The sequence below is a fragment of the Camellia sinensis genome, chromosome 10, assembly GCF_055761805.1.
Source record: "Camellia sinensis isolate YWXY chromosome 10, ASM5576180v1, whole genome shotgun sequence".
NCBI classification, from domain to species: Eukaryota; Viridiplantae; Streptophyta; class Magnoliopsida; order Ericales; family Theaceae; genus Camellia; species Camellia sinensis.
The window spans coordinates 522,637-666,815 of NC_138970.1; positions in this window are offsets into that span (position 1 = coordinate 522,637).

The following is a 144,179-nucleotide window of genomic DNA, read 5'->3' on the forward strand; positions in this document are numbered from 1 at the left end:
CCCTAATGCGTGAGAAATGGTAAATTACGCCGTATTTACATATCTGCCACTGTGCAGGAGAATCCGTATAGGTGTTTGAGCGTACGAACCCTAATGCGTGAGAAATGGTAAATAACGCCGTATTTACATATCTGCCACTGTGCAGGAGAATCCGTATTGGTGTTCGAGTGTTCGAACCGTAATGCGCAAGAAACGGTATGTAATCCCTGTATTTACATATCTGCCACTGTACAGGAGAATCCGTATAGGTGTTCGAGTGTTCGAACCCTAATGCGTGAGAAATGGTAAGTAAACGCCGTATTTACATATCTGCCACCGTGCAGGAGAATCCGTATAGGTGTTCGAGTGTTCGAACCCTAATGCGCAAGAAATGGTATGGAAACCCCGTATTAACATATCTGCCACTGTGCAGGAGAATCCGTATAGGTTTTCGAGTGTTCGAACCGTAATGCGCAAGAAATGGTATGTAAACCACGTATTTACATATCTGCCACTGTGCCGGAGAATCTGTTTAGGTGTTCGAGTGTTTGAACCGTAATGCGCAAGAAATGGTATGTAAACCCCGTATTTACTTATCTGCCACTGTGCAGGAGAATCCGTATAGGTGTTCGAGTGTTCGAACCCTAATGCGCAAGCAATGGTATGGAAACCCCGTATTTCATATCTGCCACTGTGTAGGAGAATCCGTATAGGTGTTCGAGTGTTCGAACCGTAATGCGCAAGAAATGGTATCTAAACCCCGTATGTACATATCTGCCACTGTGCAAGAGAATCCGTATAGGTGTTCGAGTGTTCGAGCCGTAATCTGCAAGAAATGGTATGTAAACCCCGTATTTACATATCTGCCACTGTGCAGGAGAATCCGTATAGTGTTCGAGTGTTCGAACCCTAATGCGTGAGCAATGGTATGTAAACGCCGTTCTTACATATCTGCCACTGTGGTGGAGAATCCGTATAGGTGTTCGAGTGTTCGAACCCTAATGCGCAAGAAATGGTATGGAAACCCCGTATTTCATATCTGCCACTGTGTAGGAGAATCCGTATTGGTGTTCGAGTGTTCGAACCGTAATGCGCAAGAAATGGTATGTAAACCCCGTATTTACATATCTGCCACCGTGCCGGAGAATCCGTATAGGTGTTTGAGTGTTCGAACCGTAATGCGCAAGAAATGGTATGTAAACCCCGTATTTACATATCTGCCACTGTGTAGGAGAATCCGTATAGGTGTTCGAGTGTTCGAACCGTAATGCGCAGGAAATGATATGTAAACCCCGTATGTACATATCTGGCACTGTGCAAGAGAATCCGTATAGGTGTTCGAGTGTTCGAACCGTAATCCGCAAGAAATGGTATGTAAACCCCGTATTTACATATCTGCCACTGTGCAGGAGAATCCGTATAGGTGTTCGAGTGTTCGAACCCTATTGTGTGAGAAATGGTAAATAACGTCGTATTTACATATCTGCCACTGTGCAGGAGAATCCGTATAGGTGTTCGAGTGTTCGAACCGTAAGGCGCAAGAAACGGTGTGTAAACCCCGTATTTACATATCTGCCACTGTGCAGGAGAATCCGTATAGGTGATCGAGTGTTCGAACCCTAATGCGTGAGAAATGGTAAGTAAATGCCGTATTTACATATCTGCCACTGTGCAGGAGAATCCGTATAGGTGTTCGAGTGTTAGAACCCTAATGCATGAGACATGGTATGTAAATCCCGTATTTACATATCTGCCACTGTGCAGGAGAATCCGTATAGGTGTTCGAGTGTTCGAACCCTAATGCGGAAGAAATGGTATGGAAACTCATATTTACATATCTGCCACTGTGCAGGAGAATCCGTATAGGTGTTCGAGTGTTCGAACCGTAATGCGCAAGAAATGGTATGAAAACCCCGTGTTTACATATTTGCCACTGTGCCGTGGAATCCGTATAGGTGTTCGAGTGTTCGAACCGTAATGCGCAAGAAATGGTATGGAAACCCCGTATTTACATATCTGTGACTGTGTAGGAGAATCCGTATAGGTGTTCGAGTGTTCGAACCCTAATGCGTGAGCAATGGTATGTAAACGCCGTATTTACATATCTGCCACTGTGTAGGAGAATCCGTATAGGTGTTCGAGTGTTCGAACCCTAATGCGCAAGAAATGGTATGGAAACCCTGTATTTCATATCTGCCACTGTGTAGGAGAATCCGTATAGGTGTTCGAGTGTTCGAACCGTAATGCGCAAGAAATGGTATGTAAACCCCGTATGTACATATCTGCCACTGTGCAAAAGAATCCGTATAGGTGTTCGAGTGTTCGAACCCTAATGCGTGAGAAATGGTAAATTACGCCGTATTTACATATCTGCCACTGTGCAGGAGAATCCGTATAGGTGTTTGAGCGTACGAACCCTAATGCGTGAGAAATGGTAAATAACGCCGTATTTACATATCTGCCACTGTGCAGGAGAATCCGTATTGGTGTTCGAGTGTTCGAACCGTAATGCGCAAGAAACGGTATGTAATCCCTGTATTTACATATCTGCCACTGTACAGGAGAATCCGTATAGGTGTTCGAGTGTTCGAACCCTAATGCGTGAGAAATGGTAAGTAAACGCCGTATTTACATATCTGCCACCGTGCAGGAGAATCCGTATAGGTGTTCGAGTGTTCGAACCCTAATGCGCAAGAAATGGTATGGAAACCCCGTATTAACATATCTGCCACTGTGCAGGAGAATCCGTATAGGTTTTCGAGTGTTCGAACCGTAATGCGCAAGAAATGGTATGTAAACCACGTATTTACATATCTGCCACTGTGCCGGAGAATCTGTTTAGGTGTTCGAGTGTTTGAACCGTAATGCGCAAGAAATGGTATGTAAACCCCGTATTTACTTATCTGCCACTGTGCAGGAGAATCCGTATAGGTGTTCGAGTGTTCGAACCCTAATGCGCAAGCAATGGTATGGAAACCCCGTATTTCATATCTGCCACTGTGTAGGAGAATCCGTATAGGTGTTCGAGTGTTCGAACCGTAATGCGCAAGAAATGGTATCTAAACCCCGTATGTACATATCTGCCACTGTGCAAGAGAATCCGTATAGGTGTTCGAGTGTTCGAGCCGTAATCTGCAAGAAATGGTATGTAAACCCCGTATTTACATATCTGCCACTGTGCAGGAGAATCCGTATAGTGTTCGAGTGTTCGAACCCTAATGCGTGAGCAATGGTATGTAAACGCCGTTCTTACATATCTGCCACTGTGGTGGAGAATCCGTATAGGTGTTCGAGTGTTCGAACCCTAATGCGCAAGAAATGGTATGGAAACCCCGTATTTCATATCTGCCACTGTGTAGGAGAATCCGTATTGGTGTTCGAGTGTTCGAACCGTAATGCGCAAGAAATGGTATGTAAACCCCGTATTTACATATCTGCCACCGTGCCGGAGAATCCGTATAGGTGTTTGAGTGTTCGAACCGTAATGCGCAAGAAATGGTATGTAAACCCCGTATTTACATATCTGCCACTGTGTAGGAGAATCCGTATAGGTGTTCGAGTGTTCGAACCGTAATGCGCAGGAAATGATATGTAAACCCCGTATGTACATATCTGGCACTGTGCAAGAGAATCCGTATAGGTGTTCGAGTGTTCGAACCGTAATCCGCAAGAAATGGTATGTAAACCCCGTATTTACATATCTGCCACTGTGCAGGAGAATCCGTATAGGTGTTCGAGTGTTCGAACCCTATTGTGTGAGAAATGGTAAATAACGTCGTATTTACATATCTGCCACTGTGCAGGAGAATCCGTATAGGTGTTCGAGTGTTCGAACCGTAAGGCGCAAGAAACGGTGTGTAAACCCCGTATTTACATATCTGCCACTGTGCAGGAGAATCCGTATAGGTGATCGAGTGTTCGAACCCTAATGCGTGAGAAATGGTAAGTAAATGCCGTATTTACATATCTGCCACTGTGCAGGAGAATCCGTATAGGTGTTCGAGTGTTAGAACCCTAATGCATGAGACATGGTATGTAAATCCCGTATTTACATATCTGCCACTGTGCAGGAGAATCCGTATAGGTGTTCGAGTGTTCGAACCCTAATGCGGAAGAAATGGTATGGAAACTCATATTTACATATCTGCCACTGTGCAGGAGAATCCGTATAGGTGTTCGAGTGTTCGAACCGTAATGCGCAAGAAATGGTATGAAAACCCCGTGTTTACATATTTGCCACTGTGCCGTGGAATCCGTATAGGTGTTCGAGTGTTCGAACCGTAATGCGCAAGAAATGGTATGGAAACCCCGTATTTACATATCTGTGACTGTGTAGGAGAATCCGTATAGGTGTTCGAGTGTTCGAACCCTAATGCGTGAGCAATGGTATGTAAACGCCGTATTTACATATCTGCCACTGTGTAGGAGAATCCGTATAGGTGTTCAAGTGTTCGAACCCTAATGCGCAAGAAATGGTGTGGAAACCCTGTATTTCATATCTGCCACTGTGTAGGAGAATCCGTATAGGTGTTCGAGTGTTCGAACCGTAATGCGCAAGAAATGGTATGTAAACCCCGTATGTACATATCTGCCACTGTGCAAAAGAATCCGTATAGGTGTTCGAGTGTTCGAACCCTAATGCGTGAGAAATGGTAAATTACGCCGTATTTACATATCTGCCACTGTGCAGGAGAATCCGTATAGGTGTTTGAGCGTACGAACCCTAATGCGTGAGAAATGGTAAATAACGCCGTATTTACATATCTGCCACTGTGCAGGAGAATCCGTATTGGTGTTCGAGTGTTCGAACCGTAATGCGCAAGAAACGGTATGTAATCCCTGTATTTACATATCTGCCACTGTACAGGAGAATCCGTATAGGTGTTCGAGTGTTCGAACCCTAATGCGTGAGAAATGGTAAGTAAACGCCGTATTTACATATCTGCCACCGTGCAGGAGAATCCGTATAGGTGTTCGAGTGTTCGAACCCTAATGCGCAAGAAATGGTATGGAAACCCCGTATTAACATATCTGCCACTGTGCAGGAGAATCCATATAGGTTTTCGAGTGTTCGAACCGTAATGCGCAAGAAATGGTATGTAAACCACGTATTTACATATCTGCCACTGTGCCGGAGAATCTGTTTAGGTGTTCGAGTGTTTGAACCGTAATGCGCAAGAAATGGTATGTAAACCCCGTATTTACTTATCTGCCACTGTGCAGGAGAATCCGTATAGGTGTTCGAGTGTTCGAACCCTAATGCGCAAGCAATGGTATGGAAACCCCGTATTTCATATCTGCCACTGTGTAGGAGAATCCGTATAGGTGTTCGAGTGTTCGAACCGTAATGCGCAAGAAATGGTATCTAAACCCCGTATGTACATATCTGCCACTGTGCAAGAGAATCCGTATAGGTGTTCGAGTGTTCGAGCCGTAATCTGCAAGAAATGGTATGTAAACCCCGTATTTACATATCTGCCACTGTGCAGGAGAATCCGTATAGTGTTCGAGTGTTCGAACCCTAATGCGTGAGCAATGGTATGTAAACGCCGTTCTTACATATCTGCCACTGTGGTGGAGAATCCGTATAGGTGTTCGAGTGTTCGAACCCTAATGCGCAAGAAATGGTATGGAAACCCCGTATTTCATATCTGCCACTGTGTAGGAGAATCCGTATTGGTGTTCGAGTGTTCGAACCGTAATGCGCAAGAAATGGTATGTAAACCCCGTATTTACATATCTGCCACCGTGCCGGAGAATCCGTATAGGTGTTTGAGTGTTCGAACCGTAATGCGCAAGAAATGGTATGTAAACCCCGTATTTACATATCTGCCACTGTGTAGGAGAATCCGTATAGGTGTTCGAGTGTTCGAACCGTAATGCGCAGGAAATGATATGTAAACCCCGTATGTACATATCTGGCACTGTGCAAGAGAATCCGTATAGGTGTTCGAGTGTTCGAACCGTAATCCGCAAGAAATGGTATGTAAACCCCGTATTTACATATCTGCCACTGTGCAGGAGAATCCGTATAGGTGTTCGAGTGTTCGAACCCTATTGTGTGAGAAATGGTAAATAACGTCGTATTTACATATCTGCCACTGTGCAGGAGAATCCGTATAGGTGTTCGAGTGTTCGAACCGTAAGGCGCAAGAAACGGTGTGTAAACCCCGTATTTACATATCTGCCACTGTGCAGGAGAATCCGTATAGGTGATCGAGTGTTCGAACCCTAATGCGTGAGAAATGGTAAGTAAATGCCGTATTTACATATCTGCCACTGTGCAGGAGAATCCGTATAGGTGTTCGAGTGTTAGAACCCTAATGCATGAGACATGGTATGTAAATCCCGTATTTACATATCTGCCACTGTGCAGGAGAATCCGTATAGGTGTTCGAGTGTTCGAACCCTAATGCGCAAGAAATGGTATGGAAACTCATATTTACATATCTGCCACTGTGCAGGAGAATCCGTATAGGTGTTCGAGTGTTCGAACCGTAATGCGCAAGAAATGGTATGAAAACCCCGTGTTTACATATTTGCCACTGTGCCGTGGAATCCGTATAGGTGTTCGAGTGTTCGAACCGTAATGCGCAAGAAATGGTATGGAAACCCCGTATTTACATATCTGTGACTGTGTAGGAGAATCCGTATAGGTGTTCGAGTGTTCGAACCCTAATGCGTGAGCAATGGTATGTAAACGCCGTATTTACATATCTGCCACTGTGTAGGAGAATCCGTATAGGTGTTCGAGTGTTCGAACCCTAATGCGCAAGAAATGGTATGGAAACCCTGTATTTCATATCTGCCACTGTGTAGGAGAATCCGTATAGGTGTTCGAGTGTTCGAACCGTAATGCGCAAGAAATGGTATGTAAACCCCGTATGTACATATCTGCCACTGTGCAAAAGAATCCGTATAGGTGTTCGAGTGTTCGAACCCTAATGCGTGAGAAATGGTAAATTACGCCGTATTTACATATCTGCCACTGTGCAGGAGAATCCGTATAGGTGTTTGAGCGTACGAACCCTAATGCGTGAGAAATGGTAAATAACGCCGTATTTACATATCTGCCACTGTGCAGGAGAATCCGTATTGGTGTTCGAGTGTTCGAACCGTAATGCGCAAGAAACGGTATGTAATCCCTGTATTTACATATCTGCCACTGTACAGGAGAATCCGTATAGGTGTTCGAGTGTTCGAACCCTAATGCGTGAGAAATGGTAAGTAAACGCCGTATTTACATATCTGCCACCGTGCAGGAGAATCCGTATAGGTGTTCGAGTGTTCGAACCCTAATGCGCAAGAAATGGAATGGAAACCCCGTATTAACATATCTGCCACTGTGCAGGAGAATCCGTATAGGTTTTCGAGTGTTCGAACCGTAATGCGCAAGAAATGGTATGTAAACCACGTATTTACATATCTGCCACTGTGCCGGAGAATCTGTTTAGGTGTTCGAGTGTTTGAACCGTAATGCGCAAGAAATGGTATGTAAACCCCGTATTTACTTATCTGCCACTGTGCAGGAGAATCCGTATAGGTGTTCGAGTGTTCGAACCCTAATGCGCAAGCAATGGTATGGAAACCCCGTATTTCATATCTGCCACTGTGTAGGAGAATCCGTATAGGTGTTCGAGTGTTCGAACCGTAATGCGCAAGAAATGGTATCTAAACCCCGTATGTACATATCTGCCACTGTGCAAGAGAATCCGTATAGGTGTTCGAGTGTTCGAGCCGTAATCTGCAAGAAATGGTATGTAAACCCCGTATTTACATATCTGCCACTGTGCAGGAGAATCCGTATAGTGTTCGAGTGTTCGAACCCTAATGCGTGAGCAATGGTATGTAAACGCCGTTCTTACATATCTGCCACTGTGGTGGAGAATCCGTATAGGTGTTCGAGTGTTCGAACCCTAATGCGCAAGAAATGGTATGGAAACCCCGTATTTCATATCTGCCACTGTGTAGGAGAATCCGTATTGGTGTTCGAGTGTTCGAACCGTAATGCGCAAGAAATGGTATGTAAACCCCGTATGTACATATCTGCCACTGTGCAAGAGAATCCGTATAGGTGTTCGAGTGTTCGAGCCGTAATCCGCAAGAAATGGTATGTAAACCCCGTATTTACATATCTGCCACTGTGCAGGAGAATCCGTACAGGTGTTTGAGTGTTCGAACCCTAATGCGTGAGAAATGGTAAATAACGCCGTATTTACATATCTGCCACTGTGCAGGAGAATCCGTATAGGTGTTCGAGTGTTCGAACCCGAATGCGCAAGAAACGGTATGTAAACCCCGTATTTACATATCTGCCACTGTATAGGAGAATCCGTATAGGTGTTCGAGGGTTCGAACCCTAATGCGTGAGAAATGGTAAGTAAACGCCGTATTTAAATATCTGCCACCGTGCAGGAGAATCCGTATAGGTGTTCGAGTGTTCGAACCCTAATGCGCAAGAAATGGTATGGAAACCCCGTATTAACATATCTGCCACTGTGCAGGAGAATCCGTATAGGTTTTCGAGTGTTCGAACCGTAATGCGCAAGAAATGGTATGTAAACCACGTATTTACATATCTGCCACTGTGCCGGAGAATCTGTTTAGGTGTTCGAGTGTTTGAACCGTAATGCGCAAGAAATGGTATGTAAACCCCGTATTTACGTATCTGCCACTGTGCCGGAGAGTCCGTATAGGTGTATGAGTGTTCGAACCGTAATGCGCAAGAAATGGTATGTAAACCCCGTATTTACATATCTACCACTGTGTAGGAGAATCCGTATAGGTGTTCGAGTGTTCGAACCGTAATGCGCAAGAAATGGTATGTAAACCCCGTATGTACATATCTGCCACTGTGCAAGAGAATCCGTATAGGTGTTCGAGTGTTCGAACCGTAATCCGCAAGAAATGGTATGTAAACCCCGTATTTACATATCTGCCACTGTGCAGGAGAATCCGTATAGGTGTTCGAGTGTTCGAACCCTAATGTGTGAGAAATGGTAAATAACGCCGTATTTACATATCTGCCACTGTGCAGGAGAATCCGTATAGGAGTTCGAGTATTCGAACCGTAATGCGCAAGAAAAGGTGTGTAAACCCCGTATTTACATATCTGCCACTGTGCAGGAGAATCCGTATAGGTGTTCGAGTGTTCGAACCCTAATGCGTGAGAAATGGTAAGTAAACGCCGTATTTACATATCTGCCACTGTGCAGGAGAATCCGTATAGGTGTTCGAGTGTTAGAACCCTAATGCGCAAGAAATGGTATGTAAATCCCGTATTTACATATCTGCCACTGTGCAGGAGAATCCGTATAGGTGTTCGAGTGTTCGAACCCTAATGTGCAAGAAATGGTATGGAAACCCATATTTACATATCTGCCACTGTGCAGGAGAATCCGTATAGGTGTTCGAGTGTTCGAACCGTAATGCGCAAGAAATGGTATGAAAACCCCGTGTTTACATATTTGCCACTGTGCCGTGGAATCCGTATAGGTGTTCGAGTGTTCGAACCGTAATGCGCAAGAAATGGTATGGAAACCCCGTATTTACATATCTGTCACTGTGCAGTAGAATCCGCATAGGTGTTCGAGTGTTCGAACCCTAATGCGTGAGCAATGGTATGTAAACGCCGTTCTTACATATCTGCCACTGTGCGGGAGAATCCGTATAGGTGTTCGAGTGTTCGAACCCTAATGCGCAAGAAATGGTATGGAAACCCCGTATTTCATATCTGCCACTGTGTAGGAGAATCCGTATAGGTGTTCGAGTGTTCGAACCGTAATGCGCAAGAAATGGTATGTAAACCCCGTATGTACATATCTGCCACTGTGCAAGAGAATCCGTATAGGTGTTCGAGTGTTCGAACCGTAATGCGCAAGAAACGGTATGTAAACCCCGTATTTACATATCTGCCACTGTACAGGAGAATCCTTATAGGTGTTCGAGTGTTCGAACCCTAATGCGTGAGAAATGGTAAGTAAACGCCGTATTTACATATCTGCCACCGTGCAGGAGAATCCGTGTAGGTGCTCGAGTGTTCGAACCCTAATGCGCAAGAAATGGTATGGAAACCCCGTATTTACATATCTGCCACTGTGCAGGAGAATCCGTATAGGTTTTCGAGTGTTCGAACCGTAATGCGCAAGAAATGGTATGTAAACCCCGTATTTACATATCTGCCACCGTGCCGGAGAATCCGTATAGGTGTTTGAGTGTTCGAACCGTAATGCGCAAGAAATGGTATGTAAACCCCGTATTTACATATCTGCCACTGTGTAGTAGAATCCGTATAGGTGTTCGAGTGTTCGAACCATAATGCGCAGGAAATGATTTGTAAACCCCGTATGTACATATCTGCCACTGTGCAAGAGAATCCGTATAGGTGTTCGAGTGTTCGAACCGTAATCCGCAAGAAATGGTATGTAAACCCCGTATTTACATATCTGCCACTGTGCAGGAGAATCCGTATAGGTGTTCGAGTGTTCGAACCCTAATGTGTGAGAATTGGTAAATAACGCCGTATTTACATATCTGCCACTGTGCAGGAGAATCCGTATAGGTGTTCGAGTGTTCGAACCGTAATGCGCAAGAAACGGTGTGTAAACCCCGTATTTACATATCTGCCACTGTGTAGGAGAATCCGTATAGGTGATCGAGTGTTCGAACCCTAATGCGTGAGAAATGGTAAGTAAACGCCGTATTTACATATCTGCCACGGTGCAGGAGAATCCGTATAGGTGTTCGAGTGTTAGAACCCTAATGCGCAAGTAATGGTATGTAAATCCCGTATTTACATATCTGCCACTGTGCAGGAGAATCCGTATAGGTGTTCGAGTGTTCGAACCCTAATGCGCAAGAAATGGTATGGAAACCCATATTTACATATCTGCCACTGTGCAGGAGAATCCGTATAGGTGTTCGAGTGTTCGAACCGTAATGCGCAAGAAATGGTATGACAACCCCGTGTTTACATATTTGCCACTGTGCCGTGGAATCCGTATAGGTGTTCGAGTGTTCGAACCGTAATGCGCAAAAAATGGTATGGAAACCCCGTATTTACATATCTGTCACTGTGCAGGAGAATCCGTATAGGTGTTCGAGTGTTCGAACCCTAATGCGTGAGCAATGGTTTGTAAACGCCGTATTTACATATCTGCCACTCTGCAGGAGAATCCGTTTAGGTGTTCGAGTGTTCGAACCCTAATGCGCAAGAAATGGTATGGAAACCCATATTTACATATCTGCCACTGCGCAGGAGAATCCGTATAGGTGTTCGAGTGTTCGAACCGTAATGCGCAAGAAATGGTATGAAAACCCCGTGTTTACATATTTGCCACTGTGCCGTGGAATCCGTATAGGTGTTCGAGTGTTCGAACCGTAATGCGCAAGAAATGGTATGGAAACCCCGTATTTACATATCTGTAACTGTGTAGGAGAATCCGTATAGGTGTTCGAGTGTTCGAACCCTAATGCGTGAGCAATGGTATGTAAACGCCGTATTTACATATCTGCCACTGTGTAGGAGAATCCGTATAGGTGTTCGAGTGTTCGAACCCTAATGCGCAAGAAATGGTATGGAAACCCTGTATTTCATATCTGCCACTGTGTAGGAGAATCCGTATAGGTGTTCGAGTGTTCGAACCGTAATGCGCAAGAAATGGTATGTAAACCCCGTATGTACATATCTGCCACTGTGCAAGAGAATCCGTATAGGTGTTCGAGTGTTCGAGCCGTAATCCGCAAGAAATGGTATGTAAACCCCGTATTTACATATCTGCCACTGTGCAGGAGAATCCGTATAGCTGTTTGAGCGTTCGAACCCTAATGCGTGAGAAATGGTAAATAACGCCGTATTTACATATCTGCCACTGTGCAGGAGAATCCGTATTGGTGTTCGAGTGTTCGAACCGTAATGCGTAAGAAATGGTATGTAAACCCTGTATTTACATATCTGCCACTGTACAGGAGAATCCGTATAGGTGTTCGAGTGTTCGAACCCTAATGCGTGAGAAATGGTAAGTAAATGCCGTATTTACATATCTGCCACCGTGCAGGAGAATCCGTATAGGTGTTCGAGTGTTCGAACCCTAATGCGCAAGAAATGGTATGGAAACCCCGTATTAACATATCTGCCACTGTGCAGGAGAATCCGTATAGGTTTTCGAGTGTTCGAACCGTAATGCGCAAGAAATGGTATGTAAACCACGTATTTACATATCTGCCACTGTGCCGGAGAATCTGTTTAGGTGTTCGAGTGTTTGAACCGTAATGCGCAAGAAATGGTATGTAAACCCCGTATTTACATATCTGCCACTGTGCAGGAGAATCCGTATAGGTGTTCGAGTGTTCGAACCCTAATGCGCAAGCAATGGTATGGAAACCCCGTATTTCATATCTGCCACTGTGTAGGAGAATCCGTATAGGTGTTCGAGTGTTCGAACCGTAATGCGCAAGAAATGGTATGTAAACCCCGTATGTACATATCTGCCACTGTGCAAGAGAATCCGTATAGGTGTTCGAGTGTTCGAGCCGTAATCCGCAAGAAATGGTATGTAAACCCCGTATTTACATATCTGCCACTGTGCAGGAGAATCCGTATAGTGTTCGAGTGTTCGAACCCTAATGCGTGAGCAATGGTATGTAAACGCCGTTCTTACATATCTGCCACTGTGGTGGAGAATCCGTATAGGTGTTCGAGTGTTCAAACCCTAATGCGCAAGAAATGGTATGGAAACCCCGTATTTCATATCTGCCACTATGTAGGAGAATCCGTATTGGTGTTCGAGTGTTCGAACCGTAACGCGCAAGAAATGGTATGTTAACCCCGTATGTACATATCTGCCACTGTGCAGGAGAATCCGTATAGGTGTTCGAGTGTTCGAACCCGAATGCGCAAGAAACGGTATGTAAACCCCGTATTTACATATCTGCCACTGTATAGGAGAATCCGTATAGGTGTTCGAGGGTTCGAACCCTAATGCGTGAGAAATGGTAAGTAAACGCCGTATTTAAATATCTGCCACCGTGCAGGAGAATCCGTATAGGTGTTCGAGTGTTCGAACCCTAATGCGCAAGAAATGGTATGGAAACCCCGTATTAACATATCTGCCACTGTGCAGGAGAATCCGTATAGGTTTTCGAGTGTTCGAACCGTAATGCGCAAGAAATGGTATGTAAACCACGTATTTACATATCTGCCACTGTGCCGGAGAATCTGTTTAGGTGTTCGAGTGTTTGAACCGTAATGCGCAAGAAATGGTATGTAAACCCCGTATTTACGTATCTGCCACTGTGCCGGAGAGTCCGTATAGGTGTATGAGTGTTCGAACCGTAATGCGCAAGAAATGGTATGTAAACCCCGTATTTACATATCTACCACTGTGTAGGAGAATCCGTATAGGTGTTCGAGTGTTCGAACCGTAATGCGCAAGAAATGGTATGTAAACCCCGTATGTACATATCTGCCACTATGCAAGAGAATCCGTATAGGTGTTCGAGTGTTCGAACCGTAATCCGCACGAAATGGTATGTAAACCCCGTATTTACATATCTGCCACTGTGCAGGAGAATCCGTATAGGTGTTCGAGTGTTCGAACCCTAATGTGTGAGAAATGGTAAATAACGCCGTATTTACATATCTGCCACTGTGCAGGAGAATCCGTATAGGAGTTCGAGTATTCGAACCGTAATGCGCAAGAAAAGGTGTGTAAACCCCGTATTTACATATCTGCCACTGTGCAGGAGAATCCGTATAGGTGTTTGAGTGTTCGAACCCTAATGCGTGAGAAATGGTAAGTAAACGCCGTATTTACATATCTGCCACTGTGCAGGAGAATCCGTATAGGTGTTTGAGTGTTCGAACCCTAATGCGTGAGAAATGGTAAGTAAACGCCGTATTTACATATCTGCCACTGTGCAGGAGAATCCGTATAGGTGTTCGAGTGTTAGAACCCTAATGCGCAAGAAATGGTATGTAAATCCCGTATTTACATATCTGCCACTGTGCAGGAGAATCCGTATGGTGTTCGAGTGTTCGAACCCTAATGTGCAAGAAATGGTATGGAAACCCATATTTACATATCTGCCACTGTGCAGGAGAATCCGTATAGGTGTTCGAGTGTTTGAACCGTAATGCGCAAGAAATGGTATGAAAACCCCGTGTTTACATATTTGCCACTGTGCCGTGGAATCCGTATAGGTGTTCGAGTGTTCGAACCGTAATGCGCAAGAAATGGTATGGAAACCCCGTATTTACATATCTGTCACTGTGCAGTAGAATCCGCATAGGTGTTCGAGTGTTCGAACCCTAATGCGTGAGCAATGGTATGTAAACGCCGTTCTTACATATCTGCCACTGTGCGGGAGAATCCGTATAGGTGTTCGAGTGTTCGAACCCTAATGCGCAAGAAATGGTATGGAAACCCCGTATTTCATATCTGCCACTGTGTAGGAGAATCCGTATAGGTGTTCGAGTGTTCGAACCGTAATGCGCAAGAAATGGTATGTAAACCCCGTATGTACATATCTGCCACTGTGGAAGAGAATCCGTATAGGTGTTCGAGTGTTCGAACCGTAATGCGCAAGAAACGGTATGTAAACCCCGTATTTACATATCTGCCACTGTACAGGAGAATCCTTATAGGTGTTCGAGTGTTCGAACCCTAATGCGTGAGAAATGGTAAGTGAACGCCGTATTTACATATCTGCCACCGTGCAGGAGAATCCGTGTAGGTGTTCGAGTGTTCGAACCCTAATGCGCAAGAAATGGTATGGAAACCCCGTATTTACATATCTGCCACTGTGCAGGAGAATCCGTATAGGTTTTCGAGTGTTCGAACCGTAATGCGCAAGAAATGGTATGTAAACCCCGTATTTACATATCTGCCACCGTGCCGGAGAATCCGTATAGGTGTTTGAGTGTTCGAACCGTAATGCGCAAGAAATGGTATGTAAACCCCGTATTTACATATCTGCCACTGTGTAGTAGAATCCGTATAGGTGTTCGAGTGTTCGAACCATAATGCGCAGGAAATGATTTGTAAACCCCGTATGTACATATCTGCCACTGTGCAAGAGAATCCGTATAGGTGTTCGAGTGTTCGAACCGTAATCCGCAAGAAATGATATGTAAACCCCGTATTTACATATCTGCCACTGTGCAGGAGAATCCGTATAGGTGTTCGAGTGTTCGAACCCTAATGTGTGAGAATTGGTAAATAACGCCGTATTTACATATCTGCCACTGTGCAGGAGAATCCGTATAGGTGTTCGAGTGTTCGAACCGTAATGCGCAAGAAACGGTGTGTAAACCCCGTATTTACATATCTGCCACTGTGCAGGAGAATCCGTATAGGTGATCGAGTGTTCGAACCCTAATGCGTGAGAAATGGTAAGTAAACGCCGTATTTACATATCTGCCACGGTGCAGCAGAATCCGTATAGGTGTTCGAGTGTTAGAACCCTAATGCGCAAGTAATGGTATGTAAATCCCGTATTTACATATCTGCCACTGTGCAGGAGAATCCGTATAGGTGTTCGAGTGTTCGAACCGTAATGCGCAAGAAATGGTATGAAAACCCCGTGTTTACATATTTGCCACTGTGCCGTGGAATCCGTATAGGTGTTCGAGTGTTCGAACCGTAATGCGCAAGAAATGGTATGGAAACCCCGTATTTACATATCTGTCACTGTGCAGGAGAATCCGTATAGGTGTTCGAGTGTTCGAACCCTAATGCATGAGCAATGGTATGTAAACGCCGTATTTACATATCTGCCACTGTGCAGGAGAATCCGTTTAGGTGTTCGAGTGTTCGAACCCTAATGCGCAAGAAATGGTATGGAAACCCATATTTACATATCTGCCACTGCGCAGGAGAATCCGTATAGGTGTTCGAGTGTTCGAACCGTAATGCGCAAGAAATGGTATGAAAACCCCGTGTTTACATATTTGCCACTGTGCCGTGGAATCCGTATAGGTGTTCGAGTGTTCGAACCGTAATGCGCAAGAAATGGTATGGAAACCCCGTATTTACATATCTGTAACTGTGTAGGAGAATCCGTATAGGTGTTCGAGTGTTCGAACCCTAATGCGTGAGCAATGGTATGTAAACGCCGTATTTACATATCTGCCACTGTGTAGGAGAATCCGTATAGGTGTTCGAGTGTTCGAACCCTAATGCGCAAGAAATGGTATGGAAACCCTGTATTTCATATCTGCCACTGTGTAGGAGAATCCGTATAGGTGTTCGAGTGTTCGAACCGTAATGCGCAAGAAATGGTATGTAAACCCCGTATGTACATATCTGCCACTGTGCAAGAGAATCCGTATAGGTGTTCGAGTGTTCGAGCCGTAATCCGCAAGAAATGGTATGTAAACCCCGTATTTACATATCTGCCACTGTGCAGGAGAATCCGTATAGTGTTCGAGTGTTCGAACCCTAATGCGTGAGCAATGGTATGTAAACGCCGTATTTACATATCTGCCACTGTGTAGGAGAATCCGTATAGGTGTTCGAGTGTTCGAACCCTAATGCGCAAGAAATGGTATGGAAACCCTGTATTTCATATCTGCCACTGTGTAGGAGAATCCGTATAGGTGTTCGAGTGTTCGAACCGTAATGCGCAAGAAATGGTATGTAAACCCCGTATGTACATATCTGCCACTGTGCAAGAGAATCCGTATAGGTGTTCGAGTGTTCGAGCCGTAATCCGCAAGAAATGGTATGTAAACCCCGTATTTACATATCTGCCACTGTGCAGGAGAATCCGTATAGTGTTCGAGTGTTCGAACCCTAATGCGTGAGCAATGGTATGTAAACGCCGTTCTTACATATCTGCCACTGTGGTGGAGAATCCGTATAGGTGTTCGAGTGTTCGAACCCTAATGCGCAAGAAATGGTATGGAAACCCCGTATTTCATATCTGCCACTGTGTAGGAGAATCCGTATTGGTGTTCGAGTGTTCGAACCGTAACGCGCAAGAAATGGTATGTTAACCCCGTATGTACATATCTGCCACTGTGCAAGAGAATCCGTATAGGTGTTCGAGTGTTCGAGCCGTAATCCGCAAGAAATGGTATGTAAACCCCGTATTTACATATCTGCCACTGTGCAGGAGAATCCGTACAGGTGTTTGAGTGTTCGAACCCTAATGCGTTAGAAATGGTAAATAACGCCGTATTTACATTTCTGCCACTGTGCAGGAGAATCCGTATAGGTGTTCGAGTGTTCGAACCCGAATGCGCAAGAAACGGTATGTAAACCCCGTATTTACATATCTGCCACTGTATAGGAGAATCTGTATAGGTGTTCGAGGGTTCGAACCCTAATGCGTGAGAAATGGTAAGTAAACGCCGTATTTACATATCTGCCACCGTGCAGGAGAATCCGTATAGGTGTTCGAGTGTTCGAACCCTAATGCGCAAGAAATGGTATGGAAACCCCGTATTAACATATCTGCCACTGTGCAGGAGAATCCGTATAGGTTTTCGAGTGTTCGAACCGTAATGCGCAAGAAATGGTATGTAAACCACGTATTTACATATCTGCCACTGTGCCGGAGAATCTGTTTAGGTGTTCGAGTGTTTGAACCGTAATGCGCAAGAAATGGTATGTAAACCCCGTATTTACGTATCTGCCACTGTGCCGGAGAGTCCGTATAGGTGTATGAGTGTTCGAACCGTAATGCGCAAGAAATGGTATGTAAACCCCGTATTTACATATCTACCACTGTGTAGGAGAATCCGTATAGGTGTTCGAGTGTTCGAACCGTAATGCGCAAGAAATGGTATGTAAACCCCGTATGTACATATCTGCCACTGTGCAAGAGAATCCGTATAGGTGTTCGAGTGTTCGAACCGTAATCCGCAAGAAATGGTATGTAAACCCCGTATTTACATATCTGCCACTGTGTAGGAGAATCCGTATAGGTGTTCGAGTGTTCGAACCCTAATGTGTGAGAAATGGTAAATAACGCCGTATTTACATATCTGCCACTGTGCAGGAGAATCCGTATAGGAGTTCGAGTGTTCGAACCGTAATGCGCAAGAAAAGGTGTGTAAACCCCGTATTTACATATCTGCCACTGTGCAGGAGAATCCGTATAGGTGTTCGAGTGTTCGAACCCCAATGCGTGAGAAATGGTAAGTAAACGCCGTATTTACATATCTGCCACTGTGCTGGAGAATCCGTATAGGTGTTCGAGTGTTAGAACCCTAATGCGCAAGAAATGGTATGTAAATCCCGTATTTACATATCTGCCACTGTGCAGGAGAATCCGTATAGGTGTTCGAGTGTTCGAACCCTAATGTGCAAGAAATGGTATGGAAACCCATATTTACATATCTGCCACTGTGCAGGAGAATCCGTATAGGTGTTCGAGTGTTCGAACCGTAATGCGCAAGAAATGGTATGAAAACCCCGTGTTTACATATTTGCCACTATGCCGTGGAATCCGTATAGGTGTTCGAGTGTTCGAACCGTAATGCGCAAGAAATGGAATGGAAACCCCGTATTTACATATCTGTCACTGTGCAGTAGAATCCGCATAGGTGTTCGAGTGTTCGAACCCTAATGCGTGAGCAATGGTATGTAAACGCCGTTCTTACATATCTGCCACTGTGCGGGAGAATCCGTATAGGTGTTCGAGTGTTCGAACCCTAATGCGCAAGAAATGGTATGGAAACCCCGTATTTCATATCTGCCACTGTGTAGGAGAATCCGTATAGGTGTTCGAGTGTTCGAACCGTAATGCGAAAGAAATGGTATGTAAACCCCGTATGTACATATCTGCCACTGTGCAAGAGAATCCGTATAGGTGTTCGAGTGTTCGAACCGTAATGCGTAAGAAACGGTATGTAAACCCCGTATTTACATATCTGCCACTGTACAGGAGAATCCTTATAGGTGTTCGAGTGTTCGAACCCTAATGCGTGAGAAATGGTAAGTAAACGCCGTATTTACATATCTGCCACCGTGCAGGAGGATCCGTGTAGGTGTTCGAGTGTTCGAACCCTAATGCGCAAGAAATGGTATGGAAACCCCGTATTTACATATCTGCCACTGTGCAGGAGAATCCGTATAGGTTTTCGAGTGTTCGAACCGTAATGCGCAAGAAATGGTATGTAAACCCCGTATTTACATATCTGCCACCGTGCCGGAGAATCCGTATAGGTGTTTGAGTGTTCGAACCGTAACGCGCAAGAAATGCTATGTAAACCCCGTATTTACATATCTGCCACTGTGTAGTAGAATCCGTATTGGTGTTCGAGTGTTCGAACCGTAATGCGCAGGAAATGATATGTAAACCCCGTATGTACATATCTGCCACTGTGCAAGAGAATCCGTATAGGTGTTCGAGTGTTCGAACCGTAATCCGCAAGAAATGGTATGTAAACCCCGTATTAACATATCTGCCACTGTGCTGGAGAATCCGTATAGGTGTTCGAGTGTTCGAACCCTAATGTGTGAGAAATGGTAAATAACGCCGTATTTACATATCTGCCACTGTGCAGGAGAATCCGTATAGGTGTTCGAGTGTTCGAACCGTAATGCGCAAGAAACGGTGTGTAAACCCCGTATTTACATATCTGCCACTGTGTAGGAGAATCCGTATAGGTGATCGAGTGTTCGAACCCTAATGCGTGAGAAATGGTAAGTAAACGCCGTATTTACATATCTGCCACGGTGCAGGAGAATCCGTATAGGTGTTCGAGTGTTCGAACCCTAATGCGCAAGAAATGGTATGGAAACCCATATTTACATATCTGCCACTGTGCAGGAGAATCCGTATAGGTGTTCGAGTGTTCGAACCGTAATGCGCAAGAAATGGTATGAAAACCCCGTGTTTACATATTTGCCACTGTGCCGTGGAATCCGTATAGGTGTTCGAGTGTTCGAACCGTAATGCGCAAGAAATGGTATGGAAACCCCGTATTTACATATCTGTCACTGTGCAGGAGAATCCGTATAGGTGTTCGAGTGTTCGAACCCTAATGCGTGAGCAATGGTATGTAAACGCCGTATTTACATATCTGCCACTGTGCAGGAGAATCCGTTTAGGTGTTCGAGTGTTCGAACCCTAATGCGCAAGAAATGGTATGGAAACCCCGTAATTCATATCTGCCACTGTGTAGGAGAATCCGTATAGGTGTTCGAGTGTTCGAACCGTAATGCGCAAGAAATGGTATGTAAACCCCGTATGTACATATCTGCCACTGTGCAAGAGAATCCGTATAGGTGTTCGAGTGTTCGAACCGTAATGCGCAAGAAACGGTATGTAAACCCCGTATTTACATATCTGCCACTGTACAGGAGAATCCTTATAGGTGTTCGAGTGTTCGAACCCTAATGCGTGAGAAATGGTAAGTAAACGCCGTATTTACATATCTGCCACCGTGCAGGAGAATCCGTGTAGGCGTTCGAGTGTTCGAACCCTAATGCGCAAGAAATGGTATGGAAACCCCGTATTTACATATCTGCCACTGTGCAGGAGAATCCGTATAGGTTTTCGAGTGTTCGAACCGTAATGCGCAAGAAATGGTATGTAAACCCCATATTTACATATCTGCCACCGTGCCGGAGAATCCGTATAGGTGTTTGAGTGTTCGAACCGTAATGCGCAAGAAATGGTATGTAAACCCCGTATTTACATATCTGCCACTGTGTAGTAGAATCCGTATAGGTGTTCGAGTGTTCGAACCGTAATGCGCAGGAAATGATATGTAAACCCCGTATGTACATATCTGCCACTGTGCAAGAGAATCCGTATAGGTGTTCGAGTGTTCGAACCGTAATCCGCAAGAAATGGTATGTAAACCCCGTATTTACATATCTGCCACTGTGCAGGAGAATCCCTATAGATGTTCGAGTGTTCGAACCCTAAGGTGTGAGAAATGGTAAATAACGTCGTATTTACATATCTGCCACTGTGTAGGAGAATACGTATAGGTGTTCGAGTGTTCGAACCGTAAGGCGCAAGAAACGGTGTGTAAACCCCGTATTTACATATCTGCCACCGTGCAGGAGAATCCGTATAGGTGATCGAGTGTTCGAACCCTATTGTGTGAGAAATGGTAAATAACGTCGTATTTACATATCTGCCACTGTGCAGGAGAATCCGTATAGGTGTTCGAGTGTTCGAACCGTAATGCGCAAGAAACGGTGTGTAAACCCCGTATTTACATATCTGCCACTGTGCAGGAGAATCCGTATCGGTGATCGAGTGTTCGAACCCTAATGCGTGAGAAATGGTAAGTAAACGCCGTATTTACATATCTGCCACTCTGCAGGAGAATCCGTATAGGTGTTCGAGTGTTAGAACCCTAATGCGCAAGGAATGGTATGTAAATCCCGTATTTACATATCTGCCACTGTGCAGGAGAATCCGTATAGGTGTTCGAGTGTTCGAACCCTAATGCGCAAGAAATGGTATGGAAACCCATATTTACATATCTGCCACTGTGGAGGAGAATCCGTATAGGTGTTCGAGTGTTCGAACCGTAATGCGCAAGAAATGGTATGAAAACCCCGTGTTTACATATTTGCCACTGTGCCGTGGAATCCGTATAGGTGTTCGAGTGTTCGAACCGTAATGCGCAAGAAATGGTATGGAAACCCCGTATTTACATATCTGTCACTGTGCCGGAGAATCCGTATAGGTGTTCGAGTGTTCGAACCCTAATGCGTGAGCAATGGTATGTAAACGCCGTATTTACATATCTGCCACTGTGCAGGAGAATCCGTTTAGGTGTTCGAGTGTTCGAACCCTAATGCGCAAGAAATGGTATGGAAACCCCGTATTTCATATCTGCCACTGTGTAGGAGAATCCGTATAGGTGTTCGAGTGTTCGAACCGTAATGCGCAAGAAATGGTATGTAAACCCCGTATGTACATATCTGCCACTGTGCAAGAGAATCCGTATAGGTGTTCGAGTGTTCGAACCGTAATGCGCAAGAAACGGTATGTAAACCCCGTATTTACATATCTGCCACTGTACAGGAGAATCCTTATAGGTGTTCGAGTGTTCGAACCCTAATGCGTGAGAAATGGTAAGTAAACGCCGTATTTAGATATATGCCACCGTGCAGGAGAATCCGTGTATGTGTTCGAGTGTTCGAACCCTAATGCGCAAGAAATGGTATGGAAACCCCGTAGTTACATATCTGCCACTGTGTAGGAGAATCCGTATAGGTTTTCGAGTGTTCGAACCGTAATGCGCAAGAAATGGTATGTAAACCCCGTATTTACATATCTGCCACCGTGCCGGAGAATCCGTATAGGTGTTTGAGTGTTCGAACCGTAACGCGCAAGAAATGGTATGTAAACCCCGTATTTACATATCTGCCACTGTGTAGGAGAATCCGTATAGGAGTTCGAGTGTTCGAACCGTAATGCGCAGGAAATGATATGTAAACCCCGTATGTACATATCTGGCACTGTGCAAGAGAATCCGTATAGGTGTTCGAGTGTTCGAACCGTAATCCGCAAGAAATGGTATGTAAACCCCGTATTTACATATCTGCCACTGTGCAGGAGAATCCGTATAGGTGTTCGAGTGTTCGAACCCTATTGTGTGAGAAATGGTAAATAACGTCGTATTTACATATCTGCCACTGTGTAGGAGAATACGTATAGGTGTTCGAGTGTTCGAACCGTAAGGCGCAAGAAACGGTGTGTAAACCCCGTATTTACATATCTGCCACCGTGCAGGAGAATCCGTATAGGTGATCGAGTGTTCGAACCCTAATGCGTGAGAAATGGTAAGTAAACGCCGTATTTACATATCTGCCACTGTGTAGGAGAATCCGTATAGGTGTTCGAGTGTTAGAACCCTAATGCGCAAGGAATGGTATGTAAATCCCGTATTTACATATCTGCCACTGTGCAGAAGAATCCGTATAGGTGTTCGAGTGTTCGAACCCTAATGCGCAAGAAATGGTATGGAAACCCATATTTACATATCTGCCACTGTGGAGGAGAATCCGTATAGGTGTTCGAGTGTTCGAACCGTAATGCGCAAGAAATGGTATGGAAACCCCGTATTTACATATCTGTAACTGTGTAGGAGAATCCGTATAGGTGTTCGACTGTTCGAACCCTAATGCGTGAGCAATGGTATGTAAACGCCGTATTTACATATTTGCCACTGTGTAGGAGAATCCGTATAGGTGTTCGAGTGTTCGAACCCTAATTCGCAAGAAATGGTATGGAAACCCTGTATTTCATATCTGCCACTATGTAGGAGAATCCGTATAGGTGTTCGAGTGTTCGAACCGTAATGCGCAAGAAATGGTATGTAAACCCCGTATGTACATATCTGCCACTGTGCAAGAGAATCCGTATAGGTGTTCGAGTGTTCGAGCCGTAATCCGCAAGAAATGGTACGTAAACCCCGTATTTACATATCTGCCACTGTGCAGGAGAATCCGTATAGGTGTTTGAGCGTTCGAACCCTAATGCGTGAGAAATGGTAAATAACGCCGTATTTACATATCTGCCACTGTGCAGGAGAATCCGTATTGGTGTTCGAGTGTTCGAACCCTAATGCGCAAGAAATGGTATGGAAACCCCGTATTAACATATCTGCCACTGTGTAGGAGAATCCGTATAGGTGTTCGAGTGTTCGAACCGTAATGCGCAAGAAATGGTATGTAAACCCCGTATGTACATATCTGCCACTGTGCAAGAGAATCCGTGTAGGTGTTCGAGTGTTCGAACCGTAATGCGCAAGAAACGGTATGTAAACCCTGTATTTACATATCTGCCACTGTACAGGAGAATCCGTATAGGTGTTCGACTGTTCGAACCCTAATGCGTGAGAAATGGTAAGTAAACGCCGTATTTACATATCTGCCACCGTGCAGGAGAATCCGTATAGGTGTTCGAGTGTTCGAACCCTAATGCGCAAGAAATGGTATGGAAACCCCGTATTAACATATCTGCCACTGTGCAGTAGAATCCGTATAGGTTTTCGAGTGTTCGAACCGTAATGCGCAAGAAATGGTATGTGAACCACGTATTTACATATCTGCCACTGTGCCGGAGAATCTGTTTATGTGTTCGAGTGTTTGAACCGTAATGCGCAAGAAATGGTATGTAAACCCCGTATTTACATATCTGCCACTGTGCAGGAGAATCCGTATAGGTGTTCGAGTGTTCGAACCCTAATGCGCAAGCAATGGTATGGAAACCCCGTATTTCATATCTGCCACTGTGTAGGAGAATCCGTATAGGTGTTCGAGTGTTCGAACCGTAATGCGCAAGAAATGGTATGTAAACCCCGTATGTACATATCTGCCACTGTGCAAGAGAATCCGTATAGGTGTTCGAGTGTTCGAGCCGTAATCCGCAATAAATGGTATGTAAACCCCGTATTTACATATCTGCCACTGTGCAGGAGAATCCGTATAGGTATTCTAGTGTTCGAACCCTAATGCGCAAGAAATGGTATGGAAACCCCGTATTTCATATCTGCCACTGTGTAGGAGAATCCGTATTGGTGTTCGAGTGTTCGAACCGTAATGCGGAAGAAATGGTATGTAAACCCCGTATGTACATATCTGCCATTGTGCAAGAGAATCCGTATAGGTGTTCGAGTGTTCGAGCCGTAATCCGCAAGAAATGGTATGTAAACCCCGTATTTACATATCTGCCACTGTGCAGGAGAATCCGTACAGGTGTTTGAGTGTTCGAACCCTAATGCGTGAGAAATGGTAAATTACGCCGTATTTACATATCTGCCACTGTGCAGGAGAATCCGTATAGGTGTTCGAGTGTTCGAACCCGAATGCGCAAGAAACGATATGTAAACCCCGTATTTACATATCTGCCACTGTATAGGAGAATCTGTATAGGTGTTCGAGGGTTCGAACCCTAATGCGTGAGAAATGGTAAGTAAACGCCGTATTTACATATCTGCCACCGTGTAGGAGAATCCGTATAGGTGTTCGAGTGTTCGAACCCTATTGCGCAAGAAATGGTATGGAAACCCCGTATTAACATATCTGCCACTATGCAAGAGAATCCGTATAGGTTTTCGAGTGTTCGAACCGTAATGCGCAAGAAATGGTATGTAAACCACGTATTTACATATCTGCTACTGTGCCGGAGAATCTGTTTAGGTGTTCGAGTGTTTGAACCGTAATGCGCAAGAAATGGTATGTAAACCCCGTATTTACGTATCTGCCACTGTGGCGGAGAGTCCGTATAGGTGTTTGAGTGTTCGAACCGTAATGCGCAAGAAATGGTATGTAAACCCCGTATTTACATATCTGCCACTGTGTGGGAGAATCCGTATAGGTGTTCGAGTGTTCGAACCGTAATGCGCAAGAAATGGTTTGTAAACCCCGTATGTACATATCTGCCACTGTGCAAGAGAATCCGTATAGGTGTTCGAGTGTTCGAACCCTATTGTGTGAGAAATGGTAAATAACGTCGTATTTACATATCTGCCACTGTGCAGGAGAATCCGTATAGGTGTTCGAGTGTTCGAACCGTAAGGCGCAAGAAACGGTGTGTAAACCCCGTATTTACATATCTGCCACTGTGCAGGAGAATCCGTATAGGTGATCGAGTGTTCGAACCCTAATGCGTGAGAAACGGTGTGTAAACCCCGTATTTACATATCTGCCACTGTGCAGGAGAATCCGTATAGGTGTTCGAGTGTTAGAACCCTAATGCGCAAGAAATGGTATGTAAATCCCGTATTTACATATCTGCCACTGTGCAGGAGAATCCGTATAGGTGTTCGAGTGTTCGAACCCTAATGTGCAAGAAATGGTATGGAAACCCATATTTACATATCTGCCACTGTGCAGGAGAATCCGTATAGGTGTTCGAGTGTTCGAACCGTAATGCGCAAGAAATGGTATGAAAACCCCGTGTTTACATATTTGCCACTGTGCCGTGGAATCCGTATAGCTGTTCGAGTGTTCGAACCGTAATGCGCAAGAAATGGTATGGAAACCCCGTATTTAAATATCTGTCACTGTGCAGGAGAATCCGTATAGGTGTTTGAGTGTTCGAACCCTAATGCGTGAGCAATGGTATGTAAACGCCGTTCTTACATATCTGCCACTGTGCAGGAGAATCCGTATAGGTGTTCGAGTGTTCGAACCCTAATGCGCAAGAAATGGTATGGAAACCCCGTATTTCATATCTGCCACTGTGTAGGAGAATCCGTATAGGTGTTCGAGTGTTCGAACCGTAATGCGAAAGAAATGGTATGTAAACCCCGTATGTACATATCTGCCACTGTGCAAGAGAATCCGTATAGGTGTTCGAGCGTTCGAGCCGTAATCCGCAGGAAATGGTATGTAAACCCCGTATTTACATATCTGCCACTGTGCAGGAGAATCCGTACAGGTGTTTGAGTGTTCGAACCCTAATGCGTGAGAAATGGTAAATAACGCCGTATTTACATATCTGCCACTGTGCAGGAGAATCCGTATAGGTGTTCGAGTGTTCGAACCCGAATGCGCAAGAAACGGTATGTAAACCCCGTATTTACATATCTGCCACTGTATAGGAGAATCCGTATAGGTGTTCGAGGGTTCGAACCCTAATGCGTGAGAAATGGTAAGTAAACGCCGTATTTACATATCTGCCACCGTGCAGGAGAATCCGTATAGGTGTTCGAGTGTTCGAACCCTATTGCGCAAGAAATGGTATGGAAACCCCGTATTAACATATCTGCCACTGTGCAGGAGAATCCGTATAGGTTTTCGAGTGTTCGAACCGTAATGCGCAAGAAATGGTATGTAAACCACGTATTTACATATCTGCCACTGTGCCGGAGAATCTGTTTAGGTGTTCGAGTGTTTGAACCGTAATGCGCAAGAAATGGTATGTAAACCCCGTATTTACGTATCTGCCACTGTGCCGGAGAGTCCGTATAGGTGTTTGAGTGTTCGAACCGTAATGCGCAAGAAATGGTATGTAAACCCCGTATTTACATATCTGCCACTGTGTAGGAGAATCCGTATAGGTGTTCGAGTGTTCGAACCGTAATGCGCAAGAAATGGTATGTAAACCCCGTATGTACATATCTGCCACTGTGCAAGAGAATCCGTATAGGTGTTCGAGTGTTCGAACCCTATTGTGTGAGAAATGGTAAATAACGTCGTATTTACATATCTGCCACTGTGCAGGAGAATCCGTATAGGTGTTCGAGTGTTCGAACCGTAAGGCACAAGAAACGGTGTGTAAACCCCGTATTTACATATCTGCCACTGTGCAGGAGAATCCGTATAGGTGATCGAGTGTTCGAACCCTAATGCGTGAGAAACGGTGTGTAAACCCCGTATTTACATATCTGCCACTGTGCAGGAGAATCCGTATAGGTGTTCGAGTGTTCGAACCCTAATGCGTGAGAAATGGTAAGTAAACGCCGTATTTACATATCTGCCACTGTGCAGGAGAATCCGTATAGGTGTTCGAGTGTTAGAACCCTAATGCGCAAGAAATGGTATGTAAATCCCGTATTTACATATCTGCCACTGTGCAGGAGAATCCGTATAGGTGTTCGAGTGTTCGAACCCTAATGTGCAAGAAATGGTATGGAAACCCATATTTACATATCTGCCACTGTGCAGGAGAATCCGTATAGGTGTTCGAGTGTTTGAACCGTAATGCACAAGAAATGGTATGAAAACCCCGTGTTTACATATTTGCCACTGTGCCGTGGAATCCGTATAGCTGTTCGAGTGTTCGAACCGTAATGCGCAAGAAATGGTATGGAAACCCCGTATTTAAATATCTGTCACTGTGCAGGAGAATCCGTATAGGTGTTCGAGTGTTCGAACCCTAATGCGTGAGCAATGGTATGTAAACGCCGTTCTTACATATCTGCCACAGTGCAGGAGAATCCGTATAGGTGTTCGAGTGTTCCAACCCTAATGCGCAAGAAATGGTATGGAAACCCCGTATTTCATATCTGCCACTGTGTAGGAGAATCCGTATAGGTGTTCGAGTGTTCGAACCGTAATGCGCAAGAAATGGTATGTAAACCCCGTATGTACATATCTGCCACTGTGCAAGAGAATCCGTATAGGTGTTTGAGTGTTCGAGCCGTAATCCGCAAGAAATGGTATGTAAACCCCGTATTTACATATCTGCCACTGTGCAGGAGAATCCGTACAGGTGTTTGAGTGTTCGAACCCTAATGCGTGAGAAATGGTAAATAACGCCGTATTTACATATCTGCCACTGTGCAGGAGAATCCGTATAGGTGCTCGAGTGTTCGAACCCGAATGCGCAAGAAACGGTATGTAAACCCCGTATTTACATATCTGCCACTGTATAGGAGAATCCGTATAGGTGTTCGAGGGTTCGAACCCTAATGCGTGAGAAATGGTAAGTAAACGCCGTATTTACATATCTGCCACCGTGCAGGAGAATCCGTATAGGTGTTCGAGTGTTCGAACCCTAATGCGCAAGAAATGGTATGGAAACCCCGTATTAACATATCTGCCACTGTGCAGGAGAATCCGTATAGGTTTTCGAGTGTTCGAACCGTAATGCGCAAGAAATGGTATGTAAACCACGTATTTACATATCTGCCACTGTGCCGGAGAATCTGTTTAGGTGTTCGACTGTTTGAACCGTAATGCGCAAGAAATGGTATGTAAACCCCGTATTTACCTATCTGCCACTGTGCCGGAGAGTCCGTATAGGTGTTTGAGTGTTCGAACCGTAATGCGCAAGAAATGGTATGTAAACCCCGTATTTACATATCTGCCACTGTGTAGGAGAATCCGTATAGGTGTTCGAGTGTTCGAACCGTAATGCGCAAGAAATGGTATGTAAACCCCGTATGTACATATCTGCCACTGTGCAAGAGAATCCGTATAGGTGTTCGAGTGTTCGAACCCTATTGTGTGAGAAATGGTAAATAACGTCGTATTTACATATCTGCCACTGTGCAGGAGAATCTGTATAGGTGTTCGAGTGTTCGAACCGTAAGGCGCAAGAAACGGTGTGTAAACCCCGTATTTACATATCTGCCACTGTGCAGGAGAATCCGTATAGGTGATCGAGTGTTCGAACCCTAATGCGTGAGAAACGGTGTGTAAACCCCGTATTTACATATCTGCCACTGTGCAGGAGAATCCGTATAGGTGTTCGAGTGTTCGAACCCTAATGCGTGAGAAATGGTAAGTAAACGCCGTATTTACATATCTGCCACTGTGCAGGAGAATCCGTATAGGTGTTCGAGTGTTAGAACCCTAATGCGCAAGAAATGGTATGTAAATCCCGTATTTACATATCTGCCACTGTGCAGGAGAATCCGTATAGGTGTTCGAGTGTTCGAACCCTAATGTGCAAGAAATGGTATGAAAACCCCGTGTTTACATATTTGCCACTGTGCCGTGGAATCCGTATAGCTGTTCGAGTGTTCGAACCGTAATGCGCAAGAAATGGTATGGAAACCCCGTAGTTAAATATCTGTCACTGTGCAGGAGAATCCGTATAGGTGTTCGAGTGTTCGAACCCTAATGCGTAAGCAATGGTATGTAAACGCCGTTCTTACATATCTGCCACTGTGCAGGAGAATCCGTATAGGTGTTCGAGTGTTCGAACCCTAATGCGCAAGAAATGGTATGGAAACCCCGTATTTCATATCTGCCACTGTGTAGGAGAATCCGTATAGGTGTTCGAGTGTTCGAACCGTAATGCGCAAGAAATGGTATGTAAACCCCGTATGTACATATCTGCCACTGTGCAAGAGAATCCGTATAGGTGTTCGAGGGTTCGAGCCGTAATCCGCAAGAAATGGTATGTAAACCCCGTATTTACATATCTGCCACTGTGCAGGAGAATCCGTACAGGTGTTTGAGTGTTCGAACCCTAATGCGTGAGAAATGGTAAATAACGCCGTATTTACATATCTGCCACTGTGCAGGAGAATCCGTATAGGTGCTCGAGTGTTCGAACCCGAATGCGCAAGAAACGGTATGTAAACCCCGTATTTACATATCTGCCACTGTATAGGAGAATCCGTACAGGTGTTCGAGGGTTCGAACCCTAATGCGTGAGAAATGGTAAGTAAACGCCGTATTTACATATCTGCCACCGTGCAGGAGAATCCGTATAGGTGTTCGAGTGTTCGAACCCTAATGCGCAAGAAATGGTATGGAAACCCCGTATTAACATATCTGCCACTGTGCAGGAGAATCCGTATAGGTTTTCGAGTGTTCGAACCGTAATGCGCAAGAAATGGTATGTAAACCACGTATTTACATATCTGCCACTGTGCCGGAGAATCTGTTTAGGTGTTCGACTGTTTGAACCGTAATGCGCAAGAAATGGTATGTAAACCCCGTATTTACCTATCTGCCACTGTGCCGGAGAGTCCGTATAGGTGTTTGAGTGTTCGAACCGTAATGCGCAAGAAATGGTATGTAAACCCCGTATTTACATATCTGCCACTGTGTAGGAGAATCCGTATAGGTGTTCGAGTGTTCGAACCGTAATGCGCAAGAAATGGTATGTAAACCCCGTATGTACATATCTGCCACTGTGCAAGAGAATCCGTATAGGTGTTCGAGTGTTCGAACCCTATTGTGTGAGAAATGGTAAATAACGTCGTATTTACATATCTGCCACTGTGCAGGAGAATCCGTATAGGTGTTCGAGTGTTCGAACCGTAAGGCACAAGAAACGGTGTGTAAACCCCGTATTTACATATCTGCCACTGTGCAGGAGAATCCGTATAGGTGATCGAGTGTTCGAACCCTAATGCGTGAGAAACGGTGTGTAAACCCCGTATTTACATATCTGCCACTGTGCAGGAGAATCCGTATAGGTGTTCGAGTGTTCGAACCCTAATGCGTGAGAAATGGTAAGTAAACGCCGTATTTACATATCTGCCACTGTGCAGGAGAATCCGTATAGGTGTTCGAGTGTTAGAACCCTAATGCGCAAGAAATGGTATGTAAATCCCGTATTTACATATCTGCCACTGTGCAGGAGAATCCGTATAGGTGTTCGAGTGTTCGAACCCTAATGTGCAAGAAATGGTATGGAAACCCATATTTACATATCTGCCACTGTGCAGGAGAATCCGTATAGGTGTTCGAGTGTTTGAACCGTAATGCACAAGAAATGGTATGAAAACCCCGTGTTTACATATTTGCCACTGTGCCGTGGAATCCGTATAGCTGTTCGAGTGTTCGAACCGTAATGCGCAAGAAATGGTATGGAAACCCCGTATTTAAATATCTGTCACTGTGCAGGAGAATCCGTATAGGTGTTCGAGTGTTCGAACCCTAATGCGTGAGCAATGGTATGTAAACGCCGTTCTTACATATCTGCCACAGTGCAGGAGAATCCGTATAGGTGTTCGAGTGTTCCAACCCTAATGCGCAAGAAATGGTATGGAAACCCCGTATTTCATATCTGCCACTGTGTAGGAGAATCCGTATAGGTGTTCGAGTGTTCGAACCGTAATGCGCAAGAAATGGTATGTAAACCCCGTATGTACATATCTGCCACTGTGCAAGAGAATCCGTATAGGTGTTTGAGTGTTCGAGCCGTAATCCGCAAGAAATGGTATGTAAACCCCGTATTTACATATCTGCCACTGTGCAGGAGAATCCGTACAGGTGTTTGAGTGTTCGAACCCTAATGCGTGAGAAATGGTAAATAACGCCGTATTTACATATCTGCCACTGTGCAGGAGAATCCGTATAGGTGCTCGAGTGTTCGAACCCGAATGCGCAAGAAACGGTATGTAAACCCCGTATTTACATATCTGCCACTGTATAGGAGAATCCGTATAGGTGTTCGAGGGTTCGAACCCTAATGCGTGAGAAATGGTAAGTAAACGCCGTATTTACATATCTGCCACCGTGCAGGAGAATCCGTATAGGTGTTCGAGTGTTCGAACCCTAATGCGCAAGAAATGGTATGGAAACCCCGTATTAACATATCTGCCACTGTGCAGGAGAATCCGTATAGGTTTTCGAGTGTTCGAACCGTAATGCGCAAGAAATGGTATGTAAACCACGTATTTACATATCTGCCACTGTGCCGGAGAATCTGTTTAGGTGTTCGACTGTTTGAACCGTAATGCGCAAGAAATGGTATGTAAACCCCGTATTTACGTATCTGCCACTGTGCCGGAGAGTCCGTATAGGTGTTTGAGTGTTCGAACCGTAATGCGCAAGAAATGGTATGTAAACCCCGTATTTACATATCTGCCACTGTGTAGGAGAATCCGTATAGGTGTTCGAGTGTTCGAACCGTAATGCGCAAGAAATGGTATGTAAACCCCGTATGTACATATCTGCCACTGTGCAAGAGAATCCGTATAGGTGTTCGAGTGTTCGAACCCTATTGTGTGAGAAATGGTAAATAACGTCGTATTTACATATCTGCCACTGTGCAGGAGAATCTGTATAGGTGTTCGAGTGTTCGAACCGTAAGGCGCAAGAAACGGTGTGTAAACCCCGTATTTACATATCTGCCACTGTGCAGGAGAATCCGTATAGGTGATCGAGTGTTCGAACCCTAATGCGTGAGAAACGGTGTGTAAACCCCGTATTTACATATCTGCCACTGTGCAGGAGAATCCGTATAGGTGTTCGAGTGTTCGAACCCTAATGCGTGAGAAATGGTAAGTAAACGCCGTATTTACATATCTGCCACTGTGCAGGAGAATCCGTATAGGTGTTCGAGTGTTAGAACCCTAATGCGCAAGAAATGGTATGTAAATCCCGTATTTACATATCTGCCACTGTGCAGGAGAATCCGTATAGGTGTTCGAGTGTTCGAACCCTAATGTGCAAGAAATGGTATGAAAACCCCGTGTTTACATATTTGCCACTGTGCCGTGGAATCCGTATAGCTGTTCGAGTGTTCGAACCGTAATGCGCAAGAAATGGTATGGAAACCCCGTAGTTAAATATCTGTCACTGTGCAGGAGAATCCGTATAGGTGTTCGAGTGTTCGAACCCTAATGCGTAAGCAATGGTATGTAAACGCCGTTCTTACATATCTGCCACTGTGCAGGAGAATCCGTATAGGTGTTCGAGTGTTCGAACCCTAATGCGCAAGAAATGGTATGGAAACCCCGTATTTCATATCTGCCACTGTGTAGGAGAATCCGTATAGGTGTTCGAGTGTTCGAACCGTAATGCGCAAGAAATGGTATGTAAACCCCGTATGTACATATCTGCCACTGTGCAAGAGAATCCGTATAGGTGTTCGAGGGTTCGAGCCGTAATCCGCAAGAAATGGTATGTAAACCCCGTATTTACATATCTGCCACTGTGCAGGAGAATCCGTACAGGTGTTTGAGTGTTCGAACCCTAATGCGTGAGAAATGGTAAATAACGCCGTATTTACATATCTGCCACTGTGCAGGAGAATCCGTATAGGTGCTCGAGTGTTCGAACCCGAATGCGCAAGAAACGGTATGTAAACCCCGTATTTACATATCTGCCACTGTATAGGAGAATCCGTATAGGTGTTCGAGGGTTCGAACCCTAATGCGTGAGAAATGGTAAGTAAACGCCGTATTTACATATCTGCCACCGTGCAGGAGAATCCTTATAGGTGTTCGAGTGTTCGAACCCTAATGCGCAAGAAATGGTATGGAAACCCCGTATTAACATATCTGCCACTGTGCAGGAGAATCCGTATAGGTTTTCGAGTGTTCGAACCGTAATGCGCAAGAAATGGTATGTAAACCACGTATTTACATATCTGCCACTGTGCCGGAGAATCTGTTTAGGTGTTCGACTGTTTGAACCGTAATGCGCAAGAAATGGTATGTAAACCCCGTATTTACGTATCTGCCACTGTGCCGGAGAGTCCGTATAGGTGTTTGAGTGTTCGAACCGTAATGCGCAAGAAATGGTATGTAAACCCCGTATTTACATATCTGCCACTGTGTAGGAGAATCCGTATAGGTGTTCGAGTGTTCGAACCGTAATGCGCAAGAAATGGTATGTAAACCCCGTATGTACATATCTGCCACTGTGCAAGAGAATCCGTATAGGTGTTCGAGTGTTCGAACCCTATTGTGTGAGAAATGGTTAATAACGTCGTATTTACATATCTGCCACTGTGCAGGAGAATCCGTATAGGTGTTCGAGTGTTCGAACCGTAAGGCGCAAGAAACGGTGTGTAAACCCCGTATTTACATATCTGCCACTGTGCAGGAGAATCCGTATAGGTGATCGAGTGTTCGAACCCTAATGCGTGAGAAACGGTGTGTAAACCCCGTATTTACATATCTGCCACTGTGCAGGAGAATCCGTATAGGTGTTCGAGTGTTCGAACCCTAATGCGTGAGAAATGGTAAGTAAACGCCGTATTTACATATCTGCCACTGTGCAGGAGAATCCGTATAGGTGTTCGAGTGTTAGAACCCTAATGCGCAAGAAATGGTATGTAAATCCCGTATTTACATATCTGCCACTGTGCAGGAGAATCCGTATAGGTGTTCGAGTGTTCGAACCCTAATGTGCAAGAAATGGTATGGAAACCCATATTTACATATCTGCCACTGTGCAGGAGAATCCGTATAGGTGTTCGAGTGTTCGAACCGTAATGCACAAGAAATGGTATGAAAACCCCGTGTTTACATATTTGCCACTGTGCCGTGGAATCCGTATAGCTGTTCGAGTGTTCGAACCGTAATGCGCAAGAAATGGTATGGAAACCCCGTATTTAAATATCTGTCACTGTGCAGGAGAATCCGTATAGGTGTTCGAGTGTTCGAACCCTAATGCGTGAGCAATGGTATGTAAACGCCGTTCTTACATATCTGCCACTGTGCAGGAGAATCCGTATAGGTGTTCGAGTGTTCCAACCCTAATGCGCAAGAAATGGTATGGAAACCCCGTATTTCATATCTGCCACTGTGTAGGAGAATCCGTATAGGTGTTCGAGTGTTCGAACCGTAATGCGCAAGAAATGGTATGTAAACCCCGTATGTACATATCTGCCACTGTGCAAGAGAATCCGTATAGGTGTTCGAGTGTTCGAGCCGTAATTCGCAAGAAATGGTATGTAAACCCCGTATTTACATATCTGCCACTGTGCAGGAGAATCCGTACAGGTGTTTGAGTGTTCGAACCCTAATGCGTGAGAAATGGTAAATAACGCCGTATTTACATATCTGCCACTGTGCAGGAGAATCCATATAGGTGCTCGAGTGTTCGAACCCGAATGCGCAAGAAACGGTATGTAAACCCCGTATTTACATATCTGCCACTATATAGGAGAATCCGTATAGGTGTTCGAGGGTTCGAACCCTAATGCGTGAGAAATGGTAAGTAAACGCCGTATTTACATATCTGCCACCGTGTAGGAGAATCCGTATAGGTGTTCGAGTGTTCGAACCCTAATGCGCAAGAAATGGTATGGAAACCCCGTATTAACATATCTGCCACTGTGCAGGAGAATCCGTATAGGTTTTCGAGTGTTCGAACCGTAATGCGCAAGAAATGGTATGTAAACCACGTATTTACATATCTGCCACTGTGCCGGAGAATCTGTTTAGGTGTTCGACTGTTTGAACCGTAATGCGCAAGAAATGGTATGTAAACCCCGTATTTACGTATCTGCCACTGTGCCGGAGAGTCCGTATAGGTGTTTGAGTGTTCGAACCGTAATGCGCAAGAAATGGTATGTAAACCCCGTATTTACATATCTGCCACTGTGCAGGAGAATCCGTATAGGTGTTCGAGTGTTCGAACCGTAATGCGCAAGAAATGGTATGTAAACCCCGTATTTACATATCTGCCACTGTGCAGGAGAATCCGTATAGGTGCTCGAGTGTTCGAACCCGAATGCGCAAGAAACGGTATGTAAACCCCGTATTTACATATCTGCCACTGTATAGGAGAATCCGTATAGGTGTTCGAGGGTTCGAACCCTAATGCGTGAGAAATGGTAAGTAAACGCCGTATTTACATATCTGCCACCGTGCAGGAGAATCCGTATAGGTGTTCGAGTGTTCGAACCCTAATGCGCAAGAAATGGTATGGAAACCCCGTATTAACATATCTGCCACTGTGCAGGAGAATCCGTATAGGTTTTCGAGTGTTCGAACCGTAATGCGCAAGAAATGGTATGTAAACCACGTATTTACATATCTGCCACTGTGCCGGAGAATCTGTTTAGGTGTTCGACTGTTTGAACCGTAATGCGCAAGAAATGGTATGTAAACCCCGTATTTACGTATCTGCCACTGTGCCGGAGAGTCCGTATAGGTGTTTGAGTGTTCGAACCGTAATGCGCAAGAAATGGTATGTAAACCCCGTATTTACATATCTGCCACTGTGTAGGAGAATCCGTATAGGTGTTCGAGTGTTCGAACCGTAATGCGCAAGAAATGGTATGTAAACCCCGTATGTACATATCTGCCACTGTGCAAGAGAATCCGTATAGGTGTTCGAGTGTTCGAACCCTATTGTGTGAGAAATGGTTAATAACGTCGTATTTACATATCTGCCACTGTGCAGGAGAATCCGTATAGGTGTTCGAGTGTTCGAACCGTAAGGCGCAAGAAACGGTGTGTAAACCCCGTATTTACATATCTGCCACTGTGCAGGAGAATCCGTATAGGTGATCGAGTGTTCGAACCCTAATGCGTGAGAAACGGTGTGTAAACCCCGTATTTACATATCTGCCACTGTGCAGGAGAATCCGTATAGGTGTTCGAGTGTTCGAACCCTAATGCGTGAGAAATGGTAAGTAAACGCCGTATTTACATATCTGCCACTGTGCAGGAGAATCCGTATAGGTGTTCGAGTGTTAGAACCCTAATGCGCAAGAAATGGTATGTAAATCCCGTATTTACATATCTGCCACTGTGCAGGAGAATCCGTATAGGTGTTCGAGTGTTCGAACCCTAATGTGCAAGAAATGGTATGGAAACCCATATTTACATATCTGCCACTGTGCAGGAGAATCCGTATAGGTGTTCGAGTGTTCGAACCGTAATGCACAAGAAATGGTATGAAAACCCCGTGTTTACATATTTGCCACTGTGCCGTGGAATCCGTATAGCTGTTCGAGTGTTCGAACCGTAATGCGCAAGAAATGGTATGGAAACCCCGTATTTAAATATCTGTCACTGTGCAGGAGAATCCGTATAGGTGTTCGAGTGTTCGAACCCTAATGCGTGAGCAATGGTATGTAAACGCCGTTCTTACATATCTGCCACTGTGCAGGAGAATCCGTATAGGTGTTCGAGTGTTCCAACCCTAATGCGCAAGAAATGGTATGGAAACCCCGTATTTCATATCTGCCACTGTGTAGGAGAATCCGTATAGGTGTTCGAGTGTTCGAACCGTAATGCGCAAGAAATGGTATGTAAACCCCGTATGTACATATCTGCCACTGTGCAAGAGAATCCGTATAGGTGTTCGAGTGTTCGAGCCGTAATTCGCAAGAAATGGTATGTAAACCCCGTATTTACATATCTGCCACTGTGCAGGAGAATCCGTACAGGTGTTTGAGTGTTCGAACCCTAATGCGTGAGAAATGGTAAATAACGCCGTATTTACATATCTGCCACTGTGCAGGAGAATCCATATAGGTGCTCGAGTGTTCGAACCCGAATGCGCAAGAAACGGTATGTAAACCCCGTATTTACATATCTGCCACTATATAGGAGAATCCGTATAGGTGTTCGAGGGTTCGAACCCTAATGCGTGAGAAATGGTAAGTAAACGCCGTATTTACATATCTGCCACCGTGTAGGAGAATCCGTATAGGTGTTCGAGTGTTCGAACCCTAATGCGCAAGAAATGGTATGGAAACCCCGTATTAACATATCTGCCACTGTGCAGGAGAATCCGTATAGGTTTTCGAGTGTTCGAACCGTAATGCGCAAGAAATGGTATGTAAACCACGTATTTACATATCTGCCACTGTGCCGGAGAATCTGTTTAGGTGTTCGACTGTTTGAACCGTAATGCGCAAGAAATGGTATGTAAACCCCGTATTTACGTATCTGCCACTGTGCCGGAGAGTCCGTATAGGTGTTTGAGTGTTCGAACCGTAATGCGCAAGAAATGGTATGTAAACCCCGTATTTACATATCTGCCACTGTGCAGGAGAATCCGTATAGGTGTTCGAGTGTTCGAACCGTAATGCGCAAGAAATGGTATGTAAACCCCGTATTTACATATCTGCCACTGTGCAGGAGAATCCGTATAGGTGCTCGAGTGTTCGAACCCGAATGCGCAAGAAACGGTATGTAAACCCCGTATTTACATATCTGCCACTGTATAGGAGAATCCGTATAGGTGTTCGAGGGTTCGAACCCTAATGCGTGAGAAATGGTAAGTAAACGCCGTATTTACATATCTGCCACCGTGCAGGAGAATCCGTATAGGTGTTCGAGTGTTCGAACCCTAATGCGCAAGAAATGGTATGGAAACCCCGTATTAACATATCTGCCACTGTGCAGGAGAATCCGTATAGGTTTTCGAGTGTTCGAACCGTAATGCGCAAGAAATGGTATGTAAACCACGTATTTACATATCTGCCACTGTGCCGGAGAATCTGTTTAGGTGTTCGACTGTTTGAACCGTAATGCGCAAGAAATGGTATGTAAACCCCGTATTTACGTATCTGCCACTGTGCCGGAGAGTCCGTATAGGTGTTTGAGTGTTCGAACCGTAATGCGCAAGAAATGGTATGTAAACCCCGTATTTACATATCTGCCACTGTGTAGGAGAATCCGTATAGGTGTTCGAGTGTTCGAACCGTAATGCGCAAGAAATGGTATGTAAACCCCGTATGTACATATCTGCCACTGTGCAAGAGAATCCGTATAGGTGTTCGAGTGTTCGAACCCTATTGTGTGAGAAATGGTTAATAACGTCGTATTTACATATCTGCCACTGTGCAGGAGAATCCGTATAGGTGTTCGAGTGTTCGAACCGTAAGGCGCAAGAAACGGTGTGTAAACCCCGTATTTACATATCTGCCACTGTGCAGGAGAATCCGTATAGGTGATCGAGTGTTCGAACCCTAATGCGTGAGAAACGGTGTGTAAACCCCGTATTTACATATCTGCCACTGTGCAGGAGAATCCGTATAGGTGTTCGAGTGTTCGAACCCTAATGCGTGAGAAATGGTAAGTAAACGCCGTATTTACATATCTGCCACTGTGCAGGAGAATCCGTATAGGTGTTCGAGTGTTAGAACCCTAATGCGCAAGAAATGGTATGTAAATCCCGTATTTACATATCTGCCACTGTGCAGGAGAATCCGTATAGGTGTTCGAGTGTTCGAACCCTAATGTGCAAGAAATGGTATGGAAACCCATATTTACATATCTGCCACTGTGCAGGAGAATCCGTATAGGTGTTCGAGTGTTCGAACCGTAATGCACAAGAAATGGTATGAAAACCCCGTGTTTACATATTTGCCACTGTGCCGTGGAATCCGTATAGCTGTTCGAGTGTTCGAACCGTAATGCGCAAGAAATGGTATGGAAACCCCGTATTTAAATATCTGTCACTGTGCAGGAGAATCCGTATAGGTGTTCGAGTGTTCGAACCCTAATGCGTGAGCAATGGTCTGTAAACGCCGTTCTTACATATCTGCCACTGTGCAGGAGAATCCGTATAGGTGTTCGAGTGTTCCAACCCTAATGCGCAAGAAATGGTATGGAAACCCCGTATTTCATATCTGCCACTGTGTAGGAGAATCCGTATAGGTGTTCGAGTGTTCGAACCGTAATGCGCAAGAAATGGTATGTAAACCCCGTATGTACATATCTGCCACTGTGCAAGAGAATCCGTATAGGTGTTCGAGTGTTCGAGCCGTAATTCGCAAGAAATGGTATGTAAACCCCGTATTTACATATCTGCCACTGTGCAGGAGAATCCGTACAGGTGTTTGAGTGTTCGAACCCTAATGCGTGAGAAATGGTAAATAACGCCGTATTTACATATCTGCCACTGTGCAGGAGAATCCATATAGGTGCTCGAGTGTTCGAACCCGAATGCGCAAGAAACGGTATGTAAACCCCGTATTTACATATCTGCCACTGTATAGGAGAATCCGTATAGGTGTTCGAGGGTTCGAACCCTAATGCGTGAGAAATGGTAAGTAAACGCCGTATTTACATATCTGCCACCGTGCAGGAGAATCCGTATAGGTGTTCGAGTGTTCGAACCCTAATGCGCAAGAAATGGTATGGAAACCCCGTATTAACATATCTGCCACTGTGCAGGAGAATCCGTATAGGTTTTCGAGTGTTCGAACCGTAATGCGCAAGAAATGGTATGTAAACCACGTATTTACATATCTGCCACTGTGCCGGAGAATCTGTTTAGGTGTTCGACTGTTTGAACCGTAATGCGCAAGAAATGGTATGTAAACCCCGTATTTACGTATCTGCCACTGTGCCGGAGAGTCCGTATAGGTGTTTGAGTGTTCGAACCGTAATGCGCAAGAAATGGTATGTAAACCCCGTATTTACATATCTGCCACTGTGTAGGAGAATCCGTATAGGTGTTCGAGTGTTCGAACCGTAATGCGCAAGAAATGGTATGTAAACCCCGTATGTACATATCTGCCACTGTGCAAGAGAATCCGTATAGGTGTTCGAGTGTTTGAACCCTATTGTGTGAGAAATGGTAAATAACGTCGTATTTACATATCTGCCACTGTGCAGGAGAATCTGTATAGGTGTTCGAGTGTTCGAACCGTAAGGCGCAAGAAACGGTGTGTAAACCCCGTATTTACATATCTGCCACTGTGCAGGAGAATCCGTATAGGTGATCGAGTGTTCGAACCCTAATGCGTGAGAAACGGTGTGTAAACCCCGTATTTACATATCTGCCACTGTGCAGGAGAATCCGTATAGGTGTTCGAGTGTTCGAACCCTAATGCGTGAGAAGTGGTAAGTAAACGCCGTATTTACATATCTGCCACTGTGCAGGAGAATCCGTATAGGTGTTCGAGTGTTAGAACCCTAATGCGCAAGAAATGGTATGTAAATCCCGTATTTACATATCTGCCACTGTGCAGGAGAATCCGTATAGGTGTTCGAGTGTTCGAACCCTAATGTGCAAGAAATGGTATGGAAACCCATATTTACATATCTGCCACTGTGCAGGAGAATCCGTATAGGTGTTCGAGTGTTCGAACCGTAATGCGCAAGAAATGGTATGAAAACCCCGTGTTTACATATTTGCCACTGTGCCGTGGAATCCGTATAGCTGTTCGAGTGTTCGAACCGTAATGCGCAAGAAATGGTATGGAAACCCCGTATTTAAATATCTGTCACTGTGCAGGAGAATCCGTATAGGTGTTCGAGTGTTCGAACCCTAATGCGTGAGCAATGGTATGTAAACGCCGTTCTTACATATCTGCCACTGTGCAGGAGAATCCGTATAGGTGTTCGAGTGTTCGAACCCTAATGCGCAAGAAATGGTATGGAAACCCCGTATTTCATATCTGCCACTGTGTAGGAGAATCCGTATAGGTGTTCGAGTGTTCGAACCGTAATGCGCAAGAAATGGTATGCAAACCCCGTATGTACATATCTGCCACTGTGCAAGAGAATCCGTATAGGTATTCGAGCGTTCGAGCCGTAATCCGCAGGAAATGGTATGTAAACCCCGTATTTACATATCTGCCACTGTGCAGGAGAATCCGTACAGGTGTTTGAGTGTTCGAACCCTAATGCGTGAGAAATGGTAAATAACGCCGTATTTACATATCTGCCACTGTGCAGGAGAATCCGTATAGGTGTTCGAGTGTTCGAAACCGAATGCGCAAGAAACGGTATGTAAACCCCGTATTTACATATCTGCCACTGTATAGGAGAATCCGTATAGGTGTTCGAGGGTTCGAACCCTAATGCGTGAGAAATGGTAAGTAAACGCCGTATTTACATATCTGCCACCGTGCAGGAGAATCCGTATAGGTGTTCGAGTGTTCGAACCCTATTGCGCAAGAAATGGTATGGAAACCCCGTATTAACATATCTGCCACTGTGCAGGAGAATCCGTATAGGTTTTCGAGTGTTCGAACCGTAATGCGCAAGAAATGGTATGTAAACCACGTATTTACATATCTGCCACTGTGCCGGAGAATCTGTTTAGGTGTTCGAGTGTTTGAACCGTAATGCGCAAGAAATGGTATGTAAACCCCGTATTTACGTATCTGCCACTGTGCCGGAGAGTCCGTATAGGTGTTTGAGTGTTCGAACCGTAATGCGCAAGAAATGGTATGTAAACCCCGTATTTACATATCTGCCACTGTGTAGGAGAATCCGTATAGGTGTTCGAGTGTTCGAACCGTAATGCGCAAGAAATGGTATGTAAACCCCGTATGTACATATCTGCCACTGTGCAAGAGAATCCGTATAGGTGTTCGAGTGTTCGAACCCTATTGTGTGAGAAATGGTAAATAACGTCGTATTTACATATCTGCCACTGTGCAGGAGAATCCGTATAGGTGTTCGAGTGTTCGAACCGTAAGGCGCAAGAAACGGTGTGTAAACCCCGTATTTACATATCTGCCACTGTGCAGGAGAATCCGTATAGGTGATCGAGTGTTCGAACCCTAATGCGTGAGAAACGGTGTGTAAACCCCGTATTTACATATCTGCCACTGTGCAGGAGAATCCGTATAGGTGTTCGAGTGTTCGAACCCTAATGCGTGAGAAATGGTAAGTAAACGCCGTATTTACATATCTGCCACTGTGCAGGAGAATCCGTATAGGTGTTCGAGTGTTAGAACCCTAATGCGCAAGAAATGGTATGTAAATCCCGTATTTACATATCTGCCACTGTGCAGGAGAATCCGTATAGGTGTTCGAGTGTTCGAACCCTAATGTGCAAGAAATGGTATGGAAACCCATATTTACATATCTGCCACTGTGCAGGAGAATCCGTATAGGTGTTCGAGTGTTCGAACCGTAATGCACAAGAAATGGTATGAAAACCCCGTGTTTACATATTTGCCACTGTGCCGTGGAATCCGTATAGCTGTTCGAGTGTTCGAACCGTAATGCGCAAGAAATGGTATGGAAACCCCGTATTTAAATATCTGTCACTGTGCAGGAGAATCCGTATAGGTGTTCGAGTGTTCGAACCCTAATGCGTGAGAAATGGTATGGAAACCCCGTATTTCATATCTGCCACTGTGTAGGAGAATCCGTATAGGTGTTCGAGTGTTCGAACCGTAATGCGCAAGAAATGGTATGTAAACCCCGTATGTACATATCTGCCACTGTGCAAGAGAATCCGTATAGGTGTTCGAGTGTTCGAGCCGTAATCCGCAAGAAATGGTATGTAAACCCCGTATTTACATATCTGCCACTGTGCAGGAGAATCCGTACAGGTGTTTGAGTGTTCGAACCCTAATGCGTGAGAAATGGTAAATAATGCCGTATTTACATATCTGCCACTGTGCAGGAGAATCCGTATAGGTGCTCGAGTGTTCGAACCCGAATGCGCAAGAAACGGTATGTAAACCCCGTATTTACATATCTGCCACTGTATAGGAGAATCCGTATAGGTGTTCGAGGGTTCGAACCCTAATGCGTGAGAAATGGTAAGTAAACGCCGTATTTACATATCTGCCACCGTGCAGGAGAATCCGAATAGGTGTTCGAGTGTTCGAACCCTAATGCGCAAGAAATGGTATGGAAACCCCGTATTAACATATCTGCCACTGTGCAGGAGAATCCGTATAGGTTTTCGAGTGTTCGAACCGTAATGCGCAAGAAATGGTATGTAAACCACGTATTTACATATCTGCCACTGTGCCGGAGAATCTGTTTAGGTGTTCGACTGTTTGAACCGTAATGCGCAAGAAATGGTATGTAAACCCCGTATTTACGTATCTGCCACTGTGCCGGAGAGTCCGTATAGGTGTTTGAGTGTTCGAACCGTAATGCGCAAGAAATGGTATGTAAACCCCGTATTTACATATCTGCCACTGTGTAGGAGAATTCGTATAGGTGTTCGAGTGTTCGAACCGTAATGCGCAAGAAATGGTATGTAAACCCCGTATTTACATATCTGCCACTGTGTAGGAGAATCCGTATAGGTGTTCGAGTGTTCGAACCGTAATGCGCAAGAAATGGTATGTAAACCCCGTATGTACATATCTGCCACTGTGCAAGAGAATCCGTATAGGTGTTCGAGTGTTCGAACCGTATTTCGCAAGAAATGGTATGTAAACCCCGTATTTATATATCTGCCACTGTGCAGGAGAATCCGTATAGGTGTTCGAGTGTTCGAACCCTAATGTGTGAGAAATGGTAAATAACGCCGTATTTACATATCTGCCACTGTGCAGGAGAATCCGTATAGGAGTTTGAGTGTTCGAACCGTAATGCGCAAGAAACGGTGTGTAAACCCCGTATTTACATATCTGCCACTGTGCAGGAGAATCCGTATAGGTGTTCGAGTGTTCGAACCCTAATGCGTGAGAAATGGTAAGTAAACGCCGTATTTACATATCTGCCACTGTGCAGGAGAATCCGTATAGGTGTTCGAGTGTTAGAACCCTAATGCGCAAGAAATGGTATGTAAATCCCGTATTTACATATCTGCCACTGTGCAGGAGAATCCGTATAGGTGTTTGAGTGTTCGAACCCTAATGTGCAAGAAATGGTATGGAAACCCATATTTACATATCTGCCACTGTGCAGGAGAATCCGTATAGGTGTTCGAGTGTTCGAACCGTAATGCGCAAGAAATGGTATGAAAACCCCGTGTTTACATATTTGCCACTGTGCCGTGGAATCCGTATAGCTGTTCGAGTGTTCGGACCGTAATGCGCAAGAAATGGTATGGAAATCCCGTATTTACATATCTGTCACTGTGCAGGAGAATCCGTATAGGTGTTCGAGTGTTCGAACCCTAATGCGTGAGCAATGGTATGTAAACGCCGTATTTACATATCTGCCACTGTGCAGGAGAATCCGTATAGGTGTTCGAGTGTTCGAACCCAAATGCGCAAGAAATGGTATGGAAACCCCGTATTAACATATCTGCCACTGTGCAGGAGAATCCGTATAGGTTTTCGAGTGTTCGAACCGTAATGCGTAAGAAATGGTATGTAAACCACGTATTTACATATCTGCCACTGTGCCGGAGAATCTGTTTAGGTGTTCGACTGTTTGAACCGTAATGCGCAAGAAATGGTATGTAAACCCCGTATTTACGTATCTGCCACTGTGCCGGAGAGTCCGTATAGGTGTTTGAGTGTTCGAACCGTAATGCGCAAGAAATGGTATGTAAACCCCGTATTTACATATCTGCCACTGTGTAGGAGAATCCGTATAGGTGTTCGAGTGTTCGAACCGTAATGCGCAAGAAATGGTATGTAAACCCCGTATTTACATATCTGCCACTGTGTAGGAGAATCCGTATAGGTGTTCGAGTGTTCGAACCGTAATGCGCAAGAAATGGTATGTAAACCCCGTATGTACATATCTGCCACTGTGCAAGAGAATCCGTATAGGTGTTCGAGTGTTCGAACCGTATTTCGCAAGAAATGGTATGTAAACCCCGTATTTATATATCTGCCACTGTGCAGGAGAATCCGTATAGGTGTTCGAGTGTTCGAACCCTAATGTGTGAGAAATGGTAAATAACGCCGTATTTACATATCTGCCACTGTGCAGGAGAATCCGTATAGGAGTTTGAGTGTTCGAACCGTAATGCGCAAGAAACGGTGTGTAAACCCCGTATTTACATATCTGCCACTGTGCAGGAGAATCCGTATAGGTGTTCGAGTGTTCGAACCCTAATGCGTGAGAAATGGTAAGTAAACGCCGTATTTACATATCTGCCACTGTGCAGGAGAATCCGTATAGGTGTTCGAGTGTTAGAACCCTAATGCGCAAGAAATGGTATGTAAATCCCGTATTTACATATCTGCCACTGTGCAGGAGAATCCGTATAGGTGTTTGAGTGTTCGAACCCTAATGTGCAAGAAATGGTATGGAAACCCATATTTACATATCTGCCACTGTGCAGGAGAATCCGTATAGGTGTTCGAGTGTTCGAACCGTAATGCGCAAGAAATGGTATGAAAACCCCGTGTTTACATATCTGTCACTGTGCAGGAGAATCCGTATAGGTGTTCGAGTGTTCGAACCCTAATGCGTGAGCAATGGTATGTAAACGCCGTATTTACATATCTGCCACTGTGCTGGAGAATCCGTATAGGTGTTCGAGTGTTCGAACCCAAATGCGCAAGAAATGGTATGGAAACCCCGTATTTCATATCTGCCACTGTGCAGGAGAATCCGTATAGGTGTTCGAGTGTTCGAACCGTAATGCGCAAGAAATGGTATGTAAACCCCGTATGTACATATCTGCCACTGTGCAAGAGAATCCGTATAGGTGTTCGAGTGTTCGAACCCTAATCCGCAAGAAATGGTATGGAAACCCCGTATTTCATATCTGCCACTGTGTAGGAGAATCCGTATAGGTGTTCGAGTGTTCGAACCGTAATGCGCAAGAAATGGTATGTAAACCCCGTACGTACATATCTGCCACTGTGCAAGAGAATCCGTATAGGTGTTCGAGTGTTCGAGCCGTAATCCGCAAGAAATGGTATGTAAACCCCGTATTTACATATCTGCCACTGTGCAGGAGAATCCGTACAGGTGTTTGAGTGTTCGAACCCTAATGCGTGAGAAATGGTAAATAATGCCGTATTTACATATCTGCCACTGTGCAGGAGAATCCGTATAGGTGCTCGAGTGTTCGAACCCTAATGCGCAAGAAATGGTATGTAAACCCCGTATGTACATATCTGCCACTGTGCAAGAAAATCCATATAGGTGTTCGAGTGTTCGAGCCGTAATGCGCAAGAAATTTTATGTAAACCCCGTATTTACATATCTGCCACTGTGCAGGAGAATCCGTATAGGTGTTCGAGTGTTCGAACCCTAATGTGCAAGAAATGGTATGGAAACCCCGTATTTACATATCTGCCACTGTGCAGGAGAATCCGTATAGGTTTTCGAGTGTTCGAACCGTAATGCGCAAGAAATGGTATGTAAACCACGTATTTACATATCTGCCACTGTGCCGGAGAATCTGTTTAGGTGTTCGAGTGTTTGAACCGTAATGCGCAAGAAATGGTATGTAAACCCCGTATTTACATATCTGCCACAGTGCAAGAGAATCCGTATAGGTGTTCGAGTGTTCGAACCCTAATCCGTGAGAAATGGTATGTAAACGCCGTATTTACATATCCGCCACTGTGCAGGAGAATCCGTATAGGTGTTCGAGTGTTCGAACCGTAATCCGCAAGAAATGGTATGTAAACCCCGTATTTACTTATCTGCCACTGTGCATTAGAATCCGTATAGGTGTTCGAGTGTTCGAACCCAAATGCGTGAGAAATGGTAAGTAAACGCCGTATTTACATATCTGCCACTGTGCAGGAGAATCCGTATAGGTGTTCGAGTGTTCGAACCGTAATGCGCAAGAAATGGGATGTAAACCCCGTATTTACATATCTGCCACTGTGCAGGAGAATCCGTATAGGTGTTCGAGTGTTCGAACCGTAATGCGCAAGAAATGGTATGTAAACCCCGTATTTACATATCTGCCACTGTGCAGGAGAATCCGTATAGGTGTTCGAGTGTTCGAACCGTAATGCGCAAGAAATGGTATGTAAACCCCGTATTTACATATCTGCCACTGTGCAGGAGAATCCGTATAAGTGTTCGAGTGTTCGAACCCTAATGCGTGAGAAATGGCAAATAAACGCCGTATTTACATATCTGCCACTGTGCAGGAGAATCCGTATAGGTGTTCGAGTGTTCGAACCGTAATGCGCAAGAAATGCTAAGTAAACCCCGTATTTACATATCTGCCACTGTGGAGGAGAATCCGTATAGGTGTTCGAGTGTTCGAACCCTAATGCGCAAGAAATGGTATGGAAACCCCGTATTTACATATCTGCCACTGTGCAGGAGAATCCGTATAGGTTTTCGAGTGTTCGAACCGTAATGCGCAAGAAATGGTATGTAAACCATGTATTTACATATCTGCCACTGTGCCGGAGAATCTGTTTAGGTGTTCGAGTGTTTGAACCGTAATGCGCAAGAAATGGTATGTAAACCCCGTATTTACATATCTGCCACAGTGCAGGAGAATCCGTATAGGTGTTCGAGTGTTCGAACCCTAATCCGTGAGAAATGGTATGTAAACGCCGTATTTACATATCTGCCACTGTGCAGGAGAATCCGTATAGGTGTTCGAGTGTTCGAACCGTAATCCGCAAGAAATGGTATGTAAACCCCGTATTTACTTATCTGCCACTGTGCATTAGAATCCGTATAGGTGTTCGAGTGTTCGAACCCAAATGCGTGAGAAATGCTAAGTAAACCCCGTATTTACATATCTGCCACTGTGGAGGAGAATCCGTATAGGTGTTCGAGTGTTCGAACCCTAATGCGCAAGAAATGGTATGGAAACCCCGTATTTACATATCTGCCACTGTGCAGGAGAATCCGTATAGGTGTTCGAGTGTTCGAACCGTAATGCGCAAGAAATGGTATGTAAACCCCGTATTTACACACTGCCACTGTGCAGGAGAATCCGTATAAGTGTTCGAGTGTTCGAACCCTAATGCGTGAGAAATGGCAAATAAACGCCGTATTTACATATCTGCCACTGTGCAGGAGAATCCGTATAGGTGTTCGAGTGTTCGAACCGTAATGCGCAAGAAAAGCTAAGTAAACCCCGTATTTACATATCTGCCACTGTGGAGGAGAATCCGTATAGGTGTTCGAGTGTTCGAACCCTAATGCGCAAGAAATGGTATGGAAACCCCGTATTTACATATCTGTCACTGTGCAGGAGAATCCGTATAGGTTTTCGAGTGTTCGAGCCGTAATGCGCAAGAAATGGTATGTAAACCACGTATTTACATATCTGCCACTGTGCCGGAGAATCTGTTTAGGTGTTCGAGTGTTTGAACCGTAATGCGCAAGAAATGGTATGTAAACCCCGTATTTACATATCTGCCACAGTGCAGGAGAATCCGTATAGGTGTTCGAGTGTTCGAACCCTAATCCGTGAGAAATGGTATGTAAACGCCGTATTTACATATCTGCCACTGTGCAGGAGAATCCGTATAGGTGTTCGAGTGTTCGAACCGTAATCCGCAAGAAATGGTATGTAAACCCCGTATTTACTTATCTGCCACTGTGCATTAGAATCCGTATAGGTGTTCGAGTGTTCGAACCCAAATGCGTGAGAAATGGTAAGTAAACGCCGTATTTACATATCTGCCACTGTGCAGGAGAATCCGTATAGGTGTTCGAGTGTTCGAACCGTAATTCGCAAGAAATGGGATGTAAACCCCGTATTTACATATCTGCAACTGTGCAGGAGAATCCGTATAGGTGTTCGAGTGTTCGAACCGTAATGCGCAAGAAATGGTATGTAAACCCCGTATTTACATATCTGCCACTGTGCAGGAGAATCCGTATAGGTGTTCGAGTGTTCGAACCGTAATGCGCAAGAAATGGTATGTAAACCCCGTATTTACATATCTGCCACTGTGCAGGAGAATCCGTATAGGTGTTCGAGTGTTCGAACCCTAATGCGTGAGAAATGGCAAATAAACGCCGTATTTACATATCTGCCACTATGCAGGAGAATCCGTATAGGTGTTCGAGTGTTCGAACCGTAATGCGCAAGAAATGCTAAGTAAACCCCGTATTTACATATCTGCCACTGTGGAGGAGAATCCGTATAGGTGTTCGAGTGTTCGAACCCTAATGCGCAAGAAATGGTATGGAAACCCCGTATTTACATATCTGCCACTGTGCAGGAGAATCCGTATAGGTTTTCGAGTGTTCGAACCGTAATGCGCAAGAAATGGTATGTAAACCACGTATTTACATATCTGCCACTGTGCCGGAGAATCTGTAAAGGTGTTCGAGTGTTTGAACCGTAATGCGCAAGAAATGGTATGTAAACCCTGAATTTACATATCTGCCACTGTGCAGGAGAATCCGTATAGGTGTTCGAGTGTTCGAACCCTAATGCGTGAGAAATGGTAAGTAAACGCCGTATTTACATATCTGCCACTGTGCAGGAGAATCCGTATAGGTGTTCGAGTGTTCGAACCGTAATGCGTGAGAAATGGTAAGTAAACGCCGTACTTACATATCTGCCACTGTGCAGGAGAATCCGTATAGGTGTTCGAGTGTTCGAACCGTAATCCGCAAGAAATGGTATGTAAACCCCGTATTTACATATCTGCCACTGTGTAGGAGAATCCGTATAGGTGTTCGAGTGTTCGAACCCTAATGCGTGAGAAATGGTAAGTAAACGCCGTATTTACATATCTGCCACTGTGCAGGAGAATCCGTATAGGTTTTCGAGTGTTCGAACCGTAATGCGCAAGAAATGGTATGTAAACCACGTATTTACATATCTGCCACTGCGCCGGAGAATCTGTACCGGTGTTCGAGTGTTTGAACCGTAATGCGCAAGAAATGGTATGTAAACGCCGTATTTACATATCTGCCACTGTGCAGGAGAATCCGTATAGGTGTTCGAGTGTTCGAACCGTAATCCGCAAGAAATGGTATGTAAACCCCGTATTTACGTATCTGCCACTGTGCAGGAGAATCCGTATAGGTGTTCGAGTGTTCGAACCCTAATGCGTGAGAAATGGTAAGTAAACGCCGTATTTACATATCTGCCACTGTGCAGGAGAATCCGTATAGGTGTTCGAGTGTTCGAACCGTAATGCGCAAGAAATGGGATGTAAACCCCGTATTTACATATCTGCCACTGTGTAGGAGAATCCGTATAGGTGTTCGAGTGTTCGAACCGTAATCCGCAAGAAATGGTATGTAAACCCCGTATTTACATATCTGCCACTGTGCAGGAGAATCCGTATAGGTGTTTGAGTGTTCGAACCCTAATGCGCAAGGAATGGTATGGAAACCCCGTATTTACATATCTGCCACTCTGCAGGAGAATCCGTATAGGTTTTCGAGTGTTCGAACCGTAATGCGCAAGAAATGGTATGTAAACCACGTATTTACATATCTGCCACTGTGCCGGAGAATCTGTACCGGTGTTCGAGTGTTTGAACCGTAATGCGCAAGAAATGGTATGTAAACGCCGTATTTACATATCTGCCACTGTGCAGGAGAATCCGTATAGGTGTTCGAGTGTTCGAACCGTAATGCGCAAGAAATGCTAAGTAAACCCCGTATTTACATATCTGCCACTGTGGAGGAGAATCCGTATAGGTGTTCGAGTGTTCGAACCCTAATGCGCAAGAAATGGTATGGAAACCCCGTATTTACATATCTGCCACTGTGCAGGAGAATCCGTATAGGTTTTCGAGTGTTCGAACCGTAATGCGCAAGAAATGGTATGTAAACCTCGTATTTACATATCAGCCACTGTGCTGGAGAACCCGTATAGGTGTTCGAGTGTTCGAACCGTAATACGTAAGAAATGGTATGTAAACGCCGTATTTACATATCTGCCACTGTGCAGGAGAATCCGTATAGGTGTTCGAGTGTTCGAACCGTAATGCGCAAGAAATGGTATGTAAACCCCGTATTTACATATCTGCCACTGTGCAGGAGAATCCGTATAGGTGTTCGAGTGTTCGAACCGTAATGCGCAAGAAATGGTATGTAAACCCCGTATTTACATATCTGCCACTGTGCAGGAGAATCCGTATAGGTTTTCGAGTGTTCGAACCGTAATGCGCAAGAAATGGTATGTAAACCTCGTATTTACATATCAGCCACTGTGCTGGAGAATCCGTATAGGTGTTCGAGTGTTCGAACCGTAATACGTAAGAAATGGTATGTAAACGCCGTATTTACATATCTGCCACTGTGCAGGAGAATCCGTATAGGTGTTCGAGTGTTCGAACCGTAATGCGCAAGAAATGGTATGTAAACCCCGTATTTACATATCTGCCACTGTGCAGGAGAATCCGTATAGGTGTTCGAGTGTTCGAACCGTAATGCGCAAGAAATGGTATGTAAACCCCGTATTTACATATCTGCCACTGTGCAGGAGAATCCGTATAGGTGTTCGAGTGTTCGAACCCTAATGCGTGAGAAATGGCAAATAAACGCCGTATTTACATATCTGCCACTGTGCAGGAGAATCCGTATAGGTGTTCGAGTGTTCGAACCGTAATGCGCAAGAAAAGCTAAGTAAACCCCGTATTTACAAATCTGCCACTGTGGAGGAGAATCCGTATAGGTGTTCGAGTGTTCGAACCCTAATGCGCAAGAAATGGTATGGAAACCCCGTATTTACATATCTGCCACTGTGCAGGAGAATCCGTATAGGTTTTCGAGTGTTCGAACCGTAATGCGCAAGAAATGGTATGTAAACCACGTATTTACATATCTTCCACTGTGCCGGAGAATCTGTAAAGGTGTTCGAGTGTTTGAACCGTAATGCGCAAGAAATGGTATGTAAACCCTGAATTTACATATCTGCCACTGTGCAGGAGAATCCGTATAGGTGTTCGAGTGTTCGAACCCTAATGCGTGAGAAATGGTAAGTAAACGCCGTATTTACATATCTGCCACTGTGCAGGAGAATCCGTATAGGTGTTCGAGTGTTCGAACCGTAATGCGTGAGAAATGGTAAGTAAACGCCGTACTTACATATCTGCCACTGTGCAGGAGAATCCGTATAGGTGTTCGAGTGTTCGAACCGTAATGCGCAAGAAATGCTAAGTAAACCCCGTATTTACATATCTGCCACTGTGGAGGAGAATCCGTATAGGTGTTCGAGTGTTCGAACCCTAATGCGCAAGAAATGGTATGGAAACCCCGTATTTACATATCTGCCACTGTGCAGGAGAATCCGTATAGGTGTTCGAGTGTTCGAACCGTAATGCGCAAGAAATGGTATGTAAACCCCGTATTTACATATCTGCCACTGTGCAGGAGAATCCGTATAAGTGTTCGAGTGTTCGAACCCTAATGCGTGAGAAATGGCAAATAAACGCCGTATTTACATATCTGCCACTGTGCAGGAGAATCCGTATAGGTGTTCGAGTGTTCGAACCGTAATGCGCAAGAAAAGCTAAGTAAACCCCGTATTTACATATCTGCCACTGTGGAGGAGAATCCGTATAGGTGTTCGAGTGTTCGAACCCTAATGCGCAAGAAATGGTATGGAAACCCCGTATTTACATATCTGTCACTGTGCAGGAGAATCCGTATAGGTTTTCGAGTGTTCGAACCGTAATGCGCAAGAAATAGTATGTAAACCACGTATTTACATATCTGCCACTGTGCCGGAGAATCTGTTTAGGTGTTCGAGTGTTTGAACCGTAATGCGCAAGAAATGGTATGTAAACCCCGTATTTACATATCTGCCACAGTGCAGGAGAATCCGTATAGGTGTTCGAGTGTTCGAACCCTAATCCGTGAGAAATGGTATGTAAACGCCGTATTTACATATCTGCCACTGTGCAGGAGAATCCGTATAGGTGTTCGAGTGTTCGAACCGTAATCCGCAAGAAATGGTATGTAAACCCCGTATTTACTTATCTGCCACTGTGCATTAGAATCCGTATAGGTGTTCGAGTGTTCGAACCCAAATGCGTGAGAAATGGTAAGTAAACGCCGTATTTACATATCTGCCACTGTGCAGGAGAATCCGTATAGGTGTTCGAGTGTTCGAACCGTAATTCGCAAGAAATGGGATGTAAACCCCGTATTTACATATCTGCAACTGTGCAGGAGAATCCGTATAGGTGTTCGAGTGTTCGAACCGTAATGCGCAAGAAATGGTATGTAAACCCCGTATTTACATATCTGCCACTGTGCAGGAGAATCCGTATAGGTGTTCGAGTGTTCGAACCGTAATGCGCAAGAAATGGTATGTAAACCCCGTATTTACATATCTGCCACTGTGCAGGAGAATCCGTATAGGTGTTCGAGTGTTCGAACCCTAATGCGTGAGAAATGGCAAATAAACGCCGTATTTACATATCTGCCACTATGCAGGAGAATCCGTATAGGTGTTCGAGTGTTCGAACCGTAATGCGCAAGAAATGCTAAGTAAACCCCGTATTTACATATCTGCCACTGTGGAGGAGAATCCGTATAGGTGTTCGAGTGTTCGAACCCTAATGCGCAAGAAATGGTATGGAAACCCCGTATTTACATATCTGCCACTGTGCAGGAGAATCCGTATAGGTTTTCGAGTGTTCGAACCGTAATGCGCAAGAAATGGTATGTAAACCACGTATTTACATATCTGCCACTGTGCCGGAGAATCTGTAAAGGTGTTCGAGTGTTTGAACCGTAATGCGCAAGAAATGGTATGTAAACCCTGAATTTACATATCTGCCACTGTGCAGGAGAATCCGTATAGGTGTTCGAGTGTTCGAACCCTAATGCGTGAGAAATGGTAAGTAAACGCCGTATTTACATATCTGCCACTGTGCAGGAGAATCCGTATAGGTGTTCGAGTGTTCGAACCGTAATGCGTGAGAAATGGTAAGTAAACGCCGTACTTACATATCTGCCACTGTGCAGGAGAATCCGTATAGGTGTTCGAGTGTTCGAACCGTAATCCGCAAGAAATGGTATGTAAACCCCGTATTTACATATCTGCCACTGTGTAGGAGAATCCGTATAGGTGTTCGAGTGTTCGAACCCTAATGCGTGAGAAATGGTAAGTAAACGCCGTATTTACATATCTGCCACTGTGCAGGAGAATCCGTATAGGTTTTCGAGTGTTCGAACCGTAATGCGCAAGAAATGGTATGTAAACCACGTATTTACATATCTGCCACTGCGCCGGAGAATCTGTACCGGTGTTCGAGTGTTTGAACCGTAATGCGCAAGAAATGGTATGTAAACGCCGTATTTACATATCTGCCACTGTGCAGGAGAATCCGTATAGGTGTTCGAGTGTTCGAACCGTAATCCGCAAGAAATGGTATGTAAACCCCGTATTTACGTATCTGCCACTGTGCAGGAGAATCCGTATAGGTGTTCGAGTGTTCGAACCCTAATGCGTGAGAAATGGTAAGTAAACGCCGTATTTACATATCTGCCACTGTGCAGGAGAATCCGTATAGGTGTTCGAGTGTTCGAACCGTAATGCGCAAGAAATGGGATGTAAACCCCGTATTTACATATCTGCCACTGTGTAGGAGAATCCGTATAGGTGTTCGAGTGTTCGAACCGTAATCCGCAAGAAATGGTATGTAAACCCCGTATTTACATATCTGCCACTGTGCAGGAGAATCCGTATAGGTGTTTGAGTGTTCGAACCCTAATGCGCAAGGAATGGTATGGAAACCCCGTATTTACATATCTGCCACTCTGCAGGAGAATCCGTATAGGTTTTCGAGTGTTCGAACCGTAATGCGCAAGAAATGGTATGTAAACCACGTATTTACATATCTGCCACTGTGCCGGAGAATCTGTACCGGTGTTCGAGTGTTTGAACCGTAATGCGCAAGAAATGGTATGTAAACGCCGTATTTACATATCTGCCACTGTGCAGGAGAATCCGTATAGGTGTTCGAGTGTTCGAACCGTAATGCGCAAGAAATGCTAAGTAAACCCCGTATTTACATATCTGCCACTGTGGAGGAGAATCCGTATAGGTGTTCGAGTGTTCGAACCCTAATGCGCAAGAAATGGTATGGAAACCCCGTATTTACATATCTGCCACTGTGCAGGAGAATCCGTATAGGTTTTCGAGTGTTCGAACCGTAATGCGCAAGAAATGGTATGTAAACCTCGTATTTACATATCAGCCACTGTGCTGGAGAACCCGTATAGGTGTTCGAGTGTTCGAACCGTAATACGTAAGAAATGGTATGTAAACGCCGTATTTACATATCTGCCACTGTGCAGGAGAATCCGTATAGGTGTTCGAGTGTTCGAACCGTAATGCGCAAGAAATGGTATGTAAACCCCGTATTTACATATCTGCCACTGTGCAGGAGAATCCGTATAGGTGTTCGAGTGTTCGAACCGTAATGCGCAAGAAATGGTATGTAAACCCCGTATTTACATATCTGCCACTGTGCAGGAGAATCCGTATAGGTGTTCGAGTGTTCGAACCCTAATGCGTGAGAAATGGCAAATAAACGCCGTATTTACATATCTGCCACTGTGCAGGAGAATCCGTATAGGTGTTCGAGTGTTCGAACCGTAATGCGCAAGAAAAGCTAAGTAAACCCCGTATTTACAAATCTGCCACTGTGGAGGAGAATCCGTATAGGTGTTCGAGTGTTCGAACCCTAATGCGCAAGAAATGGTATGGAAACCCCGTATTTACATATCTGCCACTGTGCAGGAGAATCCGTATAGGTTTTCGAGTGTTCGAACCGTAATGCGCAAGAAATGGTATGTAAACCACGTATTTACATATCTTCCACTGTGCCGGAGAATCTGTAAAGGTGTTCGAGTGTTTGAACCGTAATGCGCAAGAAATGGTATGTAAACCCTGAATTTACATATCTGCCACTGTGCAGGAGAATCCGTATAGGTGTTCGAGTGTTCGAACCCTAATGCGTGAGAAATGGTAAGTAAACGCCGTATTTACATATCTGCCACTGTGCAGGAGAATCCGTATAGGTGTTCGAGTGTTCGAACCGTAATGCGTGAGAAATGGTAAGTAAACGCCGTACTTACATATCTGCCACTGTGCAGGAGAATCCGTATAGGTGTTCGAGTGTTCGAACCGTAATGCGCAAGAAATGCTAAGTAAACCCCGTATTTACATATCTGCCACTGTGGAGGAGAATCCGTATAGGTGTTCGAGTGTTCGAACCCTAATGCGCAAGAAATGGTATGGAAACCCCGTATTTACATATCTGCCACTGTGCAGGAGAATCCGTATAGGTGTTCGAGTGTTCGAACCGTAATGCGCAAGAAATGGTATGTAAACCCCGTATTTACATATCTGCCACTGTGCAGGAGAATCCGTATAAGTGTTCGAGTGTTCGAACCCTAATGCGTGAGAAATGGCAAATAAACGCCGTATTTACATATCTGCCACTGTGCAGGAGAATCCGTATAGGTGTTCGAGTGTTCGAACCGTAATGCGCAAGAAAAGCTAAGTAAACCCCGTATTTACATATCTGCCACTGTGGAGGAGAATCCGTATAGGTGTTCGAGTGTTCGAACCCTAATGCGCAAGAAATGGTATGGAAACCCCGTATTTACATATCTGTCACTGTGCAGGAGAATCCGTATAGGTTTTCGAGTGTTCGAACCGTAATGCGCAAGAAATGGTATGTAAACCACGTATTTACATATCTGCCACTGTGCCGGAGAATCTGTTTAGGTGTTCGAGTGTTTGAACCGTAATGCGCAAGAAATGGTATGTAAACCCCGTATTTACATATCTGCCACAGTGCAGGAGAATCCGTATAGGTGTTCGAGTGTTCGAACCCTAATCCGTGAGAAATGGTATGTAAACGCCGTATTTACATATCTGCCACTGTGCAGGAGAATCCGTATAGGTGTTCGAGTGTTCGAACCGTAATCCGCAAGAAATGGTATGTAAACCCCGTATTTACTTATCTGCCACTGTGCATTAGAATCCGTATAGGTGTTCGAGTGTTCGAACCCAAATGCGTGAGAAATGGTAAGTAAACGCCGTATTTACATATCTGCCACTGTGCAGGAGAATCCGTATAGGTGTTCGAGTGTTCGAACCGTAATTCGCAAGAAATGGGATGTAAACCCCGTATTTACATATCTGCAACTGTGCAGGAGAATCCGTATAGGTGTTCGAGTGTTCGAACCGTAATGCGCAAGAAATGGTATGTAAACCCCGTATTTACATATCTGCCACTGTGCAGGAGAATCCGTATAGGTGTTCGAGTGTTCGAACCGTAATGCGCAAGAAATGGTATGTAAACCCCGTATTTACATATCTGCCACTGTGCAGGAGAATCCGTATAGGTGTTCGAGTGTTCGAACCCTAATGCGTGAGAAATGGCAAATAAACGCCGTATTTACATATCTGCCACTATGCAGGAGAATCCGTATAGGTGTTCGAGTGTTCGAACCGTAATGCGCAAGAAATGCTAAGTAAACCCCGTATTTACATATCTGCCACTGTGGAGGAGAATCCGTATAGGTGTTCGAGTGTTCGAACCCTAATGCGCAAGAAATGGTATGGAAACCCCGTATTTACATATCTGCCACTGTGCAGGAGAATCCGTATAGGTTTTCGAGTGTTCGAACCGTAATGCGCAAGAAATGGTATGTAAACCACGTATTTACATATCTGCCACTGTGCCGGAGAATCTGTAAAGGTGTTCGAGTGTTTGAACCGTAATGCGCAAGAAATGGTATGTAAACCCTGAATTTACATATCTGCCACTGTGCAGGAGAATCCGTATAGGTGTTCGAGTGTTCGAACCCTAATGCGTGAGAAATGGTAAGTAAACGCCGTATTTACATATCTGCCACTGTGCAGGAGAATCCGTATAGGTGTTCGAGTGTTCGAACCGTAATGCGTGAGAAATGGTAAGTAAACGCCGTACTTACATATCTGCCACTGTGCAGGAGAATCCGTATAGGTGTTCGAGTGTTCGAACCGTAATCCGCAAGAAATGGTATGTAAACCCCGTATTTACATATCTGCCACTGTGTAGGAGAATCCGTATAGGTGTTCGAGTGTTCGAACCCTAATGCGTGAGAAATGGTAAGTAAACGCCGTATTTACATATCTGCCACTGTGCAGGAGAATCCGTATAGGTTTTCGAGTGTTCGAACCGTAATGCGCAAGAAATGGTATGTAAACCACGTATTTACATATCTGCCACTGCGCCGGAGAATCTGTACCGGTGTTCGAGTGTTTGAACCGTAATGCGCAAGAAATGGTATGTAAACGCCGTATTTACATATCTGCCACTGTGCAGGAGAATCCGTATAGGTGTTCGAGTGTTCGAACCGTAATCCGCAAGAAATGGTATGTAAACCCCGTATTTACATATCTGCCACTGTGCAGGAGAATCCGTATAGGTGTTCGAGTGTTCGAACCCTAATGCGTGAGAAATGGTAAGTAAACGCCGTATTTACATATCTGCCACTGTGCAGGAGAATCCGTATAGGTGTTCGAGTGTTCGAACCGTAATGCGCAAGAAATGGGATGTAAACCCCGTATTTACATATCTGCCACTGTGTAGGAGAATCCGTATAGGTGTTCGAGTGTTCGAACCGTAATCCGCAAGAAATGGTATGTAAACCCCGTATTTACATATCTGCCACTGTGCAGGAGAATCCGTATAGGTGTTTGAGTGTTCGAACCCTAATGCGCAAGGAATGGTATGGAAACCCCGTATTTACATATCTGCCACTCTGCAGGAGAATCCGTATAGGTTTTCGAGTGTTCGAACCGTAATGCGCAAGAAATGGTATGTAAACCACGTATTTACATATCTGCCACTGTGCCGGAGAATCTGTACCGGTGTTCGAGTGTTTGAACCGTAATGCGCAAGAAATGGTATGTAAACGCCGTATTTATATATCTGCCACTGTGCAGGAGAATCCGTATAGGTGTTCGAGTGTTCGAACCGTAATGCGCAAGAAATGCTAAGTAAACCCCGTATTTACATATCTGCCACTGTGGAGGAGAATCCGTATAGGTGTTCGAGTGTTCGAACCCTAATGCGCAAGAAATGGTATGGAAACCCCGTATTTACATATCTGCCACTGTGCAGGAGAATCCGTATAGGTTTTCGAGTGTTCGAACCGTAATGCGCAAGAAATGGTATGTAAACCACGTATTTACATATCTGCCACTGTGCCGGAGAATCTGTAAAGGTGTTCGAGTGTTTGAACCGTAATGCGCAAGAAAAGGTATGTAAACCACGAATTTACATATCTGCCACTGTGCAGGAGAATCCGTATAGGTGTTCGAGTGTTCGAACCCTAATACGTGAGAAATGGTATGTAAACGCCGTACTTACATATCTGCCACTGTGCAGGAGAATCCGTATAGGTGTTCGAGTGTGCGAACCGTAATCCGCAAGAAATGGTATGTAAACCCCGTATTTACATATCTGCCACTGTGTAGGAGAATCCGTATAGGTGTTCGAGTGTTCGAACCCTAATGCGTGAGAAATGGTAAGTAAACGCCGTATTTACATATCTGCCACTGTGCAGGAGAATCCGTATAGGTGTTCGAGTGTTCGAACCGTAATGCGCAAGAAATGGGATGTAAAGCCCGTATTTACATATCTGCCACTGTGCAGGAGAAATCGTATATGTGTTCGAGTGTTCGAACCGTCATGCGCAAGAAATGGTATGTAAACCCCGTATTTACATATCTGCCACTATGCAGGATAATCCGTATAGGTGTTCGAGTGTTCGAACCGTAATGCGCAAGAAATGGTATGTAAACCCCGTATTTACATATTTGCCACTGTGCAGGAGAATCCGTATAGGTGTTCGAGTGTTCGAACCCTAATGCGCAAGAAATGGTTTGGAAACCCCGTATTTACATATCTGCCACTGTGCAGGAGAATCCGTATAGGTTTTCGAGTGTTCGAACCGTAATGCGCAAGAAATGGTATGTAAACCACGTATTTACATATCTGCCACTGTGCCGGAGAATCTGTAAAGGTGTTCGAGTGTTTGAACCGTAATGCGCAAGAAATGGTATGTAAACCCTGAATTTACATATCTGCCACTGTGCAGGAGAATCCGTATAGGTGTTCGAGTGTTCGAACCCTAATGCGTGAGAAATGGTAAGTAAACGCCGTATTTACATATCTGCCACTGTGCAGGAGAATCCGTATAGGTGTTCGAGTGTTCGAACCGTAATGCGTGAGAAATGGTAAGTAAACGCCGTACTTACATATCTGCCACTGTGCAGGAGAATCCGTATAGGTGTTCGAGTGTTCGAACCGTAATCCGCAAGAAATGGTATGTAAACCCCGTATTTACATATCTGCCACTGTGTAGGAGAATCCGTATAGGTGTTCGAGTGTTCGAACCCTAATGCGTGAGAAATGGTAAGTAAACGCCGTATTTACATATCTGCCACTGTGCAGGAGAATCCGTATAGGTTTTCGAGTGTTCGAACCGTAATGCGCAAGAAATGGTATGTAAACCACGTATTTACATATCTGCCACTGTGCCGGAGAATCTGTACCGGTGTTCGAGTGTTTGAACCGTAATGCGCAAGAAATGGTATGTAAACGCCGTATTTACATATCTGCCACTGTGCAGGAGAATCCGTATAGGTGTTCGAGTGTTCGAACCGTAATCCGCAAGAAATGGTATGTAAACCCCGTATTTACATATCTGCCACTGTGCAGGAGAATCCGTATAGGTGTTCGAGTGTTCGAACCCTAATGCGTGAGAAATGGTAAGTAAACGCCGTATTTACATATCTGCCACTGTGCAGGAGAATCCGTATAGGTGTTCGAGTGTTCGAACCGTAATGCGCAAGAAATGGGATGTAAACCCCGTATTTACATATCTGCCACTGTGTAGGAGAATCCGTATAGGTGTTCGAGTGTTCGAACCGTAATCCGCAAGAAATGGTATGTAAACCCCGTATTTACATATCTGCCACTGTGCAGGAGAATCCGTATAGGTGTTTGAGTGTTCGAACCCTAATGCGCAAGGAATGGTATGGAAACCCCGTATTTACATATCTGCCACTCTGCAGGAGAATCCGTATAGGTTTTCGAGTGTTCGAACCGTAATGCGCAAGAAATGGTATGTAAACCACGTATTTACATATCTGCCACTGTGCCGGAGAATCTGTACCGGTGTTCGAGTGTTTGAACCGTAATGCGCAAGAAATGGTATGTAAACGCCGTATTTATATATCTGCCACTGTGCAGGAGAATCCGTATAGGTGTTCGAGTGTTCGAACCGTAATGCGCAAGAAATGCTAAGTAAACCCCGTATTTACATATCTGCCACTGTGGAGGAGAATCCGTATTGGTGTTCGAGTGTTCGAACCCTAATGCGCAAGAAATGGTATGGAAACCCCGTATTTACATATCTGCCACTGTGCAGGAGAATCCGTATAGGTTTTCGAGTGTTCGAACCGTAATGCGCAAGAAATGGTATGTAAACCACGTATTTACATATCTGCCACTGTGCCGGAGAATCTGTAAAGGTGTTCGAGTGTTTGAACCGTAATGCGCAAGAAAAGGTATGTAAACCACGAATTTACATATCTGCCACTGTGCAGGAGAATCCGTATAGGTGTTCGAGTGTTCGAACCCTAATACGTGAGAAATGGTATGTAAACGCCGTACTTACATATCTGCCACTGTGCAGGAGAATCCGTATAGGTGTTCGAGTGTGCGAACCGTAATCCGCAAGAAATGGTATGTAAACCCCGTATTTACATATCTGCCACTGTGTAGGAGAATCCGTATAGGTGTTCGAGTGTTCGAACCCTAATGCGTGAGAAATGGTAAGTAAACGCCGTATTTACATATCTGCCACTGTGCAGGAGAATCCGTATAGGTGTTCGAGTGTTCGAACCGTAATGCGCAAGAAATGGGATGTAAACCCCGTATTTACATATCTGCCACTGTGCAGGAGAAATCGTATATGTGTTCGAGTGTTCGAACCGTCATGCGCAAGAAATGGTATGTAAACCCCGTATTTACATATCTGCCACTATGCAGGATAATCCGTATAGGTGTTCGAGTGTTCGAACCGTAATGCGCAAGAAATGGTATGTAAACCCCGTATTTACATATTTGCCACTGTGCAGGAGAATCCGTATAGGTGTTCGAGTGTTCGAACCCTAATGCGCAAGAAATGGTTTGGAAACCCCGTATTTACATATCTGCCACTGTGCAGGAGAATCCGTATAGGTTTTCGAGTGTTCGAACCGTAATGCGCAAGAAATGGTATGTAAACCACGTATTTACATATCTGCCACTGTGCCGGAGAATCTGTAAAGGTGTTCGAGTGTTTGAACCGTAATGCGCAAGAAATGGTATGTAAACCCTGAATTTACATATCTGCCACTGTGCAGGAGAATCCGTATAGGTGTTCGAGTGTTCGAACCCTAATGCGTGAGAAATGGTAAGTAAACGCCGTATTTACATATCTGCCACTGTGCAGGAGAATCCGTATAGGTGTTCGAGTGTTCGAACCGTAATGCGTGAGAAATGGTAAGTAAACGCCGTACTTACATATCTGCCACTGTGCAGGAGAATCCGTATAGGTGTTCGAGTGTTCGAACCGTAATCCGCAAGAAATGGTATGTAAACCCCGTATTTACATATCTGCCACTGTGTAGGAGAATCCGTATAGGTGTTCGAGTGTTCGAACCCTAATGCGTGAGAAATGGTAAGTAAACGCCGTATTTACATATCTGCCACTGTGCAGGAGAATCCGTATAGGTTTTCGAGTGTTCGAACCGTAATGCGCAAGAAATGGTATGTAAACCACGTATTTACATATCTGCCACTGTGCCGGAGAATCTGTACCGGTGTTCGAGTGTTTGAACCGTAATGCGCAAGAAATGGTATGTAAACGCCGTATTTACATATCTGCCACTGTGCAGGAGAATCCGTATAGGTGTTCGAGTGTTCGAACCGTAATCCGCAAGAAATGGTATGTAAACCCCGTATTTACATATCTGCCACTGTGCAGGAGAATCCGTATAGGTGTTCGAGTGTTCGAACCCTAATGCGTGAGAAATGGTAAGTAAACGCCGTATTTACATATCTGCCACTGTGCAGGAGAATCCGTATAGGTGTTCGAGTGTTCGAACCGTAATGCGCAAGAAATGGGATGTAAACCCCGTATTTACATATCTGCCACTGTGTAGGAGAATCCGTATAGGTGTTCGAGTGTTCGAACCGTAATCCGCAAGAAATGGTATGTAAACCCCGTATTTACATATCTGCCACTGTGCAGGAGAATCCGTATAGGTGTTTGAGTGTTCGAACCCTAATGCGCAAGGAATGGTATGGAAACCCCGTATTTACATATCTGCCACTCTGCAGGAGAATCCGTATAGGTTTTCGAGTGTTCGAACCGTAATGCGCAAGAAATGGTATGTAAACCACGTATTTACATATCTGCCACTGTGCCGGAGAATCTGTACCGGTGTTCGAGTGTTTGAACCGTAATGCGCAAGAAATGGTATGTAAACGCCGTATTTACATATCTGCCACTGTGCAGGAGAATCCGTATAGGTGTTCGAGTGTTCGAACCGTAATGCGCAAGAAATGCTAAGTAAACCCCGTATTTACATATCTGCCACTGTGGAGGAGAATCCGTATAGGTGTTCGAGTGTTCGAACCCTAATGCGCAAGAAATGGTATGGAAACCCCGTATTTACATATCTGCCACTGTGCAGGAGAATCCGTATAGGTTTTCGAGTGTTCGAACCGTAATGCGCAAGAAATGGTATGTAAACCACGTATTTACATATCTGCCACTGTGCCGGAGAATCTGTAAAGGTGTTCGAGTGTTTGAACCGTAATGCGCAAGAAAAGGTATGTAAACCCCGAATTTACATATCTGCCACTGTGCAGGAGAATCCGTATAGGTGTTCGAGTGTTCGAACCCTAATACGTGAGAAATGGTATGTAAACGCCGTACTTACATATCTGCCACTGTGCAGGAGAATCCGTATAGGTGTTCGAGTGTGCGAACCGTAATCCGCAAGAAATGGTATGTAAACCCCGTATTTACATATCTGCCACTGTGCAGGAGAATCCGTATAGGTTTTCGAGTGTTCGAACCGTAATGCGCAAGAAATGGTATGTAAACCACGTATTTACATATCTGCCACTGTGCCGGAGAATCTGTAAAGGTGTTCGAGTGTTCGAACCCTAATGCGCAAGAAATGGTATGGAAACCCCGTATTTACATATCTGCCACTGTGCAGGAGAATCCGTATAGGTTTTCGAGTGTTCGAACCGTAATACGCAAGAAATGGTATGTAAACCACGTATTTACATATCTGCCACTGTGCCGGAGAATCTGTACCGGTGTTCGAGTGTTTGAACCGTAATGCGCAAGAAATGGTATGTAAACGCCGTATTTACATATCTGCCACTGTGCAGGAGAATCCGTATAGGTGTTCGAGTGTTCGAACCGTAATGCGCAAGAAATGCTAAGTAAACCCCGTATTTACATATCTGCCACTGTGGAGGAGAATCCGTATAGGTGTTCGAGTGTTCGAACCGTAATGCGCAAGAAATGGGATGTAAACCCCGTATTTACATATCTGCCACTGTGCAGGAGAAATCGTATATGTGTTCGAGTGTTCGAACCGTCATGCGCAAGAAATGGTATGTAAACCCCGTATTTACATATCTGCCACTGTGCAGGATAATCCGTATAGGTGTTCGAGTGTTCGAACCGTAATGCGCAAGAAATGGTATGTAAACCCCGTATTTACATATTTGCCACTGTGCAGGAGAATCCGTATAGGTGTTCGAGTGTTCGAACCCTAATGCGCAAGAAATGGTATGGAAACCCCGTATTTACATATCTGCCACTGTGCAGGAGAATCCGTATAGGTTTTCGAGTGTTCGAACCGTAATGCGCAAGAAATGGTATGTAAACCACGTATTTACATATCTGCCACTGTGCCGGAGAATCTGTACCGGTGTTCGAGTGTTTGAACCGTAATGCGCAAGAAATGGTATGTAAACGCCGTATTTACATATCTGCCACTGTGCAGGAGAATCCGTATAGGTGTTCGAGTGTTCGAACCGTAATCCGCAAGAAATGGTATGTAAACCCCGTATTTACATATCTGCCACTGTGTAGGAGAATCCGTATAGGTGTTCGAGTGTTCGAACCGTAATGCGTGAGAAATGGTAAGTAAACGCCGTATTTACATATCTGCCACTGTGCAGGAGAATCCGTATAGGTGTTCGAGTGTTCGAACCGTAATGCGCAAGAAATGGGATGTAAACCCCGTATTTACATATCTGCCACTGTGTAGGAGAATCCGTATAGGTGTTCGAGTGTTCGAACCGTAATCCGCAAGAAATGGTATGTAAACCCCGTATTTATATATCTGCCACTGTGCAGGAGAATCCGTATAGGTGTTCGAGTGTTCGAACCCTAATGCGCAAGAAATGGTATGGAAACCCCGTATTTACATATCTGCCACTGTGCAGGAGAATCCGTATAGGTTTTCGAGTGTTCGAACCGTAATACGCAAGAAATGGTATGTAAACCACGTATTTACATATCTGCCACTGTGCCGGAGAATCTGTACCGGTGTTCGAGTGTTTGAACCGTAATGCGCAAGAAATGGTATGTAAACGCCGTATTTACATATCTGCCACTGTGCAGGAGAATCCGTATAGGTGTTCGAGTGTTCGAACCGTAATGCGCAAGAAATGCTAAGTAAACCCCGTATTTACATATCTGCCACTGTGGAGGAGAATCCGTATAGGTGTTCGAGTGTTCGAACCCTAATGCGCAAGAAATGGTATGGAAACCCCGTATTTACATATCTGCCACTGTGCAGGAGAATCCGTATAGGTTTTCGAGTGTTCGAACCGTAATGCTCAAGAAATGGTATGTAAACCACGTATTTACATATCTGCCACTGTGCAGGAGAATCCGTATAGGTGTTCGAGTGTTCGAACCGTAATGCGCAAGAAATGCTAAGTAAACCCCGTATTTACATATCTGCCACTGTTGAGGAGAATCCGTATAGGTGTTCGAGTGTTCGAACCCTAATGCGCAAGAAATGGTATGGAAACCCCGTATTTACATATCTGCCACTGTGCAGGAGAATCCGTATAGGTTTTCGAGTGTTCGAACCGTCATGCGCAAGAAATGGTATGTAAACCCCGTATTTACATATCTGCCACTGTGCAGGATAATCCGTATAGGTGTTCGAGTGTTCGAACCGTAATGCGCAAGAAACGGTATGTAAACCCCGAATTTACATATCTGCCACTGTGCAGGAGAATCCGTATAGGTGTTCGAGTGTTCGAACCCTAATGCGCAAGAAATGGTATGGAAACCCCGTATTTACATATCTGCCACTGTGCAGGAGAATCCGTATAGGTTTTCGAGTGTTCGAACCGTAATGCGCAAGAAATGGTATGTAAACCACGTATTTACATATCTGCCACTGTGCCGGAGAATCTGTACCGGTTTTCGAGTGTTTGAACCGTAATGCGCAAGAAATGGTATGTAAACGCCGTATTTACATATCTGCCACTGTGCAGGAGAATCCGTATAGGTGTTCGAGTGTTCGAACCGTAATCCGCAAGAAATGGTATGTAAACCCCGTATTTACATATCTGCCACTGTGCAGGAGAATCCGTATAGGTGTTCGAGTGTTCGAACCCTAATGCGTGAGAAATGGTAAGTAAACGCCGTATTTACATATCTGCCACTGTGCAGGAGAATCCGTATAGGTGTTCGAGTGTTCGAACCGTAATGCGCAAGAAATGGGATGTAAACCCCGTATTTACATATCTGCCACTGTGTAGGAGAATCCGTATAGGTGTTCGAGTGTTCGAACCGTAATGCGCAAGAAATGGTATGTAAACCCCGTATTTACATATCTGCCACTGTGCGGGAGAATCCGTATAGCTGTTCGAGTGTTCGAACCGTAATTCGCAAGAAATGGGATGTAAACCCCGTATTTACATATCTGCCACTGTGCAGGAGAATCCGTATAGGTGTTCGAGTGTTCGAACCGTAATGCGCAAGAAATGGTATGTAAACCCCGTATTTACATATCTGCCACTGTGCAGGAGAATTCGTATAGGTGTTCGAGTGTTCGAACCGTAATGCGCAAGAAATGGGATGTAAACCCCGTATTTACATATCTGCCACTGTGCAGGAGAATCCGTATAGGTGTTCGAGTGTTCGAACCGTAATGCGCAAGAAATGGGATGTAAACCCCGTATTTACATATCTGCCACTGTGCAGGAGAATCCGTATAGGTGTTCGAGTGTTCGAACTGTAATGCGCAAGAAATGGTATGTAAACCCCGAATTTACATATCTGCCACTGTGCAGGAGAATCCGTATAGGTGTTCGAGTGTTCGAACCCTAATACGTGAGAAATGGTATGTAAACGCCGTACTTACATATCTGCCACTGTGCAGGAGAATCCGTATAGGTGTTCGAGTGTTCGAACCCTAATGCGTGAGAAATGGTAAATAAACGCCGTATTTACATATCTGCCACTGTGCAGGAGAATCCGTATAGGTGTTCGAGTGTTCGAACCGTAATGCGCAAGAAATGGTATGTAAGCCCCGTATTTACATATCTGCCACTGTGCAGGAGAATCCGTATAGGTGTTCGAGTGTTCGAACCCTAACGCGCAAGAAATGGTATGGAAACCCCGTATTTACATATCTGGCACTGTGCAGGAGAATCCGTATAGGTTTTCGAGTGTTCGAACCGTAATGCGCAAGAAATGGTATGTAAACCACGTATTTACATATCTGCCACTGTGCCGGAGAATCTGTATAGGTGTTCGAGTGTTTGAACCGTAATGCGCAAGAAATGGTATGTAAACCCCGTATTTACATATCAGCCACTGTGCAGGAGAATCCGTATAGGTGTTCGAGTGTTCGAACCCTAATACGTGAGAAATGGTATGTAAACGCCGTATTTACATATCTGCCACTGTGCAGGATAATCCGTATAGGTGTTCGAGTGTTCGAACCGTAATGCGCAAGAAATGGTATGTAAACCCCGTATTTACATATCAGCCACTGTGCAGGAGAATCCGTATAGGTGTTCGAGTGTTCGAACCCTAATACGTGAGAAATGGTATGTAAACGCCGTATTTACATATCTGCCACTGTGCAGGAGAATCCGTATAGGTGTTCGAGTGTTCGAACCCTAACGCGCAAGAAATGGTATGGAAACCCCGTATTTACATATCTGGCACTGTGCAGGAGAATCCGTATAGGTTGTCGAGTGTTCGAACCGTAATGCGCAAGAAATGGTATGTAAACCACGTATTTACATATCTGCCACTGTGCCGGAGAATCTGTATAGGTGTTCGAGTGTTTGAACCGTAATGCGCAAGAAATGGTATGTAAACCCCGTATTTACATATCAGCCACTGTGCAGGAGAATCCGTATAGGTGTTCGAGTGTTCGAACCCTAATACGTGAGAAATGGTATGTAAACGCCGTATTTACATATCTGCCACTGTGCAGGAGAATCCGTATAGGTGTTCGAGTGTTCGAACCGTAATCCGCAAGAAATGGTATGTAAACCCCGTATTTACATATCTGCCACTGTGCAGGAGAATCCGTATAGGTGTTCGAGTGTTCGAACCCAAATGCGTGAGAAATGGTAAGTAAACGCCGTATTTACATATCTGCCACTGTGCAGGAGAATCCGTATAGGTGTTCGAGTGTTCGAACCGTAATGCGCAAGAAATTGGATGTAAACCCCGTATTTACATATCTGCCACTGTGCAGGAGAATCCGTATAGGTGTTCGAGTGTTCGAACCGTAATGCGCAAAAAATGGTATGTAAACCCCGTATTTACATATCTGCCACTGTGCAGCAGAATCCGTATAGGTGTTCGAGTGTTCGAACCGTAATGCGCAAGAAATGGTATGTAAACCCCGTATTTACATATCTGCCACTGTGCAGGAGAATCCGTATAGGTGTTCGAGTGTTCGAACCCTAATGCGTGAGAAATGGTAAATAAACGCCGTATTTACATATCTGCCACTGTGCAGGAGAATCCGTATAGCTGTTCGAGTGTTCGAACCCTAATACGTGAGAAATGGTATGTAAACGCCGTACTTACATATCTGCCACTGTGCAGGATAATCCGTATAGGTGTTCGAGTGTTTGAACCGTAATGCGCAAGAAATGGTATGTAAACCCCGTATTTACATATCTGCCACTGTGCAGGAGAATCCGTATAGGTGTTCGAGTGTTCGAACCCTAATGCGCAAGAAATGGTATATTAACCCCGTATTTACATATCAGTCACTGTGCAGGAGAATCCGTATAGGTTTTCGAGTGTTCGAACCGTAATGCGCAAGAAATGGTATGTAAACCACCTATTTACATATCTGCCACTGTGCCGGAGAATCTGTACCAGTGTTCGAGTGTTTGAACCGTAATGCGCAAGAAATGGTATGTAAACGCCGTATTTACATATCTGCCACAGTGCAGGAGAATCGGTATAGGTGTTCGAGTGTTCGAACCGTAATCCGCAAGAAATGGTATGTAAACCCCGTATTTACATATCTGCCACTGTGCAGGAGAATCCGTATAGGTGTTCGAGTGTTCGAACCCTAATACGTGAGAAATGGTATGTAAACGCCGTATTTACATATCTGCCACTGTGCAGGAGAATCCGTATAGGTGTTCGAGTGTTCGAACCGTAATCCGCAAGAAATTGTATGTAAACCCCGTATTTACATATCTGCCACTGTGCAGGAGAATCCGTATAGGTGTTCGAGTGTTTGAACCCAAATGCGTGAGAAATGGTAAGTAAACGCCGTATTTACATATCTGCCACTGTGCAGGAGAATTCGTATAGGTGTTCGAGTGTTCGAACCGTAATGCGCAAGAAATTGGATGTAAACCCCGTATTTACATATCTGTCACTGTGCAGGAGAATCCGTATAGGTGTTCGAGTGTTCGAACCGTAATGCGCAAAAAATGGTATGTAAACCCCGTATTTACGTATCTGCCACTGTGCAGCAGAATCCGTATAGGTGTTCGAGTGTTCGAACCGTAATGCGCAAGAAATGGTATGTAAACCCCGTATTTACATATCTGCCACTGTGCAGGAGAATCCGTATAGGTGTTCGAGTGTTCGAACCCTAATGCGTGAGAAATGGTAAATAAACGCCGTATTTACATATCTGCCACTGTGCAGGAGAATCCGTATAGGTGTTCGAGTGTTCGAACCCTAATACGTGAGAAATGGTATGTAAACGCCGTACTTACATATCTGCCACTGTGCAGGATAATCCGTATAGGTGTTCGAGTGTTGGAACCGTAATGCGCAAGAAATGGTATGTAAACCCCGTATTTACATATCTGCCACTGTGTAGGAGCATCCGTATAGGTGTTCGAGTGTTCGAACCCTAATGCGCAAGAAATGGTATATTAACCCCGTATTTACATATCAGCCACTGTGCAGGAGAATCCGTATTGGTTTTCGAGTGTTCGAACCGTAATGCGCAAGAAATGGTATGTAAACCACGTATTTACATATCTGCCACTGTGCCGGAGAATCTGTACCGGTGTTCGAGTGTTTGAACCGTAATGCGCAAGAAATGGTATGTAAACGCCGTATTTACATATCTGCCACTGTGCAGGAGAATCCGTATAGGTGTTCGAGTGTTCGAACCGTAATCCGCCAGAAATGGTATGTAAACCCCGTATTTACATATCTGCCACTGTGCAGGAGAATCCATATAGGTGTTCGAGTGTTCGAACCCAAATGCGTGAGAAATGGTAAGTAAACGCCGTATTTACATATCTGCCACCATGCAGGAGAATCCGTATAGGTGTTCGAGTGTTCGAACCGTAATGCGCAAGAAATGGGATGTAAACCCCGTATTTACATATCTGCCACTGTGCAGGAGAATCCGTATAGGTGTTCGAGTGTTCGAACCGTAATGCGCAAAAAATGGTATGTAAACCCCGTATTTACATATCTGCCACTGTGCGGGAGAATCCGTATAGGTGTTCGAGTGTTCGAACCGTAATGCGCAAGAAATAGTATGTAAACCCCGTATTTACATATCTGCCACTGTGCAGGAGAATCCGTATAGGTGTTCGAGTGTTCGAACCCTAATGCGTGAGAAATGGTAAATAAACGCCGTATTTACATATCTGCCACTGTGCAGGAGAATCCGTATAGGTGTTGGAGTGTTCGAACCCTAATACGTGAGAAATGGTATGTAAACGCCGTACTTACAAATCTGCCACTGTGCAGGATAATCCGTATAGGTGTTCGAGTGTTCGAACCGTAATGCGCAAGAAATGGTATGTAAACCCCGTATTTACATATCAGCCACTGTGCAGGAGAATCCGTATAGGTGTTCGAGTGTTCGAACCCTAATGCGCAAGAAATGGTATGGAAACCCCGTATTTACATATCAGCCACTGTGCAGGAGAATCCGTATAGGTTTTCGAGTGTTCGAACCGTAATGCGCAAGAAATGGTATGTAAACCACGTATTTACATATCTGCCACTGTGCCGGAGAATCTGTACCGGTGTTCGACTGTTTGAACCGTAATGCGCAAGAAATGGTATGTAAACGCCGTATTTACATATCTGCCACTGTGCAGGAGAATCGGTATAGGTGTTCGAGTGTTCGAACCGTAATCCGCAAGAAATGGTATGTAAACCCCGTATTTACATATCTGCCACTGTGCAGGAGAATCCGTATAGGTGTTCGAGTGTTCGAACCCTAATACGTGAGAAATGGTATGTAAACGCCGTATTTACATATCTGCCACTGTGCAGGAGAATCCGTATAGGTGTTCGAGTGTTCGAACCGTAATCCGCAAGAAATTGTATGTAAACCCCGTATTTACATATCTGCCACTGTGCAGGAGAATCCGTATAGGTGTTCGAGTGTTCGAACCCAAATGCGTGAGAAATGGTAAGTAAACGCCGTATTTACATATCTGCCACTGTGCAGGAGAATCCGTATAGGTGTTCGAGTGTTCGAACCGTAATGCGCAAGAAATTGGATGTAAACCCCGTATTTACATATCTGCCACTGTGCAGGAGAATCCGTATAGGTGTTCGAGTGTTCGAACCGTAATGCGCAAAAAATGGTATGTAAACCCCGTATTTACATATCTGCCACTGTGCAGCAGAATCCGTATAGGTGTTCGAGTGTTCGAACCGTAATGCGCAAGAAATGGTATGTAAACCCCGTATTTACATATCTGCCACTGTGCAGGAGAATCCGTATAGGTGTTCGAGTGTTCGAACCCTAATGCGTGAGAAATGGTAAATAAACGCCGTATTTACATATCTGCCACTGTGCAGGAGAATCCGTATAGGTGTTCGAGTGTTCGAACCCTAATACGTGAGAAATGGTATGTAAACGCCGTACTTACATATCTGCCACTGTGCAGGATAATCCGTATAGGTGTTCGAGTGTTCGAACCGTAATGCGCAAGAAATGGTATGTAAACCCCGTATTTACATATCTGCCACTGTGCAGGAGAATCCGTATAGGTCTTCGAGTGTTCGAACCCTAATGCGCAAGAAATGGTATATTAACCCCGTATTTACATATCAGCCACTGTGCAGGAGAATCCGTATAGGTTTTCGAGTGTTCGAACCGTAATGCGCAAGAAATGGTATGTAAACCACGTATTTACATATCTGCCACTGTGCCGGAGAATCTGTACCGGTGTTCGACTGTTTGAACCGTAATGCGCAAGAAATGGTATGTAAACGCCGTATTTACATATCTGCCACTGTGCAGGAGAATCGGTATAGGTGTTCGAGTGTTCGAACCGTAATCCGCAAGAAATGGTATGTAAACCCCGTATTTACATATCTGCCACTGTGCAGGAGAATCCGTATAGGTGTTCGAGTGTTCGAACCCTAATACGTGAGAAATGGTATGTAAACGCCGTATTTACATATCTGCCACTGTGCAGGAGAATCCGTATAGGTGTTCGAGTGTTCGAACCGTAATCCGCAAGAAATTGTATGTAAACCCCGTATTTACATATCTGCCACTGTGCAGGAGAATCCGTATAGGTGTTCGAGTGTTCGAACCCAAATGCGTGAGAAATGGTAAGTAAACGCCGTATTTACATATCTGCCACTGTGCAGGAGAATCCGTATAGGTGTTCGAGTGTTCGAACCGTAATGCGCAAGAAATTGGATGTAAACCCCGTATTTACATATCTGCCACTGTGCAGGAGAATCCGTATAGGTGTTCGAGTGTTCGAACCGTAATGCGCAAAAAATGGTATGTAAACCCCGTATTTACATATCTGCCACTGTGCAGCAGAATCCGTATAGGTGTTCGAGTGTTCGAACCGTAATGCGCAAGAAATGGTATGTAAACCCCGTATTTATATATCTGCCACTGTGCAGGAGAATCCGTATAGGTGTTCGAGTGTTCGAACCCTAATGCGTGAGAAATGGTAAATAAACGCCGTATTTACATATCTGCCACTGTGCAGGAGAATCCGTATAGGTGTTCGAGTGTTCGAACCCTAATACGTGAGAAATGGTATGTAAACGCCGTACTTACATATCTGCCACTGTGCAGGATAATCCGTATAGGTGTTCGAGTGTTCGAACCGTAATGCGCAAGAAATGGTATGTAAACCCCGTATTTACATATCAGCCACTGTGCAGGAGAATCCGTATAGGTCTTCGAGTGTTCGAACCCTAATGCGCAAGAAATGGTATATTAACCCCGTATTTACATATCAGCCACTGTGCAGGAGAATCCGTATAGGTTTTCGAGTGTTCGAACCGTAATGCGCAAGAAATGGTATGTAAACCACGTATTTACATATCTGCCACTGTGCCGGAGAATCTGTACCGGTGTTCGACTGTTTGAACCGTAATGCGCAAGAAATGGTATGTAAACGCCGTATTTACATATCTGCCACTGTGCAGGAGAATCGGTATAGGTGTTCGAGTGTTCGAACCGTAATCCGCAAGAAATGGTATGTAAACCCCGTATTTACATATCTGCCACTGTGCAGGAGAATCCGTATAGGTGTTCGAGTGTTCGAACCCTAATACGTGAGAAATGGTATGTAAACGCCGTATTTACATATCTGCCACTGTGCAGGAGAATCCGTATAGGTGTTCGAGTGTTCGAACCGTAATCCGAAAGAAATTGTATGTAAACCCCGTATTTACATATCTGCCACTGTGCAGGAGAATCCGTATAGGTGTTCGAGTGTTCGAACCCAAATGCGTGAGAAATGGTAAGTAAACGCCGTATTTACATATCTGCCACTGTGCAGGAGAATCCGTATAGGTGTTCGAGTGTTCGAACCGTAATGCGCAAGAAATTGGATGTAAACCCCGTATTTACATATCTGCCACTGTGCAGGAGAATCCGTATAGGTGTTCGAGTGTTCGAACCGTAATGCGCAAAAAATGGTATGTAAACCCCGTATTTACATATCTGCCACTGTGCAGCAGAATCCGTATAGGTGTTCGAGTGTTCGAACCGTAATGCGCAAGAAATGGTATGTAAACCCCGTATTTACATATCTGCCACTGTGCAGGAGAATCCGTATAGGTGTTCGAGTGTTCGAACCCTAATGCGTGAGAAATGGTAAATAAACGCCGTATTTACATATCTGCCACTGTGCAGGAGAATCCGTATAGGTGTTCGAGTGTTCGAACCCTAATACGTGAGAAATGGTATGTAAACGCCGTACTTACATATCTGCCACTGTGCAGGATAATCCGTATAGGTGTTCGAGTGTTCGAACCGTAATGCGCAAGAAATGGTATGTAAACCCCGTATTTACATATCTGCCACTGTGCAGGAGAATCCGTATAGGTCTTCGAGTGTTCGAACCCTAATGCGCAAGAAATGGTATATTAACCCCGTATTTACATATCAGCCACTGTGCAGGAGAATCCGTATAGGTTTTCGAGTGTTCGAACCGTAATGCGCAAGAAATGGTATGTAAACCACGTATTTACATATCTGCCACTGTGCCGGAGAATCTGTACCGGTGTTCGACTGTTTGAACCGTAATGCGCAAGAAATGGTATGTAAACGCCGTATTTACATATCTGCCACTGTGCAGGAGAATCGGTATAGGTGTTCGAGTGTTCGAACCGTAATCCGCAAGAAATGGTATGTAAACCCCGTATTTACATATCTGCCACTGTGCAGGAGAATCCGTATAGGTGTTCGAGTGTTCGAACCCTAATACGTGAGAAATGGTATGTAAATGCCGTATTTACATATCTGCCACTGTGCAGGAGAATCCGTATAGGTGTTCGAGTGTTCGAACCGTAATCCGAAAGAAATTGTATGTAAACCCCGTATTTACATATCTGCCACTGTGCAGGAGAATCCGTATAGGTGTTCGAGTGTTCGAACCCAAATGCGTGAGAAATAGTAAGTAAACGCCGTATTTACATATCTGCCACTGTGCAGGAGAATCCGTATAGGTGTTCGAGTGTTCGAACCGTAATGCGCAAGAAATTGGATGTAAACCCCGTATTTACATATCTGCCACTGTGCAGGAGAATCCGTATAGGTGTTCGAGTGTTCGAACCCTAATACGTGAGAAATGGTATGTAAACGCCGTACTTACATATCTGCCACTGTGCAGGAGAATCCGTATAGGTGTTCGAGTGTGCGAACCGTAATCCGCAAGAAATGGTATGTAAACCCCGTATTTACATATCTGCCACTGTGCAGGAGAATCCGTATAGGTTTTCGAGTGTTCGAACCGTAATGCGCAAGAAATGGTATGTAAACCACGTATTTACATATCTGCCACTGTGCCGGAGAATCTGTAAAGGTGTTCGAGTGTTCGAACCCTAATGCGCAAGAAATGGTATGGAAACCCCGTATTTACATATCTGCCACTGTGCAGGAGAATCCGTATAGGTTTTCGAGTGTTCGAACCGTAATACGCAAGAAATGGTATGTAAACCACGTATTTACATATCTGCCACTGTGCCGGAGAATCTGTACCGGTGTTCGAGTGTTTGAACCGTAATGCGCAAGAAATGGTATGTAAACGCCGTATTTACATATCTGCCACTGTGCAGGAGAATCCGTATAGGTGTTCGAGTGTTCGAACCGTAATGCGCAAGAAATGCTAAGTAAACCCCGTATTTACATATCTGCCACTGTGGAGGAGAATCCGTATAGGTGTTCGAGTGTTCGAACCGTAATGCGCAAGAAATGGGATGTAAACCCCGTATTTACATATCTGCCACTGTGCAGGAGAAATCGTATATGTGTTCGAGTGTTCGAACCGTCATGCGCAAGAAATGGTATGTAAACCCCGTATTTACATATCTGCCACTGTGCAGGATAATCCGTATAGGTGTTCGAGTGTTCGAACCGTAATGCGCAAGAAATGGTATGTAAACCCCGTATTTACATATTTGCCACTGTGCAGGAGAATCCGTATAGGTGTTCGAGTGTTCGAACCCTAATGCGCAAGAAATGGTATGGAAACCCCGTATTTACATATCTGCCACTGTGCAGGAGAATCCGTATAGGTTTTCGAGTGTTCGAACCGTAATGCGCAAGAAATGGTATGTAAACCACGTATTTACATATCTGCCACTGTGCCGGAGAATCTGTACCGGTGTTCGAGTGTTTGAACCGTAATGCGCAAGAAATGGTATGTAAACGCCGTATTTACATATCTGCCACTGTGCAGGAGAATCCGTATAGGTGTTCGAGTGTTCGAACCGTAATCCGCAAGAAATGGTATGTAAACCCCGTATTTACATATCTGCCACTGTGTAGGAGAATCCGTATAGGTGTTCGAGTGTTCGAACCGTAATGCGTGAGAAATGGTAAGTAAACGCCGTATTTACATATCTGCCACTGTGCAGGAGAATCCGTATAGGTGTTCGAGTGTTCGAACCGTAATGCGCAAGAAATGGGATGTAAACCCCGTATTTACATATCTGCCACTGTGTAGGAGAATCCGTATAGGTGTTCGAGTGTTCGAACCGTAATCCGCAAGAAATGGTATGTAAACCCCGTATTTATATATCTGCCACTGTGCAGGAGAATCCGTATAGGTGTTCGAGTGTTCGAACCCTAATGCGCAAGAAATGGTATGGAAACCCCGTATTTACATATCTGCCACTGTGCAGGAGAATCCGTATAGGTTTTCGAGTGTTCGAACCGTAATACGCAAGAAATGGTATGTAAACCACGTATTTACATATCTGCCACTGTACCGGAGAATCTGTACCGGTGTTCGAGTGTTTGAACCGTAATGCGCAAGAAATGGTATGTAAACGCCGTATTTACATATCTGCCACTGTGCAGGAGAATCCGTATAGGTGTTCGAGTGTTCGAACCGTAATGCGCAAGAAATGCTAAGTAAACCCCGTATTTACATATCTGCCACTGTGGAGGAGAATCCGTATAGGTGTTCGAGTGTTCGAACCCTAATGCGCAAGAAATGGTATGGAAACCCCGTATTTACATATCTGCCACTGTGCAGGAGAATCCGTATAGGTTTTCGAGTGTTCGAACCGTAATGCTCAAGAAATGGTATGTAAACCACGTATTTACATATCTGCCACTGTGCAGGAGAATCCGTATAGGTGTTCGAGTGTTCGAACCGTAATGCGCAAGAAATGCTAAGTAAACCCCGTATTTACATATCTGCCACTGTTGAGGAGAATCCGTATAGGTGTTCGAGTGTTCGAACCCTAATGCGCAAGAAATGGTATGGAAACCCCGTATTTACATATCTGCCACTGTGCAGGAGAATCCGTATAGGTTTTCGAGTGTTCGAACCGTCATGCGCAAGAAATGGTATGTAAACCCCGTATTTACATATCTGCCACTGTGCAGGATAATCCGTATAGGTGTTCGAGTGTTCGAACCGTAATGCGCAAGAAACGGTATGTAAACCCCGAATTTACATATCTGCCACTGTGCAGGAGAATCCGTATAGGTGTTCGAGTGTTCGAACCCTAATGCGCAAGAAATGGTATGGAAACCCCGTATTTACATATCTGCCACTGTGCAGGAGAATCCGTATAGGTTTTTGAGTGTTCGAACCGTAATGCGCAAGAAATGGTATGTAAACCACGTATTTACATATCTGCCACTGTGCCGGAGAATCTGTACCGGTTTTCGAGTGTTTGAACCGTAATGCGCAAGAAATGGTATGTAAACGCCGTATTTACATATCTGCCACTGTGCAGGAGAATCCGTATAGGTGTTCGAGTGTTCGAACCGTAATCCGCAAGAAATGGTATGTAAACCCCGTATTTACATATCTGCCACTGTGCAGGAGAATCCGTATAGGTGTTCGAGTGTTCGAACCCTAATGCGTGAGAAATGGTAAGTAAACGCCGTATTTACATATCTGCCACTGTGCAGGAGAATCCGTATAGGTGTTCGAGTGTTCGAACCGTAATGCGCAAGAAATGGGATGTAAACCCCGTATTTACATATCTGCCACTGTGTAGGAGAATCCGTATAGGTGTTCGAGTGTTCGAACCGTAATGCGCAAGAAATGGTATGTAAACCCCGTATTTACATATCTGCCACTGTGCGGGAGAATCCGTATAGCTGTTCGAGTGTTCGAACCGTAATTCGCAAGAAATGGGATGTAAACCCCGTATTTACATATCTGCCACTGTGCAGGAGAATCCGTATAGGTGTTCGAGTGTTCGAACCGTAATGCGCAAGAAATGGTATGTAAACCCCGTATTTACATATCTGCCACTGTGCAGGAGAATTCGTATAGGTGTTCGAGTGTTCGAACCGTAATGCGCAAGAAATGGGATGTAAACCCCGTATTTACATATCTGCCACTGTGCAGGAGAATCCGTATAGGTGTTCGAGTGTTCGAACCGTAATGCGCAAGAAATGGGATGTAAACCCCGTATTTACATATCTGCCACTGTGCAGGAGAATCCGTATAGGTGTTCGAGTGTTCGAACTGTAATGCGCAAGAAATGGTATGTAAACCCCGAATTTACATATCTGCCACTGTGCAGGAGAATCCGTATAGGTGTTCGAGTGTTCGAACCCTAATACGTGAGAAATGGTATGTAAACGCCGTACTTACATATCTGCCACTGTGCAGGAGAATCCGTATAGGTGTTCGAGTGTTCGAACCCTAATGCGTGAGAAATGGTAAATAAACGCCGTATTTACATATCTGCCACTGTGCAGGAGAATCCGTATAGGTGTTCGAGTGTTCGAACCGTAATGCGCAAGAAATGGTATGTAAGCCCCGTATTTACATATCTGCCACTGTGCAGGAGAATCCGTATAGGTGTTCGAGTGTTCGAACCCTAACGCGCAAGAAATGGTATGGAAACCCCGTATTTACATATCTGGCACTGTGCAGGAGAATCCGTATAGGTTTTCGAGTGTTCGAACCGTAATGCGCAAGAAATGGTATGTAAACCACGTATTTACATATCTGCCACTGTGCCGGAGAATCTGTATAGGTGTTCGAGTGTTTGAACCGTAATGCGCAAGAAATGGTATGTAAACCCCGTATTTACAAATCAGCCACTGTGCAGGAGAATCCGTATAGGTGTTCGAGTGTTCGAACCCTAATACGTGAGAAATGGTATGTAAACGCCGTATTTACATATCTGCCACTGTGCAGGATAATCCGTATAGGTGTTCGAGTGTTCGAACCGTAATGCGCAAGAAATGGTATGTAAACCCCGTATTTACATATCAGCCACTGTGCAGGAGAATCCGTATAGGTGTTCGAGTGTTCGAACCCTAATACGTGAGAAATGGTATGTAAACGCCGTATTTACATATCTGCCACTGTGCAGGAGAATCCGTATAGGTGTTCGAGTGTTCGAACCCTAACGCGCAAGAAATGGTATGGAAACCCCGTATTTACATATCTGGCACTGTGCAGGAGAATCCGTATAGGTTGTCGAGTGTTCGAACCGTAATGCGCAAGAAATGGTATGTAAACCACGTATTTACATATCTGCCACTGTGCCGGAGAATCTGTATAGGTGTTCGAGTGTTTGAACCGTAATGCGCAAGAAATGGTATGTAAACCCCGTATTTACATATCAGCCACTGTGCAGGAGAATCCGTATAGGTGTTCGAGTGTTCGAACCCTAATACGTGAGAAATGGTATGTAAACGCCGTATTTACATATCTGCCACTGTGCAGGAGAATCCGTATAGGTGTTCGAGTGTTCGAACCGTAATCCGCAAGAAATGGTATGTAAACCCCGTATTTACATATCTGCCACTGTGCAGGAGAATCCGTATAGGTGTTCGAGTGTTCGAACCCAAATGCGTGAGAAATGGTAAGTAAACGCCGTATTTACATATCTGCCACTGTGCAGGAGAATCCGTATAGGTGTTCGAGTGTTCGAACCGTAATGCGCAAGAAATTGGATGTAAACCCCGTATTTACATATCTGCCACTGTGCAGGAGAATCCGTATAGGTGTTCGAGTGTTCGAACCGTAATGCGCAAAAAATGGTATGTAAACCCCGTATTTACATATCTGCCACTGTGCAGCAGAATCCGTAGAGGTGTTCGAGTGTTCGAACCGTAATGCGCAAGAAATGGTATGTAAACCCCGTATTTACATATCTGCCACTGTGCAGGAGAATCCGTATAGGTGTTCGAGTGTTCGAACCCTAATGCGTGAGAAATGGTAAATAAACGCCGTATTTACATATCTGCCACTGTGCAGGAGAATCCGTATAGCTGTTCGAGTGTTCGAACCCTAATACGTGAGAAATGGTATGTAAACGCCGTACTTACATATCTGCCACTGTGCAGGATAATCCGTATAGGTGTTCGAGTGTTTGAACCGTAATGCGCAAGAAATGGTATGTAAACCCCGTATTTACATATCTGCCACTGTGCAGGAGAATCCGTATAGGTGTTCGAGTGTTCGAACCCTAATGCGCAAGAAATGGTATATTAACCCCGTATTTACATATCAGTCACTGTGCAGGAGAATCCGTATAGGTTTTCGAGTGTTCGAACCGTAATGCGCAAGAAATGGTATGTAAACCACCTATTTACATATCTGCCACTGTGCCGGAGAATCTGTACCGGTGTTCGACTGTTTGAACCGTAATGCGCAAGAAATGGTATGTAAACGCCGTATTTACATATCTGCCACTGTGCAGGAGAATCGGTATAGGTGTTCGAGTGTTCGAACCGTAATCCGCAAGAAATGGTATGTAAACCCCGTATTTACATATCTGCCACTGTGCAGGAGAATCCGTATAGGTGTTCGAGTGTTCGAACCCTAATACGTGAGAAATGGTATGTAAACGCCGTATTTACATATCTGCCACTGTGCAGGAGAATCCGTATAGGTGTTCGAGTGTTCGAACCGTAATGCGCAAGAAATTGGATGTAAACCCCGTATTTACATATCTGCCACTGTGCAGGAGAATCCGTATAGGTGTTCGAGTGTTCGAACCGTAATGCGCAAAAAATGGTATGTAAACCCCGTATTTACGTATCTGCCACTGTGCAGCAGAATCCGTATAGGTGTTCGAGTGTTCGAACCGTAATGCGCAAGAAATGGTATGTAAACCCCGTATTTACATATCTGCCACTGTGCAGGAGAATCCGTATAGGTGTTCGAGTGTTCGAACCCTAATGCGTGAGAAATGGTAAATAAACGCCGTATTTACATATCTGCCACTGTGCAGGAGAATCCGTATAGGTGTTCGAGTGTTCGAACCCTAATACGTGAGAAATGGTATGTAAACGCCGTACTTACATATCTGCCACTGTGCAGGATAATCCGTATAGGTGTTCGAGTGTTGGAACCGTAATGCGCAAGAAATGGTATGTAAACCCCGTATTTACATATCTGCCACTGTGTAGGAGCATCCGTATAGGTGTTCGAGTGTTCGAACCCTAATGCGCAAGAAATGGTATATTAACCCCGTATTTACATATCAGCCACTGTGCAGGAGAATCCGTATTGGTTTTCGAGTGTTCGAACCGTAATGCGCAAGAAATGGTATGTAAACCACGTATTTACATATCTGCCACTGTGCCGGAGAATCTGTACCGGTGTTCGAGTGTTTGAACCGTAATGCGCAAGAAATGGTATGTAAACGCCGTATTTACATATCTGCCACTGTGCAGGAGAATCCGTATAGGTGTTCGAGTGTTCGAACTGTAATCCGCCAGAAATGGTATGTAAACCCCGTATTTACATATCTGCCACTGTGCAGGAGAATCCATATAGGTGTTCGAGTGTTCGAACCCAAATGCGTGAGAAATGGTAAGTAAACGCCGTATTTACATATCTGCCACCATGCAGGAGAATCCGTATAGGTGTTCGAGTGTTCGAACCGTAATGCGCAAGAAATGGGATGTAAACCCCGTATTTACATATCTGCCACTGTGCAGGAGAATCCGTATAGGTGTTCGAGTGTTCGAACCGTAATGCGCAAAAAATGGTATGTAAACCCCGTATTTACATATCTGCCACTGTGCGGGAGAATCCGTATAGGTGTTCGAGTGTTCGAACCGTAATGCGCAAGAAATAGTATGTAAACCCCGTATTTACATATCTGCCACTGTGCAGGAGAATCCGTATAGGTGTTCGAGTGTTCGAACCCTAATGCGTGAGAAATGGTAAATAAACGCCGTATTTACATATCTGCCACTGTGCAGGAGAATCCGTATAGGTGTTGGAGTGTTCGAACCCTAATACGTGAGAAATGGTATGTAAACGCCGTACTTACAAATCTGCCACTGTGCAGGATAATCCGTATAGGTGTTCGAGTGTTCGAACCGTAATGCGCAAGAAATGGTATGTAAACCCCGTATTTACATATCAGCCACTGTGCAGGAGAATCCGTATAGGTGTTCGAGTGTTCGAACCCTAATGCGCAAGAAATGGTATGGAAACCCCGTATTTACATATCAGCCACTGTGCAGGAGAATCCGTATAGGTTTTCGAGTGTTCGAACCGTAATGCGCAAGAAATGGTATGTAAACCACGTATTTACATATCTGCCACTGTGCCGGAGAATCTGTACCGGTGTTCGACTGTTTGAACCGTAATGCGCAAGAAATGGTATGTAAACGCCGTATTTACATATCTGCCACTGTGCAGGAGAATCGGTATAGGTGTTCGAGTGTTCGAACCGTAATCCGCAAGAAATGGTATGTAAACCCCGTATTTACATATCTGCCACTGTGCAGGAGAATCCGTATAGGTGTTCGAGTGTTCGAACCCTAATACGTGAGAAATGGTATGTAAACGCCGTATTTACATATCTGCCACTGTGCAGGAGAATCCGTATAGGTGTTCGAGTGTTCGAACCGTAATCCGCAAGAAATTGTATGTAAACCCCGTATTTACATATCTGCCACTGTGCAGGAGAATCCGTATAGGTGTTCGAGTGTTCGAACCCAAATGCGTGAGAAATGGTAAGTAAACGCCGTATTTACATATCTGCCACTGTGCAGGAGAATCCGTATAGGTGTTCGAGTGTTCGAACCGTAATGCGCAAGAAATTGGATGTAAACCCCGTATTTACATATCTGCCACTGTGCAGGAGAATCCGTATAGGTGTTCGAGTGTTCGAACCGTAATGCGCAAAAAATGGTATGTAAACCCCGTATTTACATATCTGCCACTGTGCAGCAGAATCCGTATAGGTGTTCGAGTGTTCGAACCGTAATGCGCAAGAAATGGTATGTAAACCCCGTATTTACATATCTGCCACTGTGCAGGAGAATCCGTATAGGTGTTCGAGTGTTCGAACCCTAATGCGTGAGAAATGGTAAATAAACGCCGTATTTACATATCTGCCACTGTGCAGGAGAATCCGTATAGGTGTTGGAGTGTTCGAACCCTAATACGTGAGAAATGGTATGTAAACGCCGTACTTACAAATCTGCCACTGTGCAGGATAATCCGTATAGGTGTTCGAGTGTTCGAACCGTAATGCGCAAGAAATGGTATGTAAACCCCGTATTTACATATCAGCCACTGTGCAGGAGAATCCGTATAGGTGTTCGAGTGTTCGAACCCTAATGCGCAAGAAATGGTATATTAACCCCGTATTTACATATCAGCCACTGTGCAGGAGAATCCGTATAGGTTTTCGAGTGTTCGAACCGTAATGCGCAAGAAATGGTATGTAAACCACGTATTTACATATCTGCCACTGTGCCGGAGAATCTGTACCGGTGTTCGACTGTTTGAACCGTAATGCGCAAGAAATGGTATGTAAACGCCGTATTTACATATCTGCCACTGTGCAGGAGAATCGGTATAGGTGTTCGAGTGTTCGAACCGTAATCCGCAAGAAATGGTATGTAAACCCCGTATTTACATATCTGCCACTGTGCAGGAGAATCCGTATAGGTGTTCGAGTGTTCGAACCCCAATACGTGAGAAATGGTATGTAAACGCCGTATTTACATATCTGCCACTGTGCAGGAGAATCCGTATAGGTGTTCGAGTGTTCGAACCGTAATCCGCAAGAAATTGTATGTAAACCCCGTATTTACATATCTGCCACTGTGCAGGAGAATCCGTATAGGTGTTCGAGTGTTCGAACCCAAATGCGTGAGAAATGGTAAGTAAACGCCGTATTTACATATCTGCCACTGTGCAGGAGAATCCGTATAGGTGTTCGAGTGTTCGAACCGTAATGCGCAAGAAATTGGATGTAAACCCCGTATTTACATATCTGCCACTGTGCAGGAGAATCCGTATAGGTGTTCGAGTGTTCGAACCGTAATGCGCAAAAAATGGTATGTAAACCCCGTATTTACATATCTGCCACTGTGCAGCAGAATCCGTATAGGTGTTCGAGTGTTCGAACCGTAATGCGCAAGAAATGGTATGTAAACCCCGTATTTACATATCTGCCACTGTGCAGGAGAATCCGTATAGGTGTTCGAGTGTTCGAACCCTAATGCGTGAGAAATGGTAAATAAACGCCGTATTTACATATCTGCCACTGTGCAGGAGAATCCGTATAGGTGTTCGAGTGTTCGAACCCTAATACGTGAGAAATGGTATGTAAACGCCGTACTTACATATCTGCCACTGTGCAGGATAATCCGTATAGGTGTTCGAGTGTTCGAACCGTAATGCGCAAGAAATGGTATGTAAACCCCGTATTTACATATCTGCCACTGTGCAGGAGAATCCGTATAGGTCTTCGAGTGTTCGAACCCTAATGCGCAAGAAATGGTATATTAACCCCGTATTTACATATCAGCCACTGTGCAGGAGAATCCGTATAGGTTTTCGAGTGTTCGAACCGTAATGCGCAAGAAATGGTATGTAAACCACGTATTTACATATCTGCCACTGTGCCGGAGAATCTGTACCGGTGTTCGACTGTTTGAACCGTAATGCGCAAGAAATGGTATGTAAACGCCGTATTTACATATCTGCCACTGTGCAGGAGAATCGGTATAGGTGTTCGAGTGTTCGAACCGTAATCCGCAAGAAATGGTATGTAAACCCCGTATTTACATATCTGCCACTGTGCAGGAGAATCCGTATAGGTGTTCGAGTGTTCGAACCCCAATACGTGAGAAATGGTATGTAAACGCCGTATTTACATATCTGCCACTGTGCAGGAGAATCCGTATAGGTGTTCGAGTGTTCGAACCGTAATCCGCAAGAAATTGTATGTAAACCCCGTATTTACATATCTGCCACTGTGCAGGAGAATCCGTATAGGTGTTCGAGTGTTCGAACCCAAATGCGTGAGAAATGGTAAGTAAACGCCGTATTTACATATCTGCCACTGTGCAGGAGAATCCGTATAGGTGTTCGAGTGTTCGAACCGTAATGCGCAAGAAATTGGATGTAAACCCCGTATTTACATATCTGCCACTGTGCAGGAGAATCCGTATAGGTGTTCGAGTGTTCGAACCGTAATGCGCAAAAAATGGTATGTAAACCCCGTATTTACATATCTGCCACTGTGCAGCAGAATCCGTATAGGTGTTCGAGTGTTCGAACCGTAATGCGCAAGAAATGGTATGTAAACCCCGTATTTACATATCTGCCACTGTGCAGGAGAATCCGTATAGGTGTTCGAGTGTTCGAACCCTAATGCGTGAGAAATGGTAAATAAACGCCGTATTTACATATCTGCCACTGTGCAGGAGAATCCGTATAGGTGTTCGAGTGTTCGAACCCTAATACGTGAGAAATGGTATGTAAACGCCGTACTTACATATCTGCCACTGTGCAGGATAATCCGTATAGGTGTTCGAGTGTTCGAACCGTAATGCGCAAGAAATGGTATGTAAACCCCGTATTTACATATCTGCCACTGTGCAGGAGAATCCGTATAGGTCTTCGAGTGTTCGAACCCTAATGCGCAAGAAATGGTATATTAACCCCGTATTTACATATCAGCCACTGTGCAGGAGAATCCGTATAGGTTTTCGAGTGTTCGAACCGTAATGCGCAAGAAATGGTATGTAAACCACGTATTTACATATCTGCCACTGTGCCGGAGAATCTGTACCGGTGTTCGAGTGTTTGAACCGTAATGCGCAAGAAATGGTATGTAAACGCCGTATTTACATATCTGCCACTGTGCAGGAGAATCGGTATAGGTGTTCGAGTGTTCGAACCGTAATCCGCAAGAAATGGTATGTAAACCCCGTATTTACATATCTGCCACTGTGCAGGAGAATCCGTATAGGTGTTCGAGTGTTCGAACCCTAATACGTGAGAAATGGTATGTAAACGCCGTATTTACATATCTGCCACTGTGCAGGAGAATCCGTATAGGTGTTCGAGTGTTCGAACCGTAATCCGAAAGAAATTGTATGTAAACCCCGTATTTACATATCTGCCACTGTGCAGGAGAATCCGTATAGGTGTTCGAGTGTTCGAACCCAAATGCGTGAGAAATGGTAAGTAAACGCCGTATTTACATATCTGCCACTGTGCAGGAGAATCCGTATAGGTGTTCGAGTGTTCGAACCGTAATGCGCAAGAAATTGGATGTAAACCCCGTATTTACATATCTGCCACTGTGCAGGAGAATCCGTATAGGTGTTCGAGTGTTCGAACCGTAATGCGCAAAAAATGGTATGTAAACCCCGTATTTACATATCTGCCACTGTGCAGCAGAATCCGTATAGGTGTTCGAGTGTTCGAACCGTAATCCGAAAGAAATTGTATGTAAACCCCGTATTTACATATCTGCCACTGTGCAGGAGAATCCGTATAGGTGTTCGAGTGTTCGAACCCAAATGCGTGAGAAATGGTAAGTAAACGCCGTATTTACATATCTGCCACTGTGCAGGAGAATCCGTATAGGTGTTCGAGTGTTCGAACCGTAATGCGCAAGAAATTGGATGTAAACCCCGTATTTACATATCTGCCACTGTGCAGGAGAATCCGTATAGGTGTTCGAGTGTTCGAACCGTAATGCGCAAAAAATGGTATGTAAACCCCGTATTTACATATCTGCCACTGTGCAGCAGAATCCGTATAGGTGTTCGAGTGTTCGAACCGTAATGCGCAAGAAATGGTATGTAAACCCCGTATTTACATATCTGCCACTGTGCAGGAGAATCCGTATAGGTGTTCGAGTGTTCGAACCCTAATGCGTGAGAAATGGTAAATAAACGCCGTATTTACATATCTGCCACTGTGCAGGAGAATCCGTATAGGTGTTCGAGTGTTCGAACCCTAATACGTGAGAAATGGTATGTAAACGCCGTACTTACATATCTGCCACTGTGCAGGATAATCCGTATAGGTGTTCGAGTGTTCGAACCGTAATGCGCAAGAAATGGTATGTAAACCCCGTATTTACATATCTGCCACTGTGCAGGAGAATCCGTATAGGTCTTCGAGTGTTCGAACCCTAATGCGCAAGAAATGGTATATTAACCCCGTATTTACATATCAGCCACTGTGCAGGAGAATCCGTATAGGTTTTCGAGTGTTCGAACCGTAATGCGCAAGAAATGGTATGTAAACCACGTATTTACATATCTGCCACTGTGCCGGAGAATCTGTACCGGTGTTCGAGTGTTAGAACCGTAATGCGCAAGAAATTGTATGTAAACGCCGTATTTACATATCTGCCACTGTGTAGGAGAATCCGTATAGGTGTTCGAGTGTTCGAACCCTAATGCGTGAGAAATGGTATGTAAACCCCGTATTTACATATCAGCCACTGTGCAGGAGAATCCGTATAGGTTTTCGAGTGTTCGAACCGTAATGCGCAAGAAATGGGATGTAAACCCCGTATTTACATATCTGCCACTGTGCAGGAGAATCCGTATAGGTGTTCGAGTGTTCGAACCGTAATGCGCAAGAAATGGGATGTAAACCCCGTATTTACATATCTGCCACTGTGCAGGAGAATCCGTATAGGTGTTCGAGTGTTCGAACCGTAATGCGCAGAAAATGGTATGTAAACCCCGTATTTACATATCTGCCACTGTGCGAGAGAATCCGTATAGGTGTTCGAGTGTTCGAACCGTAATGCGCAAGAAATAGTATGTAAACCCCGTATTTACATATCTGCCACTGTGCAGGAGAATCCGTATAGGTGTTCGAGTGTTCGAACCCTAATGCGTGAGAAATGGTAAATAAACGCCGTATTTACATATCTGCCACTGTGCAGGAGAATCCGTATAGGTGTTCGAGTGTTCGAACCCTAATACGTGAGAAATGGTATGTAAACGCCGTACTTACAAATCTGCCACTGTGCAGGATAATCCGTATAGGTGTTCGAGTGTTCGAACCGTAATGCGCAAGAAATGGTATGTAAACCCGTATTTACATATCTGCCACTGTGCAGGAGAACCCGTATAGGTGTTCGAGTGTTCGAACCCTAATGCGCAAGAAATGGTATGGAAACCCCGTATTTACATATCAGCCACTGTGCAGGAGAATCCGTATAGGTTTTCGAGTGTTCGAACCGTAATGCGCAAGAAATGGTATGTAAACCACGTATTTACATATCTGCCACTGTGCCGGAGAATCTGTACCGGTGTTCGAGTGTTTGAACCGTAATGCGCAAGAAATGGTATGTAAACGCCGTATTTACATATCTGCCACTGTGCAGGAGAATCCGTATAGGTGTTCGAGTGTTCGAACCGTAATCCGCAAGAAATGGTATGTAAACCCCGTATTTACAAATCTGCCACTGTGCAGGAGAATCCGTATAGGTGTTCGAGTGTTCGAACCGTAATGCGCAAGAAATGGGATGTAAACCCCGTATTTACATATCTGCTACTGTGCAGGAGAATCCGTTTAGGTGTTCGAGTGTTCGAACCGTAATGCGCAAGAAATGGTATGTAAACCCCGTATTTACATATCTGCCACTGTGCAGGAGAATCCGTATAGGTGTTCGAGTGTTCGAACCGTAATGCGCAAGAAATGGTATGTAAACCCCGTGTTTACATATCTGCCACTGTGCTGGAGAATCCGTATAGGTGTTCGAGTGTTCGAACCCTAATGCGTGAGAAATGGTAAATAAACGCCGTATTTACATATCTGCCACTGTGCAGGAGAATCCGTATAGGTGTTCGAGTGTTCGAACCGTAATGCGCAAGAAATGGTATGTAAGCCCCGTATTTACATATCTGCCACAGTGCAGGAGAATCCGTATAGGTGTTCGAGTGTTCGAACCCTAACGCGCAAGAAATGGTATGGAAACCCCGTATTTACATATCTGCCACTGTGCAGGAGAATCCGTATAGGTTTTCGAGTGTTCGAACCGTAATGCGCAAGAAATGGTATGTAAACCACGTATTTACATATCTGCCACTGTGCCGGAGAATCTGTATAGGTGTTCGAGTGTTTGAACCGTAATGCGCAAGAAATGGTATGTAAACCCCGTATTTACATATCAGCCACTGTGCAGGAGAATCCGTATAGGTGTTTGAGTGTTCGAACCCTAATACGTGAGAAATGGTATGTAAACGCCGTATTTACATATCTGCCACTGTGCAGGAGAATCCGTATAGGTGTCCGAGTGTTCGAACCCTAATGCGTGAGAAATGGTAAATAAACGTCGTATTTACATATCTGCCACTCTGCAGGAGAATCCGTATAGGTGTTCGAGTGTTTGAACCGTAATGCGCAAGAAATGGTATGTAAACCCCGTATTTACATATCAGCCACTGTGCAGGAGAATCCGTATAGGTGTTCGAGTGTTCGAACCGTAATCCGCCAGATACGGTATGTAAACCCCGTATTTACATATCTGCCACTGTGCAGGAGAATCCATATAGGTGTTCGAGTGTTCGAACCCAAATGCGTGAGAAATGGTAAGTAAACGCCGTATTTACATATCTGCCACCGTGCAGGAGAATCCGTATAGGTGTTCGAGTGTTCGAACCGTAATGCGCAAGAAATGGGATGTAAACCCCGTATTTACATATCTGCCACTGTGCAGGAGAATCCGTATAGGTGTTCGAGTGTTCGAACCGTAATGCGCAGAAAATGGTATGTAAACCCCGTATTTACATATCTGCCACTGTGCGGGAGAATCCGTATAGGTGTTCGAGTGTTCGAACCGTAATGCGCAAGAAATAGTATGTAAACCCCGTATTTACATATCTGCCACTGTGCAGGAGAATCCGTATAGGTGTTCGAGTGTTCGAACCCTAATGCGTGAGAAATGGTAAATAAACGCCGTATTTACATATCTGCCACTGTGCAGGAGAATCCGTATAGGTGTTCGAGTGTTCGAACCCTAATACGTGAGAAATGGTATGTAAACGCCGTACTTACAAATCTGCCACTGTGCAGGATAATCCGTATAGGTGTTCGAGTGTTCGAACCGTAATGCGCAAGAAATGGTATGTAAACCCGTATTTACATATCTGCCACTGTGCAGGAGAATCCGTATAGGTGTTCGAGTGTTCGAACCCTAATGCGCAAGAAATGGTATGGAAACCCCGTATTTACATATCAGCCACTGTGCAGGAGAATCCGTATAGGTTTTCGAGTGTTCGAACCGTAATGCACAAGAAATGGTATGTAAACCACGTATTTACATATCTGCCACTATGCCGGAGAATCTGTACCGGTGTTCGAGTGTTTGAACCGTAATGCGCAAGAAATGGTATGTAAACGTCGTATTTACATATCTGCCACTGTGCAGGAGAATCCGTATAGGTGTTCGAGTGTTCGAACCGTAATCCGCAAGAAATGGTATGTAAACCCCGTATTTACAAATCTGCCACTGTGCAGGAGAATCCGTATAGGTGTTCAAGTGTTCGAACCGTAATGCGCAAGAAATGGGATGTAAACCCCGTATTTACATATCTGCTACTGTGCAGGAGAATCCGTTTAGGTGTTCGAGTGTTCGAACCGTAATGCGCAAGAAATGGTATGTAAACCCCGTATTTACATATCTGCCACTGTGCAGGAGAATCCGTATAGGTGTTCGAGTGTTCGAACCGTAATGCGCAAGAAATGGTATGTAAACCCCGTGTTTACATATCTGCCACTGTGCTGGAGAATCCGTATAGGTGTTCGAGTGTTCGAACCCTAATGCGTGAGAAATGGTAAATAAACGCCGTATTTACATATCTGCCACTGTGCAGGAGAATCCGTATAGGTGTTCGAGTGTTCGAACCGTAATGCGCAAGAAATGGTATGTAAGCCCCGTATTTACATATCTGCCACAGTGCAGGAGAATCCGTATAGGTGTTCGAGTGTTCGAACCCTAACGCGCAAGAAATGGTATGGAAACCCCGTATTTACATATCTGCCACTGTGCAGGAGAATCCGTATAGGTTTTCGAGTGTTCGAACCGTAATGCGCAAGAAATGGTATGTAAACCACGTATTTACATATCTGCCACTGTGCCGGAGAATCTGCATAGGTGTTCGAGTGTTTGAACCGTAATGCGAAAAAATGGTATGTAAACCCCGTATTTACATATCAGCCACTGTGCAGGAGAATCCGTATAGGTGTTTGAGTGTTCGAACCCTAATACGTGAGAAATGGTATGTAAACGCCGTATTTACATATCTGCCACTGTGCAGGAGAATCCGTATAGGTGTCCGAGTGTTCGAACCCTAATGCGTGAGAAATGGTAAATAAACGTCGTATTTACATATCTGCCACTGTGCAGGAGAATCCGTATAGGTGTTCGAGTGTTTGAACCGTAATGCGCAAGAAATGGTATGTAAACCCCGTATTTGCATATCAGCCACTGTGCAGGAGAATCCGTATAGGTGTTCGAGTGTTCGAACCCTAATACGTGAGAAATGGTATGTAAACGCCGTATTTAGATATCTGCCACTGTGGAGGAGAATCCGTATAGGTGTTCGAGTGTTCGAACCGTAATCCGCAAGAAATGGTATGTAAACCCCGTATTTACATATCTGCCACTGTGCAGGAGAATCTGTATAGGTGTTCGAGTGTTCGAACCCAAATGCGTGAGAAATGGTAAGTAAACGCCATATTTACATATCTGCCACTGTGCAGGAGAATCCGTATAGGTGTTCGAGTGTTCGAACCGTAATGCGCAAGAAATGGGATGTAAACCCCGTATTTACATATCTGCCACTGTGCAGGAGAATCCGTATAGGTGTTCGAGTGTTCGAACCGTAATGCGCAAAAAATGGTATGTAAACTCCGTATTTACATATCTGCCACTGTGCAGCAGAATCCGTATACGTGTTCGAGTGTTCGAACCGTAATGCGCAAGAAATGGTATGTAAACCCCGTATTTACATATCTGCCACTGTGCAGGAGAATCCGTATAGGTGTTCGAGTGCTCGAACCCTAATGTGTGAGAAATGGTAAATAAACGCCGTATTTACATATCTGCCACTGTGCAGGAGAATCCGTATAGGTGTTCGAGTGGTCGAACCCTAATACGTGAGAAACGGTATGTAAACGCCGTACTTACATATCTGCCACTGTGCAGGATAATCCGTATAGGTGTTCGAGTGTTCGAACCGTAATGCGCAAGAAATGGTATGTAAACCCCGTATTTACATATATGCCACTGTGCAGGAGAATCCGTATAGGTGTTCGAGTGTTCGAACCCTAATGCGCAAGAAATGGTATGGAAACCCCGTATTTACATATCAGCCACTGTGCAGGAGAATCCGTATAGGTTTTCGAGTGTTCGAACCGTAATGCGCAAGAAATGGTATGTAAACCACGTATTTACATATCTGCCACTGTGCAGGAGAATCCGTATAGGTGTTCGAGTGTTCGAACCCTAACGCGCAAGAAATGGTATGGAAACCCCGTATATACATATCTGCCACTGTGTAGGAGAATCCGTATAGGTTTTCGAGTGTTCGAACCGTAATGCGCAAGAAATGGTATGTAAACCCCGTATTTACATATCAGCCACTGTGCAGGAGAATCCGTATAGGTGTTTGAGTGTTCGAACCCTAATACGTGAGAAATGGTATGTAAACGCCGTATTTACATATCTGCCACTGTGCAGGAGAATCCGTATAGGTGTCCGAGTGTTCGAACCCTAATGCGTGAGAAATGGTAAATAAACGTCGTATTTACATATCTGCCACTGTGCAGGAGAATCCGTATAGGTGTTCGAGTGTTTGAACCGTAATGCGCAAGAAATGGTATGTAAACCCCGTATTTACGTATCAGCCACTGTGCAGGAGAATCCGTATAGGTGTTCGAGTGTTCGAACCCTAATACGTGAGAAATGGTATGTAAACGCCGTATTTAGATATCTGCCACTGTGCAGGAGAATCCGTATAGGTGTTCGAGTGTTCGAACCGTAATCCGCAAGAAATGGTATGTAAACCCCGTATTTACATATCTGCCACTTTGCAGGAGAATCCGTATAGGTGTTCGAGTGTTCGAACCCAAATGCGTGAGAAATGGTAAGTAAACGCCATATTTACATATCTGCCACTGTGCAGCAGAATCCGTATAGGTGTTCGAGTGTTCGAACCGTAATGCGCAAGAAATGGGATGTAAACCCCGTATTTACATATCTGCCACTGTGCAGGAGAATCCGTATAGGTGTTCGAGTGTTCGAACCGTAATGCGCAAAAAATGGTATGTAAACCCCGTATTTACATATCTGCCACTGTGCAGCAGAATCCGTATAGGTGTTCGAGTGTTCGAACCGTAATGCGCAAGAAATGGTATGTAAACCCCATATTTACATATCTGCCACTGTGCAGGAGAATCCGTATAGGTGTTCGAGTGTTCGAACCCTAATGCGTGAGAAATGGTAAATAAACGCCGTATTTACATATCTGCCACTGTGCAGGAGAATCCGTATAGGTGTTCGAGTGTTCGAACCCAAATGCGTGAGAAATGGTAAGTAAACGCCGTATTTACATATCTGCCACTGTGCAGGAGAATCCGTATAGGTGTTCGAGTGTTCGAACCGTAATGCGCAAGAAATGGGATGTAAACCCCGTATTTACATATCTGCCACTGTGCAGGAGAATCCGTATAGGTGTTCGAGTGTTCGAACCCTAACGCGCAAGAAATGGTCTGGAAACCCCGTATTTACATATCTGCCACTGTGCAGGAGAATCCGTATAGGTTTTCGAGTGTTCGAACCGTAATGCGCAAGAAATGGTATGTAAACCACGTATTTACATATCTGCCACTGTGCAGGAGAATCCGTATAGGTGTTCGAGTGTTCGAACCCTAACGCGCAAGAAATGGTATGGAAACCCCGTATTTACATATCTGCCACTGTGTAGGAGAATCCGTATAGGTTTTCGAGTGTTCGAACCGTAATGCGCAAGAAATGGTATATAAACCCCGTATTTACATATCAGCCACTGTGCAGGAGAATCCGTATAGGTGTTTGAGTGTTCGAACCCTAATACGTGAGAAATGGTATGTAAACGCCGTATTTACATATCTGCCACTGTGCAGGAGAATCCGTATAGGTGTCCGAGTGTTCGAACCCTAATGCGTGAGAAATGTTAAATAAACGTCGTATTTACATATCTGCCACTGTGCAGGAGAATCCGTATAGGTGTTCGAGTGTTTGAACCGTAATGCGCAAGAAATGGTATGTAAACCCCGTATTTACATATCAGCCACTGTGCAGGAGAATCCGTATAGGTGTTCGAGTGTTCGAACCCTAATACGTGAGAAATGGTATGTAAACGCCGTATTTAGATATCTGCCACTGTGCAGGAGAATCCGTATAGGTGTTCGAGTGTTCGAACCGTAATCCGCAAGAAATGGTATGTAAACCCCGTATTTACATATCTGCCACTGTGCAGGAGAATCCGTATAGGTGTTCGAGCGTTCGAACCCAAATGCGTGAGAAATGGTAAGTAAACGCCATATTTACATATCTGCCACTGTGCAGGAGAATCCGTATAGGTGTTCGAGTGTTCGAACCGTAATGCGCAAGAAATGGGATGTAAACCCCGTATTTACATATCTGCCACTGTGCAGGAGAATCCGTATAGGTGTTCGAGTGTTCGAACCGTAATGCGCAAAAAATGGTATGTAAACCCCGTATTTACATATCTGCCACTGTGCAGCAGAATCCGTATAGGTGTTCGAGTGTTCGAACCGTAATGCGCAAGAAATGGTATGTAAACCCCATATTTACATATCTGCCACTGTGCAGGAGAATCCGTATAGGTGTTCGAGTGTTCGAACCCTAATGCGTGAGAAATGGTAAATAAACGCCGTATTTACATATCTGCCACTGTGCAGGTGAATCCGTATAGGTGTTCGAGTGTTCGAACCCAAATGCGTGAGAAATGGTAAGTAAACGCCGTATTTACATATCTGCCACTGTGCAGGAGTATCCGTATAGGTGTTCGAGTGTTCGAACCGTAATGCGCAAGAAATGGGATGTAAACCCCGTATTTACATATCTGCCACTGTGCAGGAGAATCCGTATAGGTGTTCGAGTGTTCGAACCCTAACGCGCAAGAAATGGTATGGAAACCCCGTATTTACATATCTGCCACTGTGCAGGAGAATCCGTATAGGTTTTCGAGTGTTCGAACCGTAATGCGCAAGAAATGGTATGTAAACCACGTATTTACATATCTGCCACTGTGCAGGAGAATCCGTATAGGTGTTCGAGTGTTCGAACCCTAACGCGCAAGAAATGGTATGGAAACCCCGTATTTACATATCTGCCACTGTGTAGGAGAATCCGTATAGGTTTTCGAGTGTTCGAACCGTAATGCGCAAGAAATGGTATGTAAACCACGTATTTACATATCTGCCATTGTGCCGGAGAATCTGTATAGGTGTTCGAGTGTTTGAACCGTAATGCGCAAGAAATGGCATGTAAACCCCGTATTTACATATCAGCCACTGTGCAGGAGAATCCGTATAGGTGTTCGAGTGTTCGAACCCTAATACGTGAGAAATGGTATGTAAACGCCGTATTTACATATCTGCCACTGTGCAGGAGAATCCGTATAGGTGTTCGAGTGTTCGAACCCTAATGCGTGAGAAATGGTAAATAAACGCCGTATTTACATATCTGCCACTGTGCAGGAGAATCCGTATAGGTGTTGGAGTGGTCGAACCCTAATACGTGAGAAATGGTATGTAAACGCCGTACTTACGTATCTGCCACTGTGCAGGATAATCCGTATAGGTGTTCGAGTGTTCGAACCGTAATGCGCAAGAAATGGGATGTAAACCCCGTATTTACATATCTGCTACTGTGCAGGAGAATCCGTTTAGGTGTTCGAGTGTTCGAACCGTAATGCGCAAGAAATGGTATGTAAACCCCGTATTTACATATCTGCCACTGTGCAGGAGAATCCGTATAGGTGTTCGAGTGTTCGAACCGTAATGCGCAAGAAATGGTATGTAAACCCCGTGTTTACATATCTGCCACTGTGCTGGAGAATCCGTATAGGTGTTCGAGTGTTCGAACCCTAATGCGTGAGAAATGGTAAATAAACGCCGTATTTACATATCTGCCACTGTGCAGGAGAATCCGTATAGGTGTTCGAGTGTTCGAACCGTAATGCGCAAGAAATGGTATGTAAGCCCCGTATTTACATATCTGCCACTGTGCAGGAGAATCCGTATAGGTGTTCGAGTGTTCGAACCCTAACGCGCAAGAAATGGTATGGAAACCCCGTATTTACATATCTGCCACTGTGCAGGAGAATCCGTATAGGTTTTCGAGTGTTCGAACCGTAATGCGCAAGAAATGGTATGTAAACCACGTATTTACCTATCTGCCACTGTGCCGGAGAATCTGTATAGGTGTTCGAGTGTTCGAACCGTAATGCGCAAGAAATGGTATGTAAACCTCGTATTTACATATCAGCCACTGTGCTGGAGAATCCGTATAGGTGTTCGAGTGTTCGAACCGTAATACGTAAGAAATGGTATGTAAACGCCGTATTTACATATCTGCCACTGTGCAGGAGAATCCGTATAGGTGTTCGAGTGTTCGAACCGTAATCCGCAAGAAATGGTATGTAAACCCCGTATTGACATATCTGCCACTATGCAGGAGAATCCGTATAGGTGTTCGAGTGTTCGAACCCAAATGCGTGAGAAATGGTAAGTAAACGCCGTATTTACATATCTGCCACTGTGCAGGAGAATCCGTATAGTTGTTCGAGTGTTCGAACCGTAATGCGCAAGAAATGGGATGTAAACCCCGTATTTACATATCTGCCACTGTGCAGGAGAATCCGTATAGGTGTTCGAGTGTTCGAACCGTAATGCGCAAAAAATGGTATGTAAACCCCGTATTTACATATCTGCCACTGTGCAGCAGAATCCGTATACGTGTTCGAGTGTTCGAACCGTAATGCGCAAGAAATGGTATGTAAACCCCGTATTTACATATCTGCCACTGTGCAGGAGAATCCGTATAGGTGTTCGAGTGTTCGAACCCTAATGCGTGAGAAATGGTAAATAAACGCCGTATTTACATATCTGCCACTGTGCAGGAGAATCCGTATAGGTGTTCGAGTGGTCGAACCCTAATACGTGAGAAATGGTATGTAAACGCCGTACTTACATATCTGCCACTGTGCAGGATAATCCGTATAGGTGTTCGAGTGTTCGAACCGTAATGCGCAAGAAATGGTATGTAAACCCCGTATTTACATATCTGCCACTGTGCAGGAGAATCCGTATAGGTGTTCGAGTGTTCGAACCGTAATGCGCAAAAAATGGTATGTAAACCCCGTATTTACATATCTGCCACTGTGCAGCAGAATCCGTATACGTGTTCGAGTGTTCGAACCGTAATGCGCAAGAAATGGTATGTAAACCCCGTATTTACATATCTGCCACTGTGCAGGAAAATCCGTATAGGTGTTCGAGTGTTCGAACCCTAATGTGTGAGAAATGGTAAATAAACGCCGTATTTACATATCTGCCACTGTGCAGGAGAATCCGTATAGGTGTTCGAGTGGTCGAACCCTAATACGCGAGAAACGGTATGTAAACGCCGTACTTACATATCTGCCACTGTGCAGGATAATCCGTATAGGTGTTCGAGTGTTCGAACCGTAATGCGCAAGAAATGGTATGTAAACCCCGTATTTACATATCTGCCACTGTGCAGGAGAATCCGTATAGGTGTTCGAGTGTTCGAACCCTAATGCGCAAGAAATGGTATGGAAACCCCGTATTTACATATCAGCCACTGTGCAGGAGAATCCGTATAGGTTTTCGAGTGTTCGAACCGTAATGCGCAAGAAATGGTATGTAAACCACGTATTTACATATCTGCCACTGTGCCGGAGAATCTATACCGGTGTTCGAGTGTTTGAACCGTAATGCGCAAGAAATGGTATGTAGACGCCGTATTTACATATCTGCCACTGTGCAGGAGAATCCGTATAGGTGTTCGAGTGATCGAACCGTAATCCGCAAGAAATGGTATGTAAACCCCGTATTTACATATCTGCCACTGTGCAGGAGAATCCGTATAGGTGTTCGAGTGTTCGAACCCAAATGCGTGAGAAATGGTAAGTAAACGCCGTATTTACATATCTGCCACTGTGCAGGAGAATCCGTATAGGTGTTCGAGTGTTCGAACCGTAATGCGCAAGAAATGGGATGTAAACCCCGTATTTACATATCTGCCACTGTGCAGGAGAATCCGTATAGGTGTTCGAGTGTTCGAACCGTAATGCGCAAAAAATGGTATGTAAACCCCGTATTTACATATCTGCCACTGTGCGGGAGAATCCGAATAGGTGTTCGAGTGTTCGAACCGTAATGTGCAAGAAATGGTATGTAAACCCCGTGTTTACATATCTGCCACTGTGCTGGAGAATCCGTATAGGTGTTCGAGTGTTCGAACCCTAATGCGTGAGAAATGGTAAATAAACGCCGTATTTACATATCTGCCACTGTGCAGGAGAATCCGTATAGGTGTTCGAGTGTTCGAACCGTAATGCGCAAGAAATGGTATGTAAGCCCCGTATTTACATATCTGCCACTGTGCAGGAGAATCCGTATAGGTGTTCGAGTGTTCGAACCGTAATCCGGAAGAAATGGTATGTAAACCCCGTATTTACATATCTGCCACTGGGCAGGAGAATCCGTATAGGTGTTCGAGTGTTCGAACCCAAATGCGTGAGAAATGGTAAGTAAACGCCGTATTTACATATCTGCCACTGTGCAGGAGAATCCGTATAGGTGTTCGAGTGTTCGAACCGTAATGCGCAAGAAATGGGATGTAAACCCCGTATTTATATATCTGCCAATGTGCCGGAGAATCCGTATAGGTGTTCGAGTGTTCGAACCGTAATGCGCAAAAAATGGTATGTAAACCCCGTATTTACATATCTGCCACTGTGCGGGAGAATCCGTATAGGTGTTCGAGTGTTCGAACCGTAATGCGCAAGAAATGGTATGTAAACCCAGTATTTACATATCTGCCACTGTGCAGGAGAATCCGTATAGGTGTTCGAGTGTTCGAACCCTAATGCGTGAGAAATGGTAAATAAACGCCGTATTTACATATCTGCCACTGTGCAGGAGAATCCGTATAGGTGTTCGAGTGTTCGAACCCTAATACGTGAGAAATGGTATGTAAATGCCGTACTTACATATCTGCCACTGTGCAGGATAATCCGTATAGGTGTTCGAGTGTTCGAACCGTAATGCGCAAGAAATGGTATGTAAACCCCGTATTTACATATCTGCCACCGTGCAGGAGAATCCGTATAGGTGTTCGAGTGTTCGAGCCCTAATGCGCAAAAAATGGTATGGAAACCCCGTATTTACATATCAGCCACTGTGCAGGAGAATCCGTATCGGTTTTCGAGTGTTCGAACCGTAATGCGCAAGAAATGGTATGTAAACCACGTATTTACATATCTGCCACTATGCCGGAGAATCTGTACCGGTGTTCGAGTGTTTGAATCGTAATGCGCAAGAAATGGTATGTAAACGCCGTATTTACGTATCTGCCACTGTGCAGGAGAATCCGTATAGGTGTTCGAGTGTTCGAACCGTAATCCGGAAGAAATGGTATGTAAACCCCGTATTTTCATATCTGCCACTGTGCAGGAGAATCCGTATAGGTGTTCGAGTGTTCGAACCGTAATGCGCAAGAAATGGGATGTAAACCCCGTATTTACATATCTGCCACCGTGCAGGAGAATCCGTATAGGTGTTCGAGTGTTCGAACCGTAATGCGCAAGAAATGGTATGTAAACCCTGTATTTACATATCTGCCACTGTGCAGGAGAATTCGTACAAGTGTTCGAGTGTTCGAACCGTAATGCGCAAGAAATGGGATGTAAACCCCGTATTTACATATCTGCCACTGTGTAGGAGAATCCGTATAGGTGTTCGAGTGTTCGAACCGTAATGCGCAAGAAATGGGATGTAAACCCCGTATTTACATATCTGCCACTGTGCAGGAGAATCCGTTTAGGTGTTCGAGTGTTCGAACCGTAATGCGCAAGAAATGGTATGTAAACCCCGTATTTACATATCTGCCACTGTGCAGGAGAATCCGTATAGGTGTTCGAGTGTTCGAACCGTAATGCGCAAGAAATGGTATGTAAACCCCGTGTTTACATATCTGCCACTGTGCTGGAGAATCCGTATAGGTGTTCGAGTGTTCGAATCCTAATGCGTGAGAAATGGTAAATAAACGCCGTATTTACATATCTGCCACTGTGCAGGAGAATCCGTATAGGTGTTCGAGTGTTCGAACCGTAATGCTCAAGAAATGGTATGGAAACCCCGTATTTACATATCTGCCACTGTGCCGGAGAATCTGTATAGGTGTTCGAGTGTTTGAACCGTAATGCGCAAGAAATGGTATGTAAACCCCGTATTTACATATCTGCCACTGTGCAGGAGAATCCGTATAGGTTTTCGAGTGTTCGAACCCTAACGCGCAAGAAATGGTATGGAAACCCCGTATTTACATATCTGCCACTGTGCAGGAGAATCCGTATAGGTTTTCGAGTGTTCGAACCGTAATGCGCAAGAAATGGTATGTAAACCACGTATTTACATATCTGCCACTGTGCCTGAGAATCTGTATAGGTGTTCGAGTGTTTGAACCGTAATGCGCAAGAAATGGTATGTAAACCCCGTATTTACATATCAGCCACTGTGCAGGAGAATCCGTATAGGTGTTCGAGTGTTCGAACCCTAATACGTGAGAAATGGTATGTAAACGCCGTATTTACATATCTGCCACTGTGCAGGAGAATCCGTATAGGTGTTCGAGTGTTCGAACCGTAATCCGCAAGAAATGGTATGTAAACCCCGTATTTACATATCTGCCACTGTGCAGGAGAATCCGTATAGGTGTTCGAGTGTTCGAACCCAAATGCGTGAGAAATGGTAAGTAAACGCCGTATTTACATATCTGCCACTGTGCCGGAGAATCCGTATAGGTGTTCGAGTGTTCGAACCGTAATGCGCAAGAAATGGGATGTAAACCCCGTATTTACATATCTGCCACTGTGCAGGAGAATCCGTATAGGTGTTCGAGTGTTCGAACCGTAATGCGCAAAAAATGGTATGTAAACCCCGTATTTACATATCTGCCACTGTGCAGCAGAATCCGTATAGGTGTTCGAGTGTTCGAACCGTAATGCGCAAGAAATGGTATGTAAACCCCGTATTTACATATCAGCCACTGTGCAGGAGAATCCGTACAGGTGTTCGAGTGTTCGAACCCTAATGCGTGAGAAATGGTAAATAAACGCCGTATTTACATATCTGCCACTGTGCAGGAGAATCCGTATAGGTGTTCGAGTGTTCGAACCGTAATGCGCAAGAAATGGTATGTAAACCCCGTATTTACATATCTGCCACTGTGCAGGAGAATCCGTATAGGTGTTCGAGTGTTCGAACCGTAATGCGCAAAAAATGGTATGTAAACCCCGTATTTACATATCTGCCACTGTGCGGGAGAATCCGTATAGGTGTTCGAGTGTTCGAACCATAATGCGCAAGAAATGGTATGTAAACCCCGTATTTACATATCTGCCACTGTGCAGGAGAATCCGTATAGGTGTTCGAGTGTTCGAACCCTAATGCGTGAGAAATGGTATGTAAACCCCGTATTTACATATCAGCCACTGTGCAGGAGAATCCGTATAGGTTTTCGAGTGTTCGAACCGTAATGCGCAAGAAATGGGATGTAAACCCCGTATTTACATATCTGCCACTGTGCAGGAGAATCCGTATAGGTGTTCGAGTGTTCGAACCGTAATGCGCAAGAAATGGTATGTAAACCCCGTGTTTACATATCTGCCACTGTGCTGGAGAATCCGTATAGGTGTTCGAGTGTTCGAACCCTAATGCGTGAGAAATGGTAAATAAACGCCGTATTTACATATCTGCCACTGTGCAGGAGAATCCGTATAGGTGTTCGAGTGTTCGAACCGTAATGCGCAAGAAATGGTATGTAAGCCCCGTATTTACATATCTGCCACTGTGCAGGAGAATCCGTATAGGTGTTCGAGTGTTCGAACCGTAATCCGCAAGAAATGGTATGTAAACCCCGTATTTACATATCTGCCACTGTGCAGGAGAATCCGTATAGGTGTTCGAGTGTTCGAACCCAAATGCGTGAGAAATGGTAAGTAAACGCCGTATTTACATATCTGCCACTGTGCAGGAGAATCCGTATAGGTGTTCGAGTGTTCGAACCGTAATGCGCAAGAAATGGGATGTAAACCCCGTATTTACATATCTGCCACTGTGCAGGAGAATCCGTATAGGTGTTCGAGTGTTCGAACCGTAATGCGCAAAAAATTGTATGTAAACCCCGTATTTACATATCTGCCACTGTGCAGCAGAATCCGTATAGGTGTTCGAGTGTTCGAACCGTAATGCGCAAGAAATGGTATGTAAACCCCGTATTTACATATCTGCCACTGTGCAGGAGAATCCGTATAGGTGTTCGAGTGTTCGAACCCTAATGCGTGAGAAATGGTAAATAAACGCCGTATTTACATATCTGCCACTGTGCAGGAGAATCCGTATAGGTGTTCCAGTGTTCGAACCGTAATGCGCAAGAAATGGTATGTAAACCCCGTATTTACATATCTGCCACTGTGCAGGAGAATCCGTATAGGTGTTCGAGTGTTCGAACCGTAATGCGCAAAAAATGGTATGTAAACCCCGTATTTACATATCTGCCACTGTGCGGGAGAATCCGTATAGGTGTTCGAGTGTTCGAACGATAATGCGCAAGAAATGGTATGTAAACCCCGTATTTAGATATCTGCCACTGTGCAGGAGAATCCGTATAGGTGCTCGAGTGTTCGAACCCTAATGCGTGAGAAATGGTATGCAAACCCCGTATTTACATATCAGCCACTGTGCAGGAGAATCCGTATAGGTTTTCGAGTGTTCGAACCGTAATGCGCAAGAAATGGGATGTAAACCCCGTATTTACATATCTGCCACTGTGCAGGAGAATCCGTATAGGTGTTCGAGTGTTCGAACCGTAATGCGCAAGAAATGGTATGTAAACCCCGTATTTACACATCTGCCACTGTGCAGGAGAATCCGTATAGGTGTTCGAGTGTTCGAACCGTAATGCGCAAGAAATGGTATGTAAACCCCGTGTTTACATATCTGCCACTGTGCTGGAGAATCCGTATAGGGGTTCGAGTGTTCGAACCCTAATGCGTGAGAAATGGTAAATAAACGCCGTATTTACATATCTGCCACTGTGCAGGATAATCCGTATAGGTGTTCGAGTGTTCGAACCGCAATGCGCAAGAAATGGTATGTATGCCCCGTATTTACATATCTGCCACTGTGCAGGAGAATCCGTATAGGTGTTCGAGTGTTCGAACCCTAGCGCGCAAGAAATGGTATGGAAACCCCGTATTTACATATCTGCCACTGTGCAGGAGAATCCGTAGAGGTTTTCGAGTGTTCGAACCGTAATGCGCAAGAAATGGTATGTAAACCACGTATTTACATATCTGCCACTGTGCCGGAGAATCTGTATAGGTGTTCGAGTGTTTGAACCGTAATGCGCAAGAAATGGTATGTAAACCCCGTATTTACATATCAGCCACTGTGCAGGAGAATCCGTATAGGTGTTCGAGTGTTCGAACCCTAATACGTGAGAAATGGTATGTAAACGCCGTATTTACATATCTGCCACTGTGCAGGAGAATCCGTATAGGTGTTCGAGTGTTCGAACCGTAATCCGCAAGAAATGGTATGTAAACCCCGTATTTACATATCTGCCACTGTGCAGGAGAATCCGTATAGGTGTTCGAGTGTTCGAACCCAAATGCGTGAGAAATGGTAAGTAAACGCCGTATTTACATATCTGCCACTGTGCAGGAGAATCCGTATAGGAGTTCGAGTGTTCGAACCGTAATGCGCAAGAAATGGGATGTAAACCCCGTATTTACATATCTGCCACTGTGCAGGAGAATCCGTATAGGTGTTCGAGTGTTCGAACCGTAATGCGCAAAAAATTGTATGTAAACCCCGTATTTACATATCTGCCACTGTGCAGCAGAATCCGTATAGGTGTTCGAGTGTTCGAACCGTAATGCGCAAGAAATGGTATGTAAACCCCGTATTTACATATCTGCCACTGTGCAGGAGAATCCGTATAGGTGTTCGAGTGTTCGAACCCTAATGCGTGAGAAATGGTAAATAAACGCCGTATTTACATATCTGCCACTGTGCAGGAGAATCCGTATAGGTGTTCGAGTGTTCGAACCGTAATGCGCAAGAAATGGTATGTAAACCCCGTATTTACATATCTGCCACTGTGCAGGAGAATCCGTATAGGTGTTCGAGTTTTCGAACCGTAATGCGCAAAAAATGGTATGTAAACCCCGTATTTACATATCTGCCACTGTGCGGGAGAATCCGTATAGGTGTTCGAGTGTTCGAACCATAATGCGCAAGAAATGGTATGTAAACCCCGTATTTACATATCTGCCACTGTGCAGGAGAATCCGTATAGGTGTTCGAGTGTTCGAACCCTAATGCGTGAGAAATGGTATCCAAACCCCGTATTTACATATCAGCCACTGTGCAGGAGAATCCGTATAGGTTTTCGAGTGTTCGAACCGTAATGCGCAAGAAATGGGATGTAAACCCCGTATTTACATATCTGCCACTGTGCAGGAGAATCCGTATAGGTGTTCGAGTGTTCGAACCGTAATGCGCAAGAAATGGTATGTAAACCCCGTATTTACACATTTGCCACTGTGCAGGAGAATCCGTATAGGTGTTCGAGTGTTCGAACCCTAATGCGTGAGAAATGGTAAATAAACGCCGTATTTACATATCTGCCACTGTGCAGGAGAATCCGTATAGGTGTTCGAGTGGTCGAACCCTAATACGTGAGAAATGGTATGTAAACGCCGTACTTACATATCTGCCACTGTGCAGGATAATCCGAATAGGTGTTCGAGTGTTCGAACCGTAATGCGCAAGAAATGGTATGTAAACCCCGTATTTACATATCTGCCACTGTGCAGGGGAATCCGTATAGGTGTTCGATTGTTCGAACCCTAATGCGCAAGAAATGGTATGGAAACCCCGTATTTACATATCAACCACTGTGCAGGAGAATCCGTATAGGTTTTCGAGTGTTCGAACCGTAATGCGCAAGAAATGGTATGTAAACCACGTATTTACATATCTGCCACTGTGCCGGAGAATCTGTACCGGTGTTCGAGTGTTTGAACCGTAAGCGCAAGAAATGGTATGTAAACGCCGTATTTACATATCTGCCACTGTGCAGGAGAATCCGTATAGGTGTTAGAGTGTTCGAACCGTAATCCGCAAGAAATGGTATGTAAACCCCGTATTTACATATCTGTCACTGTGCAGGAGAATCCGTATAGGTGTTCGAGTGTTCGAACCCAAATGCGTGAGAAATGGTAAGTAAACGCCGTATTTACATATCTGCCACTGTGCAGGAGAATCCGTATAGGTGTTCGAGTGTTCGAACCGTAATGCGCAAGAAATGGAATGTAAACCCCGTATTTACATATCTGCCACTGTGCAGGAGAATCCGTATAGGTGTTCGAGTGTTCGAACCGTAATGCGCAAAAAATGGTATGTAAACCCCGTATTTACATATCTGCCACTGTGCGGGAGAATCCGTATAGGTGTTCGAGTGTTCGAACCGTAATGCGCAAGAAATGGTATGTAAACCCCGTATTTACATATCCGCCACTGTGCAGGAGAATCCGTATAGGTGTTCGAGTGTTCGAACCCTAATGCGTGAGAAATGGTAAATAAACGCCGTATTTACATATCTGCCACTGTGCAGGAGAATCCGTATAGGTGTTCGAGTGGTCGAACCCTAATACGTGAGAAATGGTATGTAAACGCCGTACTTACATATCTGCCACTGTGCAGGATAATCCGTATAGGTGTTCGAGTGTTCGAACCGTAATGCGCAAGAAATGGTATGTAAACCCCGTATTTACATATCTGCCACTGTGCAGGAGAATCCGTATAGGTGTTCGAGTGTTCGAACCCTAATGCGCAAGAAATGGTATGGAAACCCCGTATTTACATATCAGCCACTGTGCAGGAGAATCCGTATAGGTTTTCGAGTGTTCGAACCGTAATGCGCAAGAAATGGTATGTAAACCACGTATTTACATATCTGCCACTGTGCCGGAGAATCTGTACCGGTGTTCGAGTGTTTGAACCGTAAGCGCAAGAAATGGTATGTAAACGCCGTATTTACATATCTGCCACTATGCAGGAGAATCCGTATAGGTGTTCGAGTGTTCGAACCGTAATCCGCAAGAAATGGTATGTAAACCCCGTATTTACATATCTGTCACTGTGCAGGAGAATCCGTATAGGTGTTCGAGTGTTCGAACCCAAATGCGTGAGAAATGGTAAGTAAACGCCGTATTTACATATCTGCCACTGTGCAGGAGAATCCGTATAGGTGTTCGAGTGTTCGAACCGTAATGCGCAAGAAATGGGATGTAAACCCCGTATTTACATATCTGACACTGTGCAGGAGAATCCGTATAGGTGTTCGAGTGTTCGAACCGTAATGCGCAAAAAATGGTATGTAAACCCCGTATTTACATATCTGCCACTGTGCGGGAGAATCCGTATAGGTGTTCGAGTGTTCGAACCGTAATGCGCAAGAAATGGTATGTAAACCCCGTATTTACATATCTGCCACTGTGCAGGAGAATCCGTATAGGTGTTCGAGTGTTCGAACCCTAATGCATGAGAAATGGTAAATAAACGCCGTATTTACATATCTGCCACTGTGCAGGAGAATCCGTATAGGTGTTCGAGTGTTCGAACCCTAATACGTGAGAAATTGTATGTAAACGCCGTACTTACATATCTGCCACTGTGCAGGATAATACGTATAGGTGTTCGAGTGTTCGAACCGTAATGCGCAAGAAATGGTATGTAAACCCCGTATTTACATATCTGCCACTGTGCAGGAGAATCCGTATAGGTGTTCGAGTGTTCGAACCCTAATGCGCAAGAAATGGTATGGAAACCCCGTATTTACATATCAGCCACTGTGCAGGAGAATCCGTATAGGTTTTCGAGTGTTCGAACCGTAATGCGCAAGAAATGGTATGTAAACCACGTATTTACATATCTGCCACTGTGCCGGAGAATCTGTACCGGTGTTCGAGTGTTTGAACCGTAATGCGCAAGAAATGGTATGTAAACGCCGTATTTACATATCTGCCACTGTGCAGGAGAATCCGTATAGGTGTTCGAGTGTTCGAACCGTAATCCGGAAGAAATGGTATGTAAACCCCGTATTTACATATCTGCCACTGTGCAGGAGAATCCGTACAGGTGTTCGAGTGTTCGAACCGTAATGCGCAAGAAATGGGATGTAAACCCCGTATTTACATATCTGCCACTGTGCAGGAGAATCCGTATAGGTGTTCGAGTGTTCGAACCGTAATGCGCAAGAAATGGTATGTAAACCCCGTATTTACATATCTGCCACTGTGCAGGAGAATCCGTATAGGTGTTCGAGTGTTCGAACCCTAATGCGCAAGAAATGGTATGGAAACCCCGTATTTACATATCAGCCACTGTGCAGGAGAATCCGTATAGGTTTTCGAGTGTTCGAACCGTAATGCGCAAGAAATGGTATGTAAACCACGTATTTACATATCTGCCACTGTGCCGGAGAATCTGTACCGGTGTTCGAGTGTTTGAACCGTAATGCGCAAGAAATGGTATGTAAACGCCGTATTTACATATCTGCCACTGTGCAGGAGAATCCGTATAGGTGTTCGAGTGTTCGAACCGTAATCCGGAAGAAATGGTATGTAAACCCCGTATTTACATATCTGCCACTGTGCAGGAGAATCCGTACAGGTGTTCGAGTGTTCGAACCGTAATGCGCAAGAAATGGTAAGTAAACCCCGTATTTACATATCTGCCACTGTGCAGGAGAATCCGTATAGGTGTTCGAGTGTTCGAACTGTAATGCGCTAGAAATGGTATGTAAACCCCGTATTTACATATCTGCCACTGTGCAGGAGAATCCGTATAGGTGTTCGAGTGTTCGAACCCTAATGCGCAAGAAATGGTATGGAAACCCCGTATTTACATATCAGCCACTATGCAGGAGAATCCGTATAGGTTTTCGAGTGTTCGAACCGTAATGCGCAAGAAATGGTATGTAAACCACGTATTTACATATCTGCCACTGTGCCGGAGAATCTGTACCGGTGTTCGAGTGTTTGAACCGTAATGCGCAAGAAATGGTATGTAAACGCCGTATTTACATATCTGCCACTGTGCAGGAGAATCCGTATAGGTGTTCGAGTGTTCGAACCGTAATCCGGAAGAAATGGTATGTAAACCCCGTATTTACATATCTGCCACTGTGCAGGAGAATCCGTATAGGTGTTCGAGTGTTCGAACCGTAATGCGCAAGAAATGGTACGTAAACCCCGTATTTACATATCTGCCACTGTGCAGGAGAATTCGTATAGGTGTTCGAGTGTTCGAACCGTAATGCGCAAGAAATGGGATGTAAACCCCGTATTTACATATCTGCCACTGTGCAGGAGAATCCGTATAGGTGTTCGAGTGTTCGAACCGTAATGCGCAAGAAATGGGATGTAAACCCCGTATTTACATATCTGCCACTGTGCAGGAGAATCCGTTTAGGTGTTCGAGTGTTCGAACCGTAATGCGCAAGAAATGGTATGTAAACCCCGTATTTACATATCTGCGACTGTGCAGGAGAATCCGTATAGGTGTTCGAGTGTTCGAACCGTAATGCGCAAGAAATGGTATGTAAACCCCGTGTTTACATATCTGCCACTGTGCTGGAGAATCCGTATAGGTGTTCGAGTGTTCGAACCCTAATGCGTGAGAAATGGTAAATAAACGCCGTATTTACATATCTACCACTGTGCAGGAGAATCCGTATAGGTGCTCGAGTGTTCGAACCGTAATGCGCAAGAAATGGTATGTAAGCCCCGTATTTACATATCTGCCACTGTGCAGGAGAATCCGTATAGGTGTTCGAGTGTTCGAACCCTAACGCGCAAGAAATGGTATGGAAACCCCGTATTTACATATCTGCCACTGTGCAGGAGAATCCGTATAGGTTTTCGAGTGTTCGAACCATAATGCGCAAGAAATGGTATGTAAACCACGTATTTACATATCTGCCACTGTGCCGGAGAATCTGTATAGGTGTTCGAGTGTTTGAACCGTAATGCGCAAGAAATGGTATGTAAACCCCGTATTTACATATCAGCCACTGTGCAGGAGAATCCGTATAGGTGTTCGAGTGTTCGAACCCTAATACGTGAGAAATGGTATGTAAACGCCGTATTTACATGTCTGCCACTGTGCAGGAGAATCCGTATAGGTGTTCGAGTGTTCGAACCGTAATCCGCAAGAAATGGTATGTAAACCCCGTATTTACATATCTGCCACTGTGCAGGAGAATCCGTATAGGTGTTCGAGTGTTCGAACCCAAATGCGTGAGAAATGGTAAGTAAACGCCGTATTTACATGTCTGCCACTGTGCAGGAGAATCCGTATAGGTGTTCGAGTGTTCGAACCGTAATGCGCAAGAAATGGGATGTAAACCCCGTATTTACATATCTGCCACTGTGCAGGAGAATCCGTATAGGTGTTCGAGTGTTCGAACCGTAATGCGCAAAAAATGGTATGTAAACCCCGTATTTACATATCTGCCACTGTGCAGCAGAATCCGTATAGGTGTTCGAGTGTTCGAACCGTAATGCCCAAGAAATGGTATGTAAACCCCGTATTTACATATCTGCCACTGTGCAGGAGAATCCGTATAGGTGTTCGAGTGTTCGAACCCTAATGCGTGAGAAATGGTAAATAAACGCCGTATTTACATATCTGCCACTGTGCAGGAGAATCCGTATAGGTGTTCGAGTGTTCGAACCGTAATGCGGAAGAAATGGTATGTAAACCCCGTATTTACATATCTGCCACTGCGCAGGAGAATCCGTATAGGTGTTCGAGTGTTCGAACCGTAATGCGCAAAAAATGGTATGTAAACCCCGTATTTACATATCTGCCACTGTGCGGGAGAATCCGTATAGGTGTTCGAGTGTTCGAACCGTAATGCGCAAGAAATGGTATGTAAACCCCGTATTTACATATCTGCCACTGTGCAGGAGAATCCGTATAGGTGTTCGAGTGTTCGAACCCTAATGCGTGAGAAATGGTATGTAAACCCCGTATTTACATATCAGCCACTCTGCAGGAGAATCCGTATAGGTTTTCGAGTGTTCGAACCGTAATGCGCAAGAAATGGGATGTAAACCCCGTATTTACATATCTGCCACTGTGCAGGATAATCCGTATAGGTGTTCGAGTGTTCGAACCGTAATGCGCAAGAAATGGTATGTAAACCCCGTATTTACATATCTGCCACTGTGCAGGAGAATCCGTATAGGTGTTCGAGTGTTCGAACCCTAATGCGTGAGAAATGGTAAATAAACGCCGTATTTACATATCTGCCACTGTGCAGGAGAATCCGTATAGGTGTTCGAGTGTTCGAACCGTAATGCGCAAGAAATGGTATGTAAACCCCGTATTTACATATCTGCCACTGTGCAGGAGAATCCGTATAGGTGTTCGAGTGTTCGAACCCTAATGCGCAAGAAATGGTATGGAAACCCCGTATTTACATATCAGCCACTGTGCAGGAGAATCCATATAGGTTTTCGAGTGTTCGAACCGTAATGCGCAAGAAATGGTATGTAAACCACGTATTTACATATCTGCCACTGTGCCGGAGAATCTGTACCGGTGTTCGAGTGTTTGAACCGTAATGCGCAAGAAATGGTATGTAAACGCCGTATTTACATATCTGCCACTGTGCAGGAGAATCCGTATAGGTGTTCGAGTGTTCGAACCGTAATCCGGAAGAAATGGTATGTAAACCCCGTATTTACATATCTGCCACTGTGCAGGAGAATCCGTACAGGTGTTCGAGTGTTCGAACCGTAATGCGCAAGAAATGGGATGTAAACCCCGTATTTACATATCTGCCACTGTGCAGGAGAATCCGTATAGGTGTTCGAGTGTTCGAACCGTAATGCGCAAGAAATGGTATGTAAACCCCGTATTTACATATCTGCCACTGTGCAGGAGAATCCGTATAGGTGTTCGAGTGTTCGAACCCTAATGCGCAAGAAATGGTATGGAAACCCCGTATTTACATATCAGCCACTGTGCAGGAGAATCCGTATAGGTTTTCGAGTGTTCGAACCGTAATGCGCAAGAAATGGTATGTAAACCACGTATTTACATATCTGCCACTGTGCCGGAGAATCTGTACCGGTGTTCGAGTGTTTGAACCGTAATGCGCAAGAAATGGTATGTAAACGCCGTATTTACATATCTGCCACTGTGCAGGAGAATCCGTATAGGTGTTCGAGTGTTCGAACCGTAATCCGGAAGAAATGGTATGTAAACCCCGTATTTACATATCTGCCACTGTGCAGGAGAATCCGTACAGGTGTTCGAGTGTTCGAACCGTAATGCGCAAGAAATGGTAAGTAAACCCCGTATTTACATATCTGCCACTGTGCAGGAGAATCCGTATAGGTGTTCGAGTGTTCGAACTGTAATGCGCTAGAAATGGTATGTAAACCCCGTATTTACATATCTGCCACTGTGCAGGAGAATCCGTATAGGTGTTCGAGTGTTCGAACCCTAATGCGCAAGAAATGGTATGGAAACCCCGTATTTACATATCAGCCACTGTGCAGGAGAATCCGTATAGGTTTTCGAGTGTTCGAACCGTAATGCGCAAGAAATGGTATGTAAACCACGTATTTACATATCTGCCACTGTGCCGGAGAATCTGTACCGGTGTTCGAGTGTTTGAACCGTAATGCGCAAGAAATGGTATGTAAACGCCGTATTTACATATCTGCCACTGTGCAGGAGAATCCGTATAGGTGTTCGAGTGTTCGAACCGTAATCCGGAAGAAATGGTATGTAAACCCCGTATTTACATATCTGCCACTGTGCAGGAGAATCCGTATAGGTGTTCGAGTGTTCGAACCGTAATGCGCAAGAAATGGTACGTAAACCCCGTATTTACATATCTGCCACTGTGCAGGAGAATTCGTATAGGTGTTCGAGTGTTCGAACCGTAATGCGCAAGAAATGGGATGTAAACCCCGTATTTACATATCTGCCACTGTGCAGGAGAATCCGTATAGGTGTTCGAGTGTTCGAACCGTAATGCGCAAGAAATGGGATGTAAACCCCGTATTTACATATCTGCCACTGTGCAGGAGAATCCGTTTAGGTGTTCGAGTGTTCGAACCGTAATGCGCAAGAAATGGTATGTAAACCCCGTATTTACATATCTGCGACTGTGCAGGAGAATCCGTATAGGTGTTCGAGTGTTCGAACCGTAATGCGCAAGAAATGGTATGTAAACCCCGTGTTTACATATCTGCCACTGTGCTGGAGAATCCGTATAGGTGTTCGAGTGTTCGAACCCTAATGCGTGAGAAATGGTAAATAAACGCCGTATTTACATATCTACCACTGTGCAGGAGAATCCGTATAGGTGCTCGAGTGTTCGAACCGTAATGCGCAAGAAATGGTATGTAAGCCCCGTATTTACATATCTGCCACTGTGCAGGAGAATCCGTATAGGTGTTCGAGTGTTCGAACCCTAACGCGCAAGAAATGGTATGGAAACCCCGTATTTACATATCTGCCACTGTGCAGGAGAATCCGTATAGGTTTTCGAGTGTTCGAACCATAATGCGCAAGAAATGGTATGTAAACCACGTATTTACATATCTGCCACTGTGCCGGAGAATCTGTATAGGTGTTCGAGTGTTTGAACCGTAATGCGCAAGAAATGGTATGTAAACCCCGTATTTACATATCAGCCACTGTGCAGGAGAATCCGTATAGGTGTTCGAGTGTTCGAACCCTAATACGTGAGAAATGGTATGTAAACGCCGTATTTACATGTCTGCCACTGTGCAGGAGAATCCGTATAGGTGTTCGAGTGTTCGAACCGTAATCCGCAAGAAATGGTATGTAAACCCCGTATTTACATATCTGCCACTGTGCAGGAGAATCCGTATAGGTGTTCGAGTGTTCGAACCCAAATGCGTGAGAAATGGTAAGTAAACGCCGTATTTACATGTCTGCCACTGTGCAGGAGAATCCGTATAGGTGTTCGAGTGTTCGAACCGTAATGCGCAAGAAATGGGATGTAAACCCCGTATTTACATATCTGCCACTGTGCAGGAGAATCCGTATAGGTGTTCGAGTGTTCGAACCGTAATGCGCAAAAAATGGTATGTAAACCCCGTATTTACATATCTGCCACTGTGCAGCAGAATCCGTATAGGTGTTCGAGTGTTCGAACCGTAATGCCCAAGAAATGGTATGTAAACCCCGTATTTACATATCTGCCACTGTGCAGGAGAATCCGTATAGGTGTTCGAGTGTTCGAACCCTAATGCGTGAGAAATGGTAAATAAACGCCGTATTTACATATCTGCCACTGTGCAGGAGAATCCGTATAGGTGTTCGAGTGTTCGAACCGTAATGCGGAAGAAATGGTATGTAAACCCCGTATTTACATATCTGCCACTGCGCAGGAGAATCCGTATAGGTGTTCGAGTGTTCGAACCGTAATGCGCAAAAAATGGTATGTAAACCCCGTATTTACATATCTGCCACTGTGCGGGAGAATCCGTATAGGTGTTCGAGTGTTCGAACCGTAATGCGCAAGAAATGGTATGTAAACCCCGTATTTACATATCTGCCACTGTGCAGGAGAATCCGTATAGGTGTTCGAGTGTTCGAACCCTAATGCGTGAGAAATGGTATGTAAACCCCGTATTTACATATCAGCCACTCTGCAGGAGAATCCGTATAGGTTTTCGAGTGTTCGAACCGTAATGCGCAAGAAATGGGATGTAAACCCCGTATTTACATATCTGCCACTGTGCAGGATAATCCGTATAGGTGTTCGAGTGTTCGAACCGTAATGCGCAAGAAATGGTATGTAAACCCCGTATTTACATATCTGCCACTGTGCAGGAGAATCCGTATAGGTGTTCGAGTGTTCGAACCCTAATGCGTGAGAAATGGTAAATAAACGCCGTATTTACATATCTGCCACTGTGCAGGAGAATCCGTATAGGTGTTCGAGTGTTCGAACCGTAATGCGCAAGAAATGGTATGTAAACCCCGTATTTACATATCTGCCACTGTGCAGGAGAATCCGTATAGGTGTTCGAGTGTTCGAACCCTAATGCGCAAGAAATGGTATGGAAACCCCGTATTTACATATCAGCCACTGTGCAGGAGAATCCATATAGGTTTTCGAGTGTTCGAACCGTAATGCGCAAGAAATGGTATGTAAACCACGTATTTACATATCTGCCACTGTGCCGGAGAATCTGTACCGGTGTTCGAGTGTTTGAACCGTAATGCGCAAGAAATGGTATGTAAACGCCGTATTTACATATCTGCCACTGTGCAGGAGAATCCGTATAGGTGTTCGAGTGTTCGAACCGTAATCCGGAAGAAATGGTATGTAAACCCCGTATTTACATATCTGCCACTGTGCAGGAGAATCCGTACAGGTGTTCGAGTGTTCGAACCGTAATGCGCAAGAAATGGGATGTAAACCCCCTATTTACATATCTGCCACTGTGTAGGAGAATCCGTATAGGTGTTCGAGTGTTCGAACCGTAATGCGCAAGAAATGGTATGTAAACCCCGTATTTACATATCTGCCACTGTGCAGGAGAATCCGTTTAGGTGTTCGAGTGTTCGAACCGTAATGCGCAAGAAATGGTATGTAAACCCCGTATTTACATATCTGCCACTGTGCAGGAGAATCCGTATAGGTGTTCGAGTGTTCGAACCGTAATGCGCAAGAAATGGTATGTAAGCCCCGTGTTTACATATCTGCCACTGTGCTGGAGAATCCGTATAGGTGTTCGAGTGTTCGAACCCTAATGCGTGAGAAATGGTAAATAAACGCCGTATTTACATATCTGCCACTGTGCAGGAGAATCCGTATAGGTGTTCGAGTGTTCGAACCGTAATGCGCAAGAAATGGTATGTAAGCCCCGTATTTACATATCTGCCACTGTGCAGGAGAATCCGTATAGGTGTTCGAGTGTTCGAACCGTAATGCGCAAGAAATGGTATGTAAACCCCGTATTTACATATCTGCCACTGTGCAGGAGAATCCGTATAGGTGTTCGAGTGTTCGAACCGTAATGCGCAAAAAATGGTATGTAAACCCCGTATTTACATATCTGCCACTGTGCGGGAGAATCCGTATAGGTGTTCGAGTGTTCGAACCGTAATGCGCAAGAAATGGAATGTAAACCCCGTATTTACATATCTGCCACTGTGCAGGAGAATCCGTATAGGTGTTCGAGTGTTCGAACCCTAATGCGTGAGAAATGGTATGTAAACCCCGTATTTACATATCAGCCACTGTGCAGGAGAATCCGTATAGGTTTTCGAGTGTTCGAACCGTAATGCGCAAGAAATGGGATGTAAACCCCGTATTTACATATCTGCCACTGTGCAGGAGAATCCGTATAGGTGTTCGAGTGTTCGAACCGTAATGCGCAAGAAATGTTATGTAAACCCCGTATTTACATATCTGCCACTGTGCAGGAGAATCCGTATAGGTGTTCGAGTGTTCGAACCCTAAGGCGTGAGAAATGGTAAATAAACGCCGTATTTACATATCTGCCACTGTGCAGGAGAATCCGTATAGGTGTTCGAGTGGTCGAACCCTAATACGTGAGAAATGGTATGTAAACGCCGTACTTACATATCTGCCACTGTGCAGGATAATCCGTATAGGTGTTCGAGTGTTCGAACCGTAATGCGCAAGAAATGGTATGTAAACCCCGTATTTACATATCTGCCACTGTGCAGGAGAATCCGTATAGGTGTTCGAGTGTTCGAACCCTAATGCGCAAGAAATGGTATGGAAACCCCGTATTTACATATCAGCCACTGTGCAGGAGAATCCGTATAGGTTTTCGAGTGTTCGAACCGTAATGCGCAAGAAATGGTATGTAAACCACGTATTGACATATCTGCCACTGTGCCGGAGAATCTGTACCGGTGTTCGAGTGTTTGAACCGTAATGCGCAAGAAATGGTATGTAAACGCCGTATTTACATATCTGCCACTGTGCAGGAGAATCCGTATAGGTGTTCGAGTGTTCGAACCGTAATCCGGAAGAAATGGTATGTAAACCCCGTATTTACATATCTGCCACTGTGCAGGAGAATCCGTACAGGTGTTCGAGTGTTCGAACCGTAATGCGCAAAAAATGGGATGTAAACCCCGTATTTACATATCTGCCACTGTGCAGGAGAATCCGTATAGGTGTTCGAGTGTTCGAACCGTAATGCGCAAGAAATGGTATGTAAACCCCGTATTTACATATCTGCCACTGTGCAGGAGAATTCGTATAGGTGTTCGAGTGTTCGAACCGTAATGCGCAAGAAATGGGATGTAAACCCCGTATTTACATATCTGCCACTGTGCAGGAGAATCCGTATAGGTGTTCGAGTGTTCGAACCGTAATGCGCAAGAAATGGGATGTAAACCCCGTATTTACATATCTGCCACTGTGCAGGAGAATCCGTTTAGGTGTTCGAGTGTTCGAACCGTAATGCGCAAGAAATGGTATGTAAACCCCGTATTTACATATCTGCCACTGTGCAGGAGAATCCGTATAGGTGTTCGAGTGTTCGAACCGTAATGCGCAAGAAATGGTATGTAAACCCCGTGTTTACATATCTGCCACTGTGCTGGAGAATCCGTATAGGTGTTCGAGTGTTCGAACCCAAATGCGTGAGAAATGGTAAATAAACGCCGTATTTACATATCTGTCACTGTGCAGGAGAATCTGTATAGGTGTTCGAGTGTTCGAACCATAATGCGCAAGAAATGGTATGTAAGCCCCGTATTTACATATCTGCCACTGTACAGGAGAATCCGTATAGGTGTTCGAGTGTTCGAACCGTAATGCGCAAGAAATGGTATGTAAACCCCGTATTTACATATCTGCCACTGTACAGGAGAATCCGTATAGGTGTTCGAGTGTTCGAACCGTAATGCGCAAAAAATGGTATGTAAACCCCGTATTTACATATCTGCCACTGTGCGGGAGAATCCGTATAGGTGTTCGAGTGTTCGAACCGTAATGCGCAAGAAATGGTATGTAAACCCCGTATTTACATATCTGCCACTGTGCAGGAGAATCCGTATAGGTGTTCGAGTGTTCGAACCCTAATGCGTGAGAAATGGTATGTAAACCCCGTATTTACATATCAGCCACTGTGCAGGAGAATCCGTATAGGTTTTCGAGTGTTCGAACCGTAATGCGCAAGAAATGGGATGTAAACCTCGTATTTACATATCTGCCACTGTGCAGGAGAATCCGTATAGGTGTTCGAGTGTTCGAACCGTAATGCGCAAGAAATGGTATGTAAACCCCGTATTTACATATCTGCCACTGTGCAGGAGAATCCGTATAGGTGTTCGAGTGTTCGAACCCTAATGCGTGAGAAATGGTAAATAAACGCCGTATTTACATATCTGCCACTGTGCAGGAGAATCCGTATAGGTGTTCGAGTGGTCGAACCCTAATACGTGAGAAATGGTATGTAAACGCCGTACTTACATATCTGCCACTGTGCAGGATAATCCGTATAGGTGTTCGAGTGTTCGAACCGTAATGCGCAAGAAATGGTATGTAAACCCCGTATTTACATAGCTGCCACTGTGCAGGAGAATCCGTATAGGTGTACGAGTGTTCGAACCCTAATGCGCAAGAAATGGTATGGAAACCCCGTATTTACATATCTGCCACTGTGCAGGAGAATCCGTATAGGTGTTCGAGTGTTCGAACCGTAATCCGGAAGAAATGGTATGTAAACCCCGTATTTACATATCTGCCACTGTGCAGGAGAATCCGTACAGGTGTTCGAGTGTTCGAACCGTAATGCGCAAGAAATGGGATGTAAACCCCGTATTTACATATCTGCCACTGTGCAGGAGAATCCGTATAGGTGTTCGAGTGTTCGAACCGTAATGCGCAAGAAATGGGATGTAAACCCCGTATTTACATATCTGCCACTGTGCAGGAGAATCCGTATAGGTGTTCGAGTGTTCGAACCGTAATGCGCAAGAAATGGGATGTAAACCCCGTATTTACATATCTGCCACTGTGCAGGAGAATCTGTATAGGTGTTCGAGTGTTCGAACCGTAATGCGCAAGAAATGGGATGTAAACCCCGTATTTACATATCTGCCACTGTGCAGGAGAATCCGTTTAGGTGTTCGAGTGTTCGAACCGTAATGCGCAAGAAATGGTATGTAAACCCCGTATTTACATATCTGCCACTGTGCAGGAGAATCCGTATAGGTGTTCGAGTGTTCGAACCGTAATGCGCAAGAAATGGTATGTAAACCCCGTGTTTACATATCTGCCACTGTGCTGGAGAATCCGTATAGGTGTTCGAGTGTTCGAACCCTAATGCGTGAGAAATGGTAAATAAACGCCGTATTTACATATCTGCCACTGCGTAGGAGAATCCGTATAGGTGTTCGAGTGTTCGAACCGTAATGCGCAAGAAATGGTATGTAAGCCCCGTATTTACATATCTGCCACTGTGCAGGAGAATCCGTATAGGTGTTCGAGAGTTCGAACCCTAACGCCCAAGAAATGGTATGGAAACCCCGTATTTACATATCTGCCACTGTGCAGGAGAATCCGTATAGGTTTTCGAGTGTTCGAACCATAATGCGCAAGAAATGGTATGTAAACCACGTATTTACATATCTGCCACTGTGCCGGAGAATCTGTATAGGTGTTCGAGTGTTTGAACCGTAATGCGAAAGAAATGGTATGTAAACCCCGTATTTACATATCAGCCACTGTGCAGGAGAATCCGTATAGGTGTTCGAGTGTTCGAACCCTAATACGTGAGAAATGGTATGTAAACGCCGTATTTACATGTCTGCCACTGTGCAGGAGAATCCGTATAGGTGTTCGAGTGTTCGAACCGTAATCCGCAAGAAATGGTATGTAAACCCCGTATTTACATATCTGCCACTGTGCAGGAGAATCCGTACAGGTGTTCGAGTGTTCGAACCCAAATGCGTGAGAAATGGTAAGTAAACGCCGTATTTACATATCTGCCACTGTGCAGGAGAATCCGTATAGGTGTTCGAGTGTTCGAACCGTAATGCGCAAGAAATGGGATGTAAACCCCGTATTTACATATCTGCCACTGTGCAGGAGAATCCGTATAGGTGTTCGAGTGTTCGAACCGTAATGCGCAAAAAATGGTATGTAAACCCCGTATTTACATATCTGCCACTGTGCAGCAGAATCCGTATAGGTGTTCGAGTGTTCGAACCGTAATGCACAAGAAATGGTATGTAAACCCCGTATTTACATATCTGCCACTGTGCAGGAGAATCCGTATAGGTGTTCGAGTGTTCGAACCGTAATCCGGAAGAAATGGTATGTAAACCCCGTATTTACATATCTGCCACTGTGCAGGAGAATCCGTACAGGTGTTCGAGTGTTCGAACCGTAATGCGCAAGAAATGGGATGTAAACCCCGTATTTACATATCTGCCACTGTGCAGGAGAATCCGTATAGGTGTTCGAGTGTTCGAACCGTAATGCGCAAGAAATGGTATGTAAACCCCGTATTTACATATCTGCCACTGTGCAGGAGAATTCGTATAGGTGTTCGAGTGTTCGAACCGTAATGCGCAAGAAATGGGATGTAAACCCCGTATTTACATATCTGCCACTGTGCAGGAGAATCTGTATAGGTGTTCGAGTGTTCGAACCGTAATGCGCAAGAAATGGGATGTAAACCCCGTATTTACATATCTGCCACTGTGCAGGAGAATCCGTTTAGGTGTTCGAGTGTTCGAACCGTAATGCGCAAGAAATGGTATGTAAACCCCGTATTTACATATCTGCCACTGTGCAGGAGAATCCGTATAGGTGTTCGAGTGTTCGAACCGTAATGCGCAAGAAATGGTATGTAAACCCCGTGTTTACATATCTGCCACTGTGCTGGAGAATCCGTATAGGTGTTCGAGTGTTCGAACCCTAATGCGTGAGAAATGGTAAATAAACGCCGTATTTACATATCTGCCACTGCGTAGGAGAATCCGTATAGGTGTTCGAGTGTTCGAACCGTAATGCGCAAGAAATGGTATGTAAGCCCCGTATTTACATATCTGCCACTGTGCAGGAGAATCCGTATAGGTGTTCGAGAGTTCGAACCCTAACGCCCAAGAAATGGTATGGAAACCCCGTATTTACATATCTGCCACTGTGCAGGAGAATCCGTATAGGTTTTCGAGTGTTCGAACCATAATGCGCAAGAAATGGTATGTAAACCACGTATTTACATATCTGCCACTGTGCCGGAGAATCTGTATAGGTGTTCGAGTGTTTGAACCGTAATGCGAAAGAAATGGTATGTAAACCCCGTATTTACATATCAGCCACTGTGCAGGAGAATCCGTATAGGTGTTCGAGTGTTCGAACCCTAATACGTGAGAAATGGTATGTAAAGGCCGTATTTACATGTCTGCCACTGTGCAGGAGAATCCGTATAGGTGTTCGAGTGTTCGAACCGTAATCCGCAAGAAATGGTATGTAAACCCCGTATTTACATATCTGCCACTGTGCAGGAGAATCCGTACAGGTGTTCGAGTGTTCGAACCCAAATGCGTGAGAAATGGTAAGTAAACGCCGTATTTACATATCTGCCACTGTGCAGGAGAATCCGTATAGGTGTTCGAGTGTTCGAACCGTAATGCGCAAGAAATGGGATGTAAACCCCGTATTTACATATCTGCCACTGTGCAGGAGAATCCGTATAGGTGTTCGAGTGTTCGAACCGTAATGCGCAAAAAATGGTATGTAAACCCCGTATTTACATATCTGCCACTGTGCAGCAGAATCCGTATAGGTGTTCGAGTGTTCGAACCGTAATGCACAAGAAATGGTATGTAAACCCCGTATTTACATATCTGCCACTGTGCAGGAGAATCCGTATAGGTGTTCGAGTGTTCGAACCGTAATCCGGAAGAAATGGTATGTAAACCCCGTATTTACATATCTGCCACTGTGCAGGAGAATCCGTACAGGTGTTCGAGTGTTCGAACCGTAATGCGCAAGAAATGGGATGTAAACCCCGTATTTACATATCTGCCACTGTGCAGGAGAATCCGTATAGGTGTTCGAGTGTTCGAACCGTAATGCGCAAGAAATGGTATGTAAACCCCGTATTTACATATCTGCCACTGTGCAGGAGAATTCGTATAGGTGTTCGAGTGTTCGAACCGTAATGCGCAAGAAATGGGATGTAAACCCCGTATTTACATATCTGCCACTGTGCAGGAGAATCTGTATAGGTGTTCGAGTGTTCGAACCGTAATGCGCAAGAAATGGGATGTAAACCCCGTATTTACATATCTGCCACTGTGCAGGAGAATCCGTTTAGGTGTTCGAGTGTTCGAACCGTAATGCGCAAGAAATGGTATGTAAACCCCGTATTTACATATCTGCCACTGTGCAGGAGAATCCGTATAGGTGTTCGAGTGTTCGAACCGTAATGCGCAAGAAATGGTATGTAAACCCCGTGTTTACATATCTGCCACTGTGCTGGAGAATCCGTATAGGTGTTCGAGTGTTCGAACCCTAATGCGTGAGAAATGGTAAATAAACGCCGTATTTACATATCTGCCACTGCGTAGGAGAATCCGTATAGGTGTTCGAGTGTTCGAACCGTAATGCGCAAGAAATGGTATGTAAGCCCCGTATTTACATATCTGCCACTGTGCAGGAGAATCCGTATAGGTGTTCGAGAGTTCGAACCCTAACGCCCAAGAAATGGTATGGAAACCCCGTATTTACATATCTGCCACTGTGCAGGAGAATCCGTATAGGTTTTCGAGTGTTCGAACCATAATGCGCAAGAAATGGTATGTAAACCACGTATTTACATATCTGCCACTGTGCCGGAGAATCTGTATAGGTGTTCGAGTGTTTGAACCGTAATGCGAAAGAAATGGTATGTAAACCCCGTATTTACATATCAGCCACTGTGCAGGAGAATCCGTATAGGTGTTCGAGTGTTCGAACCCTAATACGTGAGAAATGGTATGTAAACGCCGTATTTACATGTCTGCCACTGTGCAGGAGAATCCGTATAGGTGTTCGAGTGTTCGAACCGTAATCCGCAAGAAATGGTATGTAAACCCCGTATTTACATATCTGCCACTGTGCAGGAGAATCCGTACAGGTGTTCGAGTGTTCGAACCCAAATGCGTGAGAAATGGTAAGTAAACGCCGTATTTACATATCTGCCACTGTGCAGGAGAATCCGTATAGGTGTTCGAGTGTTCGAACCGTAATGCGCAAGAAATGGGATGTAAACCCCGTATTTACATATCTGCCACTGTGCAGGAGAATCCGTATAGGTGTTCGAGTGTTCGAACCGTAATGCGCAAAAAATGGTATGTAAACCCCGTATTTACATATCTGCCACTGTGCAGCAGAATCCGTATAGGTGTTCGAGTGTTCGAACCGTAATGCACAAGAAATGGTATGTAAACCCCGTATTTACATATCTGCCACTGTGCAGGAGAATCCGTATAGGTGTTCGAGTGTTCGAACCCTAACGCGTGAGAAATGGTAAATAAACGCCGTATTTACATATCTGCCACTGTGCAGGAGAATCCGTATAGGTGTTCGAGTGTTCGAACCGTAATGCGCAAGAAATGGTATGTAAACCCCGTATTTACATATCTGCCACTGTGCAGGAGAATCCGTATAGGTGTTCGAGTGTTCGAACCGTAATGCGCAAAAAATGGTATGTAAACCCCGTATTTACATATCTGCCACTGTGCGGGAGAATCCGTATAGGTGTTCGAGTGTTCGAACCGTAATGCGCAAGAAATGGTATGTAAACCCCGTATTTACATATCTGCCACTGTGCAGGAGAATCCGTATAGGTGTTCGAGTGTTCGAACCCTAATGCGTGAGAAATGGTATGTAAACCCCGTATTTACATATCAGCCACTGTGCAGGAGAATCCGTATAGGTTTTCGAGTGTTCGAACCGTAATGCGCAAGAAATGGGATGTAAACCCCGTATTTACATATCTGCCACTGTGCAGGAGAATCCGTATAGGTGTTCGAGTGTTCGAACCGTAATGCGCAAGAAATGGTATGTAAACCCCGTGTTTACATATCTGCCACTGTGCTGGAGAATCCGTATAGGTGTTCGAGTGTTCGAACCCTAATGCGTGAGAAATGGTAAATAAACGCCGTATTTACATATCTGCCACTGCGTAGGAGAATCCGTATAGGTGTTCGAGTGTTCGAACCGTAATGCGCAAGAAATGGTATGTAAGCCCCGTATTTACATATCTGCCACTGTGCAGGAGAATCCGTATAGGTGTTCGAGAGTTCGAACCCTAACGCCCAAGAAATGGTATGGAAACCCCGTATTTACATATCTGCCACTGTGCAGGAGAATCCGTATAGGTTTTCGAGTGTTCGAACCATAATGCGCAAGAAATGGTATGTAAACCACGTATTTACATATCTGCCACTGTGCCGGAGAATCTGTATAGGTGTTCGAGTGTTTGAACCGTAATGCGAAAGAAATGGTATGTAAACCCCGTATTTACATATCAGCCACTGTGCAGGAGAATCCGTATAGGTGTTCGAGTGTTCGAACCCTAATACGTGAGAAATGGTATGTAAACGCCGTATTTACATGTCTGCCACTGTGCAGGAGAATCCGTATAGGTGTTCGAGTGTTCGAACCGTAATCCGCAAGAAATGGTATGTAAACCCCGTATTTACATATCTGCCACTGTGCAGGAGAATCCGTACAGGTGTTCGAGTGTTCGAACCCAAATGCGTGAGAAATGGTAAGTAAACGCCGTATTTACATATCTGCCACTGTGCAGGAGAATCCGTATAGGTGTTCGAGTGTTCGAACCGTAATGCGCAAGAAATGGGATGTAAACCCCGTATTTACATATCTGCCACTGTGCAGGAGAATCCGTATAGGTGTTCGAGTGTTCGAACCGTAATGCGCAAAAAATGGTATGTAAACCCCGTATTTACATATCTGCCACTGTGCAGCAGAATCCGTATAGGTGTTCGAGTGTTCGAACCGTAATGCACAAGAAATGGTATGTAAACCCCGTATTTACATATCTGCCACTGTGCAGGAGAATCCGTATAGGTGTTCGAGTGTTCGAACCCTAACGCGTGAGAAATGGTAAATAAACGCCGTATTTACATATCTGCCACTGTGCAGGAGAATCCGTATAGGTGTTCGAGTGTTCGAACCGTAATGCGCAAGAAATGGTATGTAAACCCCGTATTTACATATCTGCCACTGTGCAGGAGAATCCGTATAGGTGTTCGAGTGTTCGAACCGTAATGCGCAAAAAATGGTATGTAAACCCCGTATTTACATATCTGCCACTGTGCGGGAGAATCCGTATAGGTGTTCGAGTGTTCGAACCGTAATGCGCAAGAAATGGTATGTAAACCCCGTATTTACATATCTGCCACTGTGCAGGAGAATCCGTATAGGTGTTCGAGTGTTCGAACCCTAATGCGTGAGAAATGGTATGTAAACCCCGTATTTACATATCAGCCACTGTGCAGGAGAATCCGTATAGGTTTTCGAGTGTTCGAACCGTAATGCGCAAGAAATGGGATGTAAACCCCGTATTTACATATCTGCCACTGTGCAGGAGAATCCGTATAGGTGTTCGAGTGTTCGAACCGTAATGCGCAAGAAATGGTATGTAAACCCCGTATTTACATATCTGCCACTGTGCAGGAGAATCCGTATAGGTGTTCGAGTGTTCGAACCCTAATGCGTGAGAAATGGTAAATAAACGCCGTATTTACATATCTGCCACTGTGCAGGAGAATCCGTATAGGTGTTCGAGTGGTCGAACCCTAATACGTGAGAAATGGTATGTAAACGCCGTACTTACATATCTGCCACTGTGCAGGATAATCCGTATAGGTGTTCGAGTGTTCGAACCGTAATGCGCAAGAAATGGTATGTAAACCCCGTATTTACATATCTGCCACTGTGCAGGAGAATCCGTATAGGTGTTCGAGTGTTCGAACCCTAATGCGCAAGAAATGGTATGGAAACCCCGTATTTACATATCAGCCACTGTGCAGGAGAATCCGTATAGGTTTTCGAGTGTTCGAACCGTAATGCGCAAGAAATGGTATGTAAACCACGTATTTACATATCTGCCACTGTGCCGGAGAATCTGTACCGGTGTTCGAGTGTTTGAACCGTAATGCGCAAGAAATGGTATGTAAACGCCGTATTTACATATCTGCCACTGTGCAGGAGAATCCGTATAGGTGTTCGAGTGTTCGAACCGTAATCCGGAAGAAATGGTATGTAAACCCCGTATTTACATATCTGCCACTGTGCAGGAGAATCCGTACAGGTGTTCGAGTGTTCGAACCGTAATGCGCAAGAAAAGGGATGTAAACCCCGTATTTACATATCTGCCACTGTGCAGGAGAATCCGTATAGGTGTTCGAGTGTTCGAACCGTAATGCGCAAGAAATGGTATGTAAACCCCGTATTTACATATCTGCCACTGTGCAGGAGAATTCGTATAGGTGTTCGAGTGTTCGAACTGTAATGCGCAAGAAATGGGATGTAAACCCCGTATTTACATATCTGCCACTGTGCAGGAGAATCCGTATAGGTGTTCGAGTGTTCGAACCGTAAAGCGCAAGAAATGGGATGTAAACCCCGTATTTACATATCTGCCACTGTGCAGGAGAATCCGTTTAGGTGTTCGAGTGTTCGAACCGTAATGCGCAAGAAATGGTATGTAAACCCCGTATTTACATATCTGCCACTGTGCAGGAGAATCCGTATAGGTGTTCGAGTGTTCGAACCGTAATGCGCAAGAAATGGTATGTAAACCCCGTGTTTACATATCTGCCACTGTGCTGGAGAATCCGTATAGGTGTTCGTGTGTTCGAACCCTAATGCGTTAGAAATGGTAAATAAACGCCGTATTTACATATCTGCCACTGTGTAGGAGAATCCGTATAGGTGTTCGAGTGTTCGAACCGTAATGCGCAAGAAATGGTATGTAAGCCCCGTATTTACATATCTGCCACTGTGCAGGAGAATCCGTATAGGTGTTCGAGAGTTCGAACCCTAACGCCCAAGAAATGGTATGGAAACCCCGTATTTACATATCTGCCACTGTGCAGGAGAATCCGTATAGGTTTTCGAGTGTTCGAACCATAATGCGCAAGAAATGGTATGTAAACCACGTATTTACATATCTGCCACTGTGCCGGAGAATCTGTATAGGTGTTCGAGTGTTTGAACCGTAATGCGCAAGAAATGGTATGTAAACCCCGTATTTACATATCAGCCACTGTGCAGGAGAATCCGTATAGGTGTTCGAGTGTTCGAACCCTAATACGTGAGAAATGGTATGTAAACGCCGTATTTACATGTCTGCCACTGTGCAGGAGAATCCGTATAGGTGTTCGAGTGTTCGAACCGTAATCCGCAAGAAATGGTATGTAAACCCCGTATTTACATATCTGCCACTGTGCAGGAGAATCCGTGTAGGTGTTCGAGTGTTCGAACCGTAATGCGCAAGAAATGGTATGTAAACCCCGTATTTACATATCTGCCACTGTGCAGGAGAATCCGTATAGGTGTTCGAGTGTTCGAACCCTAATGCGTGAGAAATGGTAAATAAACGCCGTATTTACATATCTGCCACTGTGCAGGAGAATCCGTATAGGTGTTCGAGTGGTCGAACCCTAATACGTGAGAAATGGTATGTAAACGCCGTACTTACATATCTGCCACTGTGCAGGATAATCCGTATAGGTGTTCGAGTGTTCGAACCGTAATGCGCAAGAAATGGTATGTAAACCCCGTATTTACATATCTGCCACTGTGCAGGAGAATCCGTATAGGTGTTCGAGTGTTCGAACCCTAATGCGCAAGAAATGGTAAGGAAACCCCGTATTTACATATCAGCCACTGTGCAGGAGAATCCGTATAGGTGTTCGAGTGTTCGAACCGTAATCCGGAAGAAATGGTATGTAAACCCCGTATTTACATATCTGCCACTGTGCAGGAGAATCCGTACAGGTGTTCGAGTGTTCGAACCGTAATGCGCAAGAAATGGGATGTAAACCCCGTATTTACATATCTGCCACTGTGCAGGAGAATCCGTATAGGTGTTCGAGTGTTCGAACCGTAATGCGCAAGAAATGGTATGTAAACCCCGTATTTACATATCTGCCACTGTGCAGGAGAATTCGTATAGGTGTTCGAGTGTTCGAACTGTAATGCGCAAGAAATGGGATGTAAACCCCGTATTTACATATCTGCCACTGTGCAGGAGAATCCGTATAGGTGTTCGAGTGTTCGAACCGTAATGCGCAAGAAATGGGATGTAAACCCCGTATTTACATATCTGCCACTGTGCAGGAGAATCCGTTTAGGTGTTCGAGTGTTCGAACCGTAATGCGCAAGAAATGGTATGTAAACCCCGTATTTACATATCTGCCACTGTGCAGGAGAATCCGTATAGGTGTTCGAGTGTTCGAACCGTAATGCGCAAGAAATGGTATGTAAACCCCGTGTTTACATATCTGCCACTGTGCTGGAGAATCCGTATAGGTGTTCGTGTGTTCGAACCCTAATGCGTTAGAAATGGTAAATAAACGCCGTATTTACATATCTGCCACTGTGTAGGAGAATCCGTATAGGTGTTCGAGTGTTCGAACCGTAATGCGCAAGAAATGGTATGTAAGCCCCGTATTTACATATCTGCCACTGTGCAGGAGAATCCGTATAGGTGTTCGAGAGTTCGAACCCTAACGCCCAAGAAATGGTATGGAAACCCCGTATTTACATATCTGCCACTGTGCAGGAGAATCCGTATAGGTTTTCGAGTGTTCGAACCATAATGCGCAAGAAATGGTATGTAAACCACGTATTTACATATCTGCCACTGTGCCGGAGAATCTGTATAGGTGTTCGAGTGTTTGAACCGTAATGCGCAAGAAATGGTATGTAAACCCCGTATTTACATATCAGCCACTGTGCAGGAGAATCCGTATAGGTGTTCGAGTGTTCGAACCCTAATACGTGAGAAATGGTATGTAAACGCCGTATTTACATGTCTGCCACTGTGCAGGAGAATCCGTATAGGTGTTCGAGTGTTCGAACCGTAATCCGCAAGAAATGGTATGTAAACCCCGTATTTACATATCTGCCACTGTGCAGGAGAATCCGTATAGGTGTTCGAGTGTTCGAACCCAAATGCGTGAGAAATGGTAAGTAAACGCCGTATTTACATATCTGCCACTGTGCAGGAGAATCCGTATAGGTGTTCGAGTGTTCGAACCGTAATGCGCAAGAAATGGGATGTAAACCCCGTATTTACATATCTGCCACTGTGCAGGAGAATCCGTATAGGTGTTCGAGTGTTCGAACCGTAATGCGCAAAAAATGGTATGTAAACCCCGTATTTACATATCTGCCACTGTGCAGCAGAATCCGTATAGGTGTTCGAGTGTTCGAACCGTAATGCACAAGAAATGGTATGTAAACCCCGTATTTACATATCTGCCACTGTGCAGGAGAATCCGTATAGGTGTTCGAGTGTTCGAACCCTAATGCGTGAGAAATGGTAAATAAACGCCGTATTTACATATCTGCCACTGTGCAGGAGAATCCGTATAGGTGTTCGAGTGTTCGAACCGTAATGCGCAAGAAATGGTATGTAAACCCCGTATTTACATATCTGCCACTGTGCAGGAGAATCCGTATAGGTGTTCGAGTGTTCGAACCGTAATGCGCAAAAAATGGTATGTAAACCCCGTATTTACATATCTGCCACTGTGCGGGAGAATCCGTATAGGTGTTCGAGTGTTCGAACCGTAATGCGCAAGAAATGGTATGTAAACCCCGTATTTACATATCTGCCACTGTGCAGGAGAATCCGTATAGGTGTTCGAGTGTTCGAACCCTAATGCGTGAGAAATGGTATGTAAACCCCGTATTTACATATCAGCCACTGTGCAGGAGAATCCGTATAGGTTTTCGAGTGTTGGAACCGTAATGCGCAAGAAATGGGATGTAAACCCCGTATTTACATATCTGCCACTGTGCAGGAGAATCCGTATAGGTGTTCGAGTGTTCGAACCGTAATGCGCAAGAAATGGTATGTAAACCCCGTATTTACATATCTGCCACTGTGCAGGAGAATCCGTATAGGTGTTCGAGTGTTCGAACCCTAATGCGTGAGAAATGGTAAATAAACGCCGTATTTACATATCTGCCACTGTGCAGGAGAATCCGTATAGGTGTTCGAGTGGTCGAACCCTAATACGTGAGAAATGGTATGTAAACGCCGTACTTACATATCTGCCACTGTGCAGGATAATCCGTATAGGTGTTCGAGTGTTTGAACCGTAATACGCAAGAAATGGTATGTAAACCCCGTATTTACATATCTGCCACTGTGCAGGAGAATCCGTATAGGTGTTCGAGTGTTCGAACCCTAATGCGCAAGAAATGGTAAGGAAACCCCGTATTTACATATCAGCCACTGTGCAGGAGAATCCGTATAGGTTTTCGAGTGTTCGAACCGTAATGCGCAAGAAATGGTATGTAAACCACGTATTTACATATCTGCCACTGTGCCGGAGAATCTGTACCGGTGTTCGAGTGTTCGAACCGTAATGCGCAAGAAATGGTATGTAAACGCCGTATTTACATATCTGCCACTGTGCAGGAGAATCCGTATAGGTGTTCGAGTGTTCGAACCGTAATCCGGAAGAAATGGTATGTAAACCCCGTATTTACATATCTGCCACTGTGCAGGAGAATCCGTACAGGTGTTCGAGTGTTCGAACCGTAATGCGCAAGAAATGGTATGTAAGCCCCGTATTTACATATCTGCCACTGTGCGGGAGAATCCGTATAGGTGTTCGAGTGTTCGAACCGTAATGCGCAAAAAATGGTATGTAAACCCCGTATTTACATATCTGCCACTGTGCGGGAGAATCCGTATAGGTGTTCGAGTGTTCGAACCGTAATGCGCAAGAAATAGTATGTAAACCCCGTATTTACATATCTGCCACTGTGCAGGAGAATCCGTATAGGTGTTCGAGTGTTCGAACCCTAATGCGTGAGAAATGGTAAATAAACGCCGTATTTACATATCTGCCACTGTGCAGGAGAATCCGTACAGGTGTTCGAGTGTTCGAACCCTAATACGTGAGAAATGGTATGTAAACGCCGTACTTACAAATCTGCCACTGTGCAGGATAATCCGTATAGGTGTTCGAGTGTTCGAACCGTAATGCGCAAGAAATGGTATGTAAACCCCGAGTTTACATATCTGCCACTGTGCTGGAGAATCCGTATAGGTGTTCGAGTGTTCGAACCCTAATGCGTGAGAAATGGTAAATAAACGCCGTATTTACATATCTGCCACTGTGCAGGAGAATCCGTATAGGTGTTCGAGTGTTCGAACCGTAATGCGCAAGAAATGGTATGTAAGCCCCGTATTTACATATCTGCCACTGTGCAGGAGAATCCGTATAGGTGTTCGAGTGTTCGAACCCTAACGCGCAAGAAATGGTATGGAAACCCCGTATTTACATATCTGCCACTGTGCAGGAGAATCCGTATAGGTGTTCGAGTGTTCGAACCGTAATGCGCAAGAAATGGTATGTAAACCCCGTATTTACATATCTGCCACTGTGCAGGAGAATTCGTATAGGTGTTCGAGTGTTCGAACCGTAATGCGCAAGAAATGGGATGTAAACCCCGTATTTACATATCTGCCACTGTGCAGGAGAATCCGTATAGGTGTTCGAGTGTTCGAACCGTAATGCGCAAGAAATGGGATGTAAACCCCGTATTTACATATCTGCCACTGTGCAGAAGAATCCGTTTAGGTGTTCGAGTGTTCGAACCGTAATGCGCAAGAAATGGTATGTAAACCCCGTATTTACATATCTGCCACTGTGCAGGAGAATCCGTATAGGTGTTCGAGTGTTCGAACCGTAATGCGCAAGAAATGGTATGTAAACCCCGAGTTTACATATCTGCCACTGTGCTGGAGAATCCGTATAGGTGTTCGAGTGTTCGAACCCTAATGCGTGAGAAATGGTAAATAAACGCCGTATTTACATATCTGCCACTGTGCAGGAGAATCCGTATAGGTGTTCGAGTGTTCGAACCGTAATGCGCAAGAAATGGTATGTAAGCCCCGTATTTACATATCTGCCACTGTGCAGGAGAATCCGTATAGGTGTTCGAGTGTTCGAACCCTAACGCGCAAGAAATGGTATGGAAACCCCGTATTTACATATCTGCCACTGTGCAGGAGAATCCGTATAGGTTTTCGAGTGTTCGAACCATAATGCGCAAGAAATGGTATGTAAACCACGTATTTACATATCTGCCACTGTGCCGGAGAATCTGTATAGGTGTTCGAGTGTTCGAACCGTAATGCGCAATAAATGGGATGTAAACCCCGTATTTACATATCTGCCACTGTGCAGGAGAATCCGTATAGGTGTTCGAGTGTTCGAACCGTAATGCGCATGAAATGGTATGTAAACCCCGTATTTACATATCTGCCACTGTGCAGGAGAATCCGTATAGGTGTTCGAGTGTTCGAACCGTAATGCGCAAGAAATGGTATGTAAACCCCGAGTTTACATATCTGCCACTGTGCTGGAGAATCCGTATAGGTGTTCGAGTGTTCGAACCCTAATGCGTGAGAAATGGTAAATAAACGCCGTATTTACATATCTGCCACTGTGCAGGAGAATCCGTATAGGTGTTCGAGTGTTCGAACCGTAATGCGCAAGAAATGGTATGTAAGCCCCGTATTTACATATCTGCCACTGTGCAGGAGAATCCGTATAGGTGTTCGAGTGTTCGAACCCTAACGCGCAAGAAATGGTATGGAAACCCCGTATTTACATATCTGCCACTGTGCAGGAGAATCCGTATAGGTTTTCGAGTGTTCGAACCATAATGCGCAAGAAATGGTATGTAAACCACGTATTTACATATCTGCCACTGTGCCAGAGAATCTGTATAGGTGTTCGAGTGTTCGAACCGTAATGCGCAAGAAATGGGATGTAAACCCCGTATTTACATATCTGCCACTGTGCAGGAGAATCCGTATAGGTGTTCGACTGTTCGAACCGTAATGCGCAAAAAATGGTATGTAAACCCCGTATTTACATATCTGCCACAGTGCAGCAGAATCCGTATAGGTGTTCGAGTGTTCGAACCGTAATGCACAAGAAATGGTATGTAAACCCCGTATTTACATATCTGCCACTGTGCAGGAGAATCCGTATAGGTGTTCGAGTGTTCGAACCCTAATGCGTGAGAAATGTTAAATAAACGCCGTATTTACATATCTGCCACTGTGCAGGAGAATACGTATAGGTGTTCGAGTGTTCGAACCGTAATGCGCAAGAAATGGTATGTAAACCCCGTATTTACATATCTGCCACTGTGCAGGAGAATCCGTATAGGTGTTCGAGTGTTCGAACCGTAATGCGCAAAAAATGGTATGTAAACCCCGTATTTACATATCTGCCACTGTGCGGGAGAATCCGTATAAGTGTTCGAGTGTTCGAACCGTAATGCGCAAGAAATGGTATGTAAACCCCGTATTTACATATCTGCCACTGTGCAGGAGAATCCGTATAGGTGTTCGAGTGTTCGAACCCTAATGCGTGAGAAATGGTATGTAAACCCCGTATTTACATATCAGCCACTGTGCAGGAGAATCCGTATAGGTTTTCGAGTGTTCGAACCGTAATGCGCAAGAAATGGGATGTAAACCCCGTATTTACATATCTGCCACTGTGCAGGAGAATCCGTATAGGTGTTCGAGTGTTCGAACCGTAATGCGCAAGAAATGGTATGTAAACCCCGTATTTACATATCTGCCACTGTGCAGGAGAATCCGTATAGGTGTTCGAGTGTTCGAACCCTAATGCGTGAGAAATGGTAAATAAACGCCGTATTTACATATCTGCCACTGTGCAGGAGAATTCGTATAGGTGTTCGAGTGGTCGAACCCTAATACGTGAGAAATGGTATGTAAACGCCGTACTTACATATCTGCCACTGTGCAGGATAATCCGTATAGGTGTTCGAGTGTTCGAACCGTAATGCGCAAGAAATGGTATGTAAACCCCGTATTTACATATCTGCCACTGTGCAGGAGAATCCGTATAGGTGTTCGAGTGTTCGAACCCTAATGCGCAAGAAATGGTATGGAAACCCCGTATTTACATATCAGCCACTGTGCAGGAGAATCCGTATAGGTTTTCGAGTGTTCGAACCGTAATGCGCAAGAAATGGTATGTAAACCACGTATTTACATATCTGCCACTGTGCCGGAGAGTCTGTACCGGTGTTCGAGTTTTTGAACCGTAAGCGCAAGAAATGGTATATAAACGCCGTATTTACATATCTGCCACTGTGCAGGAGAATCCGTATAGGTGTTCGAGTGTTCGAACCGTAATCCGCAAGAAATGGTATGTAAACCCCGTATTTACATATCTGTCACTGTGCAGGAGAATCCGTATAGGTGTTCGAGTGTTCGAACCCAAATGCGTGAGAAATGGTAAGTAAACGCCGTATTTACATATCTGCCACTGTGCAGGAGAATCCGTATAGGTGTTCGAGTGTTCGAACCGTAATGCGCAAGAAATGGGATGTAAACCCCGTATTTACATATCTGCCACTGTGCAGGAGAATCCGTATAGGTGTTCGAGTGTTCGAACCGTAATGCGCAAAAAATGGTATGTAAACCCCGTATTTACATATCTGCCACTGTGCGGGAGAATCCGTATAGGTGTTCGAGTGTTCGAACCGTAATGCGCAAGAAATGGTATGTAAACCCCGTATTTACATATCTGCCACTGTGCAGGAGAATCCGTATAGGTGTTCGAGTGTTCGAACCCTAATGCGTGAGAAATGGTAAATAAACGCTGTATTTACATATCTGCCACTGTGCAGGAGAATCCGTATAGGTGTTCGAGTGTTCGAACCCTAATACGTGAGAAATGGTATGTAAACGCCGTACTTACATATCTGCCACTGTGCAGGATAATCCGTATAGGTGTTCGAGTGTTCGAACCGTAATGCGCAAGAAATGGTATGTAAACCCCGTATTTACATATCTGCCACTGTGCAGGAGAATCCATATAGGTGTTCGAGTGTTCGAACCCTAATGCGTGAGAAATGGTATGGAAACCCCGTATTTACATATCAGCCACTGTGCAGGAGAATCCGTATAGGTTTTCGAGTGTTCGAACCGTAATGCGCAAGAAATGGTATGTAAACCACGTATTTACATATCTGCCACTGTGCCGGAGAATCTGTACCGGTGTTCGAGTGTTTGAACCGTAATGCGCAAGAAATGGTATGTAAACGCCGTATTTACATATCTGCCACTGTGCAGGAGAATCCGTATAGGTGTTCGAGTGTTCGAACCGTAATCCGGAAGAAATGGTATGTAAACCCCGTATTTACATATCTGCCGCTGTGCAGGAGAATCCGTACAGGTGTTCGAGTGTTCGAACCGTAATGCGCAAGAAATGGGATGTAAACCCCGTATTTACATATCTGCCACTGTGCAGGAGAATCCGTATAGGTGTTCGAGTGTTCGAACCGTAATGCGCAAGAAATGGTATGTAAACCCCGTATTTACATATCTGCCACTGTGCAGGAGAATTCGTATAGGTGTTCGAGTGTTCGAACCGTAATGCGCAAGAAATGGGATGTAAACCCCGTATTTACATATCTGCCACTGTGCAGGAGAATCCGTATAGGTGTTCGAGTGTTCGAACCGTAATGCGCAAGAAATGGGATGTAAACCCCGTATTTACATATCTGCCACTGTGCAGGAGAATCCGTTTAGGTTTTCGAGTGTTCGAACCGTAATGCGCAAGAAATGGTATGTAAACCCCGTATTTACATATCTGCCACTGTGCCGGAGAATCTGTAAAGGTGTTCGAGTGTTTGAACCGTAATGCGCAAGAAATGGTATGTAAACCCCGTATTTACATATCAGCCACTGTGCAGGAGAATCCGTATAGGTGTTCGAGTGTTCGAACCCTAATACGTGAGAAATGGTATGTAAACGCCGTATTTACATATCTGCCACTGTGCAGGAGAATCCGTATAGGTGTTCGAGTGTTCGAACCGTAATCCGCAAGAAATGGTATGTAAACCCCGTATTTACATATCTGCCACTGTGCAGGAGAATCCGTATAGGTGTTCGAGTGTTCGAACCCAAATGCGTGAGAAATGGTAAATAAACGCCGTATTTACATATCTGCCACTGTGCAGGAGAATCCGTATAGGTGTTCGAGTGTTCGAACAGTAATGCGCAAGAAATGGTATGTAAACCCCGTATTTACATATCTGCCACTGTGCAGGAGAATCCGTATAGGTGTTCGAGTGTTCGAACCGTAATGCGCAAAAAATGGTATGTAAACCCCGTATTTACATATCTGCCACTGTGCGGGAGAATCCGTATAGGTGTTCGAGTGTTCGAACCGTAATGCGCAAGAAATGGTATGTAAACCCCGTATTTACATATCTGCCACTGTGCAGGAGAATCCGTATAGGTGTTCGAGTGTTCGAACCGTAATCCGCAAGAAATGGTATGTAAACCCCGTATTTACATATCTGTCACTGTGCAGGAGAATCCGTATAGGTGTTCGAGTGTTCGAACCCAAATGCGTGAGAAATAGTAAGTAAACGCCGTATTTACATATCTGCCACTGTGCAGGAGAATCCGTATAGGTGTTCGAGTGTTCGAACCGTAATGCGCAAGAAATGGGATGTAAACCCCGTATTTACATATCTGCCACTGTGCAGGAGAATCCGTATAGGTGTTCGAGTGTTCGAACCGTAATGCGCAAAAAATGGTATGTAAACCCCGTATTTACATATCTGCCACTGTGCGGGAGAATCCGTATAGGTGTTCGAGAGTTCGAACCGTAATGCGCAAGAAATGGTATGTAAACGCCGTATTTACATATCTGCCACTGTGCAGGAGAATCCGTATAGGTGTTCGAGTGTTCGAACCGTAATGCGCAAGAAATGGTATGTAAACCCCGTGTTTACATATCTGCCACTGTGCTGGAGAATCCGTATAGGTGTTCGAGTGTTCGAACCCTAATGCGTGAGAAATGGTAAATAAACGCCGTATTTACATATCTGCCACTGTGCAGGACAATCCGTATAGGTGTTCGAGTGTTCGAACCGTAATGCGCAAGAAATGGCATGTAAACCCCGTATTTACATATCTGCCACTGTGCAGGAGAATCCGTATAGGTGTTCGAGTGTTCGAACCCTAATGCGCCAGAAATGGTATGGAAACCCCGTATTTACATATCAGCCACTGTGCAGGAGAATCCGTATAGGTTTTCGAGTGTTCGAACCGTAATGCGCAAGAAATGGTATGTAAACCACGTATTTACATATCTGCCACTGTGCCGGAGAATCTGTACCGGTGTTCGAGTTTTTGAACCGTAAGCGCAAGAAATGGTATATAAACGCCGTATTTACATATCTGCCACTGTGCAGGAGAATCCGTATAGGTGTTCGAGTGTTCGAACCGTAATCCGCAAGAAATGGTATGTAAACCCCGTATTTACATATCTGTCACTGTGCAGGAGAATCCGTATAGGTGTTCGAGTGTTCGAACCCAAATGCGTGAGAAATGGTAAGTAAACGCCGTATTTACATATCTGCCACTGTGCAGGAGAATCCGTATAGGTGTTCGAGTGTTCGAACCGTAATGCGCAAGAAATGGGATGTAAACCCCGTATTTACATATCTGCCACTGTGCAGGAGAATCCGTATAGGTGTTCGAGTGTTCGAACCGTAATGCGCAAAAAATGGTATGTAAACCCCGTATTTACATATCTGCCACTGTGCGGGAGAATCCGTATAAGTGTTCGAGTGTTCGAACCGTAATGCGCAAGAAATGGTATGTAAACCCCGTATTTACATATCTGCCACTGTGCAGGAGAATCCGTATAGGTGTTCGAGTGTTCGAACCCTAATGCGTGAGAAATGGTAAATAAACGCTGTATTTACATATCTGCCACTGTGCAGGAGAATCCGTATAGGTGTTCGAGTGTTCGAACCCTAATACGTGAGAAATGGTATGTAAACGCCGTACTTACATATCTGCCACTGTGCAGGATAATCCGTATAGGTGTTCGAGTGTTCGAACCGTAATGCGCAAGAAATGGTATGTAAACCCCGTATTTACATATCTGCCACTGTGCAGGAGAATCCGTATAGGTGTTCGAGTGTTCGAACCCTAATGCGTGAGAAATGGTATGGAAACCCCGTATTTACATATCAGCCACTGTGCAGGAGAATCCGTATAGCTTTTCGAGTGTTCGAACCGTAATGCGCAAGAAATGGTATGTAAACCACGTATTTACATATCTGCCACTGTGCCGGAGAATCTGTACCGGTGTTCGAGTGTTTGAACCGTAATGCGCAAGAAATGGTATGTAAACGCCGTATTTACATATCTGCCACTGTGCAGGAGAATCCGTATAGGTGTTCGAGTGTTCGAACCGTAATCGGGAAGAAATGGTATGTAAACCCCGTATTTACATATCTGCCGCTGTGCAGGAGAATCCGTACAGGTGTTCGAGTGTTCGAACCGTAATGCGCAAGAAATGGGATGTAAACCCCGTATTTACATATCTGCCACTGTGCAGGAGAATCCGTATAGGTGTTCGAGTGTTCGAACCGTAATGCGCAAGAAATGGTATGTAAACCCCGTATTTACATATCTGCCACTGTGCAGGAGAATTCGTATAGGTGTTCGAGTGTTCGAACCGTAATGCGCAAGAAATGGGATGTAAACCCCGTATTTACATATCTACCACTGTGCAGGAGAATCCGTATAGGTGTTCGAGTGTTCGAACCGTAATGCGCAAGAAATGGGATGTAAACCCCGTATTTACATATCTGCCACTGTGCAGGAGAATCCGTTTAGGTGTTCGAGTGTTCGAACCGTAATGCGCAAGAAATGGTATGTAAACCCCGTATTTACATATCTGCCACTGTGCCGGAGAATCTGTATAGGTGTTCGAGTGTTTGAACCGTAATGCGCAAGAAATGGTATGTAAACCCCGTATTTACATATCAGCCACTGTGCAGGAGAATCCGTATAGGTGTTCGAGTGTTCGAACCCTAATACGTGAGAAATGGTATGTAAACGCCGTATTTACATATCTGCCACTGTGCAGGAGAATCCGTATAGGTGTTCGAGTGTTCGAACCGTAATCCGCAAGAAATGGTATGTAAACCCCGTATTTACATATCTGCCACTGTGCAGGAGAATCCGTATAGGTGTTCGAGTGTTCGAACCCAAATGCGTGAGAAATGGTAAGTAAACGCCGTATTTACATATCTGCCACTGTGCAGGAGAATCCGTATAGGTGTTCGAGTGTTCGAACCGTAATGCGCAAGAAATGGGATGTAAACCCCGTATTTACATATCTGCCACTGTGCAGGAGAATCCGTATAGGTGTTCGAGTGTTCGAACCGTAATGCGCAAAAAATGGTATGTAAACCCCGTATTTACATATCTGCCACTGTGCGGGAGAATCCGTATAGGTGTTCGAGTGTTCGAACCGTAATGCGCAAGAAATGGTATGTTAACCCCGTATTTACATATCTGCCACTGTGCAGGAGAATCCGTATAGGTGTTCGAGTGTTCGAACCCTAATGCGTGAGAAATGGTAAATAAACGCCGTATTTACATATCTGCCACTGTGCAGGAGAATCCGTATAGGTGTTCGAGTGTTCGAACCGTAATGCGCAAGAAATGGTATGTAAACCCCGTATTTACATATCTGCCACTGTGCAGGAGAATCCGTATAGGTGTTCGAGTGTTCGAACCGTAATGCGCAAAAAATGGTATGTAAACCCCGTATTTACATATCTGCCACTGTGCGGGAGAATCCGTATAGGTGTTCGAGTGTTCGAACCGTAATGCGCAAGAAATGGTATGTAAACGCCGTATTTACATATCTGCCACTGTGCAGGAGAATCCGTATAGGTGTTCGAGTGTTCGAACCGTAATGCGCAAGAAATGGTATGTAAACCCCGTGTTTACATATCTGCCACTGTGCTGGAGAATCCGTATAGGTGTTCGAGTGTTCGAACCCTAATGCGTGAGAAATGGTAAATAAACGCCGTATTTACATATCTGCCACTGTGCAGGACAATCCGTATAGGTGTTCGAGTGTTCGAACCGTAATGCGCAAGAAATGGTATGTAAACCCCGTATTTACATATCTGCCACTGTGCAGGAGAATCCGTATAGGTGTTCGAGTGTTCGAACCCTAATGCGCCAGAAATGGTATGGAAACCCCGTATTTACATATCAGCCACTGTGCAGGAGAATCCGTATAGGTTTTCGAGTGTTCGAACCGTAATGCGCAAGAAATGGTATGTAAACCACGTATTTACATATCTGCCACTGTGCCAGAGAATCTGTACCGGTGTTCGAGTTTTTGAACCGTAAGCGCAAGAAATGGTATATAAACGCCGTATTTACATATCTGCCACTGTGCAGGAGAATCCGTATAGGTGTTCGAGTGTTCGAACCGTAATCCGCAAGAAATGGTATGTAAACCCCGTATTTACATATCTGTCACTGTGCAGGAGAATCCGTATAGGTGTTCGAGTGTTCGAACCCAAATGCGTGAGAAATGGTAAGTAAACGCCGTATTTACATATCTGCCACTGTGCAGGAGAATCCGTATAGGTGTTCGAGTGTTCGAACCGTAATGCGCAAGAAATGGGATGTAAACCCCGTATTTACATATCTGCCACTGTGCAGGAGAATCCGTATAGGTGTTCGAGTGTTCGAACCGTAATGCGCAAAAAATGGTATGTAAACCCCGTATTTACATATCTGCCACTGTGCGGGAGAATCCGTATAGGTGTTCGAGTGTTCGAACCGTAATGCGCAAGAAATGGTATGTAAACCCCGTATTTACATATCTGCCACTGTGCAGGAGAATCCGTATAGGTGTTCGAGTGTTCGAACCCTAATGCGTGAGAAATGGTAAATAAACGCTGTATTTACATATCTGCCACTGTGCAGGAGAATCCGTATAGGTGTTCGAGTGTTCGAACCCTAATACGTGAGAAATGGTATGTAAACGCCGTACTTACATATCTGCCACTGTGCAGGATAATCCGTATAGGTGTTCGAGTGTTCGAACCGTAATGCGCAAGAAATGGTATGTAAACCCCGTATTTACATATCTGCCACTGTGCAGGAGAATCCGTATAGGTGTTCGAGTGTTCGAACCCTAATGCGTGAGAAATGGTATGGAAACCCCGTATTTACATATCAGCCACTGTGCAGGAGAATCCGTATAGCTTTTCGAGTGTTCGAACCGTAATGCGCAAGAAATGGTATGTAAACCACGTATTTACATATCTGCCACTGTGCCGGAGAATCTGTACCGGTGTTCGAGTGTTTGAACCGTAATGCGCAAGAAATGGTATGTAAACGCCGTATTTACATATCTGCCACTGTGCAGGAGAATCCGTATAGGTGTTCGAGTGTTCGAACCGTAATCGGGAAGAAATGGTATGTAAACCCCGTATTTACATATCTGCCGCTGTGCAGGAGAATCCGTACAGGTGTTCGAGTGTTCGAACCGTAATGCGCAAGAAATGGGATGTAAACCCCGTATTTACATATCTGCCACTGTGCCGGAGAATCCGTATAGGTGTTCGAGTGTTCGAACCGTAATGCGCAAGAAATGGTATGTAAACCCCGTATTTACATATCTGCCACTGTGCAGGAGAATTCGTATAGGTGTTCGAGTGTTCGAACCGTAATGCGCAAGAAATGGGATGTAAACCCCGTATTTACATATCTACCACTGTGCAGGAGAATCCGTATAGGTGTTCGAGTGTTCGAACCGTAATGCGCAAGAAATGGGATGTAAACCCCGTATTTACATATCTGCCACTGTGCAGGAGAATCCGTTTAGGTGTTCGAGTGTTCGAACCGTAATGCGCAAGAAATGGTATGTAAACCCCGTATTTACATATCTGCCACTGTGCCGGAGAATCTGTATAGGTGTTCGAGTGTTTGAACCGTAATGCGCAAGAAATGGTATGTAAACCCCGTATTTACATATCAGCCACTGTGCAGGAGAATCCGTATAGGTGTTCGAGTGTTCGAACCCTAATACGTGAGAAATGGTATGTAAACGCCGTATTTACATATCTGCCACTGTGCAGGAGAATCCGTATAGGTGTTCGAGTGTTCGAACCGTAATCCGCAAGAAATGGTATGTAAACCCCGTATTTACATATCTGCCACTGTGCAGGAGAATCCGTATAAGTGTTCGAGTGTTCGAACCCAAATGCGTGAGAAATGGTAAGTAAACGCCGTATTTACATATCTGCCACTGTGCAGGAGAATCCGTATAGGTGTTCGAGTGTTCGAACCGTAATGCGCAAGAAATGGGATGTAAACCCCGTATTTACATATCTGCCACTGTGCAGGAGAATCCGTATAGGTGTTCGAGTGTTCGAACCGTAATGCGCAAAAAATGGTATGTAAACCCCGTATTTACATATCTGCCACTGTGCGGGAGAATCCGTATAGGTGTTCGAGTGTTCGAACCGTAATGCGCAAGAAATGGTATGTTAACCCCGTATTTACATATCTGCCACTGTGCAGGAGAATCCGTATAGGTGTTCGAGTGTTCGAACCCTAATGCGTGAGAAATGGTAAATAAACGCCGTATTTACATATCTGCCACTGTGCAGGAGAATCCGTATAGGTGTTCGAGTGTTCGAACCGTAATGCGCAAGAAATGGTATGTAAACCCCGTATTTACATATCTGCCACTGTGCAGGAGAATCCGTATAGGTGTTCGAGTGTTCGAACCGTAATGCGCAAAAAATGGTATGTAAACCCCGTATTTACATATCTGCCACTGTGCGGGAGAATCCGTATAGGTGTTCGAGTGTTCGAACCGTAATGCGCAAGAAATGGTATGTAAACGCCGTATTTACATATCTGCCACTGTGCAGGAGAATCCGTATAGGTGTTCGAGTGTTCGAACCGTAATGCGCAAGAAATGGTATGTAAACCCCGTGTTTACATATCTGCCACTGTGCTGGAGAATCCGTATAGGTGTTCGAGTGTTCGAACCCTAATGCGTGAGAAATGGTAAATAAACGCCGTATTTACATATCTGCCACTGTGCAGGACAATCCGTATAGGTGTTCGAGTGTTCGAACCGTAATGCGCAAGAAATGGTATGTAAACCCCGTATTTACATATCTGCCACTGTGCAGGAGAATCCGTATAGGTGTTCGAGTGTTCGAACCCTAATGCGCCAGAAATGGTATGGAAACCCCGTATTTACATATCAGCCACTGTGCAGGAGAATCCGTATAGGTTTTCGAGTGTTCGAACCGTAATGCGCAAGAAATGGTATGTAAACCACGT